The following is a 144179-nucleotide window of genomic DNA, read 5'->3' on the forward strand; positions in this document are numbered from 1 at the left end:
GAAAAGCCTCTAGGACAACCAGTACAAGAATTGTTTAAATTCACCGAATTCACCCTTCTCCTATGGCGAATTCTTGCCCTAATTCCTCTGGAACTGCTTCAATTACTTCAATCACGATCCAAAGCATTAGGTCCATGGTGCCAATCAAGCTCACCACCATGAATTATCTTACTTGGAGTGCCTTATTTGCTCCAATCTTCCACCGCTACAACCTCACCGGAATAATTGATGGATCTGTACTGCCTCCGCCCAAATTTCTTCACTATGCCTTTGGAAATAATAGTACCCCTTTGAATCCTGACTATGTCACATGGTTTGAGAATGATCAGACTATTCTTATCTGGTTGAACTCCACACTCTTTGATCTTCTGATTCTAAATATTATCGGTGTAACTTCATCTTGTGATCTTTGGTCCAAATTGGAATCACAACTTGCGATGGCTTCACAATCGCATATTCATGAACTCTGATCTCGACTTCGTAACATCACCAAAGACGATTTGACTGCTGTAGCCTATCCTCAATAAATTGAAGAAATTGCCGATGCTCTTACCAGTGTTGGTGCTCCCGTTGATGACTCTAAGCTCATCTTTGTCACACTTAATGGTCTTCCTTCTGAGTACGAATCTTTTGTGGATACAATTAAGTGTCGCCTTAATTCTACAACAATCGATGAACTTCATGGCTTACTTCTTAGCAAAGAAATTCAATTGACAAACAAGAAACGCTCTTCTTCTTCTTTTCCACTTTAGGCTTTCAATGCATCCATTGGTCTTCTACCTACACCGACTCATAACAATCAAGCTTTTGTAGCTCAAAATGGCTCCAATTTCACCTCCAACCAAGGGTGTGGTCAAGATCGCAATTTCTTAAACCCTAGAAATTACTCCAATCAAGTGCAAGGCATGGGCATTAATTTTTCTAACTTAAAATCCAACAATCAAAACAATTAGAGATACAATAATAGATCAAATCAAAAGTATAATCGTGGAGATCAATCTAATTTCAACTCCAAGAAAATTATTTGTCAAATTTGCAGACAGTTTGATCATGAAGCCTTTGAATGCCCTTATCGAATGAATCATACTTATGGAAACAAACATGCACCTTTTGCCATGTATACCAATACATCTTCCAACACACCGACCTAGTTACTTAACTCTGGGGCAAGCTGGCACATGACAAATTCAATAAGAAATCTTCAGAATCATGCAACTTATACTGGACCTGAGCAAGTCTATATTGGTGATGGCAATGGTTTGCTTATTATCAATTCTGGGACTTCTATTATGTTTACTCATAATCAAGAATTTTCTCTTAAGAATGTATTACATTTGCCACTTTTGAAACAAAATTTTCTTTTTGCAAATTAATTTAGTCTTGATAATTGGTGTTCAATTAACCTCTATCATTTTCTTTCTGTAAAAATATTTCTTAAGAAAATATGCTCTTTAAAGGTCCTGTGAGGCATGGATTCTATCCCTTCTTTGGTTCTAACAATCCTTCTAGCATTCATTAACTCTATGTTGCTACTGCTAAAGCATCTACAGAAGTTAAGCATTAACGTTTAGGCCATCCTTCTTCTAAGATCTTAAATAAACTTGTTTCTCAGTCATGTATTCTAATGTCTTTTGTTGTTAAATCATTATGTTCAAGTTGTGTTTTAGGAAAGTGTTCAAAACTTTCATTTGTACCTACTGCAAGTACTACCTGTAAACCATTGCAACTCATGCATACTGATGTCTGAGGAACTGCCCCTATTCATTCAGTCTATGGTTATAGGTATGATATCATCTTCATTGATGATTATACTAGATACAGCAGGTTCTTTCCTCTAAAATGTAAATCAGAAGTGTTTACCACTTTTGTTCATTTCAAGAATGTAGTTGAAAATATGATGAGTAATAAAATTGTTTCTATTCGATCTGATTCTGGTGGAGAATTTGTCAATATTACCATGTCTACTTATCTAAAAGATCATGGAGTTCATCATCAGCTTACATGTCTTCACACACAAAAGCAAAATGGTTGTGTTGAGCGTAAGCACAGACACTTGGTTGAGACGGCTTAAACAATGTTGGCTACATCTAAGGTTTTATATATCTATTGGGTGGAAGCCTTTTCCATTGCCATATATCTAATCAACAGGATGCTTACAATGTCAAGACCATCTCCTTGGGAGCCTTTATTCCACAAGTCTCATTCTTATTCTTCTCTCAGAATATTTGGATGTAGCTGTTTTCCCTGGTTGAAGCCATATACTACATCGAAGTTGGATCCCAAGAGCAAACTTTATGCCTTCTTAGGATACAGTCTTAATCACAAAGGGTACATATGCCTTGACCCCCAAACTAAGAGGATTTATATCTTAAGGCATGTTCTATTTGATGAATCTCAGTTCCATTTTCATCATATAGGCTCATCCTCTTCTGCAAATGTTCCACCTTCATCACAAAATGTTATCTCATCTTCTATCCATGCAACCCTCACATTCTCTCAAGTTACACCTCATTCTACATCTTCAGTACCACCTATTAGTTCTTTTCTAACAACCACTCACCCCATCACCAGTTTATCCCTTGCCACTAGTACACCTTCACTTTCACCCCAACACCATATACTTCCACCTAGTCATACTTTTCCACAAACTACCAACTGCCATCCAATGCAGACAAGATCAAAATCTAGTATCTTCAAACAAAAAGCCTTACTCCCTACCAAACACCTTTTACCCTTTAATATCACTGAAGATTACATTCCTTCAACATATATTCAGGCCTCTAAACATGCTCATTGGAGGTAGGCAATGCAAGAAGAGTTCAATGCTCTTCTTAACACTGGTACTTGGATTCTTATGCCTCTCATGTCCTCTCAGTTCCTAGTAGGGTGTAAATGGGTATTTCAGATCAACAAGAAATTGGATGGTACTATAGAAAGATATAAAGCTTGCCTAGTTGCAAAGGGATTTCCCCAACAAGAATGATTAGATTATACTGAAACCTTTAGTCCTGTTGCCAAACTAGTGACTATTAGGCTTCTTCTCACAATGGCAGTGCAATTTAATTGGTTTTTGAACCAACTTGATGTCAGTAATGCGTTTTTGCATGGAAACCCTTCCGAAACTATTTTCATGAAGCAACCATCAAGTTTTGAGGATCCCATTAAGTCAGATTATGTTTGTCAATTGCATAAATCTCTTATGGCTTGAAGCAATCCCTAAGAGCCTAGTATGAAAAGTTTCATAGTGCCTTACACTCTCTTGGATTCCAGAGTTAACAAAATGATCATTCCTTATTTGTTAAAAAGGATCCAACTCTGGTTTTTATACTAGTCTATGTGGATGATATTCTAGTTACTGGACCCTTACATCAAGCTTGTCAAAATGTTATTTCCAAACTCAGTGGTCTATTTCCAATCAAAGACCTCGGACCTTTGCATTATTTTCTTGGGATTGAAGTCAAAAGATCCTCCAGTGGCATTTTTCTTTCTTAGACCAAGTACATCTCAGATCTCTTGAAGAAAGCTAAGATGGATGGTTCAAAACCCTATGCTACTCCTCTGAGTACATCCAAACTGGATTATAACTCTAAACTTCTTCTCAATCTTGCTACATACATGTCTTTAGTTGAAAGACTTCAGTATTTTACATGGACAATACCTGACTTATACTTTGCAGTCAATCTTGTCTGCCAATTCATGCACAATCCTAGGCAATTCGACTTTCAAGCAGTTAAGAGGATTCTTCGATATCTCAAAGGCACACTCAATCTTGGTCTTTGGTTCTCCAAAAGCTCCACAAACCTGAGTATTAATGCATTTTCAAATGCTGACTAGGCTGACTGTTCACTTGATCAAAAATCAACATGTGGTTTCTATGTTTTTGTAGGAAATAACATTATTAGTTTGACTGCTAAGAAGCAACCAACAGTTGCTAGATCCTCTACTGAAGCAGAGTATAGATCTTTGGCCAATACTGCTACTGAATTAATCCAGATATGCAAACTTTTGAGAGATGTTGGTCTATCACTTCCCTGGGTTCCTAAACTTTGGTGTGACAATATTTTAGCCATTTCCCTTGCTAAGAATCCTATATTTTATGCCCGAACTAAGTATGTTGAGATAGAATATTACTACATTAAGGATAAGGTTTTATCTCATGAAGTTGCTGTCCATTTTGTTTGTTCTCAAGATCAGCTTGCAGATATATGTACCAAGTTATTGTCCAAGCCACGTTTTAAGACTCCTCAGTTCAGTTTGAGGGGGAATAATAAGGAGAGTACTGTTACAAAAGATAAAACCTAGCTCACATAATTTTGCATGTATTATTCAGTTTGTTATACTGTTGAGATTTGGTAGTTATAAGATTGTAGGTTATTATGATGAGTTGACAATATCTTGTGTGCTTAGCCATTGTATAAATACCAGTTGTAACTTTATGATCGTTAATGAAAGAATATTTCCTAATAATGACTTCCTAAAATTTAGACAAATTTCAAAATTACTAGTTACAGAATCAGCAAGTGTAAGATTCTAGTTAGTATTAGAATGAAAAGAATCATCGATAATCAACTTTAAAATTCCAGTTAATATTAGAACGAAGAGAATCATCGATAATATGAAAAAACAAGGTAGGGTAGAACCTAACTGTGAACCAAAAAAGGAACATTTCTATCGTTACTAATGACTTACCTCATTCCTTTGTGACATAATGATCTTGCATCAAGAACACCTTTCCAAGCCATTGGCACATTAGTTTTTTCCTGGATAAAAGGAAATGATGTCCCTTTAAATAATACTTGGTTGTACAATCTGAACCACCAATTTTGAGGTTTTGTGAGAACTTTCCACCCTAACTCAGCTAATGCAACTCTATTAAAGAACTTAGCAAGGTGAATACCGAGCCCACAAAGCCTTTTTGCGAGACAAACATGTTTCCAAGCAACCAGAGATCCCTTACCACAAGAACCCCAAAATAAATTCCTAGCTTCAAAATCAAGGGTGCTAATAACCTTAGAAGAACTGGGAAGACACGACAACACATAATTCAGTAAACTAAGGAAATTAGCTTGAATAAGGGTGAGCTTTCCACCTCTAGAAAGAGAGGCACTCTTTTAGCTAGCTACTTTGTCTTTTATTCAGATGAGTAGCTCTTGGGCATTGAGATGATCTTTCCAGAAGACAATATCATGAATACCAAAATATCTACCAAAGGTAGCTTTGTGCTAAACTCCAAGAATGGACTCAATGTAATTTTGAGAAGAAGTTGGGACTTTGGTAAGAAATAAATGGTGCTTTTGTTAACATAAATGGGGCACAAGGTACAAAAATGTGCAAAAGCATTACCTCACATTGATTGATGGTCAAACCTCAACGGAACTTTTGAGCAGTGAGAGACCAACAATAAAATAACATTACTGGTTAGGTGGGGGTGGAGCTTCCAGATTTTCTATGTAGGTTTCAAACATTAGACTCCGATAATCAAGTGAGAATTCTATGAAAGTCGATCTATTTCCTCGAGTGACCCATTCTGCATATAGTATATCTCATTATGAAGGTTCATCCTCATTGCTAGATACCTTAACAGCCTGAATAAACATGACCACATTGCTTAAACATCTAAAACTCATCTTAATTGCCAAGGCTATGAAGAAAACATAGCAGAATAATATATACATAATATAAAATATTACCTAGCTAAAAAAATACTCTGTAATAGTGGGAAGGAAATGAAGCTCATCTCTTCTTTTATATGTTTTCTGAACAGCAGGATCCTTCCTCACCTCTTCAACTGATGGAGTATACTCACGTGTTGCAGCAGGGAAAAATGCATCTAAATCTCCAGTAGCAATAATGTCTAGGAGTTAGTCAGAAAAATGCTTCAACCTTGGGTTAATGCAGTCGACACATTTAGTAGTTTCATCTTGGTCGACCCCAACAATTAAAACAAGAACACAATCAGATATCACATACTGAATTTTCCAAAATGCATGAAAAATTCTTTATTTCAATACTGGATTAATCAGCATCACACTTATCCAAAATGGTTATCTTTAGCTTGCACAAATCATCAATGACATAATTGAAAACTTACATTTCTATCAAATCTCCAATTCACCCTCAGAATCAACCCCATCTCCAACCCCATTTATGGCTACAAATGCCTACATACCCAAAAGGGAAAATTGCAAAATAACTCTATAATTCACTCCAAGTTTCAAATTTTAATACAAAAATTAACAAAATTTCATCCAAATTAACAAAACCTAGAATCCCCATTTCTAGCTATGTATCCCTACATACCCATAAGGGGAAATTGCAAAGTAACTCATAATCCACTCCAAGTTTCATATTTTAATCCCATAAATTAATGAAATTTCATCCAAATTAACAAAACTTAGAATCCCAAATAACTAGAAGCAAAATAACCCCAATAACTAGAACCCAGATCCCAATTAAAAAAACTAGAAGCAAAATACGAAGACGATGATCAAGTTAGAGAGAGATGAGATAGAGACGAATCGAAAAGAGAACAATGGACGCATGGGCGACAATGATGCTTGGGCTGTTTAGGGATTTTCTTTGCGTTGTCAAATGAAAAGTCGAGTCGGACGAGGACGCTTCGAGAAGGAGGAGGACAAAGTTGAGCAATATAGAGACGCAATCAAGCAAGATAAGAATGCGAGCAACAACAGTCTAAGCAGTCTGCTAGTTTTTGGAGGGCTTTGCTAAGACTGTTTAGTGATGGATTTAGTCGGGGTGAGTCGCCCTTATCCCACTAAAATTAGTTCCTCCAACATACAACATATACACTAATCTTTAATCCAGTCTAGTCCAGTGAAGGCTAGTGAGGCCAAACAAACACCCTCATAGTATTTATAGAGTGTTGTTTTCTTTTGAGATTTTCCATGTGATCCTTTAGGCATGGTTGTTGTTGTTAACTAATAATTACTAATTAGTTGAGAGGAAATAGTGGTTATGTTTGAGACTCTTAGAGAATCAACTATAAAAACAACAAGTAAACTTTGATTTGGTGGTCAAATGATTTAGTATTCGAAATCGTAAATCAACATGAATCGAAGCGGAACCGAACGAAACCAAACCATTGATATTTTCCGATTCCGATTTCAATTTTACAGTGAAATTGGGCCCAACCACACCATGCTCACCCCTGCCTAAGGTCATCTCTTGGTTTTAGCCTTATTTGGTTAAAGACCCATCTCCAATGGTGGGTTAAAGAGATTCTTGCAAAAAGATTAGGGCCTAAAAGGCTTAAGGGATTGCCATACGTAGCTCACTTAGAAGTCCGGGTCCATAAATGTTCATGGACCCACCCATGTGGTTTTTTTTTTGGGAATAAACATAATGAAAAAAAACTAACGTACTTAGCAATAAACTTTGATTCCAAAAAAAAAAAAAAAAAAAAACAAACAAACAAACAAACTCGAACTTTAAGTAAGCCATAAATAAATAAAAAATAGTTTAATTTAAAAATTACGTCTTAGCTGAATGTGTGAAGGTTGATATTTCTCAATATGCCAAAAAATAATAAAATATTGAGAAGAATAAAAATTTAGCCTCTGCACTATTGAAGATGGATATTGCGATCACTTTAGACAATGCATGCATCATATATATATATGCCCACTTTACATATACACTAATAATGCAGACGTAGAAAGAATGGGTACGGGACTTCAATTCATTGAGAAAATGACAAGTGCTGGGGTATGCAAAGCTAAGATGGGTACATGCATGCTACCCTTATCCTCCTAGTCCTGCCTTCGAAGTCCCACAACAAACATTTATACGTACAAGATTACAAGGGTTCGCAAAAGTACACATATATGTACTCATATGCATTGTTGCTTGCTTTTTACAATCAATTTTCATTTAATTTTCCATTATATGTATCATATATATATATGCGCGCATATATAATGTAACAGTATAAGGAAATGTGATAATGAGTTAGTTATAACTAGGTATCTAACTTAACATAAATATTATATGCTCTCACTATATATGTGAGTTGAACTAATGAGACATCTCATTTACTCACTTATTAGTAAAAAGAAATCACATTAGATGATCGGATCATATTTATATATATTTTTACTTCGAATTCACTCGTCTTTTCTTGGTTAGTTCCTTATATTTTTGAGCTATTTACGTTATTTTTGTGTTTATAGGATCTGTTATGCAAATTTACCCTTTATTGTCACATGATAATACTAATTTACATTTTATAAACAATGTTTGTCCCTCTCATTATTATGATGTTTGCAAAGGAAGAGAAGAAAGAAGAATAAAATAAAGGGAATCCAAGAGAGGAGTGCGGGGAGGACAGCAAGTCAAAGTGGACAGCACGCTGGGGGAGTCAAAGTAGGAAAAAGAAGGCAGAAAACTGGAAGAGGGACACGGCATAATTAAAAGGAAGGAATCCAAACATCGCAGAGACGCAAGGGACAGGGTGAGCACAGGGAGCTGCCCTTTTGGGCAGCTTGACTGGCAGAACAAGGAGAGACGGGCAGCGGGAGAACTGACGCGGAAAGGAAAGCAGAACAGCTGCTTGGCAGCGTACGTGGAGAGAGAGGAAACGCAGAAAAGAGGGAAGTCAGGGAGGACGCCAGTGAAGAAAGCAGCAAGCTGTTCTCTCTCTCTCGGTTAAATCTTTCCAAACTTCTATTTTATTTCTATTTTTAATAATGTGTAATTAAATTTTATTTTGGCTAGAGGTTAATTCAAAACCATGAATATATTTGTAATATGAATTGATTACCTTCGGTTGTGATTTCATAAGTTGTGATTTCAATTTACTTATCCGTTCGTATAAAAACTGATTTGTGTATGTTGGTTGAGAGTGCACGCTTAATTTACATGCATGAATTTGATGCTAGAATATAAGTGAATTTCACCTAATCGTTATGAACTTATTTTCACAAGTAGTAAAGGTTGCTAGTCACAATCACGTTAAGTAAATTCTTGGCAAGAGTATCATGCTTTTCATAGTTACGAATGCCTCGTCAATGCTTATAGTTTTCACAAAGTTTAATGATCTTTGATTGTATCTCTATTGTGCTTTTCACGTAGGGGATTTTTGAAGAATGTTTTGAATTGTTGTATGCGTTTTCCGTCCAATTCAATAACTTAAGGAAAACTTGAAGATTAAAAAAGTGTTGTTCACGGTTAATCTGGAGTATTGAGATTCACAATTTATTGAAAGAACAACTGAAAATCAATTTAGGTTGCATATGTGTCATGTGTAGAGAAGAACCCTCTAGCTAGTCTGTCATTTATCATTTTACCTTAATTTTATGTTTTTATCAATTCTGTAATTTAATTAAGTTTAATTTACTTTTCATCAAAACCAAACACCCATCCATTATTAAATTATATTATTTAGTTAGTTTTCTTTATTGTTAGTCTTTTAATTCAATTTCCGTCCATTTCAGTTCCTAGTGTTTAATTTAATTGTTTTCATTATTTTGAGTCATTTTAAGTGTGTTTCGAGTTATTAGAGTTTTTAGCCTAATTTTGTGTCCTTGAGTCTTATTTAATATTTTTAAATTAATTTAGAATAGATTAGCAATCCCTCCTAATCCCCGGCCTAGAACGATACCCTACTTATATCTATACTACAATTGTCAAAAAGAGGGTTTAATTTGTGTGTTAAGTAATTTTTCGCATCATTAGACCGTGACACCGGTTGATATGTAGAATAATCAATATGAGAGGATAGGGCACATTGAGCAGATATGAATTGGAGGAGGGTCCCGGGGGGTTTGCATGTGGGATGATGAAACCCCGAATACATGGCGTACGTGACGTGCATGCCTGCATATACTCTGTTTAAATTAGATAATATATTCAAATTTCAATGGATTTGCTGCCCAATTGTCTCCAAGAATCTTTTCACCCATGTTATATTTTGTTAAGCAGATATGATCGATATGTTCTTGTCCCCCTTCCCCTCCATAGCTAACTTTTTCCTGACTTTCGCCCTCTCTTTTTTTCTTATCCCTTTATTTTATCACAAATGATTAATTACTACCACTGTGTATTTTTTGTTAAGTTGTCTATATGTATATAGAAATTAAGTGACAATTAATCACTTAATTAAGCAATTTCACATGTATATGGCTTATTAATTGGTAGTTAGGTAAATGACCTAATAAGAGGCAGTTGCATATTGATTTCATGGAAAAGTTGGGTCGGCAGCTCTTATTTTAGATAAGTAGTTAGGCTCCAGCAGCTGCTTAGGTCCAAACTCTTTATTTTTTTCTTTCCATATTACTAAACATTATTTATAACAAGATCAACTTGTAGGATTTATTTTGAGTGCATGATAATTAACTATAACTTGAACTATAACCCCTTGCAGACTAGTAAACATAACTTGTATATCAAGTAACGAAGCATATGACAGAGATTTTACATATTTCCAAAATTAATAATTAAAAAAATTACAAACTCACCTTAATTTTCATGCGCAGAGGCTATTTATATGTTGTTGGTAATTGTAACATGCTGCATGCTTACGAATCAAAACCCTGCAGACGTTATTTAATTGATTAGAATTGCTGAGTAATTAGCTGGAAGTATAATCAGTATATATACAGGTCATGAGACAAAATCTTAGCAGGAATTAATCGATCAAAATGAAAAGGAAAAGGAGCTATTTAGGGATAAAGAAGCCCACATGGAGCACGAAATTGGTTTTTGAACATGAAGAAAATATGTCCAATAAAAGGAAGCTTGTAACGGTCGTAATGGGCAAAAAGAAAAAAGGTCACTCCCCACAAATTGGTTAAAGTACGAGCACGAGTTGCTATTGAGTTTCACGCGTTGGTCAACTTGCTATGATATTATAAAGAAAGTTATAGTTTTTTTACATAACTAATTGACAATATGAGGATTAACTCAATTTATTTATAAACTCATATAAAGTTCTCCTTTTACTTGTGTGAGATTATTTAACTTCACATTCTCACAATGTATATCTGACAAATAGGATCATATATTTTCATTATAGAATTATTATAAAAGCACAAATTCGTCCTTTATTAATGCATAACAAGAACAAGAGGTTGAAGCTAGGAATATACAGCTTTTGTCTAACATCTCTTTTTCTCTCCATCAATTGGATTTGATCTTGACCATGAGTTCCAACCCCTTCACATTGCCAGCTCTTCGCAACATATTATAATATTATTGAGCAACTTATGAAGAAAAAGGGTAAACAAAATACTGCTTTTCACACACCATTTCTTACTTTAAACACACTGTTTTAGTTTTGTAGTCGTTAGATTAAACAATCAAAATAAAATCAACGGTCAATATTAACAGAGAATGTACACAAGATAAAAAAGATTGTGTTGAAATCACTAAAAAAAAAGGGAGAAGCAAATGCATAACATCGATCCTCTAAACAAATTAAGCTCATAATTAAGGTCAAATTACATTGACTTAACATATAGTTGGTAGCCCAAGTAGCAAGATTTCACTAGGGGAGAGTGAGGAAACAAAATTAATTAATTATAAATACAGAAATAAACTAGTTATTTGTGCTTTGAAACACCCACATTAACCTTAAGCAAGCACATGGCTATACAAAAACCAGTTGGCTATCCTATTACTAGGCTCCTACTCCTCTCCTTGTTTGTTTATTCTTGTTATATTTGACTGCTTTAAGTTAGTCAGTACTATTCCAATTCTTTGGTGAAATAGAACAACAAAATAGTGATATATTCTCGTTTCATATAAGTCACTACATGATATGTGATAGACCACCGTTTCATGCAATTTATTTTGTTATTTAAAGAACCGTGATACTTAATTAAAATTGATTATTTCTCCTCTTCTAATTCTGGATTAATTTGTAAGCAAAAGGTCTGGCAAATTTTAGCAACAAATGTGAAAGTCATAAAATCCTTTGTTGAGAATGAGTCCCACATAGATGGGAGGAGAGACCTTGCATGAACTTATAGTAGGTTAGGCTACTCTCCATATTGCCAATTGGTTTTATAATAGAACCTCAACTTTTTTCATGGTATCAAAGTAGGTTGTCTCATGTGTGAGCCAAAACGACCACACGCACTTTGCGTCACCCCGTTGTGTAGTCCACATGCAGGGCCGGTCCAGAGATTTTTGAGGCCCGGGGCGACGCCAAAAAAAGTGCCATAACTTCATATAAGAAAATTATTTATTTTCACACTTAAGACATTGATAAAATTATACTTAGAAAAACACTTTAAACTCAATAATTTAGAAACACAAAAAGACTAATTTATTTTGTATTGAGAGAAGAAAACCAAACAACTCTGGGCTTATAAGTAGATAGATGATGAATTTTGTTTTCCATTTGAACTTTGAAAGTGTTTTTGTATAAATCATGAGGTGTTTTTTCTTATTTACTAACCTTGTCAATATGGGACTAAAAAAATAATGATGTTTTCGAGTCTTTAATTGATAAGTATTAGTAATGAATGGGCATTAAATTAAATATTTTGATAACACATCATATAATTTACAAATTTGCGCTAAAAATTTGGTCTACGTATTACTCATTGTTGAAGATTAGACTTGAATTGAAACGAATATTTAAAAATAACAACCCACATAGCTACTAGCTAGTAACTAAAAATAAATTAACAACCAAACAAAAAATAAATTAACAACCAAATAAAAATTTGTAAAAATTGAAAAAAATAAACATGCACATAGCGTTTCAAACTTATGACCTCTTGTTAATTTTAAACAACAAAAACCATTACTTCTAATTAAACTTCTTGATCCTTTAACCAAATTTTATAAATTTATACTCTTATGAAAAGAAATTTGTAAAAATTAGAAAGTAAATAAGCACATGTAGTGTTTTGAACTCAAGACCACTCATTATTTTCAAATGACCAAACCACCTCTTCTACTTAAATTTCTATGTCATTGAACCAAGTTTTATAAATTTATACTCTTATGAAAACATATATAAATATATCACCCTAATAATTTTGGTACCCCCAATATTTTTGGGCCCCGGACGGTTGCCCTGCTTGCACTGGGCCTGGGCTGGCCCTGTCCACATGTTAGGCTTGAAAATTCACCCCACGTGAGGGGGCGTGTTGAGAATGAGTCCCACATAGATGGGAGAAGGGATTTTGCATGAGCTTATAAGAAAATTAGCTACTTTTTATATTGTCAATTGATTTTATGGTGGAAGACCAATTTTATCAAGCTCGATCCATTCCCATAGCATCAACCAAGTCATTCGTATTAAGCCTATGAGCATGTCATTAATTTTGGCCTGTTTATTATTTTCTTTTTATACAAGCGATATTAAGAGAGAATAGATTCAAATTTTGACCTTGGATAGATGCACAAAAGAATGTTTTTAACTAATTGAGTCACAAGCATGAAGTGATACTAAACTTAACCAAGCGAGCTACAAAATGATATTAATGACTTAAAGAATAGAAAGATCTTATAAAAAGTACACAATAAGATGTGAACTCAATCTGATGAAGATGTTTTTGGTATAACTCCCATATGTTTATTTTTGAGAACTTTAATGAAAAGTTTCCAATACTGTTCATTTTAACGAAAAACTACATTTTTACACTAAAAAGTCAATCATGGTACTATTCACTTTACCCTTTATTTTGTCATTATTGTTAAAAAGTTTTCAAGCCCTTTTGATTAGTTTTACTTTTTTTTATTTGTCTTTCATCGCCCTTAGGTCTCAAAGTGGTAATAAACATAATTTTAAACCTGCAGCCACCCTGCTGTATAGAATCACCGGTGTATCTCCGACGGAATGCTACAGTTTTTGTCATAAGAACCAATGGTTAGATAGTGCACACGTCGGTGTAAGCAACTAAACACATCATAACTCGTGCTGATAGACGAAAACTGGACATGAAATGAAGTAGATAATTCCAAGATTTTGAAGAAAAGCTAGAAATCATAATATTCTTATACGCGGTAATTCCAAGATTTGTAACTTCTGATCGTACATGCTTGTAAAATCATGAACACGAGCATTTTGGTTTCACAACCTATTACCATCATGCGTGTGACGATTACGGAGTCATGGACAATTAATTAGTGAATCTAACAATGCATAGTTCACATCAATCAAATTGTTAGTTAGATGCTAGAGCTTTTCACCTTGTTGATCATATAGTTGGTCAATAATATTGAACAGTATAAAAAACCTTTTTCAGCAATCCATCGATATCAAATCAAATCGAATAACCATTCATGCAGTTGCTCACCTCTTACAGCTCATAACAAACTCCTACGTACGTACCCTCGACCACCAATAATGTCAACTCATAAACAATTTCACAGAAGCACGGGATCTGTGCGTTTTTTCACTTTGCTTTATAACCTTAGTTTCCATACCAGTCACTATATATAGAATCCGTGACTTAGCCAAAAATATAGGCAATAACGTCCTAATATATACATATATATATATATATATATGTATATGTATATGTATATGTCTCACTATATACAAGACTAAACAGTTATAGTAACACTGTAACAGTACTTGATTTGGTGGTGATTGGTATGCATGGGCTTCATTTGCTACCCTCCAATCGGATTGCTTGAGAGATTATTTAATCTTCTGTTCATTTCATGGCTAAAGTTTGCCGTTCAATTGAGACAGAGCCTAGAACCTTGAGTGAAGGGCAACTCAACCGTGCTAGGGTGGGTAATTTTTAAAAATGAAATTTTCTTATATAATTCACCACAATTTCGTCTTTTTTTTTTATTAAGTGATGTTAGAGCATGGGAGAATCGAACTCGGGACCTTAAGTGCAGCAAGAGAGAATGTTCCTAGTTAACTGAACTATAAGCTCCTTGCATCACGAGTTAAGCTTCTTGTTTTTAATTTGGACTTTTTGTACTCTTCTAAATGTTTCTCATCATATTTGCAGGAAATTGCTGCTGATGTAGTTCAGAAAATGGAACCAACTGAAGCCACAGCTCTATTCATTGAGGTTCGGTTTTATAATCTATGTTTAGAAAGAAAGTTATATTTGTGAGGAGTGCACAATCAGATTTTTAAAGTGCCAATAACAACTCCCTAATTGATACCATAGTTACATGCTTCCAAATTAAATGGCTTATGCATATGCATATAGGGATTGAGGCCGGTTGGATCAGCGAAAGAGATGAAGCATATGATTGATGGTGAGCAACTACAACTGCAGACTAAGCTTGTGGACTGGAAGGAGGAGGCTCAAATTTTAGAAAGGCCTTGCCAATGCTTGTGCTCTACGGCCATTGTTGAAACGCCCGATCAAGAAACGCAACTTACAGGACCTGTGTCGGCCCCATTTTGATAGTTTTCGTCTATCAAAGTTTATAATTTGACATATTATGTTATAAGGTTGTGCGACGAGAAAATATTTATATATATCAAATAAATACAGTAAGATTCGTGCCAAATTTAAATGTAAGATTAATGAAATACTGCGGTTAAATATCTCATTTTTATCAGTATAGTATTGTTGATATTTGTAAAGAATGCAGATGTGGGTCTCCATAGCAACTAAGATTTTTCTGTTTTAATTAGGGAATGCTGGGGTTTTGTAGTAGATGCAACTGCAAACAATATGCCGTGTTCGGTGTTCATGCAATGTCGTACACATTTTGGGCTTTCGTGACAGTGTGATAAAGATTAGAAAGAAGCTTTCATTTTCATTTATTCAATACAATATGTAGGAGTTTAGGATAAGCCAAGATTTAAAAGTGGTTTTGGTTGAACTTATTAACAGTAGTAAAACACTCTTGAAGGCAATGAATTTTGATAATCTTGTAAGACGAAACAATGGAAGTTTTAGTGAGAGAAAGTAAGAACTCAGGGGAGGGAGGGAGGAAGGGAGGGAGGAAGGGAGGGAGAGAGAGAGAGAGAGAGCTCTTGAAGGCAATGAACTTTGATAATCTTGTAAGACGAAACGATGGAGGTTTTAGTGAGAGAAAGTAAGAACTTAGGGGCGGGAGGGAGGGAGGGAGGGAGGGAGGGAGGGAGGGAGGGAGGGAGGGAGGGAGGGAGAGAGAGGGAGGGAGAGAGAGAGAGAGAGGAATATCAAGTGATTTTCATTAAAGCAAGTAAACCAATACAACAGAATTCATAGACCAAGCCTAACTAACTTTCCTTATGTGGCACACCACTTTACAACTAATTATATTAATATGAAGTGATTTTCATTAAAGCAAGTAAACCAATACTACAGAATTCATAGACCAAGCCTAACTAACTTTCCTTATGTGGCACACCACTTTACAACTAATTATATTCCTTAACAGATAGACCATTCAGCTATTGACACATGGACACTATATTTTCTATTATTACTCCCTCCTCAATCTCAGTTGGGTATCCCAGCCTCAGAATGCTGCAATGTTTCACGAAGACAGGACTGTGCAACCCCTTGGTGAGAACATTAGCAACTTGTGAATCTGTGTGAATATAATGAACTGTGATGTCTTTCTTTTGAACTTTTTCTTTGACAAAATGATAGTCTGTGTCCAAGTGTTTAATCCTAGAATGAAACACTAGATTCGAACTTAGTGCCAAGACTGAGAGATTGTCACAATGTAATAAAGGAGGATTTGACAGAAACTCATGCAAATCTTTCAACATAGACCTTATCCAACAAACATCAGTAGTACAGTGTGCCAGTGCTTTATATTTTGCTTCAATTGAGCTTCTTGAAATTGTTGGTTGCTTTTTCGATTGCCACAAAATTGGATTATTTCCAATATACACAATGTAGCCAGTTATTGACAATCTAGTATTAATATCTGCTGCCCAATCAGTATAAGAGAAAGTTGTAATATTGATATCAGAAGAATGAGAGTATGTGATTCCACACTCATGAGTCCCCTGCAGGTATCTCAAGATCCTTTTGACTAGAAAGAAATGTGCATCAGTTGGTTGGTTCATATATTGAGAGACCACATTGTTTGAATGAGCAATGTCTAGCCTTCTAAAGGTAAGATATTGAAGTGCTCCGACTAGACTTCTATACAAAGTAGGATCTTTCATTGGAATTCCTTCTGACACAAACAATTGAGTATGAGGTTTGGATGGAGTAGGATGTGGTTTACAAGAGCTTATGCCAGCTTTGTTGATTAACTCCTTTGCATACTTAGATTGGTTGACAAATAAACTGCCATCAGACTTGTACATAATTTGCAAACCAAGAAAATATGTCAATTTCCCCATATCTTTTTGTTGATGCACAAAATCAGTGAGGACTTTGGTACAACAGAAAGTGTTAAGTTTATGACCTTCGCTAGATTGCTCCGGTCATTAGTGTGGATAAGTATGTAAATGGATAGAGACAGGGAAGCAAACACAAGATGTACGTGGTTCACCCAGATTGGCTACGTCCACGGAGTAGAGGAGTTCTCATTAATTGTGAAGGGTTTACACAAGTACATAGGTTCAAGCTCTCCTTTAGTGAATACTAGTGAATGATTTAGTACAAATGACATTAGGAAATATTGTGAGAGAATAATCTCTATTTATAGAAGAGAGTTTCTAGTTTCATTCTGATATTGACACGTATCGTGTTGTGATTAGCTTCTGACGTCGACACGTGTCGTGCTATGATTGGCCTCTTAGTTGGAGGGAAACTTTTTTGGGTCCTTGACGGTATAACGTTGACCGGTGCTCAGTAGTTTCGGGATTGGTCAAGTATGGTACAAACAGTGCTCCCCTAAGTTCTCGAGTAAGGGAAGTTCCTCGGTTGGGGACTTGCAAGATCTAAGCCATTGAGTAATCATGAAATTTCTAAGTACCGAAGTGTGGTATCATTTTCACTTGCCTTATCTGTCTCATATGTAGATGTGGAATCTTCTCTGGAAGTACTTTTCCTCCATCCAGGGGTGGTATCTTTAACCGATGAAGATGCATAAGGTAATGTATCAATTTCACTTGAAGCTTACTTGTAGTTTCGGGCTTAGTCAAGTGCGATACAAACCCTATAGTAGGAGTCCCCCAAGTCGCTGAGCTAGGAGATTTGCCGAATGAGGTAACAGACAAGGTAAGCAATCAGACTTCCAAGCAAGTAACCTGGATCGGAGGTTCGACTTCGGCTTCTGGTTGATTGTTCTCCTTCTTCTTGTGTCATAAACAGCAATAAGGATAAGGAAATGGAGAAGGGATGATATGAGATACTTTTGCTTTTGAAGAAGTAACTTTCCACATGCTTATTTTTGAACTGGGCTGGAGGGTTTTCTAGTTTCCTCCAGAGTATAAGGCCGACCCAAGAATTTGAGGGTCAAAACAAGTCCATCAAATCTAGAGTACGTTCGACCCTGATGATACGGGATACTTGTGCTGTTGACAAAGTAGTGGATGTATCGGCACGTGTTCTGTTACGCTTGTCTCCACATGCTTCCTTGTATCCTTCTCACTTGCCCTATCTGTTCCTCAGGCAGATGTGGTATCTTCTCTGGAAGCATAAGATGTTGAAGATGAGTACTCGAGAGCAATGCCAGATAAGTAATCAGGCAAGGGGTTCTAGGTAGTGAGTTCCTGACTGGAAGCTTGATTCCAAGTGTTGACTGATTGCTCTTTTTCTCCTTGTCTTGCAGGTAAGAACAAGGCCAACAGAAAAGACAGGGAAAAAGCATGATATGGGATACTCTTTCTTTTAACCCTGATGATATGAGATACTCTTGCTCTGGTGTAGCTTGTTTGCAGAGGTATTATCGAGAGAAAAAGAAGCTGAGTATTTCGAGAGACTCTGCTGAAAGTGCCCTCTTGGATGTGAAGAAAAGTTAAGCTTTTTTTTTTTATTTGCAGGTCTGCCTGGCAGTGGAGGATGGAGGTCGACATATATAGGAGTCTCCCTAACAACAAGTAGTTGTGTTATTCCTTTACCCTTCTTGGTCATAGTAATGTAGTGAGAGCTACAAGCTTCACGTGTTTTAACTTTGTCAGAGCACTTTGAAAAAGTGGTCTGTGGTATCTGGAAAGCTGATGTTGCGTGTGAAGATTGCAGACAAGCTTTATCCAAGGAAATCTGGCTCTCGAAGTTCGGAGAACGGTGCCTCTTTGGTTTTTGAACATGCAATCTTGTCGAGGATCTGGCTCTCGGGATTCAGAGAACGGTGCCTCTTCGATTTTTGAGAAAGCAATCATGTTGGGAGTCTGACTCTTTAGATTCGGAGAGCAGTGTCTCTTCGATTTTTGAGAAAGTAATCCTGTTGGGAGTCTGGCTCCCGAGATTCGGAGGGCGGTGCCTCTTCGATTTTTTAGCACGTAATCCGGTTGGAAGTCTGGCTCTCGAGATTCGGAGAGCAGTATCTCTTCGATTTTTGAGAAAACAATCTTATTGGGAGTGTTTTCTCGAGTGTGAGTAAAGGTTGGGCATTTTTGCCAGTCTCCCTTACCACGGAGCACAGAAGTTGACACATAGTAAGACTTTCTAGTTATCAAGCAGTGGTGTTGTTCCTTTACCCTTGTGGGTAATAGTAGGGTAGCTGGACCTTCAAAATTTATGTGTCTAAACTTTGTCAGAGATCTTTGGTAAAGTTATTTGTGGTACCTGAGGAGCTGATGTTGCGTGTAAAAAGTGGTGTCTCTTCAGAATCCGAAGAGTGGTGCATCTTCAATTTTTGAACCAAGGGCCCTGTTGCCTTTTCTTTTATAAGGGCACCAATTGTGTGCAAGAAGTACATTTAAAAAGTTATTGCTTGTAGGAATTTTCCCCTTACTTCAAAGATTTATTGCACCTCATTTCTCCTTCATCATTTTTGAGAATGTCTGGCCCATCCGACCGTCATTTTGACTTGAACTTTGGTGAAAAGGTAACCATGCCTTCTCAAGACAACATATGGCACCCATCATTCTTATCCCATACTGGTTCTCTTACTGTTGGGGACTTTGTGTTGAAGAATGATATGACCGCTGCGGTGGTGGCCAGGAACCTTTTCACTTCTAAAGATAACATACTACTTTCCAAACGGTCTGATGAGTTGGCTGTTAAGGATTCTCTGGCTCTTAGTGTTCAGTGTGCAGGTTCTGTGTCCAATATGGCACAACGCCTATTTGCTCGAACCCGCCAAGTTGAATCATTGGCGGCTAAAGTGATAAGTCTCAAACAGGAGATCAGAGGGCTCAAGCATGAGAATAAACAGTTGCACAGGCTCGCACATGACTATGCTACAAACATGAAGAGGAAGCTCGACCAGCTGTAGGAATCTGATGGTTAGATTTTACTTGATCATCAGAGGTTTGTGAGTTTGTTCCAAAGACATTTATTGTCTTCATCTTCTGGGGCTGTACTGCCTAATGAAGCTCCAAATGATCAACCTTTAGTGCCTCCTCCTTCTGAGGTTCTGTCTAGTACTGAGGCTTCGAATAATCACCATCTGGTGCCTCATCTTTCTGGGGCTTTGCCGACTGCTGAGACTTCTCCTGAGCAACCTTTGTGAAGGCTCCCTCTTGTTTGTTTATTTTGATTCATGTATATGTACATATTTGTAACTTATCGGATATATTAATAAACAAGCTTTGCTTCATTTCAACGTATTGTGTTAAATACACCAAGGCATTCTTCACTAAGTTCTTTGAATTTTTCCTTTTGTTGAAGCTTGTATGTTGAAGCTTTGTGAGTGAAGCATGTAGGTTGAGGTAGTGCTCCTTTAATTTCCCGACTGAGGAAAACTTCTTGTTTGGAGACTTGAAAAATCCAAATCATTGAGTGGTTGTGAGACTTCTGAGTATCAATGTGTAGTAGCATATGATAGGAGTCCCCCAAGTCTTTGGTCGAGGGAGTTGACGAATGAGCTATTTCCTTTCTAACTGGTAGCCCAAAACTCCTTCTTCATATATATTTGTTATGAAAGTTGTTAGGCCTAAAGAAGAGAAGGCCTAGGCAATTTGTTTTTTTTTTTCGAAATATTGTTTTCGAATTTTTGAATTTTTGAATTTGAATTTCCGAAAAAAAAAAAAATATATATATATATATATATATATATATTTTAAAGCTTTGTAGGTGAAGCTTTGTTGGGTACCATGAATTGATTTTGCTTCACACTATCTTGTTCAAGATAGTGTGAAGCTTTTGTAGGTGAAGCTTATGTGTTGAAGCTTTGTAGGTGAAGCTTTTGTGGGTGAAGCTTTTGTGGTGGGTGAAGCTTTTATGGGTGAAGCTTTTGTGGGTGAAGCTTTTGTAGGTGAAGCGTTTGTGGTGGGGGAAGCTTTTGTGGTGGGGAAGCTTTTGTAGTGGGGAAAGCTTTTGTGGGTGAAGCTTTTGTTGGTGAAGCTTTTGTAGGTGAAGCTTTTGTGGTGGGTGAAGCTTTTGTGGGTGAAGCTTTTGTTGGTGAAGCTTTTATGGGTGAAGCTTTTGTAGGTGAAGCTTTTATGGGTGAAGCTTTTGTAGGTGAAGCTATTGTGGGTGAAGCTTTTGTTGGTGAAGCTTTTATGGGTGAAGCTTTTGTAGGTGAAGCTTTTATGGGTGAAGCTTTTGTAGGTGAAGTTATTATGGGTGAAGCTTTTGTAGGTGAAGCTTTGGAGTTGAAGCTTTGTAGGTGAAGCTTTGGAGTTGAAGCTTTTGTTGGGTACCATGAATTGATTTTGCTTCACACTATCTTGATCAAGATAGTATGAAGCTTTTGAGAATTTGTAGATATCCTCCATTGTTGAAGCTTTTGTGGTGAAGCTTTGTTGGGTACCACGAATTGATTTTGCTTCACACTATCTTGATCAAGATAGTGTGAAGCTTTTGAGAATTTGTAGTTGTCGTCAATTGATGAAGCTTTGTTGAATTTCCCTTTTTTTTTTTTGGTAAACTAGAAATTTGAAAATGTGGGAGAGACAACATATACAAATTTTACTTCCATACTGTTGAGCGAGAGATTGTGATGCAAGCCACACCTTGTAGTAGTTGAAGGTTTGGATGAACCATATAAATTGAATTTGCTTCGAAGTTTTGAGAATTGTAGTTGCCCTCCATTGATGAAGCTTTTGTTGGCACCATAAATTGGTTTTTTTTTCACACTGTCTTGATCAAGAGTGTGTGAAGCTTTTGAGAATTGTGGTTGAACTACTTTGATGAAGCTTTTGTTGGCACTAAAAATTGGTTTTGCTTTACATTGTCTTGATCAAGAGTGTGTGAAGCTTTTGGGAATTGTGGTTGCCCTCCATTGATGAAGCTCTTGTTGGCACCATAAATTGGTTTTGCTTCACACTGTCTTGATCAAGAGTGTGTGAAGCTTTTGAGAATTGTGGTTGAACTCCTTTGATGAAGCTCTTGTTGGCACCATAAATTGGTTTTGCTTCACACTGTCTTGATCAAGAGTGTGTGAACCTTTTGAGAATTGTGGTTGCCCTTCATTTATGAAGCTCTTGTTGGCACCATAAATTGGTTTTGCTTCACACTGTCTTGATTAAGAGTGTGTGAAGCTTTTGAGAATTATGGTTAAACTCATTTGATGAAACTCTTGTTGGCACCATAAATTGGTTTTGCTTCACACTGTCTTGATCAAGAGTGTGTGAAGCTTTTGAGAATTGTGGTTGCCCTCCATTGATGAAGCTTTTGTTGGCACCATAAATTGGTTTTGCTTCACATTGTCTTGATCAAGAGTGTGTGAAGCTTTTGAGAACTGTGGTTGAACTCCTTTGATGAAGCTTTTGTTGGCACCATAAATTGGTTTTGCTTCACACTATCTTGATCAAGAATGTGTGAACCTTTTGAGAATTGTGGTTGCCCTCCATTGATGAAGCTCTTGTTGGCACCATAAATTGGTTTTGCTTCACATTGTCTTGATTAAGAGTGTGTGAAGCTTTTGAGAATTGTGGTTGAACTCCTTTGATGAAGCTCTTGTTGGCACCATAAATTGGTTTTGCTTCACACTGTCTTGATCAAGAGTGTGTGAAGCTTTTGAGAATTATGGCTGCCCTCCATTGATGAAGCTCTTGTTAGCACCATAAATTGGTTTTGCTTCACATTGTCTTGATCAATAGTGTATGAAGTTTTTGAGAATGGTGGTTGAACTCCTTTGATGAAGCTCTTGTTGGCAACATAAATTGATTTTGCTTCACACTGTCTTAATCAAAAGTGTGTGAAGCTTTCTACGAGTTGTAGTGTTTGCATTGTTACAGAGGGGAAATGTTTGAAAAAGATGCAAGAGGGCTGGATAGCTTAATCTTTGTATGCCATGCACTGAAGTTGTTGTTGGCTTGCAATAAGACTTTGTTGGTGACTATAACTCTTGTTGGGCATAAGTGCTCCCCTAGTTGAGCTGTCAAGCTTGAGGGTTTTTTATTATTTGTGAATGCTAGGAGTTCACATGTACAAGTTGTACCACTAGTCTTCTGGTAGGTGCAATGAATGGTGAGTTGCTTTCATCACTTGGTTGGTGGTACGAATATGAGTTCCTTCATCACTTTTCATCACATTTCATCACCTAGTTGGTGGCATGATGATGAGTTCCTTTTTCACCTGGTTGGTGGCATGAAGATGAGTTCCTTCTTCACCTAGTTGGTGGCATGAGTGGCAAGTTGCCAAATGATATTAGAGTATTGGTTGTACATTTCATCACCTGGTTGGTGGCATGAAGGAGAGTACGGGTTGTACATTTCATCACCTAATTGGTGGCATGAAAATGAGTTCATTCTTCACCTGGTTGGTGGCATGAGTGGCAAGTTGCCAAATGATATTATAGTACGGGTTGTACATTTCATCACCTGGTTGGTGGCATAAAGATGAGTTCCTTCTTCACATTTTATCACCTGGTTGGTGAGAATAAGGGCAAGGTGTCGAGGCACATTGTAGCAAGTGTCGAAGACACATAGTATGTTGAACCCTTTCGAAGTACAGTTGGCTTATGTATGGATGTGTTGGAATGTATGATATTTATGTATGAATGTGTTGGAATGTATAATGTTTATGTTGATTGATATGAGTGATGCTTATGAATGTTTTGCTATGCATGAAGGGATCCATGCTTTTGATATGTGAACCATGTTGGTTGTAACACTTAGTATCACATACTTTGTTTCAAAGTACGCATGTTGAAGCTCTGAGTTGGAGTATAAGGGTAGGTCAGCGTAGACCAAGTGTTACAGTGCTAGGAACGCAAAAGACTCAGAAGAAGTTGTCTAAATTCACTCTTCTTTAAATATTTGCCGAATGGCTTATGTGACAAAAGATCTCAAGCGGTTGAGAGTCAAAACATTTGTAATGTGTATGCCTTCTTATAATAGCATTTCCTTCAGTACCTAGTCCTCCACTTTGAAAGAGTGAGGCTTGGTCCCATAGTTATAATAGTCGACAGTACGTTCATCCCTGGTTGTCTTGATACGAACTTTTATCCCTCTTATTGTAATGGGCTTGCCGAGAGTAAAAATCATTCCTCTTACCAAAAGACAGATACGTTTGGTGACTTAGATAGTAGCTAAATAAGGCATGAGATAATGCAATGGGTGTCTGAATGGCCAATATCTCCTCACTTGGTAGAACTTGACTTCCACTTCCCATTTGTTGATAGGGTTAACCATATGGGGGTTCCCTTGGTATGTTCTTGCTTCGGCGGATGCGTGGTTGTAAACTTGTGCCATCACCTCAGAGTAAGTCTTCCAAGTGTTGGCATTGATCATGTACTTGAAGAAACAATCATATAGGCCTGCCGTAAAGGCCTTAAGGGCGGTCTTGTCATCTGCCTTAGCGCAGCGAGAATACTCATGGCTGAAGCTACCAGCATACTCTCGTAGTGACTCATCCGGCTTCTGGCGAATAATGTACAAGTTATCTGCAGAATGCAAGTGATCGGTCTGGAAGATGTGTTGAGAGAGAAACAGTTTCCTCAATTCGTCAAATGAGTCTACTGTCTCAGGTGGAAGACGACAATACCAGTTTAGAGCTCCACCAGAGAGGGTGGAGAGGAAGAGAAGACATCGTTATTCATCGGTGTGCATCCGATATGCCATGGTGGACTCAAAGAGGTTAAGGTGTTCAATTGGGTCCTCCATTCCAGTATAGAGTTGTAAACCAAGCTTTTGTTTTGTCTTCGCTTGAAGGGGGTGTCGATGATCCTTCTTGTGAGAGGGCCAGGCCTGGGTTGGTTCCAGTCAGGTATCTCGGCTTGACGTTCGGCCGTCAACTTGTTTACTTCCTCAAGGAGTTGTAGGACAAGGGGGTCCTGAATGGAGTCATGTACCACTGAAATTTTCTTTCGTAAGTCTTCATCGCCTCTTTGAAGTAGGAAAGTTTGAGCAAGGGCATGTGGTTTTTTCTTGGACTTACCGTACTAACTTCTAGGGCGAGTCTGTCGGAATACCTCAGAGTCCCCCGTACCTTCATGTTCCTCTAGGACCTATCGTTCTTTCCCTAGATTGGCAGCTAGCTTAGGTCGTGGGAATGGACCGAGTTTTTCAGAAACCCTGGGGTCATTGATCTTCGAGCATATGTGGAGGAGATTCTCTCAACGTTGCTTTAGGAAGTCTCGGCAGTCATGATAAACGGCTTTCGATCATTTTAACCCTTCTGCAAGGAGGTGTCTTCCTCCACTTCTTCTACTTCGGGTCGAAGCATCTGGGTTGAGAGAAGTCTCATGTTGATCAATCTTTTGATGATTAGCTCACGCCTCATCAAGGATACCCATGTCGAAGGGAGGTGAACCTCCGTGTTGGGAGGCACCCAGATGTTGGTTGATGTCCACAGGGGCAACGAGCTCGCGTGTTTGAGTACGCCTAGTTTCGTGGAACGTCTTAAAGAGCTTCTCTTACTACTCCTGGATGACCTCATTCTTCATTGCTATCTTGTTGTTCTGAGCTTCTAGCTCATCGACTTTAGCTTGAAGAGCAACCCTCTTTCCTTCATTCTTTCGTTGTTTCGCACTAGGTGCAAAAGGGGTGTCATTCTATGTGTTGTGGCTTCCTTCGCTCCCTATGTTGGAGAGGGATGCCTGGTCAAAAGAGAGTGTACGAATGGTGGAAACCAGCTTTACAAAGCTGAAGAAAGTGGGAATAAGTGTCTTTCCCATAGACGGCGCCAAATGTTGATGCACAAAATCAGTGAGGACTTTGATACAACAGAAAGTGTTAAGTTTGTGACCTTCGCTAGATTGCTCTGGTCACTAGTGTGGATAAGTAAACACAAGATATACGTGGTTCACCCAGATTGGCTATGTCCACGGAGTAGATGAGTTCTCATTAATTGTGAAGGGTTTACACAAGTACATAGGTTCAAGCTCTCCTTTAGTGAGTACTAGTGAATGATTTAGTACAAATGACATTAGGAAATATTGTGAGAGAATGATCTCTATTTATAGAAGAGAGTTTCTAGTTTCATTCTGACATTGACACTTGTCGTGTTGTGATTGGCTTCTGACGTCGATATGTGTCGCGCTATGATTGGCCTCCTAGTTGGAGGAAAACTATTCTGGGTCCTTGACGGTATAACGTTGACCGGTGCTCAGTAGTTTCGGGATTGGTCAAGTATGGTACAAACACTTTTAATTCAAAAAGTTCACCAAGTTGTGTAATAACCATCTGAATCTTTGAGCTATTTGAACCTGTCAAAATTATATCATCTACCTATAACAGTAGAATGATAATGTTTGTTCCATCATGCTTGACAAATAAACTTGTATCAGATTGTGAAACCTTGAACCCCAATGAAGGTAAGACATAATTGAACTTAGAATTCCATGCCATTGGGGCTTATTTTAGACCATAAGAGATTTGACCAACTTGCAGACATAATTGGAACTTTTTGCATCAATAAATCCTTGTGGTTGCTTCATGTACATATCTTCTTGTAATCTTGTTTGCATCAATAAATCCTTGTGGTTCCTTCCTCACAATAGCACCAGATTGTAATCTTGTTTGCATTGGATGTGAACTACTACTAGGTACTGTTCTTGATGCATCTGGAAAAATGATTATTATCAGAATGAGAGATTGGTAAAAGTACCTAAAGTTGTGCAAGATTGAGGATAGGAACAAGTTTGATGGATCATTTTGTGTTTAAGAGGGAACATGAGAATTTGTTGTTTCATACCCATGTGAAACCATAGTTCAAACCGTTGTAAATTTGCTGGAGTTATACCTGAGCTAGATGTGCCATGTAAGTCTTGCACTGAAGAACTAAACTCCATGCACTGACCCTCATTAGGTAAAGTATTCTGCATACCAAGTTAAATTGACAACAATTGGGGGATGTGACATAGATGGCCTTTGTGATATCATTTCTCCAGAGCCTAGTTGTATACACTTAGCAGGATACACTGATTCATCATGAATAACATGTCTTGATAGAATTAATCTTTTTTACTACAAGTTATAACAATTACTCCCTTATAGCATGATGCATAACCCTGGAATATACTCACAGATGACCTACATTGAAGTTTAGGATCATTGTAGTGTCTTAAGTAAGGGTAAACTGTTGAGCCAAAAGGGAGAATTCATTTGTAAGACTCTACTTGGCATCTTGTTAATAAGAAAAACAGCATGAGCACATGCATAAAACCAAAATTCTTGTGGTAAGCCTGCAACATCCATTAATGTTATAATAGTCTCAATGATATGCCTATGTTTTCTTTCAACAAGACCATTATGTTGTGGTGTATAAGGACATGAAATGTTGTGAGTCATTCCTTTTGAAGCAACGAAATCCTTAAAAACCTTGCTAGTGAACTTTCCACCTTAATTAGATTGCAAAGATTTAATACTTATACCAAACTGAACTTTAACAAATTTGTAAATTTGAACAAATGTAGAAAAGACTTCAGATTTATTGAATAGTGGGAATATCCACATGTACCTTGTACAATCATCCACAAATGTAACATAGTACCTAAATTCCTCAATAGATTTTACAGGAGATGGTCCCCATACATCTGTGTGAATTCTATCAAAATGAAGAATACATCTACTTGACTCAACAGAAAAAGGTTTCTTAGCTATTTCCCCATGAATACAAGCAGTATACATTTTATGCACTTCATCTATAACATGAGAAATTAGAGATTTAGCTAGCATAAATGTTAAAACTTCATTGGTTGGATGTCCCAATCTGTGATGCCACACTGAAGACTTTACAAGTTGTCTAAGAAAAGCTAATTCAGAAGGAAATGTTAATGTAGGGATCCGAAACAATTTTCTAGGTTTAATCCCTTATTTGTACAAAATCTCCCTTGTTATCTTGTCCTGCACAAAAAACATTATGTCATCACAAATAAACCAACACTTATTGTCTTTACACAGTTGGGTAACAGACATAAGGTTAGCAGCAATGGAAGGAACATGTAGCATATGTTTTAACACAAAAGAACTGGATGAAGTTTGAATCATTGTAGAGCCAATGTTTTGTATTGGCAAACCTTGACCATTGCCAATTTTAATTGTCTCTGCACCTTTAAATGGTATAGTATTACTCAAGCTTGCAAGATTAGAGGTAATATGGTAAGATGTGCTAGTGTCTAATATCCATGTTGGAGTATTTGGAACAAATGAAGAATTGTGTGTAGAAATAACATTGATAAAAGAAGAACCTTGATCATTTGTAGAAGAATTTGGATTATTCACATCCACTGAAGGTCCATGAATTCGATATGAGTAATGTGCTGTAAAAGGACCAGAAGCATTTGACATTTGAAGAATATGAGGCATTGGTGGAGTTGCAGTGAAGATTGGTGCAAGAGAAGTTGAAGGACCACTACGATGATAAAAATAGTTTCCTCTACGGTAGCACTTAAGTGCACTAAGTCCCTTATTGCTGCAAATCTGACACTCAGTTGAGAAACCAGTTGCAAAAGGTTGACTATTCCTATAAAAACAATTTGGTGCAGTGTGACCCCTTCTTTGGCAAATTTGACACTCAAGCTATTGAGGAGTTCAAGTTTTAGTATTTCCATTCCACCCACTATTCTGCCTGAAGCCATTTATAGTTTGACTTATAATTGCCATAATTCTTCTGTTGTCCTCCAAAAAATGACCTTTGTTGTTGTTGTTGTTGACCACCAGAAAACTAAGAAGCTCCAGAAAATTGAAAAGATCCAGGACCCTGAGATGGACCATTCATAGACTAATATTGATTCATATTGCCTAGAAAACCAGTACCATAACCAGGAAAGAAAGGTACTTGATTCTGTGAACCTAGAGGAAAGTATGCAGATAAATTAGTGGACTGATATCCAAACTAATTGAGTGACTGTGGTCCATAAGATCCAGCTTGCTGAGAACCAAAAAATTCTTATGACTGATGACCAAAAGGAACTGCAATAATATGACCTCAAGTACTTGATTCAATATCAGAAGAATTTGAGCTAGACGTTCCACCACTAAAATGTGAACTTCCTGCCATGTGTGAACTTCCATTCATGTATAAAGCTAACATATTATGAGTAAGAGAATTAATAGTTGTCTCATTCTCTCTTTTAGCACCAAAAAGCAAAGCCCTGAATTCTTTCATAATGACAGTAGTTTCGTTTGCAAGAATTACAGTCCTAATTGTAGCATATTCTTTTGGTAATACAGCAAGAGCTGCAAGTATCACATCATTGTCATAAATGAATTGTTCTGTTGTTGTTAACTGATCTCTAATGGACTTAAGCTTCAACAAATACTTATCCATTAAATCTCCATTTTTTTTAATTGTATGTGACTCAATCTTTAAATGATTCACTCCAATTTTAGGCACATATGCATATCTTTCTTCAAGGTTAGGTCATACATCTTCTGCTGTTTTACAACCAATTACATGTTCTATAGCATCATCAGAGAGATCTACAATTAAAAGACTTAACAGTGCCAAATCAGTGGACTCCCATTCTTCATAAGTCCATGTGACTTCTTTAGTGACCCCAGTTTCAGTATTCACCATAAATTTAGGAGAACATACATCAGACCCATCAAAATGACCAAAAATCTTGTAACCCTTCGACACAGACTTGAATTGAAATGCCCACTTAGTGTAATTATGATCACTAAGTTTTATGGTTAACATTCCCAGTAACTCTTCAATCTTTAAACCAACTATAATTGTGTAAATTTTCCAAAATTGAAATCAAATACAAGAATCACTGGCTTCAGCCTTTGGATTCAATCAATCACAAACTGAATTGATAGCATCGGCTTTTCACTATTCAGAACCTGTTCATAGTCAAGAACAACAAATCTGGCATTGGCCTTGATATACTTTTCAATATTCAATCAAGAAATTACACTATCTTTACCACATGATCAAGAAAAATTGACAATCTTGATACTCAAGAAACAGAGAAAAGCTTCAAGAAAGAATAATGTGTTGCAAAAATTCAAACATTGACCCTGAGATTTCACCTAATTCCACCTTTGCACCATAAGCAACTATCGTAATCAGAATAGGGGAAACAAAAGATATAGCTAGAAGAATCGCTAGAAACATAACGTAAACCACTGAGCTCCATCGTAAAAAATTCTCCAATTCACAGCAGAACCTTGGCTCGATACCATCTTAACAGTAGTAAAACACTCTTAAAGGCAATGAGATAGAGAGAGAAAAAGTAAGAACTCAAAGAGAGAGAGAGAGAGAGAAAGAGAGAGAGAGAAAGGAATATGCAGTGATTTTCATTAAAGGAAAAGTAAACCAGTACAATAGAATTTATAGGCCAAGCCTAACTAACTTTCCTTATGTGGCACACCACTTTACAACTAATTATATTCCTAAACAGATGGACCATTCAGGTATTGACACATGGACACTACATTTTTTGTTATTAGAACAAACATACTAAATTTGTATTCGTTTAGTCATGCTGATACATGTGTTTTCAATATTAACATTTTGAAACTTCCCGTCAAAAGTTCCTTTAAATCATAGTGTGCCATATGTTAGGCCTTATTTTTTGTTACACTAACAAGAATTCAAAATTTTATTTCAAATACAACAAATAAGATTACAAGAATTGAAACAGTCTTGAAACCAAATCCAAGCATAATAAAATGGTTTGGTAAAGTTTTTAGCCTTTTAGGATTCTATAAATTGAACCAAACGGAATTGAACCGACTACTTGAACATTCGTATTTAAATGAATTTATTTTACATGTTTAGTTTTTTATTGACAAATAACTAGGTAAACTTAGAATATTAAATTTGAAGATTGATGGAATATTGAATATCTTTGATTTGTAAGTTTGATGGCATGTCGGATTTTAGGAGGATTTGATTGTAGAAGAAAAATTAAAAAATTAAAAAGAGAAAATAATTGGGTTTAGGCCCAAAGATTTTGTCTCTTAAGCATTCGGGCTCTACACATGGGTTGCGCATAACCCAACAAGTTAAATCCCAAATTTTTTTAAATGAAAACAAAGTATTACTCTTCACTTGTAAGTACGAAGTCTTATGTTCGATTCTCGCCAAAGGCAAAATGAACCACATTATTGCTAGCCAATTGTGAGGTTAAGCCCACCCCTTCCCCCTTAATATAGATAATATGGTTTGTTCCAAAAAAAAAATGGCAATCATTGTAGCAAAGAGTATACACTAGAGTATAACCCACAACTATGAATAGGGTAATGCAGAGACCAAATTTCTAAACCAAAGTTTGTAAGGTATGCGCATCCCTCTTTACTAGCTTTCAAGGAGTCGACGACCTAGCTTAGGGCCTTGCCTCCGAACTTCATCCCTAATGGCTTCCAGATATGGCGTAATTTGAAGTTGGACAATTACCTGTTCAATACGACGATCGTCGTATAAGACCTTAATAACAATGTAGTTGAGGTAGTTTTTAAGGTCAATGAGAAGCTTCAGGTTGCAGAGGTCAACTTCGGTGCAAATAACGACAATGGAGAAGCTGAGGTGGAAGGTAGAGGGATGGAAGGAAAGGGAAATCGTGGTCAGGTGTTATACGCTGGACTCTTTTTAAATTTACTGTATCTCATTTAAGACTCATCATATCCTCATGTTTTAAGTTATAAAATTGGAAGGCTTGGATTTAATTATTGTCGGGTCTTGCCCAATTGACGCGCATAACCCATAAATGCCGCAGAGAAAATCAATTAAGCTTAAACCACCCAAACCAAACTTAACTCCATTGTCCAACATTGATTGGGTTTAGTTCCTTTTTTTTTCTTAAGAAATTACCAAAACCGAACCAAGTCAAACTATTATATTGTGGTAAGTGGTAGATTATCTTGCTTGTTAAAGTCTTCATCTTTAACGAAAGATTTTTCAATGTGCTCAAAACATGAGGTAGAACACCATGTGTCAGTTTAATCAAAGGGATACTTCAATAACAACAACAACAACAAAGTCTTTTTCTACTAAGTGGGGTCGGTTATATGAATCCTAGAACGCCATTGCGCTCAATTTTGTGTCATGTCCTCTATTAGATCCAAGTACTCTAAGTCTTTTCTTAGAGTCTCTTCCAAAGTTTTCCTATGTCTTCCTCTACCCCTTCGGCCCTCGACCTCTGTCCCGTAGTCACATCTTCTAACCGACGCGTCAGTTGGCTTTCTTTGCACATGTCCAAACCACCGTAACCGATTTTCTCTCATATTTCCTTCAATTTCGGCTACTCCTACTTTACCTCGGATATCCTCATTCCTAATCTTATCCTTTCTTATGTGCCCACACATCCAACGAAGCATCCTCATCACTGCTACACCCATTTTATGTACGTGTTGATGCTTCACCGCCCAACATTCTGTGCCATACAGCATTGTTGGCCCTATTGCCGTCCTATAAAATTTTCCCTTGAGCTTTAATGGCATACGGCGGTCATACAACATGCCGGATACACTCTTCCACTTTATCCATCCAACTTGTATTCTATGGTTGAGGTCACCATCTAATTCTCCGTTCTTTTGCAAGATAGATCCTAGGTAGTGAAATCAATCGCTCTTTGGTACTTCCTGATCTTTGATCATCACCCCTAACTCATTTTAGGCTCCATTTGCACTAAACTTGCACTCTATATATTTTGTCTTTGATCGGCTTAGGCGAAGACCTTTAGATTCCAACACTCATCTCCAAAGGTTAAGCTTCGCATTTACCCATTCCTGAGTTTCATCTATCAACACTATATCGTCTGCGAAAAGCATACACCAAGGAATATCATCTTGAATATGTCTCGTTAACTCATCCATTACCAATGCAAAAAGGTAAGGACTTAAGGATGAGCCTTGATGTAACCCGACAATTATGGGGAAGCTTTTGGTTTGTCCTTCATGAGTTCTTACGGCAGTATTTGCTTCATCATACATATCCTTTATAGCTTGGATATATGCTACTCGAACTCCTTTCTTCTTTAAAATCCTCCAAAGAATGTCTCTTAGGACCTTATCCATATGCTTTTTCCAAATCTATAAAGACCATGTATAAATCATTTTTCCTATCTCTATATCTTTCCATCAATCTTCGTAGGAGATAGATTGCCTTCATGGTTGAGTGCCTTAGCATGAACCCAAATTGGTTGTCTGAAACCCGTGTCTCTTGCCTCAATCTATGCTCAATGACTCTCTCCCATAGCTTCATTATATGACTCATTAGCTGAATACCTCTATAGTTCATGCAATTTTGTACGTCGCCCTTATTCTTGTAGATAGACACCAAAGTGCTCTTTCGCCACTCATTTGGCATCTTCTTCGGTTTCAAAATCCTATTGAAAATGTCTGTGAGCCATGCTATACCCGTCTCTGCCAAGACTTTCCACACTTTGATTGGTCTGTCATCTGGGCCCACTGTTTTTTTATGCTTCATCTTTTTCAAAGCTACAACCACTTCTTCCTTCCTGATTTGGCGGTAAAATGAGTAGTTTCTACCATCTTCTGAGTTACTCAACTCCCCTAAAGAAGTACTCCTTTCATGTCCTTCATTGAAAAGATTATGAAAATAACCTCTCCATCTGTTTTTGACCGCGTTCTCTGTAGCAAGTCTCTCCTCTTTAACCCATTATGTCCAGTTCAAACCATGCCCTCCCTTTGTATACATTATTGTTGGATATCGTATGTTTTTAAAATAATTGTTATAGTGTAATACGTTTTAGGGTGTGCTTGTTGCACCAGACTATCTTGGACTAGACTAGCTTCAGGGACTAATCTGGACTGACTTAGAATAGACTAAGTTTGACTGACTTAGTGAAGTGTTTGGTGCAGTGTCTGACTAAGAAGTAGGATAATAAAATTTTCAACATGCAATTCACAAATTCGACACCAAATGAGCACAAATAACTCAAATTTTCAACCAAAATTAACTTAGTATATGCACTAAAATGCTAAATTTCAAAATACCCAGTTCAAAAATCATCAAAAACCAATCATTTGGGTCTAAACAGGGACTCTCCTCTCTTTTTCTTGTTCGCTGGAAATTACAAGCAAAAACAACAAATTGCTTCTTCAATTGTGAGAAAATTGCAATTGTCTCCCTAATCTAATCCTTAAATTCTAGTCACTCTTGATGCTTGACCAGAAAATTCTAAAACTTGACAAGAAATGTAGATGCAAATTTTCTATTTTCCTAATGAAAATTTGGGATAAATTGCGAATTAAATTTGAGAATTTGAAAATTGGAGACAAAGATGGGGGAGGGAGTTATCAAATGTCTTATGGGAAGCCATATTTGATGAGCTCCTCATTCTCGAACTTGTCGAGCCTATAAAAATGGTGAAATCATCAATAAGCGGTCGAGCTTTGACATAGAACACCATGTTTCTACCTTTAGAATTCGATCATCGCAGAAGAAAGAGACGAACTTTGGAGATAAGCTAGGCCTTCAAAGTTTCAGCTTTCATTGAAGCCCAGGGCAGCGAAGCAGACGAAGGCGATATAAGATGCAGGAGAGAGTGGACGAAGGCGAGATAAGATGAAGGAATGTCTTAGCTAGTCCCGTGGGTTTCGGGGTCTCTCACTAAGACTGGCTAGTGAAGCCGTTTGTGAAAGCGAGTCCCACCTAGTGCCATTAATGTTAGTCCCGCAAGCCACCAAACACAAGACTACATTAATACTTAATCCAATCTAATCTAGTAAAGGCTAATGAGGGTAAACAAACACCCCTTTAACGCCCCTATTTGTTTATAATTTTGGGCTATATTTACTTACAACGAACGTGTGGTATTCATATTCATGTGTTTACTAATAACTAACTAATTAAAATTTTCCACTTAGTACTATGGTCTAGTAGTATTCCTCTTCACTTATAAGTAAGAGGTCTTAGGTTCGATTCTCGCCAAACGCGAATTTGAACCACATTATTGCTAGCCCAATGCGAGGCTAAATAGACCCCCCTTAGTGTAGATAATATCGTTTGTTAAAAAAATGACAAAGCAAGTTTCCATTAAGATAGAGAAGTTTTTTTATCTCATATAAATTATTTCTCATCCCTCATTTCTTCATATAAGAGCATTGCCACCCCATCCAATTGCCCTAGCAAGCAGGTGATTCAGCCCCAAACCCAAGAAAAACATATCTAACCTATCCAAATCAATGGGGCCATTCAATGGGTAACACTCACAGACCAAACGCTCGAGCTACCTTGTCCACTTGAGGCAATATGATGTCTGGCTAATGTTTGCCCTATGTCCAAAACCAAGCTTCGTTTGTGCTTCTTCTCGGCTTGCTCAACTCCCACCCTCTGTGATTCAAGGCAACATTCTTCTTCTCATCGGTGTGGTCAAAATCCTAAGGCGATTATTGGAGCAAAGATCTCGAAAACAGAGATCAATGATGTTTGGAGCCGAAGCTAATGCTTGGAGTGGAGATCTTCAATTTGGTATTGCTGGAAATGGTTAGAAAAAGGCACTTTTAGGTTATGTGTGGGGTGGAAGATGGAAAACATATAGGAGATCTTCAATCAGGTGGTTGCGAGAGGGTCTTGAGGAGTTGGAAGATAGATAAGCAGAGATGAGTGAGAAAGGAAGGTTGGTGGAGGCTTCTAGAGATACCCTAGAAAAATGAAGTATTTTAATAACTAAATAATATTTATTCTTTTTCAAAAATTTTAAAAATATTTTTTTAATACTGATTGTCCAAGCCATTCATTTATGAGGATGCTCTTAAGCAATTACTATTCACAATGACATTAATGGCCAATTGCTTAATAGCCTGGGCAATTATTGCTGTAAGAGCATATCCACCAGCCACCTAATCGCAAGGGTTGCAATTGGGTTGAGTTCCTTCACCCTCAAAATCTCTTCCAGCAATCCACAAAATGGGAGGTAATTGGGTTGACTTGAAGGCAACTGCCCTTTCAACAATTGCAAGGGCTTGCACCCTACTTGAAGCCTAACAGACAGGGGGTCCGTCCACGTGATGCTTGAATTTGTCTTTATTCATCATCTCTCCCATTTCCCACTCACGTGATTCTTTGTGGGCTTTGGATTTGAATTTTTTTTTTCAATTAAACGGTTAGGATTAATCCAACTCTAAAAAAATTTGACCAAAAAAAAAACTCTAAAAAAAATTATTTAAAAAATTAAAAAAAAAATAGAAAGTTCATACTTTAAAATCTTACATAGTTGAACATACTTGTAAATTAAACGTTTAAAATTATCCAAAAATTTACAGCGATAATGATATGTGAGGATAAGACGAAGAAAACATTAAAAAAAAGAAAATGTTTGTGAATAGTAATCGCGCTCCTTCCAAACTAGTAAACTTTCACAAATACAATTACTATTTAGAATAAAAACATAAGAGCAATTTTATTGTGTTTATCCTCCACCGATGGTGGAATTGCTCTAACGGAAAACTTGGAAAATCAAATGAGAGCTGAAATTTGCGGAGCGGGACGAGGATAGAATGGTCATTTGGAAAAAGTGCAACTATTGTCAAAAGAGCACAAATTTGAATTTCGGGATGGCGAGGGTTTAGGGTTTCAAGATTGGCTTTCTATTCGACGAGCAGCTCTGCACTCTCGAACACTCTCGCTCTTCAGTATTTGGGAAAGAAATTCAATAAAACACCCTCCTACTTCAAATCCCTAATCGGAGATCTCAGGCGCCTCTTTCCCCCAATTCCCTGGTACTCTCTCAGCTCTTGACTTAGATTACTGCACATTCATTCGTGCCGTTTGCTTCGTCGATCTCATTTTATATTGGGTGATTAAATTAATCTCCCTGGCTTCGCAGCAACCAAAGGTAGAAACCCTAATCCAGTTTTTCGGAATTTACGATCGATTTTGAGGAATTTAGAGCTAGGTTGGTTTCAATTAAGTAAATAAAACATTTCCCCCTTTTTCATTTTCTGTTAAAATTTTGGTCTTTGATATTTGTCTTATGTTGTCCTTTGCGTGCTGACAATTGCACAAAGGGAAAACAAATAATAATTGGGAATTTCTTGTCCATTTTTCAGAGGAATTGGTTTGTAAAGATATCATAGGATGAGCACCACAGTACATAGAACTCCCAAATCTGGTAGGCAGTCATTGTTTTTCCAAGATTTAGCTTCACCCGTATCGTCCCGGAGAGGAAAATTTTCTACTCCAGGCCAGGCAGCTGCAGTCTCTGCTCTATGGCGCGAGAGCGGTGGGGGATCGGACCTTCCACCACCTCCGCTTTACACGTTGGAAGACCGCTCGGACTTCTCCCCTGAATCTGGAATTCCAGATTACCCAGTATCCCCCGAAATCAAGTCGGATCCTAGAACCCCGGTTCACAGTTTTGGGCGTGATTCCTCGACTCCGGTGAAGGGAAAATCAGAGGCAAGCACTTCGTATGCTCTATCAAATGGACACCATGCCCAACAAGGTTCAGCAAGTATGAGTTGGTGGTCACCCTCAAAGAGTGGTGGTGAGCAAGAAGAGAAGGGAAAGAGTTCACCAGTTGAGGGTGTTGTTCAGCCTCTTGCTCTGATCACTCTTCCACCTCCAAGGGAAGTTGCAAGGCCAGAGATGCAAAGGAATACATTGCCTACAGCAAACCTCAATGAAGAAGAATGGGTTACTGTTTATGGGTAATTCTTTAACTTTGCATCTGTTCTTGGGAATAGTCTGCATGTGAAAATTACATTAGCCACAGTATCTAATTAGCTGATATTGTGTGCTGACATGCATATTACTAAATAAGATGCCTAATTTTGCCTAAAAGTGATGCAGAAAAGTTATTGAGGAATTCTTACAAAAATGCCATGCGTGATGGTTTCAATATTGCATAATTACTAATGTATGTGTACTGTAGGTTTATTGATTACCGGTGTTCTTGTTACTCCTGTTTATGCCATTTGGTTCTGTATCGTCATATTATTGACTTTAGGTGTTGCCATTATGACTTGAGAAGGAAAATAGAAAAGGGCCAAAGCTCATGGCTTAATCCATGTGGCTGTTGTGCCAAGAAAAGAGTTTTCTTTTAATAAACATCTCTTTATTTTTCAGCTGTTGGAGGTTTCAGATATGCATGAAACATATACCCCACTGCAATACATTTTAAACTTGAAGTGGTCAGTGATCATTTGGAAGTACTCCTGGCCAAATGTTATTAAAATTTTGAATTACTATGAGAAATTTCAGATATTTGTCATGATGAAGTATTCTGCATTGACAAATGTCCTTTTAGCTGCTTATGGGTGAGCAAGTTATGTGTCAATTTGCTCTTAATTGTTCCCAAACCACATACCCTCTCCCAAGTCTATGCTCCTCTTCGCTACTTAATCACTTAGAATTTATTGACTATGCACATTAAAAAGTGAGGATCTTGTTCAGTAATCAACTGTTAGAAGTAAGACAAATCTTAATAAGTAGCGTGCTCTATTATTTGCAGAACTAACGTCCCACAAGGAGACTAGGAAAAAGGTTAACAAGGTAACAGTATAAAACAGTGCAAATTATGGGATGTGATGGTGTTTGATATTTTTTATCTGTGACTGTTCAAAAGAGATCATAGAACCAATCTATTGGAATTGCTACACTGAGCTTCTAGTTCACAGTTTGAAGGACTATGGAATTGTTTTGTTGTGAACTCTACAGAAATATGCTGGGAACTCTTAGAACACTTTATTGTCTTGTTTTAATATCACATGGCTCTTTCCAACCTTTTAGGACAGACGTTCTACTGATTGAAGCTTATTTAGTCTTACTTAGTCTTCAAGCCTTCAACCTCTGAAGTTATGTTTATAATTTGGCAATGTAGTTTTTACTCGCTATTCTGATTTAGGCTTCTGATAGTGTTCTCTTTTTGTTCTTCCAGATTTTCTCCAGCTGATACAAATTTAGTCTTACGAGAGTTTGAAAAATGTGGTGTGATTTTGAAACATGTTCCCGGTCCAAGAGATGCTAACTGGATGCACATTTTATACCAGGTTCTTTTTCCTACATTAATTTAAGTTTGGTGACTCGAATTTCTTATACCAAGAATTTATTTTCTTGTCATTCCGTTCCCTTTCTGAACTTGTAGTGTTTCCATGACTTCACCAATTGGACAGTTCGTTTGTCAGGCTCATCATATGACATGCACTCGAAATTGGGAGTAAAAGTAACCAAGACTTTGATATCGGAAAAAAAAATATTCATGCAGCTGGAAATAGCTGGGTAGTGTTTCTATGAATTTTTGTTGTATGTTATAAAAGATGTTTTACTTGTAAAATTATATGGATTTTTATCTGTCAAATATAATAATGATACCGTACATCATTTTTGCTAAAAAGTTGGGTTTTATTCTTGGCTGGATGCTGCCATGGACGTCAAATGTAAGATTGCTTGTTTGGCCTTGGTTGCAGACATAGAGCCTCACAAAGGCATAGTATTAATTAGGATTATTCAGAAATACTTATGCACATAATAATTATTTGCTTCTGCTATTGGCTTATGCATGTGTAAGGGAAAGTTGATGTAGAGCATGTTTGTCGATGTGTGTTTTGGTTGCCAAAGACTTACCGTTATTCCCTCTTTTTGCTCTCCGTTTGCTCAGTTTGGCTAAGTATCGTAGATGAATGCAACTGCTATTGAAATTTGTTAACTATTCACATTTCTGGTGGTGCAGAGTTACTCTGATGCTCAGAAGGCTCTCAGCAAGAATGGAACGCAAATTAATGGGGCACTAATTATAGGTGTGAAGCCGTTGGATCCAATGCAACGCCATGCATTAAATGAAAGGGTCACCAATCAGGGTTTCATGACATTTCCCCCTCAGCCATCAATGAAACACGCAGAGCTGAATGCTTCAAGAGCTCCCTCCCGTCCTTACTATCTGCTAAACAATAATACCAGTGCGCAGAAATCTGGAGGTGCAATTGCTTCCCCAACAAAGTCATTGGTCTCCAAAGTCATGGATTTAATGTTTGGTGTTTAACTTCTCCGGTCGGCCAACAGGTACTCTAGAATTTTGTGGTAAGAAAATGAAATTGTTGGTAAAAGTTTTCGGTTAAACCTTGAAAGAGGTGTCATATCGTTAAATCGTTGTAGTTGGAACTTCCTTTTTTTTTACTTCAATGTTTTGAGGGAAATATACATTTGGGATTTGAGGTTGATGTATCAATAAGTGGTTTAGCTTATTACATGCATATTTGCAACCGTGGTTGCGTCCTGATTGATATAAAATGGAATGAACGTTAAAAGCATGTCTGTCTTCAGTGTGAATTTTCTCTACTGGTATGGCTATCTCAACCAGTAAATCGAACATTATCGATCCTTAAGCTTCCCGAGCCATGGTCGGTCTTAAGCTGCCGAACCATGGTCGGTCTTAAGGATCTACGGTTGTTCCAAGGTTTCACTATGCAATCTAAACTATCAAAACAGTTGTTTTCTCACAATACTAATAAATGTGCATCTATCAAACTCAAAACCGTCATTTTTTTTTTCTACTGAAACCCAGCAATCCTCGTCACAATACTTTCATTCCCTTGAAATGCGACATCGTATGACATCTGAAGAAATTGGAAGCTTTGTCCTTAATTGAGTGACATATATAGGCTTTAATGTTACTGGCGTACTTGTCAGTTGTGGATCCATAAATTTCTATCACATGTGTGATGTATGATTTGAACCATCATGGGTCAGTTATTTAAATTGAAGAAAGACTTGTATGGCAAGAGTACACTGTTAAGTGATAAGATAATGATAATAAAAACATGTAAAGAGAAAATAACATATATTGTTGTATTATTGACATAAGCCACCATCGTGATAATGTACTCGTGCTGAATTTGCTATGGCGGCACATAAGACATCAACATAAATTAGTTTTATATTTAATGTCTTTTTCTAAGCATGTTTTATACATTGCAATGTAGTATCTTTTAATTCTCTCTTAAAAGATATCTCCTTACAAAATCAACCAAGTAAAAATCAAACCTTATGAAATGCTGAATGATTACACTATCAATCATATAGTCATATGATGATTTCTAGCTTGGTCAAATCATTAACAAGAATGATCCATGACTTAGTACTTTTTTTTTTTTTTTTGGGCAAATAATATTACCATTCTAAAATCTAAACTCCAATAAAGAGGGAGAGTTGATTTGAAACAAAAATATTGTAAGTTGAAGAAAAAAGTTATATCTATCAGGATAATTCACTGCTATCGTTTCAATTACCAATGATTAGTACATATTATACGGTACATCAAAGTTGTTATGTAGTTATATTATTCTCTTAGTTTTCTTTTTAATTTATTATTAAAGAGTAGAAAGAGTTTCAAACTATTATAATAATTTTAATTAGGAGATGAAAGTTTCAAACTTGAAATAAATAGGTGAAAGCTCGACAACCTATCTATTATGATACTGAACCACATGAACGAAACCTTGGTCTCTAAGTCCGACCATAATAATTTTGTCAGAAAAGAACAATTTTGTTCAGGACTTGGATTCTCTGCCCTCCCAATTCGGTGCCCTTCTGTTTGTGTGGTCACGGTTAAGCCACGTCAATATTTTATATTATTATTATTTTTTTGTCTTATTATTGTTATAAAAAACAATATAAAATGTTAACATGGATTAACCGTGACCACACAAAACAGGAAGGCACAAGAAGAGTACCGAAATGGGAGAGCAGAGAATTCAAGTCCTTTTGTTCAACGTTTTAGAAGTAAGAAACCGAATGAGGTTCCAGAGTCCAGCCATGGAAATTACAAGTCCTTTCAATATGTCATAGGCAGCAGTGAAGTGGACTCAAAACAGTGTGAAGGAGTAGAACAAGTCAAGGCATTGCAATAATTAATACTGTACACTCACGGGGGCTCTGATGGTCTGCTCTGATGCTCTATATTCTTTCCACCCGTTCCTCTCTCATGCGGTTTAAGCTCACCATTCCGCAAAAGCCAAAGCTCCACCATTTAAAATGCTGCAAAAATAAAAACAAAATGAAAAGTGATTTTTACATCCTATTTTTAACTTTCTAATACACTTTTTTTTTATTTATATCTACAAAATTAAATTAATCAAACAAAATCAATGGTCATAATTAAAGACAATGTACAAGAAGCCAAAAAAGGTGTGCGGAAGCCACTTCTTAAGCAAAATTACAGAAAATGTGAACAAATTTTGCTAAATTTCTTTTACAGTACATATCATTAAGTGATATTTAAAATTGATGGTTAAATTTTGCATATAAAGATTTCCAATAATTTATTCTTGCATAAAACACGCACTGTTGGATATGACAGCCTTGTAGCTGGACCCCAAAATTTGATGTTATGAATATAATGTTTGATATAAATGTCTAAAAGTAGTTTGATAACCATATCATTTTTAGTTTTTAGGTATTGTTGAACGTACTTACCAAATGAGTTTTGAGCGTCCAAATTTTTTTTATTTTAAAAAAAGTGAAAACTAAAAAAATAAAAACAAGATAGTTATCAAACAACCCTTTTTAGAAAACTCTATATAATTACAAGTTAATATAATTGGAAATCGAATTGAGTTATATATATTTTCTCAAGTAATTTTTCTTGAGTACATACATGCACTCAGTTTTAGATACATTAAACTATTAAAAAGTTCAATAATTTTTACAGTCAAATATATGTCGACACTTGTAATTGTAATACAAGGTAAACATACGACATCATTTACTACTTTCTATTAATTTTTTGGTTTGGGATGCAGTAGTAAGTACCCTGACGGAACAGAAACCCCGTCTCTATCTATAAAACCCCCCTAAAACCAACTCAACTTGGTCACTCTTTTTTTTCTTTTTTTTTTTCTCCACTAAACTACGACGTTCGCACACGTACTTTGTAACATTCTCTCTAGCAAAATGATGAGCAGCCGAAAGACGACGTCGTTCGACGAAGAGGCGGCGGGGGTGGGAAAGGTGGTGGAGGAGGAGATCAATGGAACGGTGAGAAGTGGTGGCGCCACAAGTGTTTTATCTCGGAGAGCTGAAGTGACGCACTTGTGCCTGAGGGCGTTGTGCATGGCGGCCTCGGTGACGGCGCTGTCGTTCATGGTGACAGCCAGGGAGGCGACCACTGTGTACGTCTACGGATTTCCGCTCCCAGTCAACTCAAAGTGGTCCTTTGCCAACGCCTTCGAGTAAGTGCCTCTGCTCCATTCCGCTTCCTCCCTCTCAAATTAATCACCTTAAACAAAAAATAAAATTGTTTCGTTTTGTTTACTTCAATTTTTTTATTGTTAACTACTTTTAATTTTAATTTTTATAGTTAATTTTTATTGTTTATAAAATGAAAATTGTTATCAAACAATTGTTCAGTTAAAAAAAAAAAAAAAAAAAAAACCTAAAACTATCAAACCGTCGCTCAATTTTAAAAATGCCAATAATTTTATATTAATTATTGCGGAACTATAATTTTATTTTCAACATTTGTTTTTCTAAATATGGTTTATTCTATCACGGACCAACCGGAGCTTTCGAGCATGACAAGGTTTCTGTTGCATTTAGAACCTTTTTTAAGCTCCCCACCTCACCAATCCAGCTTCATCCCATATCGATGAACAGAATCAGACCCGTGACTGATTCCTTTTGTGTATTTTGTTATGTTTTTATGCATAATTTTCTATTGTGATACGTGAAAAATGTTGTCTTGCTAGTGCTATCATATTAATGCTTTTTTTATTCCTCATCGAAAAGATTAGATCACTTTTATTCCATTATTTGAAAACTATATATTAAACTAATCACGTTAGTTTACCACTCATGAGATTTTGTGGGCGTTTTCGTGGGATTTGGATCCTCTCCTGAGCTTAAGGAGAGGATCCTCCTGACCAACATATATGGGCTGTTTGATGAAAATTCAACGGCTATAATTATTATAATTTTAAAGGGACCTCCTGTTTGTAGCAATTGGATTTTCATCCAACGGTCCATATATGTTGGTCAGGAGGATCCTCTCCATTAGCTCAGGAAAGGATCCAAATCCGTTTTCGTGATATAGAGCATATTCAAAGAAATAAAAAAATTTCACACCAACAATAAAAGTCATAAAAGACAAAATGAGTATTTTTTTAACCAAAATATCAAATGTTTATACGGCATCATGACATAGATTGGTACCAAAAATGATTGCGGTCAAAATTTGACAGCAACTTCAAATCTCCTTTTAATTAATTAATAAATGTTTTCTTTTATCATTTTTATTATTATTTTTTGTTCTAAAAATATTTCTTACAATTATGAAACGTAAATTATAGTTTAATTTGACATATCAAGTGGAGAACAAAATTTCAAAAAATAAAAATAAAAATGCCACATAAGTTTTCAAATTTAAAATTTGATATATCTTTTGAACATGCTCTTAGTAGTATTAATCCTTAAATATGTGTGAGCTTAAACCATGAAGTTTTCACTTTTTAAGCGAATGGCTAGTTTGTGGTGTGATGTGTTTTTTTTTTTTTAAATTGTTTATGTTGTGTTATAAAAATAATCAGCTATATATTTGGTAAATTGTCTTTTTAAAAGTGTTTTTAGCATAAAAGGCATTTAATTCAAAACCTGAGGTCCTGTTTTCGATTTCTGTCATTTGATATTAGTTGTATAATGGTATTGAGCAGGTATTAATGAACTCTTCTTTGATCATTTGTGGTGATGGATGGAGCAGGTATCTGGTGGGAGTTTCAGCAGCTGTAGCAGCTCACTCATTGATGCAACTACTAATAAGTGTGTCTAGGCTGCTCAGGAAGTCTCCACTCATTCCCTCAAGGAATCATGCATGGCTTACTTTTGCTGGGGATCAGGTAATTAATCAATCTTCATCACCTTCCTTGCTAATGCCATCTAATTTACATTAAACCATCTTAACAAAAAATGTAATTAGAAATGACACATGGCCTATTCGTGAGCCGGTTTTTTGTATTTGTTTTTGTCCTTCTTATCAAACGATACTGGAGATATGAAAATTTGAATTTAGGATCTTGAGTGTATATAAAAGTGAATGTTCTGAACCGCTAGAGCTATAAGTTCCGATGCTTCATCCTTTCGCTTTACTAAGGTTTCATCCATGATCTCAGTTTCATGTGCCTTTGTACCAAATATATATACATATATATATATATATATATATATATATATATATATATATATATATATAGGAATTGTAGAGGGGAGGGGCGAATGTAAAAGAGTGCAAAGTTAAAAAAAATGGCAACAACCAAATCCTATTGTATAGTAATGGCGTCCATAATTCAATCCTCTACATTTAAAAACCCTTTCTAAGTGGAGACATCGCTGCCAATATATCTTGCTTTATAAAAATCACATTAGAAAATATAACAACAACAGCAAAATGCAACATTTTTTGCTATACTACACTCCAACCACTCATAAATATCAAACCTACTACCTGAAAATTTTGTATGAGGATTAAAGCACTGTTTCTTATAATATTGCTCTATTACATAAATGTATAATAAGAAAGAAAAAATGACTTAGACTATTAATTCTAAAGTCTACTATGACTAATAACTAATTAAACTAACAATTGAATTAATCAATGATCAATAATCATATAAGTTATCACTAATCAACAATAATTATGTTGATGATCAACAATTAAATTATCAGTAATAACAATTCCAATAACCAAGAAACAATAATTCAATTCATTCAAAATTACAATGTGGTGAATTACTTTAATTCCTTTTGGTTCAATGTAATTTTTAAAATTCTTGAACTACAATTTATAGCATTTTGTATGTTGTACCATTTTGAGGTGTTCTCTTTTATATATAGTATAATAAAACATTACAACAAAAATAAAAAGAATAAAAAGTGATATTGGGGTTAATACAAAATAAAAGGAAATAAAAAGAAGTAGAAAGAAGATGGGGGACTATTTAAAGGAAAACGTGTAGCAATTAAAAAGATGGTGGGACCATCTCAAATGAACCGTGCAATAATGAGACCAAAGTCATCTGCTTCCTCGCAGCCGGCTCTGCAAAAAAAAAAATTCAGATTCCGCATAGCTCTGCCTAATCCCTTCTAGTCTCACCTAGGCGTCCTCCTATTGTGCTTTTCGATTTTGTAACTGATTAGGAAGGGGCAGGTTTTTGAACGAGAACAGAGGGGCGAACTGTTACTCCTGGGCTTCAGTTCCGCCAAGAGGAGGGGCTGACCCAGATATACAGTCCAGTTTTCCGGCGAGGGGAGTGGCGGCCGCCACTCCTCGCCCTCACGTGGCTTCGCCATTGGGTGTATAGAACGAAATTAAATTGATGTGCCTTGTAAAAGTTTGCATCCATCTGACCTTATTGTTTCCATGTGCAGGTATTTGCATATGCTATGATAAGCGCAGGGTCAGCTGCATCAGGAGTAAGCAACCTGAACCGCAATGGAATCCGGCATACAGCTCTTCCGGATTTTTGTAAACCCTTGCATATTTTCTGTGACCATGTTGCAATCTCAATAGCCTTCACTTTCTTCAGTTGCCTCCTGCTGGCCTTATCTGCTGTCCAGAATGTAATTTGGCTCTCCAAGAACTGACGAAGATGACATCGACGACGATGATTGGTTTCATCGATGATTTTCCGCTTGATGTTGCACTTGCACTTTAAATTATCATAATTATATTAGCTTAAATATTAGTCTCAGACTCTCTGTTTTAAGGGTTGATGTATTGTAAAGTTCTAAAAAACTCTTCCGTACATATGTTGATGGAAAATGCTGGATGTATGGTGCTTGATGACCAAGCTTTGTCAGATTGCTTCTGCTATAATGTGACTGGTACATGCATGGGCAAGGATTGGAGAGGATGTGCGTATATACACTTATTTATTACATCATCACACTCATGTTTAACGCACATAAATTTAGAGCTACTCAGGTATTACTGCATGTTAAACTGTCTCATTTATTACATATTTACACTCATTTTTCACATAATTAAGTTACTTGATGAGTTTATAGACAATAGATTTCTCTAAGGATTGAGGCTTTTGAGCATGTAAATCTGTAGAAGCCACCGATGTCCAAATAAGAAAGAGTAAAATGAGAAAAATTAGTTGATAACAATTACGTAGACATTACGATTGCAATGTGCATTTGCAAGATTTCAAGTGGTGGATTGCCGTGATGGTTATTGCCTTCCTCTTCAATCCTTTGTATTCCGGGTGGTTCAAACCCTCTAACTCTACTTAGTATAGATTAATATAGAATATCATATGCCATATGTATACAATCCGCTTCTGTTGAGGGATCTCTCAAATAAGCTTATTTGAGGGATTCTTTGTAGCGCCCACTCCGCATCGTATTTCAATGATCCAATTGTCCATCTTCTAGGCATTTTCTCAAAGTTCATCTCTGCAAAAAATCACTCAAATTTGAAAACCTTTTGACGGTTGGATTAAATGATAGTCATATTAGTGTTTCTTTAAGAGACCATATTCATCTATTTTCTTCATTACAATTAGATGTATTAACGATTTTGTATTTGTCTAATTTTTTGCAAATATGATTATGAACAATGTATTACATAGATGCTTTGGTTCGTAATCTATACTATTTTATTTATTAATAGAGCTATTTCTTAGCAAAAAAACTAAGAAAAATACCATTATACACTTCCATACACAATTGACAGAAAATATCATAAAATAAAAATTTGTTATTTTGTTATTCCTCACCCATATGTTATCGTAGCATATATCTAATTAAAAAGAAAAAAAAAAACCTCTTTTTATATTTCTCTCTAACTTCCCTAAACGGTTGCGCAAGGAATTTCTATGTTTGAATAAATTCTTCTTTGCTTGAGCCAAAAAAGAAAAACAAAATGTGCATGGGCTTCATCTCTTAAAAATAAGAAGACAGCAGTGTGCACTGAAGTATTGTTGAAACACATTTTAGGCCGGGCTCCTGAGATTGGACTTGGACTCTGCAATTTTAGGCTCGGATCTCGAACCATCATTCCCTTTTCTTTGGACCCAGAAAAAGCACCACCGGTCCACCACCATGTAAGATGATAATGCTCCTCCAACGCTGTCGTTTAGGAGCTCCAATCTCGTCGTCTGCTACAATGGTTCGTTCCGGATAGATTTCACAGAGCACAGAAACCCGAAAGAGAAGAGGCTGAAAAATGGCGTCACACCTTTTCATCCACAAAACCTTCGCTTAATCAAATGTAGAAGCGAGAGATAGAGAGAGAGAAGCTCCATGGACTGCCATTCCCTTCTGGGCTCATCTTCTTCCCTATCCCCATACCCCAAACCAATACCCCTCACCAAAACCCCGCCAAAACCCCTCCCTCCCTCCACCGTCTCCTCCTCCTCCTCCTCCCACCTCTCACCCGCCGACGATGATGATGAAAACGATAAAACCCACAAACCCAATTTCGATTTCCTCAAGCTCTCTGTAACTCTCACCGTAATCTCCACCTCCCTCCCCCGAATCCCCACCGCCGTCGCCGCCGTCAAGGAGAAAAAACGCGCGCCCAAGAAGTCCACCCCCAAAAAGTCCGAAGCTTTATCTCCCCAAGAACTCGAATCATGGTCCCAGGGACTCCCCGTCGTCTCCAATCGAATTCCGTACACCCAGCTGTTGGCGCTCAGTCAGGAAGGTAAGCTGAAGCATGTAATCAAGCCGCCGGGAATTGAATTGCAGAAAAGGGCAGAGCCTGTTCTGGTTGTTCTCGAAGATTCTCGTGTTCTACGCACCGTTTTGCCATCGGTGGATAGCGACAGGAGGTTCTGGGATCAATGGGAGGAGTTGAAAATTGAGTCTTTCTGTGTTAATGCTTACACTCCGCCGCTTAAACGGCCGGAGGTGCCGACGCCGTACTTGGGATTCGTGGCGAAATGGCCCCGGTTTCTGTCGTCGTTCTCCGGGAAGCCGAAGAAGGAGAGCAAGAGAGCTATGGAGTTGAGAACGGCAAGGGAGGAGTTCAAGATGCAGAGGAAGGAGGAGTTGGATAGGATGAGGAAGGAGAGAGAGATGATTGACAAGGCAATGAAGGCTCAGAAGAAAGAGGAGGAGAGGAGAGTGAGGAGAGAAATGAGGAAGAAGAAGCACGACGATTCGTTGCGTGAGGCACGGAGGAATTACCAGGAGATGGCTAATGTATGGGCCAATTTGGCTCAGGACACCAATGTGGCTACTGCTCTTGGGTTGGTGTTCTTCTACATATTTTATAGGACTGTGGTGCTTAGTTATAGGAGGCAGAAGAAGGACTATGAGGATAGGTTGAAGATCGAAAAGGCGGAGGCAGAGGAGAGGAAGAAAATGAGGGAGTTGGAGAGGGAGATGGAGGGGATTGAGGGTGATGAGGAGGATGAGATTGAGCCAGGGAAGGGTGAGCAGAATCCTTATTTGAAAATGGCAATGCAGTTCATGAAGTCTGGCGCTCGTGTCCGACGAGCTCATAATAAGAGGCTGCCTCAGTATTTGGAGAGAGGCGTGGATGTCAAGTTTACAGATGTGGCAGGGCTCGGGAAGATTAGGCTTGAGCTTGAGGAGATTGTCAAGTTCTTCACTCATGGTGAAATGTATAGGAGAAGAGGAGTTAAAATACCAGGTTAGATGTTGTACCTATGCTACTGCTCTGTTGACATCGTTAGATAGCTTTATCGTATATGACATCATGTGTATGCTGAATTCATGACATATTTGACTGGCTTTTGTTGAATGATTATTTATTTGCCCTAGTTGGAATATATGCTCTGATTCCAGTGAAAGCACTTCGAATTGATTGTTCTTATTCCCCGACTATTTTGTTCGGGTCATTAATTTCTTAATCAGGTGGGATACTGCTTTGTGGCCCTCCTGGAGTGGGTAAGACATTGCTTGCAAAAGCTGTTGCTGGTGAAGCAGGCGTGAACTTCTTTTCCATTTCGGCCTCTCAGTTCGTGGAGATATATGTTGGTGTTGGTGCTTCTCGTGTCCGAGCACTTTATCAGGAGGCAAGGGAAAATGTAAGTGTTGACACATTAGCTGTTCAAATTTTCCCTCTTTACATTCCCCAACCCCCTCACCACCCCCCCCAAAAAAAAACACTTCCACACCCTGTCCTGTGATAGGCTAGCCTAGGTACTAATTTTTGATAATATTAATGTATCAGTAGGTGTTAAATGGTGGTATTGCTCTGTTTAATAAGGAGATGACAGATATAGGTTGTGAAAGTTATATGCCTTTCTGATTTATCCTTTTATTTAGAGGATGAGGCGACGGTGCACAAATGTTACATCTCATGATTTTTGTGTTTATATGCACAGGCTCCATCAGTTGTCTTCATTGATGAGTTGGATGCCGTTGGAAGAGAGCGTGGTTTGATCAAGGGTTCTGGTGGACAGGAACGTGATGCTACTCTTAATCAGGTTAGTTAGGGAATATATAAGTGTTGTATTGAGAACTTTTAATACTGATTTGTTCAATTAAACTCCTACTTATGTCAATTCTTCATTCTTGTGTATATTCTCCAGCTCCTTGTTTGCTTGGATGGGTTTGAAGGAAGAGGGGAAGTGATCACTATTGCTTCCACAAATAGACCAGATATTCTAGATCCAGCCCTTGTCAGACCTGGACGGTTTGACCGGAAGATATTTATCCCTAAGCCTGGTCTTATAGGTCGCATTGAAATTTTGAAGGTAGCAGTCCAAACCTATATCCTGCACCACTTCTACTGGATATATAGCATTGCAAGACTGTCCTTATTCAGTTGCCCTGATGATTCTAATTGTTTCCATGTCTTGATTATAGGTCCATGCACGCAAGAAGCCTATGGCTGAAGATGTCGACTATATGGCTATTGCTAGTATGACTGATGGAATGGTTGGTGCAGAGCTAGCTAACATAATTGAGGTTGCTGCAATCAACATGATGCGTGATGGAAGGACTGAGGTATTACTTATGCTTATAGATTAAACCTTGTTATTTTGTTTTTCTGACTAATACTTGGCATTACACCTTGCACCAAAAATGAAAATAGAAAAGGGAGTGAATAAAACAGACTATTGAAGGCTACATTATCCATACATATAACTATATCAACTTTATGCACATCTGTCACATTATATATATATATACGTACGTATGTTTTATGCCATACATTTTGAAGATGTGACAGATGTGCATAAAGTTGATATAGTTGTATGTATGTATGTATGTATGTATGGATAATACTACATTATCTATACAGTTGTATGTATGTATGTATGTATATCTTGAAGATTGAACTTCCGACTTAGTTATTTATGCCATACATTTTGACCTGCTCTCTTAAACCCCTGCTCTCGTTGTATGTGCAGATTACTACTGATGACCTATTACAAGCTGCACAAATGGAAGAAAGAGGAATGCTAGATAGGAAGGAGAGAAGTTTAGATACATGGAAGCAAGTAGCTATTAATGAGGCTGCAATGGCTGTTGTTGCTGTGAACTTTCCTGATCTTAGAAATATTGAATTTGTATGGCTTCTTAATTCTTTTGTTTTTGTCATTGGGTTCATTGACTCAAAATCAACTATTGTCCTTTTTGATTTATGAATATTTCACATAATATTCCTTGATTTGATTCATGCTCTTCCAAATGTACTTGTTAATGTAAATTGAGTAGAATTTTCCTAACAGTTTAATGATGTGGTGCAGGTCACAATTGCTCCTAGAGCTGGTCGAGAATTGGGTTATGTTAGAATGAAAATGGATCCTATCAAGTTCAGAGAAGGAATGCTTACGTATGACTTCCTTCGTATCCCTATTTGTTTAGTTTTCATTAATTTTCAAAGGGACTAGCATGCTGGCACGTGCATTGCATGCCATTGTCAACTATAGTGTGTAATAAGTCACTGAATACAATAAATTAGAGTATATAATTAGATATGCAGAGAACTGAGAAAAAGGGACTTCAGATTTATATCATGCTACTAGTGATAAGAAGTGTTAACTATTGAGACTTGCTCATCAAAGTAATTATTGTAATCAGTCTAGGTCAATGATTTGATATTAAAGTAACAAATTTTGGTCGTACCCAGTGCACAAGGCTCCCGTTTTACGCAGGGTCTGGGAGAGGTGAATGTCGGCTAGCCTTACCCCCATTTATGAAGAGGCTGCTCCCAAGTCTCGAACCCGAGACCTACCGCTCATGGGCGAAGGCACTTGCCATCGCACCAAGTGCGACCTCTAAAGTAACAAATTTTGGTAATAGAAAATATTAATTAAAAACTACATTCATATATTAATGAAGACATTATAAGCTGAATTTTTTTTTCCGATGGGTAATTAAAGATATATGTTGCTCTTAACTAACATTAAGGTTAAAACAAAGAGATTATCAGAATTGTGGGAATCTAAATAACATGGGAGGGATTATGACATTCTTTTCTTATAAAAAAATTAGGAGTACGAATTGGAGGGTGTTTTAAGAAAAATTATAAATTAAAAGGGAAGAGAAAAATTATTCTTTGAAACGATGTAGTTTATAAGTAGAGAGTCTAAAACTTAAGTATTTTCCTTTTGTGAATGTGCTCTCCCCTTCCTACCCCATATACAGTATATAAATATTGTGAGTACCATCAAGCATGTCAGAAATAGGAATTGAAATCCTATAAACAATACAATAAGATAAGACATGGTGTTCCCTTGAAAGGATGTGAACTTGGGAATAAATGTTGCCTTTAGTATTTACAACATGTTAATTGTGCTGTTTCTTGTTGATATTGCATCATATATTCATGTTTTGTTGTTTCTTTCTAATTATTTCTTGTATCTCGCATGTCATGAAGTCGGCAGTCGCTCCTCGATCATATCACTGTTCAACTGGCACCACGTGCAGCTGATGAACTTTGGTTTGGTAAGGATCAGGTAAGAGGTTTATTATCCCTTTATATGCACATTTAGGTCATCCTTGGTGCCTAGGATTGGATCAGATAGGATAACTCACCAAATTCAAGAAATGTTAGAGAAAGAAATGGAGGCCAACTTCCAAATTTGGTCCAAGTTGAAGCTAGAAGATTGAGTAGTCATGAAGAAAATTAATACCTTCTAATCCCACAAAATAGTAGGATATCTCCACCTTATAAGTACTCCATCTAACTCCTTCAACTTGGACAAAATTTGGATATTGACCTTTTTTTCTTACTTCATTATTCCTCGTATCTAGTTAGTTATCTCATCCAATCCAAGCCTACCCACCATATGCGTCCTTAATTGTGTGGTGCTGGATGCAGAAACTCAGCTGTAGAAAAAATGTAGTTAATTAGGGTAACTAGAAAATTTATAGAGTAAAAACAGTTACTCAACTTCAGAAAATGCATTGCTCATATAAAGTGTTCATTTTGTATGTCTTGTATATTGATTGTGCCTTTGTGGTTTACTCAATTTATGGGTTTGGGGAATCTCTTGCATTTTTACTGTTGTCTTGCACACCGTTAAAATCAACTTGCATGCTACAAGGTAACGTAAGGATCATCTGACTTGTCATGGAAAATGGTTAAGACATTGTGTGTGGATCTAAATCTTTTATATAAGGTGACTTTTCATTTTGAACTCATTAATCTAACGGTGATGCATCCAAAATTTTCTCTTTACTTTCCCACAGTTAAGTACAATATGGGCTGAAACAGCAGACAATGCTAGGTCAGCAGCACGAACGTATGTTCTTGGTGGCCTTTCAGAGAAGCATCACGGGTTATCTAATTTCTGGGTTGCAGATCGACTCAATGTAATTACATCTCTTTACACATTTGGCTTTTATGCTCAAGGGTTTTGAGTTTGATTTCAAAAGAAAATAAGGGTTCTGAGTTTGGTTTTTGCTCTGTAAATACCATTGTCAGCTTAACGTGTAACAATTTGATTTTCAGGACCTCGATGTGGAGGCATTGCAAATCGTCAACATGTGTTATGAACGTGCAAAGGAGGTGACGTAAAAGAATCACTTTTGCACTGAGGTTTTCTATTATGCTTACTTATCTGAAAAAAGTTACATAGTTATGTTTTGGTTAGCAGATTTTGCAGAAAAACCGAACGCTCATGGATGCAGTGGTCGATGAACTTGTCGAGAAGAAGAGCTTAACCAAGCAAGAATTCTTTAGCTTAGTTGAGTTACATGGTACCCTTGAACCTATGCCGCCTAGCATACTCGACATCCGAGCTGCCAAACGGAAGCAGTTCCAAGAAATGATGATGAACCAGAAGGAAGCAGCTTTAGGTAGCAACTTACGAGCAAAAATGTGAAGAGAATCATATGGTAGATAATTAATCATTGATTTGGAGGCAACACACAAGTCGGGGTTGGTAAATTAAGCAGCGAGTGATTTCGTAAGTATCTTCCCCGACGTATGATGTTTGACATGCCTGGCTGCTCGGGCAATCACATTGTGGAAGTGTATTCGTTGATCGGAAACATTTATACGGGGGAGGTCATGCAGAGCAACATCTATCTGAGGGAGAAGCCCCCATCAATATTCGTTTGTACGATTCGATTTGAAATTTTCGAAAATTTCCATGTGTTTCAGTTCATTAATTTTACTTGGCTAATTGAACAAAATGGTTCTTAGCAGTTCAAGGAGACCAAATTTTTGTTAATAGAGATACTTCAGTAGAAACTACCAAGTGCGAGTTCTGGTAAAACTAATGCATAAATGTTCTGATTAAATTTTAACTTCACAAGCTTGGATCACGTCCATAGAGAAAATCTTCTGAGCGGCCGTTTTATACGGCAAGGGGTCGGACCAGGTGGGACCCACTAGCATGGATCCCACTTCTTGCGTCGGCCCCATCCCTCGTGGTCGGGGTAGCCGCACGAAAGAACTTTTCCAGAAGATGGGGCTATGCTTCCAAACCCTATTATCCCAGTTTGCCCGGTAACTGGATTTAACTGTCACTACCTCTACACGTTCTCATCAAATGATCCAATGTCCGCCGCGTGTCCCATGAAATTTACCCATGATTATTCGCAAACCTCCCTCTCTGCCCACTCTCCCGCCTGCCCAGCAAAACCATATGTATTATATATGCATTAATATCCCCTTCCTTGCAGCTTACTTTTCAATTGCATTGTTTTTGTTTCTTAACCTTCTTCTCCGTGAGAACTAATTGTAAAGCATCCCAAACATGTCTTCTTTCTTGTTTCTCTTCCATGCTTCGCTGACGGTCTTCTTGGCCGTCACAAATTGTCCAGTTGAAGCTGCAAAGGAGTTCCGAGTGGGTGATGATTTGGGATGGAGGCAACCCGGCTTGAACGACACGGATGTCTACTCTCAGTGGGCTGCCGGGAAGAGATTTCATGTCGGAGATTCTCTTTGTGAGTCACTAACGTTTTTGTTTCTTGCACTTGAAGAAACTTTGATGAAATTGAAATATGATTTTTCTTTAGGTTTAAATTGGTTTAACAAAACATGTCTAGTTTTTCCACGCATGCTACAAAATATGTACTTGTTTTTGCACCAAATTCAAGATTACAAACTAAGGTACCTTACCAAGGGGGGAGAGAGAGAGAGAGAGAGGTGGTGTTTGGTGTTTTTTCTTTTTTGAAACTAGCAATATTGGGGGAGGGGAATTCAAATGCAGGACCTCGAGTGCATGATGAGTAAACGCTTTTAATCACTTGAACTCTATGTCCCATGTGTGAAGTTTGGTGTTTAGAAGACATCTTCACACACATAACATATTTGTTAAGTTTGTTTTTGTTTTAGTTTCATTTATTTTCTCGACTTATTTTACAGCTTTCACATACAAGAATGATTCAGTTCTTGAGGTTGACAAATGGGATTATTACCACTGCAACACAAGCAATCCCATCATCGACTTTGATAACGGCAAGAGCATCATGAAGCTCGATAGGCCTGGCCCTTTCTATTTCATCAGCGGAGCTCCTGATCATTGCAAGAACGGGCAGAGACTTTTTGTCGAGGTGATTGATCTTCCCCCGATCGTGCAGTCTCCTCCACCCTTTGCCGCCCCACCTGAACAATATTTGCCTGACGACTCCCCTGCACCTGCACCCTCGCCAAGCTTAGGCATTGCCATTTCGATTACTCCTTGGTCGCTTGTTATGCCTCTCATCATCACACTTTTGGCCTTAGTAGCGTGCTCCTCAGCACTCTAGTCTTGTTCCACTTTATTTTATTCTCGTGACTCCGCATTTGCGTTCGAAGTATTCATTCAACATTATTAATTAGTTATCTATGTTTGATGATCATGTTTTCGGACTTTAGATGTTTATGTTTCGTTTCTCTACAGATCTACTTTTAGCTAATAACAGTTTCTTTTTAGTTTTAGTTAAATTTCAATATGATTAAGCATATTGAAGCATAATACTTTGTAATGATCACTCGGCACTGAATTAAACCAGACTTGGTGGACACAAATGATCATAAAATTCGACAGAAATGAAGTCGAGTGAGAGTGATTCCATAGTATTCATCTTCATATCTTGAGTGAACAATTACTCATTAACAGCGTTACAATATTCGTTTTTGCTGGGCGACGAGCTTCATGTTGTTTCCTTAAACACTCTTGTTTCATTAACAGCGTTTTTTCTCGATCAATTTGTGTCCGGAACTCAGTTATTGTACTCAGCTCACATCAATATCTTAAGCGTTTTCAAGGATCTTTAAGTCTCAATAAATTGGAATTTCGCAGGCATGTTCTCTCTCTTGTTCAAAAGGAAAGCTAGTTACCTTTCCCATTTGCCTTTCCCTATTTGCATTTTCCACTCAATGAACGCCATGTGGACTTAGCTTACACTCAAATCCATGTATTAATTGTGTTTAAAACTTATTTCTTTCTTTCCACTAATGCCCCTAATTAAATCTCATATGTCAACCAAATCATTAAGTTATCTACCAAATTTGACAAATCTTTTAATTATTAATATCTTTTTTTAAGAAAACAAAACCTATGTCGCCAATTGGGAAAAACCTTTGCAATGGCAGCTTTCATGGCTTATCTTGATCACTTAATATTACAGGAGGTTGTCCACCCATTGCTCTGGCCCATGTTTCCATCAACCAAATAAATATCGGAGTAGTTTCGTCCGTAAGTAGTGCACATCCAAATAAAATAGATTAAAAATGGTTATTTACCAATAAATGGAGCAAAAGGCTTTTTTTTTAAAAATTTATTTGTAGTATATGTCGTATAAAAAATTGACATCTCCGAGAACTTTGTAGTGTCCTCTCCAAGAGCCTAAAAACAAAAGGGACAAAAAACAAAAATAAAAAGGAGAGTTAAAAAAAGGAAATGAAATTTGTGTAAAAAAAAAAATATAATTAAAATAATTAGATTTGTCAAATATGATAGATAATTTAATGATTTGGTTGGCATATGAGATTTAATTAGGGGCATTAGGGAAAAAAAAAGAAAAAAAATTTAAACATAATTAATACATACATTTGAGTGTAGGATAATCCACAAGGCAGATTAAGTGGGAAAGGCAAGTAGGAGAAGGCAAATGGGAAAAGTAGCCAGCATTCCTACTTGTTCAAAAAGAAAGGGCATGCTTATTTCTTCAGTACTTAATAGATTCTTGAAACACATAACTGTTTGAAGATTCAAATTGATAGAAACAACAAAGTATAATTAGAGAAGAAACATAAATAAAAAATAAAATATTATCATTCAATTCAACGTGGAGAGAATTGTCAATTCAAAGATACATCCTCCAGTTGCTTCTTAGTACAAGAATTAGTGAATTTGTATGTAATCAACTAAACAAGAAGCAAAATAATAACGAGCAGAAACTCTAACCAAAAGCATAACCATATATAAGACGATGAAACAAAAGATACACATTTACAAAAACTATATATGATAGGATGGCTTCCTCCCAATCTCTATTGAGAAACATCTCCTCGTCCTGACCTTGCGGCAAGCTCTTAGAGCGAGTCCAAGGAAAACCCAAGCTCTCTTATTTGAATGAATTTTTGTAAGGATGAACTTCACATGGAGATTTAGAAATTGAATAGTTTTGATTATGAAATTTCTATGGATAAGATATGATATTTGCAAGTAGGGGAATGAACTCATCTCCAAAGGTGGAATGCAAGTGAAATTAGAGAACAATGTGAAATAGAAACGTTCTGAAATAATATCATTCACTTGAAATAGTAAGTCCACAGTTACATATATCCTCCTATGCAGTTGCTTCTTGTCCGCTACAAAAATTAACAAATCTGTACACACATAATAAGCTAAACTCTATAAACATATTATAAATAAGTGGAAATTGTCACCTGAAGCGAAACCGTATAGCAGGATTTAGTATAAGTCGTTGGATCATGGTCCATGTGTTCATTTAGATTAGAATACAATGAGTCATAGCTTATGACATGTGTAATCTTACAAGATAAGTTAATTTTGAATCGTTGGTTTTGTTTGTAATGATATAAGAGAGAGTGTTTCCCTCTCCTTCTAATAGTGTTCTACAAATCGGCCTTGGCGGTAGAGAGCCGATGTGATTTAGGCCAAATTGTCGAACAAAATCAGGTAGGAGTTAGGCACCCGCCTAGGCGCTCTCTGAGCGTTTTAGGTGGCTTGGGCGGCGATCCAAGCGGTGAGATTTTTGCAGACTCTCTATCGTTTTTGGTCGTCGTCGCATCTCTCGGCTTCGCTCGTTGCTGATCTAATGAGAAGAGGAAGGGTGGGAAAGATAGGTGGAGGTGGTGAAGCGATGACAACGGTGAAGGAAGACACGACTAGTTTTTTGAGAAAAGAAACTGAAATGGTAGAGTGAGAGATTGATAAAAGAGAGAAATTTAGTGGGAGAGGAAAATATGGCACAACAACTGAAAGAAAAATGAATAAAATATGTTGATGCACAAAATCAGTGGGGACTTTGGTACAACAGAAAGTGTTAAGTTTGTGACCTTCGCTAGATTGCTCCGGTCACTAATATGGATGAGTCTGTAATTGGATAGAGACAGGGAAGCAAACACAAGATGTACATGGTTCACCCAGATTGGCTACGTTCACGGAGTAGATGAGTTCTCATTAATTATGAAGGGTTTACACAAGTACATAGGTTCAAGCTCTCCTTTAGTAAGTACTAGTGAATGATTTAGTACAAATGACGTTAGGAAATATTGTGAGAGAATGATCTCTATTTATAGAAGAGAGTTTCTAGTTTCATTCTGACATTGACACGTGTCGTGTTGTGATTGGCTTCTGATGTTGACACGTGCTACGGTTGGCTTTTGATGTCGACACGTGTCGCGCTGTGATTGGCCTCCTAGTTTGAGGGAAACTCTTATGGGTCCTTGACGGTATAACGTTAACCGGTGCTCAATAGTTTCGGGATTTGTCAAGTATGGTACAAACAGTGTTTCCTTAAGTTCCCGAGTGAGGGAAGCTCCTCGGTTGGGGACTTGCAAGATCCAAGCTATTGAGTAATCACGAAACTTCTAAGTACCGAAGTGTAATATTATTTTCACTTGCCTTATCTGTCTCATATGTAGATGTGGCATCTTTTCTGGAAGTACTTTTCCTCCATCCAGGGGTGGTATCTTTAACCGATGAAGATGCACAAGGTAATGTATCAATTTCGCGTGAAGCTTACTTGTAGTTTCGGGCTTGGTCAAGTGCGATACAAACCCTATAGTAGGAGTCCCCTAAGTTGCCGAGCTAGGAGATTTGCTGAAGGAGGTAACATACAAGGTAAACAATCAGACTTCCAAGCAAGCAACCTGGATCGGAGGTTCAACTTCGGCTTCCGATTGATTATTCTCATTCTCATTGTGTCGTAAATAGCAACAAAGATAAGGAGAAGCAAATGGAGAAGAGATGATATAAGATACTTTTTCTTTTGAAGAAGTAACTTTCCACAGGCTTATTCTTGAACTGGGTTAGAGGGTTTTCTGGTTTCCTCCAGAGTATAAGGCTGACTCAAGAATTTGATGGTCAAAACAAGTCCATCAAATCTAGAGTACGTTCGACCCTGATGATATGGAATACTTTTGCTATTGAAAAAGTAGTGGATGTGTCGGCATGTGTTCTGTTACGCTTGTCTCCAAATGCTTTATTGTATCCTTCTCACTTGCCCTATATGTTCCTCAGGTAGATGTGGTATCTTTTTTGGAAGCATAAGATGTTGAAGATGAGTACTCGAGAGCAATGCCAGGTAAGTAATCAAGCAAAGGGTTATAGGCAGTTAGTTTCTAACTGGAAGCTTGATTACAAGTGCTGACTGATTGCTCTCTTTCTCCTTGTCTTGCAGGTAAGAACAAGGCCAACGGAAAAGACAGGGAAAAAGCATGATATGGGATACTCTTGCTTTTAACCCTTATGATATGAGATACTCTTGCTCTGGTGTGGCTTGTTTGCAGAGGTATTATTGGGAGGAAAAGAAGCTAAGTATTTCGAGAGACTCTGCTGAGAGTGCCCTCTCGGATGTGAAGAAAAGTTGAGCATTTTTTTTTATTTGCAGTTATGCCTGGCTGTGGAGGATGAAGGTCGACATATATAGGAGTCTCCCTAACAACAAGTAGTAGTGTTATTCCTTTACCCTTCTTGGTCATAACAATGTAGTGGGAGCTGCAAGCTTCACGTGTTTTAACTTTATCAGAGCACTTTGAAAAAATGGTCTGTGGTATCTGGAAAGCTGATGTTGCGTGTGAAGATTGCAAACAAGCTTTATCCAAGGAAATCTAGCTCTCGAAGTTCAGAGAGCGATGCCTCTTCGGTTTTCGAACAAGCAATCCTGTCGGGGATCTGGCTCTCAAGATTCAGAGAACGGTGCCTTTTCGATTTTGAGAAAGCAATCCTGTTGGGAGTCTGACTCTTGAGATTCGGAGAGCAGTGTTTCTTCAATTTTTGAGAAAATAATCATGTTGGGAGTCTGGTTCTCGAGATTCGGAGAGCGGTGCCTCTTCGATTTTTAAGCACATAATCCTATTGGGAGTCTGGCTCTTGAGATTCCTAGAGCGGTGCCTTTTCGATTTTTGAGAAAGCAATTCTGTTGAGAGTCTGACTTTTGAGATTCGGAGAGTAGTTCGATTTTTGAGAAAGTAATCTTGTTGGAAGTCTGGCTCTCGAGATTTGGAGGGTGGTGCCTCTTCGATTTTTGAGCAAGCAATCTTGTGGGGAGTGTTTTCTCGAATATGAGTAAAGGTTAGGCATTTTTGCCAGTCTGCCCTGCCACGGAGCACGGAGGTTGACACACATTGGGACTTTCTAGTTATCAAGTAGTGGTGCTGTTCCTTTACCCTTGTGGATAATAGTAGGGTAGCTGGACCTTCAAAATTTATGTGTCTAAACTTTGTCAGAGATCTTTGGCAAAGTTATCTATGGTACCCGAGGAGCTGATGTTGCGTGTGGAAAGTGGTGCCTCTTCAGAATCCGGAGAGTGGTGCCTCTTCGATTTTTGAACCAAAGGCCTTGTTGCCCTTTTACCCTACGCGCCATTGTGTGCAAAAAGTACATTCAGATAGTTATTGCTTGTAGGAATTTTCCCCATACTTCAGAGATTTATTGCACCTCATTTATCCTTTATCATTTCTGAGAATGTCTAGCCTATCTGACCGTCGTTTTGACTTGAACCTTGGTGAAGAGGCAGCCATGCTTTCTCAAGACAACATATGGCGCCCATCCTTCTTATCCCCTACTGGTCATCTTACCGTTGGGGACTTTGTGATGAAGAATGATATGACCGCTGCAGTGGTGGCCAGGAACCTTCTCACTCCCAAAGATAACAAACTACTTTCCAAACGGTCTGATGAGTTAGCTGTTAAGGATTCTCTGGCTCTCAATGTTCAGTGTGCAGGTTCTGTGTCTAATATGGCCCAACGCCTATTTGCTTGAACCCGCCAAGTTGAATCATTGGCGGCTGAAGTGATAAGTCTCAAACAGGAGATCAGAGGGCTCAAGCATGAGAATAAACAGTTGCACAGGCTCGCACATGACTATGCTATAAACATGAAGAGGAAGCTCGACTAGCTGCAGGAATCTGATGGTTAGATTTTACTTGATCATCAGAGGTTTGTAGGTTTGTTCCAAATGCATTTGTTGCCTTTGTCTTCTAGGGTTGTACCGCTTAATGAAACTCCAAATGATCAACCTTCGGTGCCTCCTCCTTCTAGGGTTCTGCCTAGTACTGAAGCTTCGAATAATCACTCTCTGGTGCCTCCTCTTTCTGGGGCTCTACCGACTGCTGAGACTTCTCCTGAGCAACCTTTGTGAAGGCTCTCTCTTGTTTGTTTATTTTGATTCATGTATATGTACATATTTGTAACTTATCAGAGATATCAATAAACAAGCTTTGCTTCATTTCAACGTATTGTGTTAAATACACCAAGGCCTTCTTCACTAAGTTCTTTGAATTTTTCCTTTTGTTGAAGCTTGTATGTTGAAGTATTGTGAGTGAAGCATGTAGGTTGAGGTAGTGCTCCCTTAATTTCCCGAGTGAGGAAAACTTCTCGGTTGGAGACTTGAAAAAATCCAAGTCACTGAGTGGTCGTGAGACTTCTGAGTATCAAGGTGCAGTAGCATATGGTAGGAGTCCCCCAAGTCTCCGGTCGAGGGAGTTAATGAAGGAGGTGTCTTGCTAGTAGCCAAGTTTCCATAGTAACAAAACTTCACCATTTTCCTTTCTAAGTGGTAGCCCAAAACTCATCCTTCATATATATTTGTTATGAAAGTTGTTAGGTCCAACGAAGATGAGGCCTAGGCAATTTTTTTTTTTTTGAATTTTTGAATTTCTAAAAAAAAAAATATATATATATATATATATTTTAAGCTTTATAGGTGAAGCTTTGATGTTGAAGCTTTGTTGGGTACCATGAATTGATTTTGCTTCACACTATCTTGATCAAGATAGTTTGAAGCTTTTGTAAGTGAAGCTTTTGTGTTGAAGCTTTGTAGGTGAAGCTTTTGTGGGTGAAGCTTTTGTGGTGGGGGAAGCTTTTGTGGGTGAAGTTTTTGTTGGTGAAGCTTTTATGGTGGGGGAAGCTTTTGTGGTGGGGAAGCTTTTGTGGGTGAAGCTTTTGTGGTGGGTGAAGCTTTTGTGGGTGAAGCTTTTGTTGGTGAAGCTTTTATGGGTGAAGTTTTTGTAGGTGAAGCTATTGTGGGTGAAGCTTTTGTAGGTGAAGCTTTGGAGTTGAAGCTTTGTAGGTGAAGCTTTGGAGTTGAAGCTTTTGTTGGGTACCATGAATTGATTTTGCTTCACACTATCTTGATCAAGATAGTGTGAAGCTTTTGAGAATTTGTAGTTGTTCTCCATTGATGAAGCTTTGTTGAATTTCCTTTTTTTTTTTTTTGGGAAATTAAAAATTTGAAAATGTGGGAGAGACAACATATACAAATTTTGCTTCCACACTGTTGAGCAAGAGATTGTGATGCAAACCATACCTTGTAGTAGTCGAAGGTTTGGATGAACCATATAAATTGAATTTGCTTCGAACAGTCTTGAATTTGCCTCGAATGTTTGAGAATTGTAGTTGTCCTCCATTGATGAAGCTTTTATTGGCACCATAAATTGGTTTTGATTCACATTGTCTTGATCAAGAGTGTGTGAAGCTTTTGAGAATTGTGGTTGCCTTCCATTGATGAAGCTCTTGTTAGCACCATAAATTGGTTTTGCTTCACACTGTCTTGATCAAGAGTGTGTGAAGCTTTTGAGAATTGTGGTTGAACTCCTTTGATGAAGCTTTTATTGGCACCATAAATTGGTTTTGATTCACACTGCCTTGATCAAGAGTGTGTGAAGCTTTTGAGAATTGTGGTTGAACTCTTTTGATGAAGCTTTTGTTGGCACCATAAATTGGTTTTGCTTCACACTGTCTTGATCAAGAGTGTGTGAAGCTTTTGAGAATTGTGGTTACCCTCCATTGATGAAGCTCTTGTTAGCACCATAAATTGGTTTTGCTTCACACTGTCTTAATCAAGAGTGTGTGAAGCTTTTGAGAATTGTGGTTGCCCTCCATTGATGAAGCTCTTATTGGCACTATAAATTGGTTTTGCTTCACACTGTCTTGATCAAGAGTGTGTGAAGCTTTTGATAATTGTGGTTGAACTCCTTTGATGAAGCTCTTGTTGGCACCATAAATTGGTTTTGTTTCACACTGTCTTGATCAAGAGTGTGAAGCTTTCTACGAGTTGTAATGTTTGCATTGTTACAGAGGGGAAATGTCTGAAGCAGATGCAAGATGGCTGAATAGCTTGATCTTCGTATGCCATGCACTAAAGTTGTTGTTGGCTTGCAATTAGACTTTGTTGGTAACTATAACTCTTGTTGGGCATAAGTGTTCCCCTAGTTGAGTTGTCAAGCTTGAGAGTTTTTGATTATTTGTGAATGCTAGGAGTTCACATGTACAAGGTGTACCACTCGTCTTCTGGTAGGTGGAATGAATGGTGAGTTACTTTCATCACTTGGTTGGTGGTACGAAGGTGAGTTCCTTCATCACCTTTCATCACATTTCATCACCTGGTTAATGGCACAAGGATGAGTTCCTTCTTCACCTAGTTGGTGGCATGAAGATGAGTTCCTTCTTCACCTGGTTGGTGGCATAAGTGGCAAGTTGCCAAATGATATTAGAGTATGGGTTGTACATTTCATCACCTGGTTGGTGGCATGAAGGAGAGTACGGGTTGTACATTTCATCACGTGGATGTGGCATGAAGATAAGTTCCTTCTTCACCTGGTTGGTGGCATGAGTGGTAAGTTGCCAAATGATATTAGAGTACAGGTTGTACATTTAATCACCTGGATGGTGGCATGAAGGAGAGTACGGTTTGTACATTTCATCACCTGGTTTAGGGTTTAGGTATGGATGTGTTGGAATGTATGATGTTTATGTATGAATGTGTTAGAATGTATGATGTTTATGTATGAATGTATTGGAATGTATAATGTTTATGTTGATTGATATGAGTGATACTTATGAATGTTTTGCTATGCATGAAGGGATCCATGTTTTTGATATGTGAACCATGTTGGTTGTAACACTTAGTATCACATACTTTGCATCAAAGTACACATGCTGAAGCTCTGAGTTGGAGTATAAGGGTAGGTCAGCGTAGAATAAATGTTCCAGTGCTAGCAACGGAAAAGACTCAGAAGAAGTTGTCTGAATTCCCTATTCTTTAAATATTTTCCGAATGGCTTGTGTGACAAAAGATCTCAAGCGGTTGAGAGTCAAATCATTTGTAATGTGTATGTCTTCTTATAATAGCATTTTGTTCAGTATCTAGTCATCCACTTTGAAAGAGTGAGGCTTGGCCCCATAGTCATAATAATCGATGGTACGTTCACCCTTGGTTGTCTTGATACGAACTTTTATCCCTCTTGTTGTAATGGGCTTACTGAGAGTAAAAATCATTCCTCTTACCAAGAGACATATACGTTTGGTGACTTAGCGAGTAGCTAAATGAGGCATGAGATGATGCAATGGGTGTCTGAATAGCCAATATCTCCTCACTTGGTAGAACTTAACTTCCACTTCCTATTTGTTGATAAGGGTTAACCATATGGGGGTTCCCTTGTTATGTCTTTACTTCGACGGAGGCATGGTTGTAAGCCTGTGCCATCACCTCAGAGTAATCTTCCAAGTGTTGACATTGATCATGTACTTGAAGAAAAAATCACGTAGGCCTGCCGTGAAGAACTTGAAGGCGGTCTTGTCATTTGCCTCAGTGTAGCGAGAATACTCATAGCTGAAGCGACATGCATACTCTCGTAGTGACTCGTCCGGCTTCTGGTGAATAGTGTACAAGTCATCTGCAGAATGCAAATGATCGGCCTGGAAGATGTGTTGAGAGGTAAACAGTTTCCTCAATTCCTCATATGAGTCTACTGTTTTAGGTGGAAGACGCCAGAGAAGGTGGAGGGGAAGAGAAGACATCGCTCTTCGTCGGTGTGCATCCGATATGCCATAGTGGACTCAAAGATGTTAAGATGTTTAATTGGGTCTGTCCTTCCAGTATATAGTTGTGAACAAAGCTTTTGTTTTGTCTTCGCTTGAAGGGGGGTGCTTCGCTTGAAGGGGGGTGTCGATGATCCTTCTTGTGAGAGGGCTAGGCCTGGGTTGGTTCTAGTCAGGTATCTCAGCCTGACGTTCGGCCTTCAACTTGTTTACTTCCTTAAGGGGCTGTAGGACAAGGAGGTCATAAGTGGAGTTATGTACCACTGGAATTTTCTTTCATAAGTTTCCATCGCCTCTTGGAAGTAGGAAAGTTTTAGCAAGGGCATCTGGTTTTTTCTTGGCCTCGCCGTACTGACTTCTAGGGCGAATATGTCGGAATACCTCAGAGTCCCCTTTACCTTCATGTTCCTCTAGGACCTGTCGGTCCTTCCCTAGATTGGCAGTTGACCTGGGTCGTAGGAGGGGACCGAGTCTTTCAGAAACCCTTGGGTCATTGATCTTCGAGAATATGTGGAGGGGATTCTCTCGACGTTGCTTTAGGAAGTCTTGGCAGTCACGATAAACGACTTTCGATCCTTCCAACCCTTCTGCAAGGATGTGTCTTCCTCCACTTCTTCTACTTTGGGTTGAAGCATCTGGTTGAGAAAAGTCTCATGTTGATCAATGTTTTTATGATTAGCTCGCTCCTCATCAGGGATACCCATGTCGAAGAGAGGTGACCCTCCGTGTTGGAGAGCACCTAGATGATGGTTGATGTCCACAGGGGCAACGAGCTCGCGTGTTTGAGTATGCCTAGTTTCGTGGAGCGTCTCAAAGAGCTTCTCATACTGCTCCTAGAGGACCTCATTCTTCATTGTTATCTTGTTGTTCTGAGCTTCTAGCTCATCGACTTTAGCTTGAAGAGCAACCCTCTTTTCTTCATTCTTTCGTTGCTTTGCACTAGGTGCAAAAGGGGTGTCATTCTGTGTGCTTTGGCTTCCTTCGCTCCCCATGTTGGAAAGGGATGTCTGGTCAAAAGAGAGTGTACGAATGGTGGAAACCAGCTTGGCAAAGCTGAAGAGAGTGGGAATAAGTGTCGTTCCCACAGACGGCGCCAAATGTTGATGCACAAAATCAGTGGGACTTTGGTACAACAGAAAGTGTTAAGTTTGTGACCTTCGCTAGATTGCTCTGATCACTAGTGTGGATGAGTATGTAATTGGATAGAGATAGGGAAGCAAACACAAGATGTACGTGGTTCACCCAGATTGGCTACGTCCACGGAGTAGAGGAGTTCTCATTAATTGTTAAGGGTTTACACAAGTACATAGGTTCAAGCTCTCCTTTAGTAAGTACTAGTGAATGATTTAGTACAAATGACATTAGGAAATATTGTGAGAGAATGATCTCTATTTATAGAAGAGAGTTTCTAGTTTCATTCTGACATTGACACGTGTCGTGTTGTGATTGGCTTCTGATGTTGACACGTGCTACGATTGGCTTTTAATGTCGACACGTGTCATGCTATGATTGGCCTCCTGGTTTGAGGGAAACTCTTCTGGGTCCTTGACAGTATAACGTTGACCAGTGCTCAGTAGTTTTGGGATTGGTCAAGTATGGTACAAACAAAATATAAAAGGATTGATAAAGCCAAGACCAAGGCACGATTTTAGAGTAGAAAAATTAATAAAATATTAAAATGATTGATAAAACCAAAACCAACTTGACAATTTATATTTTTTTAATGATAAAACCAAGACAAACTTGACAATTTGTAATATCCTCTCGCCTAGCCAACCAACAAGTTTGAAATAAACCAAGTTTGAAACAATCCAAGTTCAACTTGACACTTTATTTATTTATTATTAATTTTTGGTAATGCTTTATTATTTCTTTTTGTTTTTATGTCTAACTTATTTATATAATAAAAATATATAATAATTAACTTAAGACCTTCCAGACTGCCTAGGCGCTAGGCCTCAAGCCGCCGTCCGACTAGCGCCTAGCGCTTTTTATAACTTTGCCTCCTAATGGTAATAAAACTCTAACACACTTTTTATGCTAAGCAAAATCCAATGAAATAGAAAATTATTCTCTAAAACATTCCTTCTATTTTCTTATTGCAATTGCGAAGATCATCAACCCCTTTGAAGTCTATCCAAACATAATTGAATACTAACATAGCCTCGGAGCCTAGTTCAATCGTCTAAATTGGGTGTGAATCTATGATTCTTGGTGGCAAAGGAACTCGAGCTGAATCAAGCTTTGTCGCATCAAATCTAAGTCCTTGAAGAGTATGGGTAGCTCGATAACAAGTCTCATATGGTTGGATCAAGTGGTGCTGAGCTACAAGCTATGGAATATAGTTAAGAAGAACTTCGATGTTCGAGCAAAAAAGAAGGAAGAGGTCTCTGCAACCGAGAGAAAATATTGTCAAAATGCAAAATCTCTTGGGATCATTCAGGGAGCTATTTCTGATAAGATCTTTCCAAGGATTTCAACCCAGGAGACTGCAAAATCAGTATGGGATGTCTCGAAACAATAATTTGTGGGAGACAAACAAGTAAAGGTCTGTAAACTACAAGGCTTACGCCGTGATTTTGAATATACAAGAATGGCTGAGCATGAATCATTATTTGCATATGTTGTTTGATTGTTTCATTTGATTAATTAGATGAAATATTATGGTGAGAATCTGGGTAATCAAAGAATTGCGCATAAATTATTGATTAGTTTACCTAGGTCCTATAATAGTATTGCTTTTGTAATTGAAAATACTAAGGATCTAGAAATTGTTCATGCTCAAGATGTTGTCATTTTGAAAGGATATGGACAAAGAATTAAAAGGCATTAGTAGTTACTTTCAAGACAACAAAGAATCCCTGCAAATAGTGTGATAAGTTGCACTTTGGAGAGTGTTGGTTCAAAGAAAAACCTAAGTGCCATAATTTTGATAAATTTTGTCATATTGCCAATGATTATCATGATAAGAAGGCAATTCAACATGTGAACTATGCTAACCATGTTGATGAGACTCCTACTATGTTTTTTGCATGTAATGTTGCTATTGGTGGACATTGACAGAAGTGTAGGTGCTAAGGTTGAAATGGGTACAAGACATTTTGTAGATGTTGGAAAAGGTAATCTTGTGATTGAAAGTAAGCTAGGCAAAAGATATATATAAAAAAGTAATGTTTATGTTTGGTTTGAAAGAAAATTTGCTAAGTATGGAACAAATGATGGAGTATGGATATTTTCTTAACTTTGGAGGCAATAAGGTGGACATTTATGATGATTGTACCTTCTCCAACTTGATTGTTAAGGTTCCCATGAAAGTAAACATAAAGTTTCTGTTGAAGTTACAACCAGGAATGTAAATTGCAATGAGAGCCAAGTGTGTTAATCTGCAATGATTTGACATAGAAGACCGTCATCTGAATGTAAAGCCTTTAAGCAACTTTAGGAACAAGAAATGGTGGTTGGAATGTTAGGGTTGAAAGTGACAAAATCTATCTGTGAAGGTTGTGCACTTGACAATGCATTTCAAAGAGAAGCAACCTGGAGAACTTCATTTCTACTTGAATTGATTCACTCAGATATATGTGGTCCAACCTTCTACTAGGGTTGGGAATAAGTATTTTATTACTTTTATAGATGATTGTACTAGGATGTGCTGAGTTTACTTTCTAAGAAATAAATCTGAGACATTTAGCGTGTTTAAGAAGTTCAACGCAACAGTGGAACTACGAAGTGGTTACAAACTGAAGAAATTAAAAAGTGATAAGGATGAGAATACACCTTATTGGAGTCTACTTAGTTCTATGAAAATCTAGGACTAAAATGACAGCTTACTGTGGCATACTCACTACAACATAATAGGATGGTTGAAAGGAAAAATAGAACTACTATTGAGATGGCAAAGTGTACGATGATTATGAAAAATATCCCTTTAGATTTTTTTCGGCAGAAGCAGGTAATATTGCAGTGTATATTCTCAATAGATGTCTTACTAAATCTTTGGATAGAAAAACTCCATTTGAAGCGTATAGTGGAAGAAAACCTAGAATCAGGCATCTAAAAAGTGTTTGGATCCTTGTGTATGCTCATGCTTCTAATAAGTTGAGACATAAACTTCATAAAACCAGCTCTAAATGTATATTTCTTGCATATGGAACTTGTGAAAATGGCTATAGGCTCTACAACTTGGAAATTGAGAAAATGATTATTTCCAGTGATGTGATTTTCATGAAAGTGCTTGTTGAGATTAGAAGTCAAAGACTGAGAGAACTATGATTGTACCTATTGCTTATAATACATGAGTAGTACATGAAGATGAATGGAGTACAACTGAGATTGAAGAAAGAAATGGTGAACTGCTATTTGCAGAATTGTCACATGATCAAAATGATTAAGTCTTTACTTTTTCTGCAAGTCATGATAGTCAAAATGCTATCATAGGTCCACATGAGTATGATCAATCTTCTTAAGTTTAAAAGTTTAAGTGATGTGTATGAGAGGTGCAATCTATGTGTAATTGAACTTGAGTGTTTTGAAGAAGCATCAAAGGATGAGTATGGTAAAAGGCAATGAATGCTGAGATTGAAATGATAGAAAAGAACTGTACCTGGGAAATGGTTGATAGACCATTTGAAAAACCCGTTATCGGTGTCGTCTATTTGAAAAACTGACATTGGTGTCAAATGGGTCTATAAGACTAAACTTAATCTAGATGGCTCTGTGTAAAAGAATAAAGCAAGATTGATGGCTAAGGCTGTGCTTAAAAGTTTGGGGTAGATTTTAATGAGACATTTGCACCAGTGGCAAGATTGGATACCATTAGATCTTTAATTGCCTTGGCAACTAAAAAAGAATGAAAATTGTTCCAAATATCAAGTCTGCATTTCTGAATGGTGTTTTACATGAAGATGTGTACGTTGAACAACCTCTGGGCTTTGTAATCAAATGTCAAGAAGATAAGGTTTACAAATTAAGGAAAGCTCTATATGAGTTGAAGCAAGCTCTAGGATGAGATTGATGCCTATTTTAATGTATGGTTTCCAAAAGAGCCTAAATGAAGACACACTATACATTAAGTCAACTGATGCAGGTATTTTCATTGTCTCTTTGTATGTGTATGACATAATTTACACTGATAGTTCAAATGTCATGATTAAGGAGTTCCAAATGGAAATGATGAAACAACGTGAGATGAATGACTTAGGACTTCTGCATCATTTTCTTGGTTTAGGAGTAATACAAACTAAGAATAACATACTTATTCTTTAGAAAAAGTACGCCAAGACACTGTTAGAAAATTTTGGGCTAAAGGATTGCATATCAGTTGGTACACCACTTGCAGTAAATGAAAAAAATATGCAAATCTGATGGTAGTGAGAATGCTGATGAAGGTTTATATAGGAAGATTGTTGGTAGTTTGTTGTATTTAACTACTACAAGACCTGATGTGAAGTTTGACGGGAAGACGGAGGCCCCAAGGAAAATGAAGAGAAGCTGCCATGCTTTTTTGGCTTCTGGGTTTTGACGGGAGGTTTGATTTGAAGAGGGAAGAAGAAATAGAGAATTGGTGGTTGTCGGATAGAGAGGAGGAATGAGGGATGGTGAAGGAGAAGGAAAGGGAAAGCAGTGAGTCCGTATCCCAATGCTCACTTTTTTAATTTTTTTTTAATATCTATGTGGGTTCAAGATTGATATGTGGCGCTCAGTCATTGTCTATGTGGTCGCCACGTCATAAGTTAATAGTTGTGTTAACATATAACTCAACAGATGTACGAAAGTGTCACGGAATTATCACTTTAAGTCACTGTTCTAAAAATCCTTGGCACCGTCTAGGCCCTGCCTAGGCGCTAGGCGGTTGGCCACTGCCCCAATTAATGCCTATACGTTTGAAAATTTAGAAATGGCGCCTAAACCTTCTGAGGTGCCCACCTAAACTCCCTAGGCAACCCTCCTAGCCAGCCCAGACACGCCTAAACACCCGCCTAGGTTGCGACTCACTTAGACAGAAAATAGATAACTATCATTTTGCAGTTTTTTTAATAAATTGTAAGAAACTTGTTGAATACTAAAATGAAGACAAATTATATGCTTGTTCCCCATGTTTTCATTATGTTTCAATATTTCATAATACATATGTCATTCTATTTTGTAATTTATGATGTAATTATATTTATTTTAAATATAAACAAACACTTATTTACATGAAATATTTTGTGCAAAAAAACGTGGACCGTTGATCTATGAATCAGACGGTCCATTTTAAAAGTCAAATTTAAAATTTTTTTACCATTGGAAATCCAACGGTCTACAAAAACTAGCTGTTAGAAATCCAACGACACTGAGGAGGGCCACGTAGCTCTAATCTGGGTGAACACAAGTGGGCTGACAAGCGGGCTTCGCCGCCTGTACCCTTGTCTCCCAATCGCGAGTGTGCTGCACGCCCCAGCAAATAGGCCGGCCTCTGGGTCTGTCCGAAATGGGCCGGTCTGTTGCCTGGCTTGGGTTGGGTGCCAGGCTGTTTTGTGGGCTGGAGCAGATTGACAGGGTGCTGGGTAATTTTGTGTCCGGTGGAACTGCTCTGAGAATTACCCTTTTTTTGTTGCACTATATCATATTCTTTTAGATAAAGGTATAAGTATGTCAATGCAGATGTCTAATTAGCTGTTAGATCAAATCTTAGCAGCTAATATTTAAACTTTTTTTGCCACTCAGTAGTACGGTCTGGTAGTATTCCTCACTTGGAAGAGAGAGGTTTTAGGTTCGAATCTCGTGGATGGAAAATTCGATACCAAATTAGGTTGCCCATTATGTGGCTTAGCCAAACACTTCCCTTAGTGTAAAAATATCAATGTATTAAAAAAAAATATATATATTTTTAAACTTTTTTTTTTTGGAGATATATTTAAACTTTTTTTGGACGAAACTATTATTTAAACTTAGCTTAAGTTACAACCGGGTATTTTCAACCTAGTAAAAAAGTTAGAACCCGACAATATCAGTTCCCTTTCCCCCCTGTTCTCCCTCTGCCGCCAACCCAGTTGAAGGTTTTGACTCTCTACCGCCACGCCAACCACTCGTATTCTTGCTGCCAAGTGAACTTCCGGCCGTCGGGATCATTTGAACTCGAAAGACCCATACTCTTTTGACACCGTCTCCCGAACAACAATCAACCTTGTTAGTATTGTACTGTATCCACTATCTGCAGATGCCTTCTGCAAAAGGAAAGAAGCATTCGAAGACCCAATCGAGGCTATCGAATTCTTCCGACAACTTCTCGTCAAATGGGTCGCTTGATTTCGGAGAAACAGAAGAGGGTTTTGCGAGCTCCATCGAACAAGCTTCGATCAAATACCCATCTCTGATTGCTAAGTCTGCTTTCGTTGCCCGAGTCGCCGACGTTCAGGACGACCCCAAAAGCTGCAAAATTTGGCTCTCAGAGCCTTCCATGGTCGCCTCTTCCTTCACTCCTGGCTCCATTGTTTCGGTAAAGTTTTCGCCTTTTCGTTTGGCAAAGCAATTCAAACGAGTGTTTTTTTGTTTTGTATTTGGGCTTAATTTTCGGTGTTTCGGCATTGGTTTGATTGTCAGGTGTCGCTTCCGAGCTCGAAGAGTAGATATTCAGATGGGTTTCCTCTCTGTTCATTAGCAGATGAATGTGCTAGAACTTTTGGGATTGGTTCTTGTGGGCAGTTGGCTAATGAAGCAGGAAACTACTTTGCTCTTGCTACAATTTTTCCTTCTTCTAAGGTTTGAATAACAACTGGGTTACTCTTTTTCCTCCTTTTCTTTCTATGATGTGGAACCGTATTTGATATGGTGATTGTGAAAAACGGGTTCAAGAAAAAGAATATGTTTAGGAGATGCATTACTATGCAATACAGTGTAAATCATATGACACTAGTATGTGTCTAAATTCTTGACGGTAAATACCTAACTACTAATCTCCCCAAGGGTGTTTCCAAACTATGGTGATTTTCTAGTTTGAACTATAATGTTGAATTTTGAAAATGGCATCATGTAGTTAGGGTCAGAAAAAATTGAAAAATTATCGAATTAGTTTGGTACAATTTGTTATGGAAACCTTTGTTGGTTAGTTGATATGTTTTCCTGCCTTTGGGAATCCGAAGTTAGGAATTATAGTGGCTCATGTTTTATCTCAGGTTACGAAGAATGAAGTGCTATTGTCTTCAAATCTTTCAAATACAATTGGTTGTCCTCCATCAGGTAGGGTAATATTCATCCACTCTGTACAAAATCAGTTTGGAGTTGGTCTTCTGGGTAAGACAGGAAAACCACATAGCACCGGAGTTGATTGCCTCTCAGTATACGACTGCAAGGAGTTAGTTTTGGAGATTGTTCCTTCTAATAATAGATTAACCATGAACAATACCTCTGTCAACATTTCCGCTGAAAAATCTTACCATTATTCTGAAAAGGGAATGGCTGCATCTCCTAAGACACCATTGAATCGATCAAAGCTAAGTGTGTCTAGTACTAGTCCAGTAACTTCACCTCGATGTGAGTCAGTAGCAGGTGTAACCATTCCCAATGTGCCATCTGTTAATTCTTTTGATGTTGAAGAGGTTTTAGGGGATGACAGTACCAAAAGACTTCTGCAGACATGTGCTACTACATGGTTGTATTCTCGCTGTCTACTTTGTGGAAATTTTGTCACCATCCCAATGCTCTCACAACTTTGTTTACTCCGAGTGATTGGTGCTAAAAGTTTGTCAAACTTTGATGCTAAGGATTTGCTAAATGAGGCTTCTAAAGTAGTGGGCTATGAAAATGATGCTTTTCTAGTCAAGCGAGAAACAAAATTATCTTTCCATTTGCCATCAAACCAAGCATCTAAAACTCCACAGAGAAGAAATCTATCCAAATGTAATGATCCTGCCGCTAATACAGGAGATAACATTTCAAGATTGGGGGGTCTTTCTAAAGAATATGCAGTTTTGAAGGACATCATATTTTCCTCCTCTATGGACACTTTGTCAAGGTATGTCATATGACATGTTATTTGTTTCTTAATATTTTTACTGAAGTTTTTGTGTGATGCTAAACTTTTGAGGTTTTCACACATTATTTGTTTCTTTCTTGTTTAATTTAAATACTTATGGTTGTGGCGTGGGGGGGGGGGGTATATACTTTTGATATAAAGGCTATTAACATGTTCAAGGTAATTATAAGATTGTACTAACCAGTTAATGGTGTGCTCCCCCATTCATAAAGAAATCTTTTTAAGATAACCTGTCAATCTAAGTGGAATCTGTCAGCCACCAGTGATAAAATTTCTAACTACTAAGGTATTAGAATATCCTATGATGTATATATCGAATGATTCGGATGTAGGAAATATATCTGAACAATGGAAAATATAAGAAATGTAATTGTTGTCTTCCACGAGCTAACCAATTTATGTTCATTTGATGAAACATCTGGTTTTGGCGTGTTCATAAGTTATAACCAGTCTTTTTTAGTACATTTATTTATGCATATATATTTTTTTTTAATTAGTCTTGGTTTACGAACTACAAAGGGAGTGCTTCTTCATGGTCCTCCTGGTACGGGAAAGACTTCTTTGGCTCGATTATGTGCCTGTGATGCTGGCATTAACTTTTTCTCTGTCAATGGACCTGAACTTGTGAGTCAATACTATGGAGAAAGCGAGAAAGCTTTGCGAAAAGTTTTCGAATCAGCTAGCCAAGCTGCACCTTCTGTGGTTAGGTTTCGTCTCTGTTTCAGTTTTCATGCCTTGTATTTTAAGGGTCCATTATTATTTTCTGGTTAGAACTTATTTAAAGTTTTAAATGATGCAAACATACAAATAAAATTATGCACTGTCATTCAACTGTTTAATTCTTTATCTTGTGGCATTTGTCACTGAAAATTGTATGCTTCTTATTAAATTAGGAATCTAAAGTGATTTAATATTGTTGATTACTTTTGTATATTAAAACCTAACACGCACTTACAGACTCTCTTATGTGCAACTTTCAAATAGCATGGAGTCAAATGCCATCTTATGCTTGTAGAATGTAACTAAATACTGGAAAAGGTGCTCTCCTAGAATTATACCAAATATCTATGATTTTACAGCAGACAAGGGCTTGATTTCTATAAAGAATTATCACCGAAGCTTTAACTTTGAGGAATTTTGCTAAGCCATAAATCAGCTGAATACTTAACAAAGAATTATTGAACTTAGAAGGTTTTGTTTAATAAATAAGGTATGCAAGCAAGAATCCCTTTTGTAGACTTACTTTGGAATTTAGGGAAGTATCCTTTTTCTGTTATTTTGTCAGATTGGAAAGCTTCTGTTTTGTAGCTCGTTGGAATTCTTTTTGCTTGATGGTTTCCCCTAGGATTGAGGTGTTGCTCCAGATTTATGTTCAGTTTATTTTAGAAGTGGATTCCTTGTTCACGTATCTTGTACTGTTTAAGATCTTTAGTGAAGAGTTGTGGTTTTATAGGTACATACTTATATAAGCAGGAATGGGGTTTAATAAATTTGATTATGCTACCACGATTTTGCCTTTGTGAAATTAGTTATTTCAATACACATATCTATACTGTCTTCTCTAATTAGTTCTTTCCATAGGTATTCATTGATGAGCTGGATGCTATCGCACCTGCAAGGAAAGAAGGAGGTGAAGAGCTATCTCAAAGAATGGTTGCTACACTGTTGAATTTGATGGATGGTGTAAGTAGAACAGAAGGCGTACTTGTAATTGCTGCTACCAACAGGCCTGATAGCATTGAGCCTGCACTCAGACGACCTGGAAGACTTGACAGGGAAATTGAAATAGGTAATGTGAAGTTTTTTGTAGTGTTGATTGTATTTTGTCATATATAAAACCTTTTTAAATAATTCCGGAGTTATACTAGTAAGAAAACCATAGGTATCCATCTAATATGTTGGTCTGTTAGAGGTTTGACAAACTGATGGGAATTCTGGTTGTCTTCATACTTGTTTTAGGCTCAGGTGCAAATGTCATAATTAACTTCCTTGGGTTTGATTTTAGATTGCCTAAATAGATTGTTCACATTGGACCTTTAATTTTTTCCCTATTGATTTGAGACTGCTTAAAGTTGAATAATGTTCTCGAATAATGTCTAAATAATTATTTAAATGGAGAAAGACATCCACACCCTACACAGGGTTTGTGGATCTAGATAAAAAAAATGAATTTTCATTAAATATTTTTGTATACCAATGGATTCAACACACAAGCTCTTAGACCAAACCTACACTAAAATCTTTAAGCAAGAAATATACAAATACAAGGCTACTCAAAAGGGGATTCCCCCTTCTGTGCCCATTTTCTCTTCCCTTTTGCCGTGACCATTTAAAACCTAATTATATCTGGACAAAAATAGTTTTGTGATATAAATAAAAAAGAAATGAAACTGCTCGCTTAAACAACAAAGCTTCCCTATGAACTACTTGACCTGCTCCCACTACCCACAAAGTATCTCACAGCCCTTATCTTGTAATATTGATACAATCTATATTTAATTATAATTGGTTTCTAACTTTCTAGTTTGTAATAACCTGCTTATAGTAGAAGAGCAATCCACACAGGCCTATGAGAAAGGTAGTTAGTACAAATACCAGAACAACATGTAATTATTATTTTTGTTTTGAAAATTGACATTCAGGTGTGCCATCTCCCAATCAACGTTTGGAGATACTTCATTCTCTTATCGGCGAAATGGAGCAATCCCTTTCATATGAGCAAGTTCAACATCTTGCTATTGCTACACATGGTTTCGTCGGTGCTGATCTGGCTGCCCTTTGTAATGAAGCAGCCTTCAATTGTCTTAGACGTTATGTCAAATTGAAATACTCTGATGATTGTTTGCACCAAACATCTATTGCTGATGAAGATTGTTCTAAAGGTCTAAATGTACCTGGTTTCTCAAAATATACGACAGACATAACGATGGATTACTCAGATTCCAGATCTTCATCTGTCTCACATTTGGATTTTTCTTTAGAGACATCCTTGCATTTAAAGGGAACAAATGGAGATGGTGATAAATTTCTGAATGACATTGAAGGAGAATGTGTCTTGAAAGTGACTTTTGAAGATTTTGAAAAGGCCAGGATGAAAGTGAGGCCCAGTGCCATGCGGGAGGTAAGTTTAATACTTCCACATTTCCAGGCAGTCATTTATGTTTAGTATATGTTGTGTATCAAGCTCCAGTATGCCTAAATCATCTTAATTAAATTAGGTTCTTCTTTCTCTTTATGAGGCCATCTTAGAATGCAAGACCAGATAGCAAATGGCTTGCTTTTAGTACAAATTATTGAATCCAACCGCTGTTAAAGAACTGAAAGTACATACAAGCTATTTACTGTCTCTAGAATACCGTCTTGAGTTCAAATGTTTCACTGTTATTATTATTTAATCATATCATGTGCCATATTTTTGACGTATTAATTTCACTCATGTAACTACTCATACTTCTAATCTGTTCCTTTAAACTTCTAGGTAATACTTGAAGTTCCGAAAGTTAATTGGGAAGATGTTGGTGGTCAAAGGGAGGTAAAAAATCAGTTAATGGAAGCCGTAATATGGCCTCAAAAACACTGGGAAGCATTCAAGCGTATCGGGACTCAGCCCCCGACAGGGGTCCTGATGTTTGGTCCTCCTGGATGCAGCAAAACCCTTATGGCTCGTGCTGTAGCATCTGAGGCAGGGCTAAATTTCCTTGCTGTGAAGGGTCCAGAACTTTTTAGCAAATGGGTTGGTGAATCTGAGAAGGCTGTGAAATCCCTGTTTGCGAAAGCAAGGGCTAATGCTCCAGCAATCATATTCTTCGATGAAATTGACGGGCTTGCTGCCATTCGTGGGAAGGAAAGTGATGGAGTTTCAGTTTCGGATAGGGTTATGAGTCAGCTGCTTGTTGAATTGGATGGTTGGTAACAACTCTACATTACTCGATCCACAATTATAAGCTTTTTCTCTTTTTTGTTTGTAAGGCTTTTTTTTCTTTTTATACAATATGTATAATCTTTATTAGCCAGGATTCAAACTTAAGCAATCATCATTTTTGCTATTGAATCTCTGACTTGATCTATACTGTTAAAATTAGGTTTACATGAAAGAGTTAATGTAACTGTCATTGCTGCTACAAATAGGCCGGACAAGATTGATAGTGCCCTTCTGAGGCCAGGTTCTACATCTCTCTCCTCTTTCTACTTCTCCTTCTCCCTCTCCAGCACAAACACATACAAATACACATTTTCTGTATACACGTTCACCCACCTCATGGGTAGCAGGTGCATTCCCGTAACATGTTACAGACAAGATGGTTGAGTTTTTTTAAGTGTCTTTCTTTTCCTCCAAAAACTTGAAAATTTCCCTGAGAATAGAATTCTTTTTTCGACAGGACGCTTTGACCGGCTGCTATATGTGGGACCTCCGGATGAGACTGATCGGGAAGAGATATTTCATATCCATCTGCGCAAGATACCATGCAGTTCTGATGTCACAATATCTGAACTTGCTCGTCTTTCAGAAGGCTGTACCGGTGCTGATATATCGTTAATCTGCCGAGAAGCAGCCGTTGCAGCTATGGAGGTTTGAATATTACTTATTTTATTGCATGAATTTTGTTTCTCTGAATCAGTTCATTAATCCATGATTATTTATTCTATCAGGAGAGCCTTGATGCCTCTGAAGTAAAAATGCAACATTTAAAAACTGCAATTAAACAAGTGAAGCCAACAGAAATTCATCTTTATCAAGAACTATCCGACAAATTTCAAAGACTTGTTCTTTCTAGCACAAAAGAGAACTAACCTATCTGGAGGGCGTGAGTGGATACAGTATGCATCCCCATATGGTAAGCCTTTCGTCTCTGGCCTACTCTGTATTTTTGTAATTTCTTATTTTGGTTGATATGCTGAAAGTCAATATGCTCTAGAACCTGTTAGTGTTATATTAAGAGTCAGACCCTGTTGAAGTTATTTTCAACTTTGGGATCAGCCTGCGATAGCACTATTCTTTTGGATGTTTTTGGAGTATTGATTAATGCAAATTCTCATTCCTACTATAAGAAAGTCCATTAGTGACCGGGGCCTATAGGACAGGAAATGAATTTGATAGTATCTGATCTTAGATTTACGATACATGTCATTCTATGTACATGACATCATGGTAGGGTGGACTGCAGTACTAATAATAATACAGAATGGTCCTTAGGGAGTCAAATTTACATGTCTGTGAGGATTGTTTCAGAAGTTGATTAACATAAATCCTAAACTGTTTTCCACTATTGTTGCTTCTATACTATTTAACCTTCTTAGTTCTTGGTTACCTCAAAATGATTTATCTGCCATTATTGGCAGAAATCCCTCGTTGAAAGTTGAATAGTCACTCCAATTAGGATGTCTTCGCTTGTATGGAGTTGAAAGATCTGTTATGTAAAAAAGAAAAAAAAAAAGGGTTTAGGACAATGTAGTTTGGTAGTTCACAGTTTGTACACTAGTAACCCAAGCTGGGTTTATTTCATCTCTTTGCATGAGGATTCTTATGTTTAATTGTTAATTTTGAAGAGTATATACTTATGTACGATATGGATCTTTGTGATGCATTCATTAACTTCTTTACCCTCTCTCCCTCTCATCTAGGATCGTGTAGTTTGTCTGCATGTTTTTCTGTGTGTGAATATATCTCCTATTGAGAAATCAACTAGCTAAGTGTTTTTCTTTACTATGTTTAAGCAGGTACAAACATCTACCCTAATGTTCCTTCAGCATTTTCTTTACTAGCATCACTCCTGGCACTCCGAGAGTAGTCGCAACTTTGATGCATCCTTAGCTCCCCAAGTATAGAAGGTTATGCCTCGTCTCTCGGGGAGGTTGAAGCCTTGGAGAATCCTTCACATCTTCCAGTCGAGTACCATAATAGGCTCCTCCGTTGAAAGAAATGTATGCATACCCATCGTTACGGAGTTGATTGTAAATTTGCAGACGAGGCTCTCATTCCTTCGTGGCCGTTATATTTGCAGTCAGTGCTCACCAGTGAACTGATAGGTTCCATCTGAATGTCTTGTGCATTCAGTTGTGCTGTGATTTGAACGCAAGGGGCATTGCGTGGAACGGGTCCTTCTGGTCTAGGATTTCTTCTGCAACCCAGGAAATCTGTCATCGTCTCTACAAAAACCATCAATTTTGGCAGTGAGTGTAGTTCTACATGGACAAAAGATTTTCTGTTTAGCTGGCTAGCATATGAACCAATGTAGAAAATAGTGATAAAAATAGAAATTTTGTGCTTTTTTATTCTAAATTTATTGGACTTCCATCATATGGTTGCTTAAGAGACTTATGGTCGTAAAGCGTTTGTAATCAAAGTGGTTAAGAGCATTAACCGAGATCTTAGAATAAAAATCGGTTTTGTATCGTACAGTACAGTATCCTTAATGGAAGAAACCGAAATTTGAGGAGTGATGGCCCAGCTTAGTGGAACTTTGATTAAGTATTGAACAACTTCACAAAACAAAACTCCAAAAAAACTATACTCCCAACAAGCACTGTATCATAATCTGCGATAGAAGTGTAAAGTGCATAATACATTGTTGGAAATTATATATATTGTTGTAGTCTTTTTTTTTTTGAGGGAAAATAGAGGGAGAGAACCCGCGGTGACGAGAAGAGAGAAGGCTTGAGGTCACGTTTTTTTCATGCCTTATGCCTTTATTTATATTAATAAGGGAGAGAAAAACTTACTCTTCAAGAAATACAAGTTGTACAAGGAAAGATCTTCTAAATCTCATAGGATTCCTATATATAATCTATTAGGATTTACACATTCACACTCTTAATGAATTTAGGACTGCAACACTTTCCCTTGAGTGCGTAAATACTCAAATAGATGGTGCATGAGGTGTTCATGTGATGATGTATAAATAGTTGATGAAGTCGTCTCCTCTAGTTGGCACAATGAGCGAATGAGAGTCTAAAAATAAATTGAAGAATGCATAAGTAGTAAAACTCACAAAACCTGACTATGGTAAAACCCAAGGTAGGATAAACCCCATAGTCTAAGTAGAAAAGTGAGAAGTAGCAATAAGTTAAAACTAAAAGCCTTTAGAACGCAAATAGAATGCACACAAGGCATGACCAAACTAGGATGGTTGCCTAGTTGAAACCTCGTCAGGTAGCAAAAATTCAGTGGGAAAATGCTCCTAATTTAAGGGGAAAATAGCATATTAAGGTCAAGTGAGTATACTTCTAGATACTCCTCTTGAGTTTGACAAAACTTCCAAATGAGAAATACAAGCATTGCAAATGAAACAATTTCCACATACCAATTCATCAGACAAGCTTCTGAAATGTTGCCTTCAGTTGTGATTTCGTATAGAGGTCGGCATGGTTGTCTTAGGTTCAGATTTTCTTGACTTCAATCTTCTTATGCTTCGTTGATCTGATGAGGGCGCAATATGATTGGTGTTGAATTTGTTGATGTATCACGTCTTGGTCTGGTTGAAACATGATGTATTGTTTCATGGATCATTATTGAAACTCAAGGATCGATGAAAACCCGCAGGTTCTTCGCATATGCTCAACAAGAACTCTTAACCATATCTCTCACATGTGGCATGTGAGGTAGGGTAAGCTGAAGAATCCCACCATTTGGGAACATGTCTTCTATGAGTTTTATAATTCCGTCAATAGGACCTATGTCGAAGAAATACCATAACTCATTAATGGTTAGGTCGAAGTCAAAGAACTTGCTCAAGTTGAAGAATCCCACCATCATGCGAATCATGTTTGGAGAACAATGGACAAGAGCGCACTTTATGGAGCAGATTACCTTTTGGAAAAAGCATGGCTTAGGAAAAGTGAACCCTAGCACGAAGTAGTAAGGATGAAACTTGATGGCTTTCTTAGTTGTCCCACGACATGTTCATGGCTGCTTCTTTACTTCACACGTCTCACGCGGACCCTAGATGGAATTGCGTGCCTGAACGTCTCAAGGAAGTCCCTAAACAGCTTGTTGGAATTAATCTTGATGTTGTTGCCTTGAAGTAGCCTACCTTACTAGAAGATCTGCCTTGATGGTAAAATGACAGAGAATACTCATCACCTTTGCAACTTGAGGGAGACATATTCAAAGAATTCCTACATTGAGGACATAAAAAAAAATATTAAAGGGGTACTTGACAAAAAAGACATAAAAAAATACATATGGAGTAGCGCGACAAGCTGCAACCCAGCTTGCTGCCCCCATGGAATAACCTGCAGCACTCTAGCGCCTCAGCTAAGTCAGCAAGAGGCCTAGGCCTCCACTTCTTTCTCTCGGACGGTGCAAAGGCCCAGCAGCAGCCAAGCCTTTTTCTCTCTTTCATCCAACAAGTCAAGCCCTTAGGCCCAACTTTTTCTCTCGCCTGCCAAGCCTAACCATGAAAAGAGGCCCAAGTCTCTCTTCCTCTCTCATAGGCTTAGCCCAGCTCACTCATGATCAGCCCTCAACCTTTATGGCTAGCCTCAGCCGTGGGCCGAGCCTTAGTTCCTCGACCTGAGCTGAGCCAACACCTAGCCCCAACTAACTAGCCGTGCCGCACCAGCTTCTCGGTTCCCTGACGAGCCGAGTCCTTTCTACAGCAGTGTGGTTCCCAGCCATGCCTACCCATGTTCTTGGCCTCTATCGAACCATTCTATCAATCCCCGAGCTGCTCCTAGTAGCACCGTGGTTCCCAGCCATGCCTACCCATGTTCTTGGCCTCTATCGAACCATTCTATCAATCCCCGAGCTGCTCCTAGTAGCACCGTGGTTCCCAGCCATGCCTACCCATGTTCTTGGCCCCTATCGAACCATTCTATCAATCCCCGAGGCTCCAGAAAAATAAAGAAGAAAGAAAATTAATTTCTTATCTTGGTGCAACACAGAAAAGAAGGGACGATGAACAACTATTTTCAAAGGGAAGCAAAGAAAAAGGCTAGGGATAAGGAATAAATTTCCTCTGGCTTTCTCTCTTTCTTATTAGGATAAAAATTGTTCTCCAAATTTTTTAAGCCCCTGCTCAAGGCAGTTTTAAATAGGTTTTGGTGGCAATTGGATTCCCTTTCCTAGAAGACTATTTCTAAGTCAAAGTAGAAGATCTACATCAAATTGGGAAATAATTCTTTGTACACCTAAAGAGTATAGGATTTCGACACCTACTACCCTTTTTTGCTTGCAGCCGAGCAGGTGTGGGGCATTGTGGCGCCAAAAATAATTTCAAAAGTGCAGAAGGCGACACAAGGACCTTTTCTCAAGAAAAACAAGATTGCCCTTGTCACGCCCTGATCCCGACATACGTCCATAATCAACACGTGACGTCACTAAATACTCGTATCTCTAACTTACCTCGCCTCCGGAATATGGCAAATTATAACTCGAGAATCGAATCGCATAGTAATTTTCCGTATACTTTATGGCCGCATCTAACCTCCTCGTTAAACTACCTACGTACCCTCATTAGGGATCAAGCCATTCGTAGTTCGTCATTTCACTTCAATCGAACATTCAACACATAAACCACTATGTCTCAACATAATACCACAATTCAATCATGTAGCACCTCAATGAACATTTAACAAAGCACAATAATAATTTTTAGTCATCTCGTCATTCATCCACCTATAAGCGTTTCAACACCATCCAATTATCACATCAATCAATAGAACTTGACAAGCATAAAATTCCTAGACTCAAGGTAACATAACAACCCACATGAAAAATCAAGATTTCCCTTCCATCCTTCATATAAATCATTATGACTCAACATGATATCTCAATTCACAACGTACATCATATTTAAGAACCGACAACGCACAAAACCATACTCTAGCCACATTAATTAACTAATATGGTCAAAATAATAACAATCATTCCCATATCTTCTAAATTCATAAACTATGAAATCATAATTGAATCGTAGAAAATCTCGAAGGAATCCCAGAGACGTACAACAGCTTTTATAATTCAATTCACAATATTCTCAAAACCATTATTCACAATGCACTAAAACGAAGGCTAGAGTGACACAGTTTAGCCAAACCTATTTCTCCGAATAATGAGATTTCGGACCACTCAACGATATCCAACCCAGGATACGATTCCAGACCATCACTCAACGGAATCATGGAGTAGAAAGGATTCCGGACCATCACTCAACAGAATTGTGAAGTAGAAGGGATTCTGAACCATCCCTCAACGGAATCCGAGTGGATACGATTCTAGACCATCACTCAACGGAATCGCAGAAGGACACCATAATGTACGATGGTTTAAAGAAATGAGACAAGCACATGCTACTTAATTTACAAAAGCTCAACCAAGGGAAATTAGGCACAATTACTAAATTTAGAACTAATCAACGAAGCGAGAAATGAAACAATATTGAAGCAACAAATCCCCATCACAATGGTTAATGGTCCACTCCTAGCCTCACATTGCATCACAACATACCAATCATACAAATCAACCCATATTTCAATTATACATGTCAAATCTCACTTTTTGAACATAAATTGATGGCTAAGTATTAAAAATAACAATTCAATAAAAAAAACATATTTATAAAACCAAGACATATCCTCACAGGATAATAATTATGAAAACATGGGTAATCATCAATATAACATATATTAAAGTCACTCACATTTCTCCACATCACACTAATCCCTATGAATTACAACGTAGTCTCCTACACCATCAACTTCCACCAACTAATATATCACACAAGCATATAAGTTCTACATAATATTTCAAATAGGATTCTAAGATCATATAGCCATAAATTTATCATACTTATCATTCACATTACTAGAAATAATTAAACATCCATATATCACCATTATCATCAATACACAAGCCAAATCATGTTTAATAAACATAAGTCTATGGCTAAATATATGAAAATCACATTTCAATAGAAATCATATTTATAAGTCCAATGCACATTTACAAATGATATTAATATAAGAAATTAAGGTAATAAACATATCACAATATTCAAGTCACTCTCCAACCAATGTAGGTCCATTAGACTTCACTTAAGTCTCCCGTAGTACTAATTTTAGTATTTGGAACGTTTCGAGACATGTTGACCAAAAGTCAACTCTTAGTCAAAGGTAGGGTCCACAATTCTACACAATTCAATCCGGAAGATCCACAAATTAGATTTCGGATCCGTAACCTTCTAAGGTCCACATTATGCTTCTAAAACAACCTACCAAAATTTCATCATGATCCGACAGTTGGATCTTCGCTAATTACAAATTCAAGTGGCGGCCAACACTTGATTTTACAAACTTAGAAATCCAATTTAGGAAGGTTTGTAAGTTGGATTCTTGATCTGTCAGTTCCAACTATCCTCAAATATTACGTTCTATAACGCATTAAAGTTTGGTGACGATCCAACGGTTGGATCGTTGATTCATATAAAGGTCAAGTGATGTATCGTAATGAAACTAAGTTCAAACAATCAAACCACATCATACATATATCAATTATGAAATCAGGGCATCTAATTGAACTTAAAAGAACATCGTTGGCCCACTAGTCAGGCCGCCGCCGCACGCGCTGCCGCGGGTGGCGGTCGGTCGCCCCGACTTACCGGAAAAATTCAACTATTTTTAAAAATTACCAAAATTTATAGAAATGAAGATCTTCATGAGTAGAGCAAGTTTTATACCTGTGGCCATGGTCTGAAATGTCGATATTATCAGCGATATTTCACCAATAATATCGTTTTTGTGAGAGAGCGATATTTTCATACTTATCCACTGAATTATCGTCAAAATATCGCGATATTTTAGGCCTGGTGCGAATCGGAAAAGAACGCCGGAGCTTCTACAGCTCCAACCAACTGTAAAAGAGCACCCTAGACTCCGATCTAGGTATCAAAATGAAACACAATACGAGATGAATGTTTTTGTAACTACCGTTTGTCGTGAAACGGTTGGAGGTGTTCGAAAAGTTCCTTGACACTTACGGCCTCGCCGGCGCTGGGTGTGCCTTCCCCCGGGTTGATCTTGTTCTAAAACCTTGTTAAAAAAACGAGATAAAACTTAGTATATCTCAACCACACAACATCCAAGATGAATTGAGGTAACTCGGGACTTACCTAACCGGAGAAGGATCAAGAGAATTGGCCGAAGAGTTCCTGGGTTCCACTGTCCTAGCTGCATCGAGAGAAAGGGAGAGAAAGACGAGGTTTAAATGATGATGATGATGCCGTTGACGGAGTACTACGAAGGGTGTGTGGTGACTGGGTGTGTGTGTGTGTTCGACGGGAAGATGAGAGAACACAGATACTCGGGGAAGAAGAGGAAAAGGAAGAGAGTGTGAAGAAGGGAAAGAGAAGAGAGAGAAAGAGAGACGAGTTAGGCTTGGACCACCCGGGGAAAAACAAACAAAGGTGGGCCCTGTGGCACACCTATTAAGACTAAAAAAATAATTTTAAAAGCAAAATAAAATGCCATCCCGTCATGATCAGGTTGCAATGATTCCATCTTTCGTGTCTCCAAGCTCATACCTTCTTCCCGGTCAGTGTACAAGTAGAAAACATACTTTATAAAAATATAAAGTCGAAAACGCATATTGACGTAAGGTCAAAAATATGTACGTAAAATACAATAACGTCAAAATAGATCAGTAATAATCTGCTATCTTTATTTTCAAACATTATGTCGACTTGACTTTGCTCAGAAGAACCAAAAAATATGCTATCTTCTTATCCACGTGAAGCCCTTGCTTTTTCACATGCATTGTAAGAGTCCAATGAACCAAAAGAACTGTTGCTTTTGATTTCGTCCCTACGTGATGCCTTTGAAATATCTTTAATCCCCCAAACTCTATATATAAATCTAAACGCTATATATATATATATATATATATATATGTATATATATGTAAATATATTATATGTATAAATCTCAAACTTTTGACGACTTTTGACCCTTCGAAAATTGAAAAACCTCTATTACACCTTTTCGTTTCTTCTTCTTTCCAGAGCCTTTTCAGAGCCTTTCGAGAGCCCTTTCAGAGCTTCAAACTGAATAAATGGATCTGCAGCTCGCGCCACTTCAAATTAAATGTTAAATACCTTCTTTCTTAGTCATTTATTCACAGACGGCAAGCTGCAAAGGATCGTCGAGGTTTTGCTGCTACGTACGACATCGAAAGTTCCAGATTTGTTACATTTGTGTAATTATTATTTATTGTTGGTCCACGCAGATTCTATTTGGCCTTTACACAAAGGGTTCCATATTTAAGGTAAGTTTACAAACTTATATTTATATTATTGTAATTTATACAACAACAAAAAAAATTGTGTGGACCCATGCATGTGATATAAGAACCAAATAATACTTGCATGTTAATTTTTTGAAGTAATTAAGTAATGTTGTATAATTATTCCCTAGGATAATTTTAATATGTTTAATGTTATTTATTATTTTATTATCAAATTGGATTATTATTCATTAATATTAGGTTTTATTATTCCATATTATATTTATAATTACTTAAATTCTTACAATCATTTTCTTTACTTCTTATTTAATTCTTTTGTAGAATAACTTTATTATTTAGGTTCTCTTATATAATTAGAAGGAAAAGAAAACACATGGAATGGAAAATATTCGAGCTGGGCTACGAGGAGAAGTCATTGGCCAAGCGGTTGACAGTGATGATGATGACGATGAGGACGAATGTGATGATGACATGGGACCTGAAGAACGACGCAATTTCAAACAAGCATTACGTGCCTCCAAACAGTCAACATGGGAAAGAGAACACCTTCATAAAATTCCTAATAGAGCACAAGGTTCCGGGACAAGTGGTGGTGCACAAATGAGACGGGGAGCAAGTGTTAGAGAATCACAACCAACACCATCAGTAGCCCCAGGTTTAAATAAGTCATCCAAAGCACGTCAAAAGAGTGTTCGGAGTTATTTCACTGGAGGTAATGTGAAGGAGGGAATGGGGCGTCTAATTAGCAAGTTCTTTATCTATGAAAATGTCCCTGATGAGAAGGCATCATCACATCATTTCAAAAATATGGTATTGGGATGTCAATAGGCCAGTGTTGGAGTACAACCTCCCACTCCCTATGAGGTAAGAAACAAATATTTGGAAATGGAGTATAAAGACATTGGCGAGTATGTTAACAAGTTGAGGTCAAAGTGGGAAACTAATGGTTGCACAATCATGTGTGACGGATGGACTAACCCGACCAGATTGTTTATCATAAACTTCATGGTATACTCCAAGGGAAAGGCAATTTTTTTGAAGTCCGTTGATGATTCAGACCATATAAAGAACTACAAGTATATTTACAAATTATTGAGGGATGTAATCATGAAGGTGGGAGAGCATAGTGTTGTCCAAGTCGTGACCGACAATGGTTCTGCATTTGTCAAAGCTGGAAAAAAGTTAATGAAGTATCATAATGTGTTTTGGACATCATGTGCAGCACATTGTATTGATCTCATGTTTGAGGCAATGGGGAAAGGAGAGAATATTGCTACTATCGTAAAAAGAGCTAGAACGATCACAAATTATATTTACAATCACGGTTGGTTGTTAGCAAAGATGCGTGAATTTTGCAAAGGAGAAATTATTCGTCCAACTACCACTCGATTCGCCACCAACTATATTGCATTAGACAGCCTACTTAAGAAGAAAGTAGGGTTGAAGCAACTATTCACTAGTGATGATTGGGCCAACCACAATTTTAGCCGCTCAAATGCAGGTCTTATGGTGGAAAGCATAGTGCTTGATCATGCTTTTTGGACTCAATCAAAACATGTGTGCCAAGTGTTTGAACCTTCTTACAAAGTTTTACAGATTGTTGACACATAAGTATATCCTACTATGGGGGCATTATATGAGTTGATGCGTGTAGTGAAGGATGACTTGGAAAGAAAACATGGTGCAAGGTGGGTCATAAAGATAATTGATGACCGATGGTATAAAACATTATACCATGATTTGCATGCAGCAGGTATAAATTATGTCATAATTTGCATTTCATTTCTTTAGTTGCATAAGTATTATTTCTCTAATTAGAGTATGTGTTTCTTTGAACAACATATTATTTGAATCCTCGATACCAATACAGACTCGGTGTTGGAGATGATGGTACCCTTATACGTGCTGTACATAATGTATACTCTAAATTAGACCCTGCATCACCAGCAGTTGGCCAATTTTGAAATGAGGTACACAATTACTTAAATTATAATAATTACATTGTTGGATTAAATTAACATGATTGATTGAATTAAGCTAGCATGGTTTAAAGATGCAAGAAGAAATTTTGGAGAACCAACATTAGTTGCTGCTTGAACAAAAATGTCTCCTAGTGAGTGTAAACATATTTCACTATCAGTTTATAATAGAATTTGTTGGAGTTATTAGGCTTATCAACATTGTTTTTCATTATAGCTGAATGGTGGATCATGTATGAGACTGATGCACCAACTGTGAGAAAGTTAGCAATCAAAGTATTATCACAAACAGCTTCCTCATCTGTTTGTGAAAGAAATTGGAGTACATTTGCACTCATACACACAAAGCAAAGAAATAGGTTGGCTCATAGTTGGTTGGAAAAATTAGTTTAATGCTACTACAACATAAATCTTCAAATTCGAGATAAGGAAGCAGAAATAGATCATGTCGACCGTGGTGACCCACTAGATGTATTTGATATTGTTGGTGAAGATGATGATACAGAGGGTAACCAACTTTATCAATGGATTAAACCTCTTTATTTAGATGATGATGAAGACAACCCAGCTCTCAGAGTTGCTTAAGAAGCACGTAATGAAGGGATAAATGTAGAAAGAGTATTAGAGGAGGAGGTGGGATCTAGCAGCGCTGACTTTTTGGAAGAACTTTTGCGCCCAAGACTAAGAAACATTGGAATTCCATTTTCTTCCAATCTTACACAACCACAAGATCATGTTGATACTAATGATAACTCTAGTACAAGATCATGAGACTCACCTAACACCGGAGGTAGTGGTGGATATGGAAACTATGTTGGACCACCTCCTGGATTTATGAGCCCCTTCATTGGTGAGGTAAACTTCACGCATGCAACACAGGATGAGGACCATGGCAGTAGACGGGCAGGACCAGGAATTGGTGCCATAGGGAAGGACTATACTCGTAGAGAGAGAGGCAAGGGGATTTTGTCAAGTCAAGAAGATGACTCGTTATCTATAACTTCGGACTCTGTTGGAGTGAGAAGTTGTAACTATGGTCATACTCATAACCAACCATTTCCCTACCCTTCATATCCCATTCTTGTTGGGATGGAATCGAGTGACTCATGGAAAGAATCCGAGACTCAATATTCAAATGATTTTGCTTATGGACAATGTCAACCAATCTCGGATCCATATGGATGACATGTTAACAATTACATGCAAAACTATTTTGGGGATTTATCATTTGATGACTACTCTTCACAATACACTTACTTTACACATAGAGATGATGAAGATAGTGAAAAATTTGAACCTCATAGGAACTTTATGTGGTACTAAGTCACTCATGTATCTTACCATGCAATGTATAAAGTGTAAAATATTGTACTAATTCATTATATATAAATGATTATGGTGTGTTTAAAATTCTTTCATTAATTACTACATATTTTCTACACTCACAATGTTTTCCAGCTCGCTATATAATCAACTTAAATCAGTTAAATCCATCATGCAATGCATTTCCTTCCAATTTTTTGTGATAAACTAATAGATAATTGAATAAATAAACATCCTGCAAAGTTTCAATAAAAATTTCCAAGTTTTTCTTACAATTTCCATGGTTTTTATTCAATTTTTATCGATATCGATAATATCTCGATATTTCCATCGAAATTTCCGTGTTTTTAGACTACCGATATTTCCATCGAAATTTCAGTGTTTTTGGACTACCGATATTTCTGATATCATCGATATTTTATACCTTGCCTGTGGCCAAGTCCAATTTGGCGGGTAAAAGCCCCAATTTTGTTCATACCCGTAGGAACCCTAGAAATTTGGGTGACTTTGATTCGGCTTCTCCGGTACTCTGCCGCCCCTATAGTTGTTTGGGCTTTATTCCAGACCTCAAGAAGAGGCTATAGATGGTGGTAATCGAAGAAATTTGTTTCAAATTTGGGGAATCGTCCTCTATGAACCTGTACACCCACCGGTGTGATTTTCCCAATTTCAAGGTTATTTTGCATGGAATTTGGGATAGAATAGGTAGAGGGGAAGATGAGAAATGATTTCAAAGTGATGAGAAACTTCAACTCGCTGGAAATTTGCCGGGAGACCACCCAATTCCAATGGCTCTGCCCGTTGGTTTTGCACGGGTTCAGTGACTCGTTGCTCTCCCCCCTCATTTTTGATTCCTTTCTCCCCTTTCCTCTTTTTTGCCACACGGCAGTTTCAAATTTTCTTCTTCTTTTTTTTTTTTTTTTAAGAAACTTCTAAAACATCCGTAACGTTCCTTTCTCGTTCCTATTCACATATGGCCTTCACTTAAGCGCTTGTGAGGTCGAGCCCAATTAAAAACATTAAGAGAGACCCTCGAAGGTCTACGGATTTAATAATTATTTTCAAAAATTCAAACTTTGTAATTAGGTAATTAAAATCTAGAATTAATTTAAATTCACGAAAATGCTATAAATCCCGCCCATACGAAATACGTAGATTACGATAGTGAAATTCAGGAACGGGATTTCACAGCCCTCTTTAAATGGGTGGGCTTATCAGATATTCCCATGTGCAGCTCAGCATGCCAGAAAGTCCAAGTAGCTAACTACAACTACTTAAAGCTCTCATGCTCGAGGCATGGAAAATTCAAAGGTATTAAAGATACAGTTAATTATAAATCTCATCTTTAATCCATTCCTAATTGAAGATCAGCTCCATCAAGTAGGAATCCTCCTCATAGCCAATCAAGGATACTTCCACCATTATCCCAAGATATTATCTCCTAATTAATATCGTGGGAATATTAATTCCTCAGTCATTCTATGGATAACATAACCTTGGCCAATGGGAAGTCGCCACATATAACGCAACACCCTACACCTAGGTCAACCACCTCCCTATAACTATTCATCTCCACCATATTTTGGTAAGCTTTGGCTACTCATACAAACCCTAAACACACTCTTTTCAGAGTTACTGGCTTAGGCATCAGAGATCCATTGGCCAAACCCCCCCTCCCACCTCGTATGCGCATGAGGATTTGGTTTTGGATCAAAGATGTTAATTGTTTTGTAGGTACAAATTCGTCAAGATTGAAGATGGCAGATTCTTACTACCAAAAAATTCATGATAAAGAACAATTTTTAAGAGAGCTTCTAGACCCACCTCAGTATTCGATTTCCCTACCCACATTATAATCTCACCTATCATGAAATGTTAAAAATATAAAATGTTATTTTTTCAACCATTGTTATTCCAAAAATATGCCCTAATATGCTATTTCCCACCCAACTGTTATTCCTAAAAAATTGAAAAGTTATTTGCCCAACAACGAAGTATCCTCAGACGATAACTACCATCAAATAAATGACCCTCCAAATACTCTGCTGCTATGTGATTATTCAATCCAATAACTAACATCAATATCTGATCATCATCTATTTCTAACTTCTTACCTCTTAATTGGAAAGGGCATCCACACTTTTTCATTCTAGAATTTCTTCTATCCTCATCCCTTATATATATATTTTTTTTTCGAATTCGACTTACCTATGCAAGTCTAAGGCTCATTTCACCTTTTTGCGCCCAACCTATGATTATATATTTTTTAAGGTCCTTATGATCATTTTAAAAATGACAAAATTGTAATTAATTTTTTTTATTAAAAAGTGAATGGGGAGATAAGACATTAGGATGAGAATAAAGACACTCATTTCTAAATTACCTTTTAACATGGAAAAAGACCATTTGACCCCTGTACTTTGAAATTTATTTCACCATTTGGTCCCTGCTATGGTTTATGATATGCCTGACAATTTCTTACATGACTTGTTAACACAACACGGAAACGCATAAAAATGAAGGGTTCAGATTGTTGGTATCACGTTTCGATTTTTACAGTTAACTGAAATATGAATAAATGTTATATAGTTTCTAGAGGACTTTATAAACTCCAAGTAATACTTTTACTAATCGTAAAAATCTGAAAATTATATTAACGATCCGAACAACTCATCATTCTGTATCCGTTAAAACAATCATGTTTTAAAAAAAGAAAATCTAAATAAACGAAATAAGGTGGGGCGAATAGACCGTAAACATAAACGACAATTAACAGTTAAATTTAAATTTATGGTTTATGGGATTATAGTGGTGAATTTCGAAGTTGACCTCTTCACAAAAATTATAGGCTTATCATTACGAGCATATATATATATATATATTATAAATATTTTTTACACTTCTACATTAATTAAAAAAACTACTTTGTAGTAATGTACTAATATTTTTTGTATTAGGCTCTTATTTTGGGGTATGTAATACTTGAAAGACAAATGTGTTTTATGCTTTAAAGTAATATTTATATGACAATGTGGTATGTAGAGATAATAATTCAGTATTTTGTTTTTCATTTCATTATTTATTGATTTAAAATTTGTTTTCGTTAACGGGTAAAGAGTTGAGTCATATTACCGTTAATATTAATGGGTTGATTCCGAGTCGGGTCATATTACTTGTTTATTTGAATGCAAGTTACACGCTACAACCCATTAAAATATGAGTATGTTAGAAAAACGACACAAACACAAAAATACGACACGAACGCCAAATCTAGTTTATGAGAAGATTGAATTTTCTTCACACTTGGGTTGCTTCATCGCCATGACATCACTCCAAATTTCTATATGTGATAAAAGATGGAAGAATTGTGAAGTGACTTCCTTGTATTGCAATTTGCAATAACATGCGGAGTGAGCAAATGGGTTATCCAACTTTGTTTTCCCAAAGGAACATGCAACTTTCCATTCATTAATTTTCTTTGTTGTCCTATGTGTTAAGCTCAACGTCATTCGTGCTTCACATGGTCATATATCAGATTGTCACATGGTCACACGTGCTCCACGTCATTTGATTGTGTTGTCCACATGTTAGGCTTGAAAATTTGTCACGCATGAAGGGGTGTGTTGAGAATAATTGGGTTACTGATTATATTGTCAATTAATTTTATAGTAGAACCCCAACTTTCTTCTAAGACTTCTTCGGTACAGTGATAGAGGTAAGATCATGTAATGAATTGTAAACTCAAATGTCTTAGATTTAAATTTTTACAATATGAAATAAATAAATTTACTTACCATGTTATTTATAAGTAACTACATGTCTTCGAGGCTCATAACCTCATATATATGATGAAGAAACCAATTGTAGGATTTTCCAAGTTATCTTTTGTTTTTGATACAATAATAAGAGATACTTTACTCTAAGGTTATGATAGGAGAAAAGGGATTGAGTTAGCAACACAATTAGTCTGCTAAGTATTGAATTCAACTAACACAAATTACTATAAGTATCAAATTCAACACAAACTTTTGCACATCATTGCCATGTGAGTCAATCTTGATATCTTTTACTTACAAATAAAGAAAAATGCTACTAAATCAAAATATTAGTTGGTTGTTATTTTTCCTAAAACAAATATAAAAAAAATTATGTCCTCATCATACGATGGAATAATTAGCAACATAGTGTTTTCAATCATACGATCGAATAATTAGCCAAAAAAAAAGGTATTTAATCACATGGGTTGTTGCAGAAATGTGATATTTTCCACAAATCTAATTTCATATAAGAAATTGAATAAGCCATCTGGTGACAGTTAATCGCATTCGTATCAAGATTCATCCATCATGTTGACAAGAAAACACCTGTGTGTACACTTACTCCACCCTATATATCTATAACACAATAAATTAAACAACTGGAGGAAGAAGAAAAATTGGAGATATTGGTGCATGATATGATCTACACCTCACCAACTACTGAAAAAGCCACTCTCACAATGGCAACTTCTTGAGCACGGACTTCCATGTCACGTTCATCGTAAACTCAAGACGTACACGAAAATTTCAGCGATCGGGTCAACCACAATGAGTTCGTGTGGAATCCAAACGCAAGGATTTCTATGCATGTATCTTAGGCATATGACTAACGTAGCATCGAAGCTCCTGCTTAAAAAGTAAGAATTTATCCATCAAACAACCATGATAATTGACAAGTGCAATTCTTGATTTCTTGTGCTTGTATTGTTTAATTCATCATATGTCTTTTCATCACGTTAACTCTCGTTGGATAGGAACAATACAAGCACTTTGCCAAAGAATAAATCTAAGAAGATCATGTTTTTAAATTATATTTTATAGATATGGTAGTTAGTAATTGAATACTTCTTTTAATTATTTAAATAAAAATTTAATTATTAATTGTTACATCATGTAATCTATAAAATATAATTCAAATAAATGGTATCTCTAACTTTACCAAAAAAAAAAAAAAAAAACACAATACAATACAATCACAAAAAATAAAGAATCCAACTTGTCAATTATCTTGGTTGTTTGATCGACATATTCTTACTTTTTAAGCAGGGGCTTCGATGCTACAATATTGTTTCAATTATAATGATTATGACTGCTGAACATTGTACACTTTACATGCACTGATCATGTGTGTGTGTATATGTTGTACAAAAAATGCTAGAAATATTATATTTTTAAATCATATTTTATAGATCATATAATGTAGCGGTTGATGGTTGAATATCTTTTTTTTTTTAAGATTTGAATAAGAATTCAATCATCAATTACCACATCATATAGTCTGTAAAATATGATTCATCTTTCTAACATTACCCGTATTGTATATATTGAAAAGAAAATTTTTGAATGAGGAAATTTAAAATTATTAAGAAATTTTAAAATGATGGAATTTATTTTCTAGAATTTGTGAATTTTCTTATTTGGTTAACCTATATGTTTGGATGAGGGAAATAAACTTGGAATTTGGATTAAAGACATAATTTATAAATTGACATGCACCAATTCTCTTGTTTGGATTCATAAACATAGAAATTTAGAATTTCCGCATGAAAAAAAAACTTAGAATTTGGGACCTCCAATTCCCAAGTTTAAATTTCATGTAAATAAGTGTCATTTTCCAATTTCTATGATTGAGAGTTTAAAAACAACAAATTCCGTATTCAATTCCATTGTTCTTTTAGGTTATCCAAACAAGAAAATTCACAAATTTAAAATTCCATCGTTTAAATTTCGGTCATTTTAAAATTCCTTAGTAATCTTAAATTTCTTCATCCAAACATAGTGTAAAAGAATAATGGAATTTGAAACGGAATTTGTTAGATTTAAACTCTCACTCATGGAAATTTAGAATTGACATCTATTTACATTGAACTTAAACTTGGAAATTAGAGGTCTCAAGTTCCAAGTTTTCATCCCACGCGAAAATTCTAAATTTTTATGTTTCGGAATCCAAATAAGAGATTGTTGCATGTCAATTTATAAATTCTGACTTTTATTAAAATTCCAAATTTATTTCCTTCATCTAAATATAATGTTAAGAAACAAGCACCTTTTACTCGAGAATCATGTGAGAACTTGGGAATGACATTTAATAATAGTATTTTTAGTAGAAACACGATCATGACCTAAAAATATTCAAGAAAATCAAGTCTGATTGTGAACTTTTGATTCTGGTCCCAGGTTAACTACTTTCGTCGACTCTAACTTTATTGATTTTCAGTTTTTGATTCAAGTTGCCTACTTATTTCACCGTGACAATTCATTTATAAACACTTAAATGTACTTCATATAACCAGAAATTTATCCATATATCCCTCCCCATATCACGCAACCAAATATATTTCAAATTGGAAGTTCTAATGTACATTGTTGGGTACAAACTCACTTAAGGCATAACCAATTTTGTATCCCAAAATATCAACCAAGAAGTCCAAAACCAATTTTTAATTATTTGACTTTTTGTTTGATCTTTCTACCTAGAAATGCAAAATTAGTTTTTGCTTGATCCTTGTACCCCACGAAAGTTTTCTTGGCAAATGTAAGTTAACCTAATGACTCAGATTATACATGGTCTCTGTAAAATGTACCCACTATAAAAATTGCTAAAGGAATGTACCAATTGTAATGGAAAAGTTTGATGGTAAATGTATCCATAATCAAATTTGCATGTCAAATGTACCCATTTTGAAATTGTATATCAAGTTAGGCTTGGCAATTTCTAACACAATTCATTAACACGACACGAAATTAACCAGGAGTGGATTTTTATGCCAAATTACCGTGCCAATCGTATCATACCGATTTTGTGCCAACCAGTAATGGCACGGTTATGTACCGAACCAAAATTTTCTAGTACGGTATTGGTATTCGATATCATTGCCACAATATTACTGTACCGTACAAAAAATTATAAATACACGAAATATATATAAAATAATATATATTTAATGAGCGTCAATTACATAAAATATGCCGGGATTTGTGTTGTAGTGATGTTGCCTGTGCTTTCTACTCTATATGCTTTGTTGCCTGCAATTTTTTACTGTTTGTGATTGCTATCGGCTTGCTTCAAGTATGATTAAATCATCTGAAAGGTATGAATTAGCTACATAGTTATATAATTGTGCATGTAAAATATGAGATAAGGGCACAAAAATTGAAAAAAAAGTGAGCCTTGAATTGGGTTGATGAAAAAAAAAAAACTTCAAATTTTGGCCCAAAAAAGTGACCCGAAATAAAGTGGTAATTACCATTATCATACCATTCCAACTGAACTATTTGGCATACCAAACTTCCAGTAAAACCGAAAGTTTGGCACGATAATGGTAATCGATTTTGCAATACCAAAGGTTTGGTATGGTAATTGGTACGTTAATTGAATCGAAACCACCCCTAAAATTAATATGTTATCGGGTTGACACAATAACAAATAGGGTCGTTATCGAGTAACCCGATAAGCACCTGTTAAGATAACGGGTTGGTCTGGGTATACACGTGGGTAACCCGATACTGACACACCTCGATCCAGGATGTCCACTAGGAATCCGAATCGAACTGTGCTGGCCGACACCTGGAAGGTGACAAAGTCATAAATTGTGATGATGTGGAAAATGTGAATAAATGTAAACCTAAGGGTGCCTAAAAACCAAAGTGCGCTGGTGAGTGGGAATGAACTCACTTCACACATGACGTTAGAGCATAAGTAAGTACAGTAGAGTGAATTGAGAATCATACCATCGAAAGAAATACCCAATACTAAGATTTGCCATGAATCCTGGCCGATAAGAAAGCTCAACTAATAAAACCGAGAGGGTGAAAACAAAACAAAGGTGAGTGGACCTAAAAATAAAATTTTAATAAAAACCTTCTAAAACGTTATAATCCCTCGTTGTAACACCTGTATAGTTTCCAGTTAATCATACCACTTATCAACGTGAAATCAAAAGTATATCAACAGTAAATCCATAAATATACCACAACGTAGCATCTCATTAGCAATATAAATAATCATGTTAATATAATCTATCTTAGCACATAAGTCGGAGTCACCTATAGTGACCTGTACAACTTATCCATATCTTAATATAAATAACCATGTGCTCAATAATCTATATTAGCACATAAGTCGGAGTCACCTATAGTGACCTGTACGACTTATCCATACCTCATCAATCAATGCTAGCACATAAGTCGAAGTCACCTATAATGACTTGTACGACTTAGCCATATCTCATCAAACAATGCTAGCACATAAGTCGATGTCACATGTAGTGACCTGTATGACTTATCCATATCTCATCAAACAATGCTACCACATAAGTCGAAGTCACCTATAGTGACTTGTACGACTTATCCATATCTCATCAAACAATGCTAGCACATAAGTCGGAGTCACCTATAGTGACCTGTACAACTTATCCATATCTCATCAAACAATGCATCATATAAGTCGGAGTCACCTATATAACTCATCTACCAATTCCTGCACACGAGTCGGAACCACCTAAAGTGGTCTGTACGACAGGCTGGGTGTAAATAAATACGCTTAAATGCTATGATCACGTGAAGGCTGTGCGAAGTATCGCAAGTCACCTATGAGTCGGAACCACCTAAAGTGTGGTCTGTACGACAGGTTGGCACCTACCTTGGATCCAAGGTGAGCATGTGGTGCGGGAGGTGAACAATCATGTGAAGGCTAGGCCCTATCCTCGAGCAGAGCACTAACACCGAGGTCCAGGATAATGAGCCATAATTTCATCTCGACATAACCATACCCACTACAATCACTATCATCAACATGTACTCACCTGAAGCTTACTTGGGCGTCCGCAGCGTCATTTGGCATAACCACTTTAACGTCCCAACATTCTGAATCGGAACTGAACTCGGTAATAGGCCAAAATAAAATCACGGTTAATCTCTATGCTGTTAACCATCATAACTTCTTTCCTTAAAGAATTCAGGTACCATGTTAAATTCAGGTTATTTTATGGTTGCATCTAACTATCTTGTTAGACTGCCTATGTACCCTCAAACGGGATCAAGCTATTTGTAGTTCAACTTAGTACGTCAAAGCATTCGCAGTCATTATATGTAGGTAATATGCATATAGATATGCCATAACGCAATCTAACACTCAACCATATCATAGTATCTTAGACTATATAAATATATGTGTGGCATGGTATACATATGCATAAATCAAATTAAAAGCGTTTGCAGCATTGTCAATCACATATATATGTACGATAAAAGGAAAAGATCAACTCACCTGAGGTTTGTGCTACGACTCCCTAGTACGAATATCAAGACATCACAGACCATCATCGCCTAGAACAATTATCAAATCACGTCTCAGAGTTTATAACAATAGAACACATAATTTACGTAAAACACATCCCTACGTAATTCGATCCGGAAGGGCCGCATCACGGATTTCCGATCCGTTACTTCCAAAGATCCACATTATAATTCTAGAACAATATCCTAAAGTTTTGGGACGATCCAACGATCGGATCTTTGTCAATTGCCAAAACCAAGTGGCGGTTCACAATTGTTTTTACGAACTTACAAATCAAGTTTGGAAAGATCCGTGCATCGGATTCCCGATCGGTAAGTTCCTATAATCCTCAAATATTATGAAAAATAACCTATTAAAGTTTGATGACGATCCAACGGTTGGATCGTCGATTCATATAATGACCTAATCACGTATGGTAGAGAATTTAGGTTCTAACGATCAACCTACGTCATACTATTGTCAGAACTGAATTCTAGGCATCTAATTTAACCTAAGAATAGCATGGATGACCCCCTGGACACGCGCCGCCGTGGGTGGCGATCGGCTGCCCCGACTCACCGGAAAATTCAACTATTTTTAAAAATTCTAGAAATCAAGATCTCAAAGAGTATAGCAAAGTTTATACCTGAAGCCAAGTCCAATTTGGCCTAGAAAGGCTCCAATCTCACTCGAACCCGTTGGAAACCCCTAGAAATGGGTGTGTTTCAATTCGACCTCCATAGCAACTTCGATGCCCCAACCAATGTTTGGGCTTTGTTCTAGACCTCAAGGAGAGTCTAATGGTGGCAGTAATTGGATGAAATCATTTTAGATTTGGAGGATCAAAGACACGGATTCATCGCGCCCATGGGTACAGTTTTCAACAAATCAAAGGCAAACTCCATAAATTTTGGGTTGTAATTGGTAGAGCGAAGGTCATTGAGTGTTTCCTAAGTGTTAATTTGATATGAATCGCTGGAAAAATGGGTGGAAATTGGCCGGAATAACCCTGGCTGAACGGGTTGGGTGGCATGGGCGCACGGGTCCAAAAAAGAGGCGAGATTTGTTCCCTCATTTCCCTCCCTACTCTATTTTCTGATTGGGTCTGATCCTACCCCTCCTCTTTTTTCTCTTCTATCCTTCACATCCCAGCCATCCATTTCTTTCTTCCCTTTCCTCCTAGCCACACATGTGGCTTCACAGATATTTGCTCCAAAAATCTGGAGCTTTCCGAATCAATTAAAATTACCATTTTATCTCTAACTTTAAACGTTAATAACTCTCTCGTTATAACTCCAAATTGTTCTCCGTTTGCGCTCACGCGTCCATAGCAATGGGTACTATGAGGATACGCTAAGAAAATGAGTCTTATGTGACATGACAAGGTAGTCAACAAAAGTCAACATTCTGCCTCGAAGGGCATTTTCATAAATTCACTTATTAAAATTATAAAAATCATAATTTTTAGAGACAGGCTGTTACAATCTACCCCCTTAAGAAAATTTCATCCCCAAAATTTAAAATCATTTGCTTCACAAACTTCGAAGATAGGAAGAATAAAATATATGTACGTAACGAAGAAATTAAGTGAGAGCGGTTACATCAAAAAGGAAAATGTCGCTCTGTTGCAATTTAGAGTGCATTATTTCTGCCTCAAACTCAAACTCTCTTTCTTCTTCAGTACCATCCTATAATATAATAGTTTTCTAAAAAAGAAAGTGCCAAAAATATTTATATGTACTAACGTCATGTCAAAAAAAAAAAAAATATATATATATATATATATATATATAGCAACATAAGGTTAGAATAGTTGTATTGATACTTAAAACTGAAAATAGCATTTCAACTACGCAATCGAAAGTTGTGTACTCAAAAGTAAGTACATAGCATCCTTGGGTCGAGCCCAAGTCATAAGCAAGTGGAAGCAACGAATACTACAAGAAGTACACTAACATAAAAGGTCTAACTATTTACTTACTCAACAAATCCAACAAATAGGTTATTGATATTACGGTCTACAGCCCGCGATATCAACAACTCACTGTTGGCATGACAAGCAAGCAACAAATTCTCGAGGGAGCAATATTACAATCATGCTCCCATTGGAAAATATATAACAATGTATAATCAAAGTCTCGATCGTGCTCACGCACTACCCTCCTTGGGTAACAATAGTAATAAAACAATTCTATATTGTGAACTCTCACAATTGAACACTTGTTCGTAAAACTCCTCTGTCAACAAGTGCTAAGTAAAGAATCTCCATTCCCAAATCTCAATAATGTCACAACAAGGACCAAAATTTTGTAACCGTACTTACAAGCATTTCTAGCAGAGATAAATGTCATATACAATCATGCTATAATCATAGAGTAATAAATAAACGTAACTCACCATGAAGGCCCGGATAAATAGCTCAGACTAGCCATTAGTCCGAGGGATTAATGTAGTCAAATACAACTTACTACACTTGGCCTTTAAGAAGGTTTCCCAAAACACTTGGAAATAAGACACATAGCATGGGGAACTACAAAATACACATATCTAGATGATAATCTGGTCAGGTTCTTTTTGCCTAAACTTGTATAAGAGTCTAGAAACAGCTTTCTCATAATGCCAACAACAAATCTATTTGAAAACTATACCTTGGGATTCAAGGGAAAATGGCTACCATGTTAATAGTAAACCCAAAACTTGAACCAAGCAAACAGACAACAAGAAAATCACCTTTTCCAACAAACAGTAACTCTTGGGAGTTATTATAGTGTTCAAACTACATCTACATTTTTTATAAGTTGCAGATTTGTAGTCAAACAAGTTAATTGTTGGTAGAAAGAAGGACTAGCAAGTGATCAACTTGTAAACCCCAAGAGAGTGCACACCTTTTCGCTAGAAGTGTAAATATCGTCCTATTCTCATCTCGACTGCGCTGTCGTACCTTTCCCAAGTGCACCAAACAAATTTGCTAGAAATGTTTCGAAGTACGCGTACTCAAGAACAAAAGGTCCTGAGTGAAGCAGTGAAAATATGCGTTAAGACAAACACACAACGTTGAAAATAACTACTAGAGTACGATGTAATGTCAAGGAATTACAATAAGATGGTGATGCAATCAGCTGACTACCTGAATACGACTTTCGTTGTAAAGTTCAGGCATGTTTCCAGTTTACAGTGAGAAACAACAAGCGAAGGAAGGTGAAGATGCAGAAATACAAGTCACTGCTTATGATTGTTTGATTAATCATCACAGTCAAGTTGACCCGTTCTTAGCCATAACGAAAAAAAAATCTAAGCTCACAAATAGTTAAAAACTGCTTATAAGATTTGACAAAGCCAAAACCATTTCGTAATTCACACCCTTTGTGAAGATTGTCAAAGTTCTAGAGAATTTCAGAGCAAAGCCTGATCTTCGTACAACTAGGACCACGGTGGAATCTCAAGCCATTATACACTGAGTATCAGGCTTATGCAAAATTTAAGGATTATGTTTATCCAAAATAAATTAGATCTTCTCAATCCAAGTCCAACTTCAACAACAACAAGAATCTCAACTCCTTTGAAAATTAATGAGAATAGCATCTGTTACCGAAAAGTTTTCCAAGTAAAATTTCGAGAAAGGATGCCAAAGGCATACCTCCCTGAAATGTGCTAAGCTACTAACCCCCTCCACAGTACGGACTAAAAGGTCTTCATAGTTTTCTCGATATTCAAAATATTCTAGGGATAATACTTTCTACTTCAGGGATTTCTACTAACCGTAGGTGTAACAACTGGTACACTTGTGCCTATACTCATCGAGATAATGAGTACAGCATCCAGAAAAACTCGGAAACTAGTGTGAGTTGAAACGTCCTAAGGCCAGAGAAAGAATTCCAAACAATTTACCTTAGGACAGGCTTAAACGGAAGTCGATCTTCTTCCTGAAGATCTAGAATGATCTGTAGTACCTATGGAAAGATAAATGTTATCAGGGACCAAAAATGATTATTCCAAGAGGTTTTTTTTTCGAGTGCTACCGGTGTAGCACCACATTGTCACTCGAAACATTATTGGGGTCTTGACAAAAGTAGACTTCACATGAATTCTAATGGGTGATACTCTTCTAGACATTACCAAGGAACCAAAACTATTTCCGATTTTCCTATCCTCGAAAGGTTTAATACTGATGGCCAAATAGTGATGATGGGATTGACCTATAAAGCCCTGGCGACACCCTAATATTGATACCTTAACCCTATGTTAGAGCCACCAACTAGTCTCAAATCTACATCTTTCCTTGATAGGAAAATTCTTTGCCTAAAGTTTAGAGAATCTCGCCAAAATGATCTTCTAAAGATTGACAAGTCGGCAAAACTGCCCAAAACTTAGGAAAAACTAACACATTTTTCGTATTCGACGAGGTGGCATGATTCGATATTTAGGTCCAAAAACCTAAAAAACTTACATCACACATGTGATGGATGCAATACTGCCCAACTTATGCTCTGACACCAAATTGCCACACCTCGACCCAAGATGTCCACTAGGAATTCGAATCGAGCTGTGCTAGCCGACACTTGGAAGGTGACGAAGCCATAAATTGTGATGATGTGAAAAATGTGAATAAATTTAAACCTAAGAGTGCCTAAAAACCAGAGTGCGCTGGTGAGCGGGAATGAACCCACTTCACACGTGACATTAGAGCATAAATAAGTACAATAGAGTGAATTGAGAATCAAACCATTGAAAGAAATCCTCAATACTAAGATTTGCCACGAATCCTCGCCGATAAGAAAGCTCAACTAATAAAACCTGGAGGGTGAAAACAAAACAAAGGTGAGTGGCCCTGAAAATAAAATTTTAATAAAAACCTTCTAAAACGTTATAACCCTCATTGCAACACCTGTATAGTTTTTAGTTAATCATACCACTTATCAACGTGAAATCAAAAGTATATCAACAGTAAATCCATAAATATACCACAACACAGCATCTCATCAGCAATATAAATAATCATGTTAATATAATCTATCTTAACACATAAGTCGAAGTCACCTATAGTGACCTGTACGACTTATCCATATCTCAATATAAATAACCATGTGCTATATAATCTATATTAGCACATAAGTCGGAGTCACCTATAGTGACCTGTACGACTTATCCATACCTCATCAATCAATGCTAGCACATAAGTCAGAGTTACCTATAGTGACCTGTACGACTTATCTATATCTCATCAAACAATGCTAGCGCAGAAGTCGGAGTCACCTATAGTGACCTGTACGACTTATCCATACCTCATCAAACAATTCTAGCACATAAGTCGGAGTCACCTATAGTGACCTGTACGACTTATCTATATCTCATCAAACAATGCTAGCGCAGAAGTCGGAGTCACCTATAGTGACCTGTACGACTTATCCATACCTCATTAAACAATTCTAGCACATAAGTCAGAGTCACCTATAGTGTGACCTGTACGACTTATCTATATCTCATTAAACAAAGCTAGCACATAAGTCGGAGTCACCTATAGTGACCTGTAGGACTTATCCATATCTCATCAAACAATGCTAGCACATAAGTCGGAGTCACCTATATAGCTCATCTACCAATTCCTGCACACGAGTCGGAACCACTTAAAGTGGTCTGTACAACAGGTTAGGTGTAAATAAATGCGCTCAAGTGCTACGATCACGTGAAGGCTGTGTGAAGTATTGCAAGTCATTTACAAGTTGGAACCATGTAAAGTGTGGTCTGTATGACAAGTTGGCACTTACCTTGGATCCAAGGTGAGCGTGTGGTGCGGGAGGTGAATGATCACATGAAGGCTAGGCCCTGTCCTCATGCGGAGCATTAACACCAAGGTGCAGGATAATGAGCTATAATTTCATCTTGACATAACCATACTCGCTACAATTATTATCATCAACATGTACTCAACTGAAGCTTACCTGGGCATCTGCAGCGTTATTTGGCTTAACAACTTTAACGTCCCAAAATTCTAAATCGGAACTAAACTCGATAATAGGCCAAAATAAATCTCGGCTAATCTCTATGTTGTTAACCATCATAACTTCTTTCCTTAAAGAATTCAGGTACCATGTTAAATTCGGGTTATTTTATGGCTGCATTTAACTGTCTTGTTAGACTGCCTTCATACCCTCAAACGAGATCAAGTCATTCGTAGTTCAACTTAGTACGTCAAAGCTTTCACAGTCATTATATGTAGGTAACATGCATATAGATATGCCATAATGAAATCTAACACTCAACCATATCATAGTATCTTAGACTATATAAATATATGTGTGACATGGTATACATATGCATAAATCAAATTAAAAGCGTTTGCAGCATTATCAATCATATATATATATATATATACAATAAAAGGAAAATGCCCACTCACTTGAGGTCTACGTTACGACTCCCTAGTACGAATATCAAGATATCATGAACCATCGTCGCCTAGAACAATTATCAAATCACGTCTCAGAGTTTATAACAATAGAACACGTAATTTACGTAAAACACATCCCTACGTAATTTGATCCGGAAGGTCCGCATCACAGATTTCATATCCGTTACTTCCAAAGATCCACATTATAATTCTAGAACAATATCCTAAAGTTTCGGGACGATCCAACGGTCGAATTTTCGCCAATTGCCAAAACCAAGTGGCGGTTAACAATTTATTTTACGAACTTACGAATCAAATTTGGAAAGATCCGTTAGTCAGATTCCCAAACCATAAGTTCCTATAATCCTCAAATATTACGAAGAATAACCTATTAACGTTTGATGACGATCCAACGGTTGGATCGTCGATTCATATAATGACCTAATCACGTATGGTAGAGAATTTAGGTTTTAACGATCAACCGGCGTCATACTATTGTCGAAACTGAATTCTAGGAATCTAAGTTAGCCTATGAATAGCATCGATGACCCCCTGGCCACGCGCCGCCGCAGCGCGGCCTTGGGTGGCGGTCGGCCGCCCCGATTCATCGGAAAATTCAACTATTTTTAAAAATTCTCAAAAATTCCAGAAATGAAGATCTCAAAGAGTAAAGCAAAGTTTATGCATGCAGCTAAGTCCAATTTGGCCTAGAAAGGTTCCAATTTCACTGGAACCTGTCAGAAACCCCTAGAAATGGGTGTATTTCAATTCGACCTCCATAGCAACTCCGACGCCCCAACCAATGTTTGGGCTTTGTTCTATACCTCAAGGAGAGTCTAATGGTGGTAGTAATTGGATGAAATCATTTTATATTTGGAAGATCGAAGACACGGATTCACCGCGCCCATAGGTACAGTTTTCATCAAATCAGAGGCAAACTCCATAAATTTTGGGTTGTTATTGGTAGAGGGAAGGGCATTAAGTGTTTCCTAAGTGTTAATTTGACATGAATCGCCGGAAAAATGGGTGGAAATTGGCCGGAATAACCCCGGCCGAAACGGGTTGGGTGGCGTGGGTGCACGAGTCCAAAAAATAGGGGAGATTTGTTCCCTCCTTTCCCTCCTTACTCTATTTTTTTATTGGGTCCGATCCTACCCCTCCTCTCATTTCTCTTCTCTCCATCTCATCCCAACCATCCATTTCTTTTTTCCCTTTCCTCCTAGGCACACATATGGCTTCACAGATATTTGCTCCAGAAATCTGGAGCCTTCGAAATCAATTAAAATTACCATTTTATCCCTAACTTTAAACGTTAATAACTCTCTCGTTATAATTCTAAATTGTGCTCTGTTTGCACTCACGCGTCCGTAGCAATGAGTACTAAGAGGATACACTAAGAAAATGAGTCTTACATGACACGACATGGTAGTCAACAAAAGTCAACATTCTACCTCTAAGGGTATTTTCGGAAATTCACTTACTAAAATTATAAAAATCATAATTTTTAGGGACGGGCTGTTACAGATACACGATAAGAAAAATATTAATTTAATAATTTTATACCTTAAAATACTATAATAATTATATGTATATACACAATTATATTATATATATAATATTATATATTATAATAATTATGTATATATATAATATTATATATATTAAATTAAATTTAGGAAATTTGGAAAAAGTGAGGTAATATATTTTAGGGTAAATATCAGTTTACTACCCTCATGTTTCGTGGTTTTCAATATTTAGTACATCAGGTTTTTTTCGTCCTAGAGTCATACCTAAAGTGTAAATTTTGGGTCTGTCTCATACATCCGTTAGTCAATCTGTTAAGTCTCCCATTAAGTGATGACGTGGCGCCCATGTGGACAATGATTGGGCGCCACATGTCATTAAAGGATCCACATGGATTCTTTCTTTCTTTCTTTCTTTCTTCTTCTTCTTTTTTGGACCCCTCCCGACCCCCTCCCTTCTTTCTCTTCCCTGCACCCATCCTCCTTGTACACCCACCCATTCCCATCCTCTGCACTCACCCCCTCCTCTGCACTCACACTCTCCTATTCGACTCGTCATACATCAACCCTTCCCCTTCCATCTTCGACTCCACCCATCCACCCACCTTCCCACCCAACCCTCATCTCCGTTGCCTTTGGGGTATTGAAAGACACTGTCTTCAGCTCCGGTAGTGACTGTTGTGGCGCTTCCGTAGAAGCAGTCGGCATTGACTGCAACGCTGGATGAGGGTTTCTTCAGGATGAATTACTCGGTTGTGGCTATGGCTGCGGCAGCAGCTGCTGGGGCCAAGGATGAGGACGATGAGGATAACGATGAGGCTGATGAGGAGGTTGAGATGGTGGCCTAATCGATCTCCTCCCACCCATTACTAGTGCCAGCGAGACGAAGGGCGACGGTTACGAAGTCTAGAAACCTCTGCTGAAGTTTACGAGGTCGCTGCAATTGCATTTCTTCACTAAGAACCCATACAGACATTCAAAGGTTTTCTTTTCGACTCGTTTTTACATATAAACCTTCGTAGTCTTAATCTAATCTCGACATCCAATTTAATCCAACGGTAATCAGCAAGTGAATGAAGAGAGACAGAGAAAGAAACAACTCTGCAATTGCATTTCTTCAAGATAAAACCCAAACAGACATCCGAAAGGGTTTCTGGGGATCTAATTTTTTAATTTGATGGTGCTGAATTTCGTGGGTTTCCAATTTTTGATGGTTTGGGATGTGGGGTTTTTTTTTTTTTTTTTTTTTTTTTTTTTTTGTTTTTGTTTTTTAATTTTGTGATGGTGAGAAGTGGGTGGATGTGCAGGAGTCGAAGGGCGAGTGCAGAGGAGGGGAATGGGTGGGTGTGCAGGGAAGAGAATGGAGGGGGTCGGGAGGGGTCCTCCTCTGAAGAGAAGAAAGGAGGAAGAAGAAGAAGGAGAAGGGAGGGAGAAGAAGGGACAAGTCGGGAGGGGTCCGAAGAAGAAGAAGAAGAAGAAGAAGAAGAAGAAAGAAAGAAAAAAAGAAAAAAAGGAAAAAAAAATCCATGTGGACCCTTTAATGACACGTGGCGTCCAGTCATTGTCCACATGTGGGCGCCATGTCATCACTTAACAGGAGACTTAACAGTTTGACTAACGGATGTATGAGACTGTCCCAAAATTTACACTTTAGGTATGACTCTAGGATGAAAAAAACTTGATGTACTAAATGTTGAAAACCATGAAACATGATGGTAGTAAACTGATATTTACCTTATATTTTATATGGTATAGTACTATTGTTATATTTCTTTTGATAATTATTTTGGTAAACTTCTCATAATTTGAATGATTTCTAATGTTGGTTTTTCTATACTTAGTTTATGCGGAAGAGAATTCTGACATCATGATAACTCTTGAAGGCAATAGATCAAGCCAAAGTTCTAATACAATTTTCCCATGATGGATGAAAATTGAAGGATTTTGTAAAAGGAATAACTTGCAAGCTTTGGTTTGATTGGCAACGTTTTAACTTCTGAGAAAAGCTTCACAGCCTTGAAAAGAAAAACTCATTCATCTTGCATATCCTTGCACGTTTTATATTTTAAGTAGACTAGTAGTGTATTGGTGCTCTTTTATTAGGCTCTTATTTTGGAGTGTAGATGTAGTACTTAACGACAAATTTGTTTTTATGTTTTGAAGTAATATTTATGTGGCAATGTGATATGTGCAAATTTAAGAAAGAAAAAAATATTTTTCTTAACGGGTTATAACGGGTCGGATCATTTTATTTGTTGGGTAAAGTGACCCGACCTATTAACGATCCGTTAAGATAACGGATGTGACACGACATGACCCGTTAAAATAACATGTGTTATACAAAAATGACACAAAACACGACAAACATGACCTGTTTGTCAGTCCTATATCAAGTATGTACCCATTTGTAACAATTTTAGAAACACCAAAAGCATGTTTATGGGTACAATTGCAGATTAACAATCTGCACTTTTCTGCCTCCAAATTTCTTAAATTAAATGATGTTTTTATTACGAATTACGAATAATACGAAAAAGAAAGGTATGATTCCAAATCAAAATAAGAAACTGTTATGGGTTGACACAAAAATAAGTTCCAATTTTAATTTCTTAATTTTTTTGCTTGATAAAATCAAGTACACTAAATAAAGTTTTTGTTAAGAATAGTTAAAAGGCAAATGTCACTTAGTACTACGATCTAGTGGTATTCCTCTTCACTTGTAAATTCTTGCCAAAAACGAATTTGAATTACATTATTATAGCTAGCCTATTGTGAAGCTTAATCCACTCTTTTACTCCTTGTGGTAGATAATATCGTTTGGTATAAAATAAAATAAAAGGCAAACATGTTATTCAATTAATACTAAAATAATGGAGTGGACTAAAGTTAAAAGACTTGAATGAAAAATTAAAAGCTAATTAAATTTGAGTCAAACAATATTCGTGATTAAGGATCCTCTCCTGCTTAATTTTCCAAACATTGCCCTGGGTTATATATATAGCCAAGCTACCGACCTTGGTTTGGCCGTTGCCAAAAGTAATGTTTTTGCTGTTTTTGCTACTTTTAAGAAAGTAGTGTTATAATAAAGGAACTTTAACGAAAAATTCCATGTACTATTCATTTTAACAAAAAGTAATATTTTTACACTAAAAAATCAATCATGATACTATTCACTTTACCCTTTATTTTGTCCTTATCGTTAAAACTTAAAGTTTTCAAGTCATTTTCATTAGTTTTTCTTAGAAAAAATTAGACACCCTACCTGTTTTAGGAAAATGAATTCCCAAATGGGGAGGCTATTCTTTTTGTTCAATTAGGCTAAGCCATGTTAATTAGGACCATCTATTTGCTTGTGATTTGTGAAAAAGATATAGAACTAATGTTAGGTATGCCATCCAACATAAATCTTAAATAAACCAACCAACATGAATCATGCGGCCGAATGATTCTTAGCTATCTCTGATTATATAGTCGAGTGAGATAAAGGGTTTTTATCACAAATAGTCCACAAGATTGATCACTCATTATTTTGGTCTTTCACTTTCAAAGTCAATTAATGCCGTCTCTGACGTTCACTACCGCACATCAATTTGGTCATTTCGTTAAGATTCCTCAAACTATTCTGTTAGTTTGTATGTGGGACCCACAAATCCAATGAAATGGTGACACATGGATTTACACAAAATAAGAGTTTTTCTCGCAAATGGTCCATGACATTGATCCAACTCCTCATTTTGGTCTCTGAGTTTCAAAAATCGATAAATTTAGTCCCTGACTTTTAATACCGCACTCAATTTAATCCTTATGTTAAAGTTTCGTCAATTTATTTGTCCCACTAATCCAAGCATATGGTGCCACGTGGATTAACTACAAGAAACTATTTTTTTAATACTAAAAGTAAAATGAGAAACTAAAAATCAAAACTAAAAGAAAAAATAGTCATCGTCGTTTTCATCAGGGTATGCTCAAAAAGAAAAGAAAGGCACTATGACACCACTAAAGTACTTGGCCTCCAGAACTCACCCCTCATTCTCTCTAGTCGGTTATAATCCTATCAAATTTGAATTGAATTTGGATTCGATTTTATTGAATTTAGATTGAATTTTTTTTTCAATTTGGGGCTGTGAGATGCGAGAAAAATGCCAACTTGGAATACTCGTTTGTTGGTTAATCTTAAAAAAAAAAAAAATTCTTATACTTAATCCACGTAGAGCCATATGATTGGATTAATGGGACCACATCAGCACACAAACAAAAAATATGGATGAAATTCTAACGGAATGACTCAATTGATGTGTGTAGTGAAGGTCAGGGATCAAATTTATCGATTTTTGAAACTCAGGGACCAAAATAAGGAGTTTGATCAATGTCAGTGACCATTTGCGATAAAAATCCTTTTTTTGTGTGTAAATCAAAGTGTCACAATTTCATTGGATTTGTGGGTCCCCATACAAACTAACTGAATAGTTGATGAAATCTTAACGAAATGACCAAATATATGTGGGGTAGTGAATGTCAGGGACGACATTGATTAATTTTGAAATTGAGGGACCAAAATGATGAGTTTGATCAATCTTAGGGACCCTTTGTGATAAAAACCCTAAGATAAATACATTAATAATGGAGAATTGTTCTGGTAGTATTATTTAATGTAGTCTTAGTTACCGTAGAATATTGATTGTAATAAAAACTGAGTACAAGGCATATTCTTCCCTATTCTTATTTAGTTATTTTGCAAAAAATGGAATGTTCAACCGATTAGACTACAAATTTTAATTAAAAATAAGGGTTAATCTCTGTTTACTACCCTGAAGTTTCGTGGTTTTCAACATTTAGTACATGAAGTTTTTTTTGTCCTAAAGTCATACCTAAATCGTTAATTTTGGGACAGTTTCATACATCCATTAGTCAAACTATTAATTCTCCCGTTAAGTGATGACGTGGCGCCCATGTGGACAATTATTGGGCACCACGTGTCATTAAAAATATTAAAATAATTAATTAAATAAAATTTAAATAAAAACCCATAACCCTATCGTCTTCCCCACCGCAACCCCCCTCCCTTATTTCTCCCTTCTCTTCTCTGCACCTACCCAACCTTTGCACATCCATCCTAACCCCTACCCTCCTCTTCCTCCTCCTTATCCTGCACCCCAACCCAAATCCAGAATGAAACCCCCACCCTCATCCTTCTTATCCTGCACTAAAAACCAATTGGAACTGGGAACGTGCACGACGTCGGCATTGGACCGGATTCATCTCTGCGTTCTCCACCTTGGTCTTGGAGCCCAACCCTCCCTTGCTCCACTCTTTCCTTTCCTTCCCCAATCACCTTGCCGATTCGACACGTTGCTCGTAGAACCCACCCTCGCGGCCTCACCCTCACCAAATCACTCCCACACTCTCGCAAGATCCCCATTCTCCTTCCCACTTCAACCTTCCTTTCTCACCAATGGAAGAAGACCAACAAAAAGCTACAGATTTTTAAGCTTTGCGGCGATGTCGAAGGTTTCGGTTTTAAGTCGGATTCGTTGAAAGCGTTGACGATGGCGAGTCCGATGCCTTTGGAGTCCAATTTGTCCCAGTGGATGCGGGGTCGAGGGGATGAAGGGGTGAAGCCGTGGAAGAGGTGGAGGGGATGGAAGGGTGTCGGGTAGGGAATTCAGTGAAGTTCGATGTGGGGTTTCCGTCTAGGTTTGGGTTGAGATGCAGGATAAGGAGGAGGAAGAGGGGGGTGGGGTTAGGAGAAGAATGGTAAAGGAGGTGGTGGTTGTGGAGAAAGGGGATAAAAATAGGGGAGAGAAAAGGGGGAGCCGAAGAGGGTGTTGCAGAGGGAAGAAGGAAAGGATGTGGAAGACGGGGTGAGTGGGCACGGGTGAGGAATTGGTTTTTTTTTTTTTTTTTTTAAATATATATATATATATATTTTACTTTTATTTAATTAATTATTTTAATATTTTTAATGACACGTGGCGTCTAGTCATTATCCACATGGATGCCACATCATCACTTAACAGAATTTCTAACAGAAAACTTAACGGATGTATGAAACTGTCCTAAAATTAAGACTTGAGGTCTAACTCTGGGATGAAAAAAACTTCATGTACCAAATGTTGAAAACCACAAAACTTCAGGGTAGTAAATAGAGATTAACCTTAAAAATCATGTTAAGATCGCTCAATTATTAGCTGTTAACCTGTTAGCAATGTCAAATTGAAAATGGGGTCACAAGACTACTCTCCCAGATATAGAATGAAATCACTAGCAAAACCCTAAGGTTCAGGAAAACCATAAGAGCATAGTAATGAGTTAATTAATATAAGGGTTAATCTCAGTTTACTACCCTGAAGTTTCTTGATTTCAACATTTGGTACATGAAGTTTTTTTCGTCCCAGTCTGGTACCTAAAGTTATAATTCTGGGACACTTTCATACATTTGTTAAGTTTTCTGTTAGAACTTCTGTTAACTGATGACGTGGCACTCACATGGACAATAACTGGGCACTACGTGTCAATATGGGCCCACTTGAATATTAAAAAACTAAAAAAAAAATCGAAATTAAAAATTTTAAAAATACAAAAAAATAAAATAAAAAAGCCATTTGTCTCCTACCTCATCCCTTGCACCTTATGGTCCTTCTCCCTCCCTTCTCTCTTCTACAACCCGCACCTCTTCCCTCCCTTCTCTCTTCTGCAACCTACACCACCCTCCCTTCTCTCCTCTACAACCCATACCCACCCTCCCTACACACCCAACCCAACAAAATCCCACCCAAAGGAATTCCAATTCAACAAGAAACCCATCCAATTTTTGAAAATTTTCAAAACCCAGTTGACCCAAATCCCTAATTTGGATAAATTCCCAAATCCTAACCAATTCTTGAGCATTCCTAGCCTCTGCCGCCACCCCACTGGACTCTGACAACAGCAAGTGGTGGCTCCCTTGCTTCGGTTCTTCTCTCTCCTCGAGTGGCTCGCGAACCGTAGTTGCTCCGAATCGAATTTCGAATTTGTGTTCCTCAGATTTTGGGGATTATGGTTTTTGCAAATTGTGGAGATGAAAAGGATGGAGGAGAGAGAGAAGGGAGGGAAGGTGAAGAGGGTGGAGGTGGGTCGAGTATAAAGCGTTGGGTGGGCGCTGAGGAAAGAAGGGAAGGAACGGGGGTGAGGTAAGGTAAGAGAGGTGGGTGTGGGTTGCAGAAGAGATGAGGGAGGGTGGTGCAGGTTGCAGAGGAAAGAAGGGAGGGTGCGGGTTGCAGAGAAAAGAAGAGAGGGAGGGGTTAGGGGGAGGTAGAAGATGGGTGGGTATTCTTTTTTTGTTTTTTTTTTTTTTTTTTGCATGTTTTTGTTGTTTTTTTTTTTAATATTCAAGTGGCCCAATATTGACACATGGCGTCCAGTTATTATCCACCTAGGTGCCACATCATCAGTTAACAAAATTTTTAATGAAAAACTTAATGGATGTATGAGAGTGTCCTAGAATTATAACTTTAGGTACTAGACTGGAACGAAAAAAACTTCATGTATCAAATGTTGAAAACCAAGAAACTTCATAGTAGTAAATTAAAATTAATCCTTAATATAATTATATATGAGCCAAAAGTCACTCCCCCTCAAAACCGGCATTGCATAAGAGGAAAAAACAAATTCCTCGTCCTGACCATCGGCCTGGAGAGGGAGGGTGGCGTGAAGCCCTTGTGTTGAAAGCAAATGCGACTGGTCGTGAGTAATTGTTGGCCAGAGCTATAGCCGCATGCGCTGCTCAATTTGCTTGTCTCCTGACCTAGTTCCGCCGTACGGAGTGGAACATGGAAGCAAGGCGGCTGATGGGGAAGGCTCTCCACGCAGTCTACGGCAGTCAACTGTAGTTTGCAAAACACATTATGCAGAGAGAGACATAAAAGGAAAAGGGAAGCATAAGAAAATGTAGCAAAAAAAAGATAATGCTGCACGCCCAGTGGGACTCGAACCCACAATCGCTTGATTAGAAGTCAAGCGCCTTATCCATTAGGCCATGGGCGCCTTTTGTAAGATGCAGTCTAAATTGTTAATTTACTTTATATCGTACACTAGCTTATTGGTTTATGTAAAATTAAATGTATACTTTGCTTTTTGGAATTATTAGAGTACTTTTATTTCTAATATAAAAAATTGGAGTACACAATTAGATTTTTGAAGTTTTAGGGCCTATTTGGTATTTGATTTGAATCCAATGTTTTTAACTCAAAAACAAGTTTTGAGTACAAATTTAAAATCTTTGTTTGATAGTAGATTTGAATACAATTCTTAAAACCATAACTCAAAAATATCTGAAAACAATGGCTATTGGTTGAAAACACAAAAAAGTGTGTTTTTAAACTTTTTATTTTATGGATTATCACTCTCGTCTCTCTCCCTTTCTCCCCTCTCTCCCATTCGATGTACTCACTTCCCTCTTGCCTCTTCAATCCTCTTATCTCTATTGCTTTTCCAATCCCTTCCCGCTTATATCCACCATAGCCACCACCTCTATCCTTCTTCCTTCGGCCAAGACAAATCGATCTCTCCCGCCTCTTCAATCCTCACTTCTCTGTTGCCTCTTCAATATTATCTCTTCTCACTTGCATCCACCATAGCCACCACATCTTCCCTATGGTCGTTGGATCTCAGGTTTAAGACCGCCAACATTATTAACCTCTGTCAGCTCGAGTTTGGAGTAAGAAGTTGGTAAATAGCCAAAGGAGTCGCCGCTAGGGAAGTGAGGGATGCGGTGGTCAGGAAATTGGTCTTTCGCCGCTGGGGATGGGAGGGATGCAGTGGTTGGGTAATTGCTTGGGCTGGGCGTTTTACTTTTTCTGTTTGGATTAGTTTTTAGAAATTGCATACCAAACAAGGTTTTGAGTTTAAAATTTTTAAATCAAAACATGTGTTTTTAGAAAAAATTAAAATTTTGAGTTTCGTTCTCAAGTTTGATACCAAACAGGCCCTTAATAACCTTTTTTTTTTTTTTTTGTACAAGCTATCTTTTACACTAAGACCATCTCCAACCCATGGGATAAATCTTTAAAATAAATCATGGGGAGAAAATATATCTCTAGGCTAGATTCCCTCCAGGATTTAAGCCTGACTTAAATTATTCTGGACCCACCAAATTGTCATATCTCAAACTTTTTTTTGCTTTATAATCTAACGGCTATGATCAAATGAGATCAAATCTAATAGTAAAAAAAGATTTGACGGCTCAAAATTAAATCTAATGTATAAAATTATTTAAGAAAATTATTTACATCAAATTTAACTTAAAAACTTTATAAATACCTATGTATTTGTATGATTTTTTGACATACCCCGACCGGAGTCGAGACATGTTGGGCGTCAAGTGAGATTGACGTAGCCTAGTGCGCAACAGAAGTGCTAATAATAAGAAAATGTGAATAAATAAAATCCAAAACTAAACTTATTTAACTAGAGATAATATGTAGGTGTGTGAAAATGATCAAGTATAATATATACGCATATTAGAGCATAGGTAAAATGAAAGTGCAGTCGAACTAACTAAGTACTAATTATATAAACAGGGAGAAGATCCCTACTTTTATTTAGTAGAATGTCAGAACCGCCAAGTAGTCCTCGTGAGCCACCAAAGATAAACAACTACCTAGAACCGAGAGGGGCGCAAAACAAAAGGGTGAATGAACAAAAACAAAGCGGTTGAAAACATATTTATCTTTACGAACATAATAACCCCTTTCTGTAAAACCCGTATAGTTTCCAGAAAATACTACTACATAGGTATGAGAACCAATGCACAAGAGCAACGAAAATTGAAGTATGCCATGTCATAATATCTTAGCGATAATAAATGTAAGCCAGGTGTGAAACCATATAAAATAGTATGCCAGTCGGAATCACCTAACATGACATGTACGATTGGACCTGTAGCTCATCAATCTAGGCAAGCACACGAGTCGGACTCACCTAGTGTGACCTGTACGACATGCTGGGTATAAATATGTATGCTCAAGTGTTACGATCACATAAAGGCTGTGTGATAATTCGCGGGTCACCTACAAGTTGGAACCACCAATTGTGGTCTGTACGACAGGCTGGCACCAGACTTGGATCCAAGGTAAGCGTGTGGTGCGGGAAATGAACAATCAAGTGAAGGCTGGCCCTAGCCCCGGGCGGGAGCACTAATACCGGGGTGCAACCATGATGAACTCTAAATAAATGTGTGCATACCAATGCAATACAACCCATTCAATCACATAATACTCACCTGAAGCTTACCTGAGTCTCCTCAGCATCACAAAATACATTTCACAAGTGTAACAATGCAATATTTAAAATGTAACTTATTTACGACATGGCAAGCAAAGCATAGTTCCATATAAAAACGTTTCTGGAAACTGTATATATACATACATACATATATATATATGTATATAGAAAAAAAATGCCCACTCACTGATAAGTAGCAGGATCGTAGCCCCCTTAGCTTCGCTTGTCCACGCTTGTCCTCGGGGTACGTCTCACCTATATGCGATACAACTATTTTTACGTTAATTAATTAGCACATATACGAAATCCAGGAATAACTCCTCATAGTTTGCTCAAATGTAAGGTTTGAATATACGAACGAGATCTACTTGATGATGTGAACCCACACAAATTTTTAGAAAGATTTTTTGACACCGAACATGCCCTCACGTGCTAGGCATGTGCACGGCACACTGATGGAAACCCTAACGCCGTTAGAATATTCCGTTAAAGTTAACGGAATATACTTTCCTCTTCTCTGGTCACCAGCCGGTCTCTGCCGTCCACCATTGCCGGTCGCTGTCTTCACATGCCGGTTTTTGGAAAATTTTAAAAGCTTTATATCTACTTCATTTCTTAACCAAAATCCATGAAATTTCTATGGATTTGAAGGTCTTGAAGAGTAGAACATGTTTGTACCTATTAGAAGTCCAAAATCCAACGAAAAACAATCGGAAAATTCCTTGGAAAATCCGGCCAACTCTGCAACTCTTCGAATTCACCTATTCCGACGTCCACTCCACTCCAAATCTACTCTAAAGTGCTATGGAAGTTGCATAAAGACCATCCCGAGCCTCAAAACCTTGTAAATCGTTCGTGATTGTGCCAAAGCAAACTAACTCCTTGTCGTAGCTTCTGGTTTTTTGAGCTAAAACTCACCAAATCGGAAAACTAAGGGTATGGTGGTGATCGTGTGGTCAAGAGGAGGATGGTGGTGGTTTCCAAAAGTTCGATCCGTGTGAGTTTGATGATGGTTGTGTATATGGGGTGTCTTAGGTGTATGGAGGGAGAAGAGTTGAGAAAGAGAAAGAGAAAATGAAGAGTGAGTGTGTGTGTGTGTGTGTTCTGATTGGCTAAGAGAGAGAGAGAGAGAGAGAGAGAGAGAGAGAGCACTAATTTTAATTGGCCCAAAAGAAGAAAAACAAATTATCTTATTGGGCTAAAAGAAATAGGAGCCCATATAATTGGTCCACAATTTGCCCATTTACGCACCTAAATAATCGTAACTTTTTTGTTATGGCTCCAATTCGGTTCTAACTTGCTTCAATGCACTCGCGACGTCGAGTACAATTTAATTACGACAACGGAAATAATAATTTAAAATTGCATATACACATCCACGTCACTTAGCCAATGAGGGCATATTCGTCACTTTACACGCTCAAGGAGAAAATTATATAATAAATTGGGACGAGTCGCACATTTTTAATTACTTATCAAAATTTAAATATTTTTAGACTAAAATGTTCATAAAAACAAATTAAGATAATCTACCCAAATTTTATTTTTAAAAAAATACCGAAAACAAAAAGTTAGGTTAAAATCATTAGTTAATCATCATGGTCTAAAATTTTAAGCCACAAGGGTTAGAGGAGAAAAGCAGTTTATGGCTTATGGCTTAAAATTTTCAGGCTTAAATTTTTAAGCTTTATCCCCCAAGGGTTGGAGATGGTCTATGGGACATTATAAGGATGAGGGGAAGTTTGAACTTTAAATCCGATATATAGTAGGTCAAAGAGGAAACCACTAGAGTAATCCACCACTTGCCAAAAGAAAATTTAAAAATGCTAGGAAGACCATCTTTTTAAACTATATTTTGTAAACCACATGATGTGACGGTTGATGATTGGATTCATTTTATAATGAATTAAAGAGAGAATCCAATAATCAACCGCTACATCATGTGGTCTTTAAAAATGATCTCTTTAGCATCACAATGAGATGGAAGATTGCTCATCATCTTTGGGGCTTTCACCAAATATTCTTGAATTAGATACTCAAGCTGAGATTTCTTATTTGCATGGTTCAAGTTTAACATTGTTGTTGAAGGTGTTCTCATTGAAGAAATAAACTCACTTTTTCTTTTTCGCTTATATACTGCCTCAATATGTGCCATGTGCAAATAGTTGGACAATGCATCTTCTAGCTAAGAATGTGCTTATATCTACCAAGTTTAGTGCGTGACTTGAAGGTGAATATTATATCATGTATCTCTATATGCTTTAAATGAATATAACTTCTTTTACCCAAAAACGCAAAAACCTTCTTCATCACAAAAACAAAAACAAAAAACAAAAAAAACAACAAACCTAGAGTTTTTTTTTTCTTGAACTTGTACCTGAAATTCAATTTTGGTAAATCCTCAATCGAATAAATAAGGGTCCTATACTCCTTTGTCTAGGTAATCACTTATGGGAATGGTAAGAATATCATTTCCTTCTAAGAAAGAAAAAGGTAAAATTTTCGCTTATGTATTCGCTCATGAGAAATGCAAGAATATCATTTTTTTTTTCTAAGAAAAAAAAATACAATATTGAAATTTGTGAGCATATACCAATCAAGATTGTCTATTCATCATTCATGTGCACGTTAAAGATAATTTTCTCATATTCACAAACGGCAAATTAATAGATTTATAGACTATATAAAAAAAACAATGCGAGTTACATCTATTATTTTTCCAACATGAGTGATATCAATTATGAATCTTATGATGCATGTGAATCATGCTATATATTTTAAAAACATTGTCCGTTTAGAGTAATGTTATTCTTACCATATTATTATACCATAATTTCTATACCACCGTATGTGGCAGCTTACTTGGACATGTCACATGCCACATCTTTAGTTTTAGTTTTATTATTACTATAATTAACACTTATTCTTTAAAGAAAATTAATAATTAAAACACCCTAATTAGAATTGATTAGGTCTGACACTTCATTTTCCACTCCATCTCCTTTCTCCCTCTCACCCCAATCTCCTCCCTCCTTCCTTTTCAGCCTCCTGCAATCTCCATATTTTTTGTCAAATTTTATTTGGTTTCTAACTGATCGTATTTTTTTTCCTTTTTATTGTCATAAAATAGGGGTTAGCTAATCGTTTTATTGAACACTGACTTTATATGCATCTTTAAAATTTTGATGGAGTCAAAAGGAACAAGTTTTCTATCAAATTGAAGGTTATGGGGTCACTGTTCTTGAAAAATCCTCAGATTTATACTGCAGTTGCTCGCCAATTATTGAAATTAATTATGCTTTTTTTTTTTGCCTTTCGCAATTGGCCTTTTGTTTTTTGTTTTTTTAATGTTCTTTCTATTTGTTATGGAAAAGAGGAGGAAGGAGGATGAAGAAGCACAAGACAATTAGAGGAACTTTAAGGAGGGAGGAGGAGATTGGGATGACGAAAAGAGTATTTGAGGACGACTAGACGAGGGATGCAAGAATATGAAAATTGAAGTGTTTTAATTCAATCTAATATTTGTTTCTGAACAAAAACTAATTAAAATTAAGGCTAAATAGCCAAAATGGTCCCTGAGATTTGCGTAACTCATCACTTTGGTCCCTAACATTTCAAATCGATAAAAGTGGTCCCTGAGATTGTCCACCATCCATCATTTTGGTCATTCCGTTAAAAACTCCGTTAAGTGTCTTGGAGCTCTTGGCCGAAAGTTTAGGCAATTTTCAAAGCTTCGTAACTCAATCGTTTCTTAACCAAATTCGACCCATAATATATCAAAATGAAGATAGGAAAGTGTAGAATAAGATTATACCTATTTGGAAGCCCAATGGTTGCCAGAGATAGCCGGAAAATAGCTTAAAAGTTGACTGGTCCGAGGAAAACTTGAAAACTCGTCGGAAACTGGGTAAACTTTAAACGTTCATAACTTCTTCAATACTCAACAAAATCAAGTGATTCAAAAATAAAAATCATACTTCTCGATGAGAAAAAAAGAATGTTACCTTTTGTGATGGATAAATCGCCGTGTTTTGGCCAGAAAACGGCTCAAAAGTGGCTGTCTTGGTCTCGAGTTAGCCACTTTTGAGCCATTTTTCCGGCCAAACCACAGCGATTTATGAAGGAATTATTTTGTGAAAACATGTTCATTTGAGCAACATCATATAGCATGCAATTAACAATTAAAGGCGGAATCATGCTTACATGCACTCAAAAACAAAACATTAACCAAGAAATTCAAAGCCTAGTAGATTGGTGAACCAATAATCAACTCAAAACAAAGTGAGTTGAAATTAATACCTTTGTAGATTCCTCTTTGCATAAGCAAAGGCTAATCACCCAAAGAGATAGGGCCTTCATTCCTTGCTTCTTAGATCCATGGATTTGGATGGAAGAATAGGTTCTCCAAGTTCCCAAAATTGAGAACCTCTAAGTCTCTTCACCAAGGTTAGATTGTAGAAGAAATGAGTGACCTTGGAGTAGTAGGATTGCTAGATGTACCCTCCAAGGTGTTGGCCTCTTTAGAGAGAAAATGGAGAGACAATTCTCACCAATTTTCCCCAAAAATAAACCCTTTTAACACTTAATGAATATTAGTTATAAAATCATTTATATAGTCACTTTTTTAAGTGACCTAAATAACCAAAACCCTAATTCATCACCATATGGCCGGCCACCTAAGGAATTTTGGGCTTTTGGGCTTTAATGAATCTTTATTCATTAAATTGTCATACAACTTAAGTTAATGGGCTTGACGTTCGAAGCCCATTGGGCCTTAAGGTCCAAAACTATCCCAAAGTCTTTAACGAACTTATTTGTTTGATTAATTAACATATTAATTCATCCTTGCCATAAATAAATGATTAAACCATTTAATCATTCTTACTCATTTTCGTTTAATCTCCAATCTCTACCTTTTATGGTGTGCGATCCATTAGGTTCCTTTTAGCGAGGTAGTGGGCGATTAAAACCATTTTACATCGATTGTGAATTGAAACTATTTTCAATTCTCCCTTTAGTGATTATACACATTTAAGGCTTCCACAAACCATGAGTGACACCTAGCAGCATATCATGGTTACCCAAGCTAATCAGAAGAGGTTAGAGAACCTATTCAGTTCGAGATTACAAATGCAATACGGTCTTTCTCTAATCTAATACTCTTGACCACATTGTTTGGTTTGATAGTTTATTTTCTCATGTCTACTATCCAATGTGTGTCTTGTGCTTATATGATTACTTTGAATGTGATTCGGAACGCATTCACTAATCTCATTCATACTCTGGCCAGAGATTCAAATCATATCAGAAAGTATTCTCCCTCAAACGGTTTGAAGGTTAGAGATCCCTTGTTGCGCATTCACTTGTCTCCATAGCTAAGCGGCTTGACCCCAACGATGTCGTGGACACCCTCCTGATGGAGTGACTTTGACATAATCAAAGATCAAGGTCTTAACCGCAAGACAACTATGATGCCTCAGGTCAAAGGACTAATTTGCATTATCCCAACCATGAGTTCTCATGTGACATGGAATATGAGAACCCTTCGTTGATCGCGTTCAGTGAACTCATTCTCTATTGAGCACCTACCGTACTTGTCTTGATGTCACACACACCAATGATTCGAGACTAATCACTCTCCCTGAGAGAAGACATAGTACGTACCGATCTTGACGGACTGTCAATGCCCAATTGGCAATCCTATGATCAGGAACGTTTAGGATGTGTCTACGAAAGAATGGTCTCAAGAATCTAACTTCATTAGATTACATTCTCCCAATCACATATTCCTTGGACTTTATTGTTTAAGCATATAACATTTATATGAGATGGCTTAAACAATAATCTATACCCTTTATATGTTAAACTAGATTAGTTTAACATGTGAAATGTCCGTAAAGTATCATCACATGATTGGCTTTAGGGCACATTTCCAACAATCTCCCACTTGCACTAGAGCCAATCAGCTTGGTCATCTTGATGATACCTCTTCTGTAGTCATTTCATAAATGGCTGAATAGTAGGCCTAGACAGTGGATATCTATATGTGTTATCCATAGAAGCAACCTTGAGAATAACGACGTCACCATTATACATGATTCTCAATCATGTGGTTCAGTCTCTCATTTGAGTTCGGATCTTGATGAGACCTTGATTCCCAGGCTTGAGCTATCGCCCCATTAGTGTCATACACTTTCTGGTTGGAATCGAATAGAGAGTTCATAAATGAACTTTCCCATCCAAACAACATTGTTGTAAACTTCTATATGGCAATATATCTTGCATTCATAATGGAACACACTAAAGTCATTACTTAATGTTTCCATCCAAATATCTCTTTAGTCATAATAAAGAGATAATCGTTTATCTCTTTATTCATAATGAAGAAACGTCCAATGATGGATTAGATTCATAATCTAATACATTTACGCTTCCATTTCGTTACTCTAATTCTTCCTCATTCTTTGAGGAATCTATCCTTTAGTATTTCTCAAATACTTAAGGACTCACTTGACAGTTGCCATGGTTCTGATCCTGGGCTTGCACTGATATCGTCTTGTACCGTTCTAGGTACAACTCATATCAATGTTTTTCATACAATATGAAATACATAAATCACCTTTCTGCTTATGCATAAAGGATTCAATTTACGCATTATTTCTTTGGGAGTCAAAGGGTACATTCCCTTTGAGAAGGGCAACTTGCTAGTCTTACTAGAATCGTCCTTCTTATTGAAGTTTATCATCATATGAGAAACTTCCTAGCATCCATTGTCTATTATTAGGGATTGATATAATCCAATTATATCATGAAATATATCATTATAGATTTCCATCCCATGTATATAGACTATATCTCCCATTTACATTCTATCTTCATATAATGTATTAAAGTCATAACTTTAACGAAGAAGTATTCTTTTCATTTCCAAAATTAATATATCATATATATTTAAATTTTAGGAACATGATTAACTCCCACTAATCTTTTGTAAAACTAGTAAACAAAAGATTCATTTACATCTTTATGAGAAATCAAACGATTTGATCATTTTTCTCATAAAATGCAAATAGCTCCCACTAACTTGCTAAGATCCATGATGGATGGATCTCTACAACTTACATGTCTTGTGATTTATAGTTTTGGACATATATTATCAAGACTATCTTAATAATGGTTTCGGAAACCCATATTATGTCAAAACATTGAATCACCATTTTAGTTGTAGCTAGCAATCTTCGAATTAATTGAAACTAAGACTACGTCAAAAATGGTTCATTTAAAGTCAACCATTCTCTTTGATTGTAGTCACCTTAAGCTACCAATTAGCTATGAAGGTTTCATTATTTCGAGTCAAATGGTACTTTACCATTTTCTTGAGTATATATCGTATATGCACTCATTGTAGTCATAAAGTTCAAAACCATTCAACTAAGACGGTTTATAAATCCTTATCGACTACCTTGGAGCTTGTGGTATAGGAACTAGGTTGTTATATTTGTTGATTACTATCTTGTCTCTCAAAGAACCCATTCTTTGAGTTCTATCTCTCGTTCATTTGCTTTTAGGCAAATCACATTGTAGAATTACAATGAACTACCCAACAAAACAACATTTGTTAGTTGGTTTATAGAAGCGATATCCAAAAGTTATTTTAAGGATATCCTACAAGATTGTTATCAAACAAATATTGTTTATTAGCACACAACCCCAAATCTTTAACATGCTTAAGATTTGTCTTTCTTTCCAACTACATCTTATGGAGTTATGAAAATTTTGGAAGATCTTCTAATTGACAATCATATTGTTTTTAGAAGTATATATCCTATATATGGGTAATAGATAACATCTAACGAACTAAAACTTATTCGAGTTCGTTCTTCTCCTAATGGAGAAATTCATTATCTTATGATGCTATTTTCCTTGATATCTTTCAAGGAAACTCATCTAAAGTGTTACTTTTCCTTGGATCAAATCTAAGGAGGTAAATACTTTAGACGTCTTACTCATCAACTTACATTTCTTGAATTCTTTGAAACATTTTACAAAGTATTCGGACTTGTGTTTATTCAAAATAAACTATAGTCCAACCGAGAGTGATCTTCGGTGAATGTTATTCAACATGAGTAATATTATGTTTGTGGACAAGTGCCACTAACATTTAAGTGAATTAACCTCAACAACTTTGTGATTCTTTCTTCTTTCCAAAAGAATAAAGATTCGAACATTTCGCCTCTATACAATTTTAACAAAAAGGTATTGGATCCGGATCTAACGATCCAAAGCGTCCATTTTTCACCAACTCATAACTTATGTTTTTAGAGGAATCACAACTTTAGTTGGGATTAGTCACTACCTTGCAACCTTTTGGGTTTTTAAGCATCATTATTTTCTAAACAGTTAACACTACCATATTATCTCTACTATAGAGATAATTAATTAGATTACCATAATCCAATCATTGATTAATAAAGAACATTGTTTTGTCAAACAAAACATTTATCCATTTCACATAGTGACGGAATTTAGTTCCTTAAAATTGGAATATAAAGACAATCTATGTTTTTTCAATTTCTTTGGTAGTTCATATGAGGAAGTAAGTACCATCTGCTTTCGCATAGATCTACATTTGATTCACGTTTCCGAATGTGAAGCACCTTTTCTTCACTCATATATCTTCTACTTCTTATTAGTCACTCTTTTACAACGATTGTAAAACATAGTTACTAATACAGAATCAAGCATTCAAGTAGAAGAACCAACTGTTTTGAACTATTCAAGAACAATTTACAACACCTTCGAAATGTGTGTTTTTGACACTTGCAAGACATTTCTTGCAAATACCCCTTCCAATATCCATCCTTTCATAAAGAAAGTTTGTTCCCTTGGAGTTATTTATCTTCTTTATCTGACTTTCACTTTTGACTACAATAGTCATGGTCCCTAAACTCCCATTATCTCTCTTGAAACCTTTTTCAATTGTGTTATACACATCAAACATTTTGGAGAGCATGTGGTTATTTTTCACTACATAGTTTACAATAAACTTAGTGAACGATTAGGATAGGGAAACAAAGGTGAAGTCCTTGCCTAGTTTCCGTCTCGTTAAGTGGTTTATCACTTCAACATTCAATGATTCAAAATCATCATAAGTCCATGTTAATGGACTATTTTTGTCAACCAACCATTATGTTCTAAACATAATTACAAACCTTCAAGAGTTGTACAAGGCAACTCTCATTTCTTCATACAACAATTTGCAAGTGAAGAATCATGGCACATAAAGTGTTCATGCCTTTGTGCTTTCTTCTCAAGTTCCTTGTTCATTTAACAAAGAAACTAGCACTAGTGTTTGCATTGACTAAGGGTTGTTCAAAGCAACTATTATTTCTTCATACAACGATTTGTAAGTAAAGAACTAATAACACTAAAAGTGTCCTTGTCATTATGCTAATCTTCGTAAGTTCCTTTGTTCATTTAACAAAGGATTAAGCATTGGTTGTTTGTGTTGTCCTCTTCATGATAGACTTTTTCTAACATGTTCTTCCAATGATACATTATCATTAGGAAGATTGTGAGGATGAGACTACTTAGATATATATGCAATCCTTTTAAGACATTCTTTGGGATTGTGGTACCAAGTCCGGAAACTAAAACATTCGGTTTTGTCAAGTGTTGGATAGCGTTTGCAAATATATTGGTAAACAAATACATAACGAATATAAATTGATTGATTTTAAGCCATTTGATTCGGGTCTTTAAATCAAAATAGCACCACCCACTATTTTTGGCAAATTCCATATCCCTCATTGGAATTCGAGAGTTTTGGATGAAACTCTTAGTAGGTTATGGGAGACTCACTACTACCAAGCCCACCTCAGAATTATATCATGTTGGCTAGCGTTAATAATAATGAAAGAGTACGCTTACTCATTTGCAACAACCTCTTGCAAGTACCCATCTAGTTTGGCCTCTAGAAAATGATGCCTCAGAATTATATCATGTTTGGCGTCATTGTACTTAGTTAAGTCATTCCCACCATGCCTAGTTCGTGTAGGGGTTCAAGCATAGCCTCAGAATTATATCATGTTGGCTAAACTCGTTGCCTACCTCACTTCATCATGTATGTATATAGAACTCCTCCTGAGTGTAAGCACGCACTTTGTACTCCCCCATTATAGGGTGAAGCCGGTGTACGAGTCACAAACGATCGGAGCCTACCACGGTGGAAGGCCACGAAAGAGTGTTCAAAGCACTCTCCGCTTATCAACTTAATATTGGTTTGGTTGAGGGTTTTAGGTCTCATCACATATAAACATACATTTTAATCTCTATTAAAACAATTTTGGTCCTATTACAACTATTGGTCCATCTCATTGTTTTAGTTGTACATAATACTCCCACTATGCTTTTAAAACGGTTTTTAAAGCAAGAGTATATGTTACTACTAACATAAACTTTGCATTCATTTGATGGACTATATAGTTGCCTTAGGGCCTTAGGATGATTATGAACCTTTGTTTAGATTCAACACGAGCCTTGTGTTGAATCTCGGTCTAGGAATGGTGATTGATTTTAGTTACACGTTTAATCACATTAAGGCGTGTTGTCTTAGGGGCGTTGGACCCAACTACTTCATTTTCATGCATATCATATAAAGCAAGAAAGAAGTACTTCAAAGTAAAAGTGAGCTTATGCTCATTACAACATTTGCATATAACAAATTACTTTAAAGCAAGGAGGAAAAAATCGATAATATCGGCGAAATACCGCCGATATTATCGTTTTTTTGAAGTTCCGAAATTTTTTTAACTATCCAACCTATTTTCGTCAAAATATCACAATATTATCAATAATATCGCGATATTTTCAAAATTATCGACAATATCGCGATATTTTATTAAACAAATACTTAAATATGTTGAGAAAACTCAACACATAGTTAACTTGATCATGGCCCAAAGGCCAAACAAGTTTTGGTTATCTCACCAGAGGAGTGTGAGTTTTATAGGAAAAATTCATTGCTCACTTCCTTGCATGGGCGATGTGGGACTCGCCCAATGGGGGAAAAAAATCAAAATTTCGGCCGAAATTTTCCACCCACTTTAAACGGCCATAACTTTTTCAAAACTCAACGAAATCAAGCAAGACAAAAACGAAAGTTGTAGCCCTCGAAGAGATGAAGAGAATGGTACCTCACAAGATGTCTGAATCGTAGTGGTTTGGCCGGAAAATGCCTCGAAAATCACTGAGGTCGCTGAGGTCGTCGGAAACTGGGTAAGATTCAAATGAGTATAACTTTTTCAATACGCAACGAAATTGAGTGAAACAAATAGAAAAGTTGTAGCCCTCGAAGAGACGAAGAGAATGGTACCTCACACGATGTCTGAATCGTAGTGGTTTGGCCGGAAAATTCCTCGAAAGTCACTGAGGTCGCTGAGGTCGTCGGAAACTGGGTAAGATTCAAATGAGTATAACTTTTTCAATACGCAACGAAATTGAGTGAAACAAAAAGGAAAGTTGTAGCCCTCGAAGAGACGAAGAGAATGGTACCTCACACGACGTCTGACTCGTTGTGTTTTGGCCGGAAATTGCCTCGAAATCTACTGAGGTTGCCGGAAACTGGGTAAGATTCAAATGAGTATAACTTTTTCAATACGCAACGAAATTGAGTGAAACAAAAAGGAAAGTTGTAGCCCTCGAAGAGACGAAGAGATTGATACCTTGCACGTCAGCCAAAATTCAATTGACACACTCCTAGCTTCCAAAATTCAATACTTTTACTTTATATCAAGTTGAAAAAACATAATCGGCATCCAAATTAAAGTTTAATCTTATTCAATGTATTGATTTTCAATCGTTAATTGATATACTATAATTTGGAACTTCAACGCCTAGACGCATGCTTATGTGTAAGAAATTTAAATTGTCAAATTCGGCACATTATTCTTCATCATTTTATTCACTTCCCTTTTTTTTTTTAATATCCTAAATAAAACCTCCAAATATTGTACTAATTAATTATATATAAATGATTATGGTGTGTTTAAACTTCTTTCATTAATTACTACATATTTTCTACACTCACAATGTTTGCCAGCTCGCTATATAATCAACTTAAATCAGTTAAATCCATCATGCAATGCATTTCCTTCCAATTTTTTGTGATAAACTAATAGATAATTGACTAAATAAACATCCTACAAAGTTTCATTAAAAATTTCCAAGTTTTTCTTACAATTTCCGTGGTTTCCATGTAATTTTTATCGATATCGATATTATCCCGATATTTCCATCGATATTTCCGTGTTTTCGGACTACCGATATTTCCGATATTACCGATATTTTCTTCCTTGCTTTAAAGTAAAGAAGAGCTTAAGCCCTTTTACAACATTTGATCAAATCAAATTACAACCAAAATCTAATCTACACATTCCCATGGTTCAAACAAATTTGAAACGGCCTTTCACATAGCTCAATTATATTAGGCTTAGGTTCATAATCACCCTTTAATTAATTAACACTTTAACTAATTAAATGAATGCAACATTTTCATTTGGTTTTTGTATCCATAAAATTGATTTAAATGGAGCTAAACAAAATGAAAATCCAATTCTCATTTAAAGAGACAAAACAATTTTGTTCTCATCCTATTTGGGCCATCATGCAATAACCACAACTTTTTGGGCTATATTGCAATAACAAAAACTTTTGGGGTCACTTTGTACAATACACAAAAGTCACTACTTCATGTAAATACAACTAGAACCCAAACTTTTAATAATGCAAAAACTTCATTAAAGGAACAAAACAATTTGTCCTTTAGCGTTTTTGGACCTAAACGTAAAAACGTAAACTTTTGGGCCAAAGTGCAAATACACAAAAGTATCAAAACTTTATGTAATTGCATAAAAGCCCCAAAAGTACTCCCTTTGAGGGAGTGGCCGGTTTTGGGGAGGGATAAGGTTGGTGTGTGTGTTGATTTGTGAGTTTTGTCAAAATTAATCATGCAAGTGTATGTAAGATAAGTTTATGAAATAATTCAATCATTATTATTTCAATCATCATTTATACAAATATCTAACACTTTAAATACATGATAAATCATTTAAAAACATATCACATAAACTTTATGAAATAAATCAAAACTTTGAATCAAAACACCAAACTTTTGTGTTCTTGGCAAAAATGTCAAGAACAATGAAGAACATTCATGAAAAACCCAAATTTTTCCATGAACTTTTTTCACCCAAAAACATTCCAAAACCATTCTTACTTAAGGGAAATAACATCTAACCAAACTAGGGTACTTAGGGGTTCCAAAGAACACATTAAAACACTTTTAACAAGTCAAACAAGAACCCAAAATTCCACCCTTTGGATTTGGCCGAATTTTCCCAAAAGCATGGCACCAAATTTTAGCTCCAATATTCATGCTCATATGAACAACATCTACAACATTTGAGATGGCAAATTTTCCAACAAAATTTACATTCAAAGAAGCAAGAATAAAGCTTGTAACAATTACAACTTTTAAATCACAAACTTATGAACTACAAAACCCAAAAGGATTCACCAACTACTAGACCTAGGCTCTGATACCACTTGAAGGAATTATTTTGTGAAAACATGTTCATTTGAGCAACATCATATAGCATGCAATTAACAATTAAAGGCGGAATCATGCTTACATGCACTCAAAAACAAAACATTAACCAAGAAATTCAAAGCCTAGTAGATTGGTGAACCAATAATCAACTCAAAACAAAGTGAGTTGAAATTAATACCTTTGTAGATTCCTCTTTGCATAAGCAAAGGCTAATCACCCAAAGAGATAGGGCCTTCATTCCTTGCTTCGTAGATCCATGGATTTGGATGGAAGAATAGGTTCTCCAAGTTCCCAAAATTGAGAACCTCTAAGTCTCTTCACCAAGGTTAGATTGTAGAAGAAATGAGTGACCTTGGAGTAGTAGGATTGCTAGATGTACCCTCCAAGGTGTTGGCCTCTTTAGAGAGAAAATGGAGAGACAATTCTCACCAATTTTCCCCAAAAATAAACCCTTTTAACACTTAATGAATATTAGTTATAAAATCATTTATATAGTCACTTTTTTAAGTGACCTAAATAACCAAAACCCTAATTCATCACCATATGGCCGGCCACCTAAGGAATTTTGGGCTTTTGGGCTTTAATGAATCTTTATTCATTAAATTGTCATACAACTTAAGTTAATGGGCTTGACGTTCGAAGCCCATTGGGCCTTAAGGTCCAAAACTATCCCGAAGTCTTTAACGAACTTATTCGTTTGATTAATTAACATATTAATTAATCCTTGCCATAAATAAATGATTAAACCATTTAATCATTCTTACTCATTTCCGTTTAATCTCCAATCTCTACCTTTTATGGTGTGCGATCCATTAGGTTCCTTTTAGCGAGGTAGTGGGCGATTAAAACCATTTTACATCGATTGTGAATTGAAACTATTTTCAATTCTCCCTTTAGTGATTATACACATTTAGGGCTTCCACAAACCATGAGTGACACCTAGCAGCATATCATGGTTACCCAAGCTAATCAGAAGAGGTTAGAGAACCTATTCAGTTCGAGATTACAAATGCAATACGGTCTTTCTCTAATCTAATACTCTTGACCACATTGTTTGGTTTGATAGTTTATTTTCTCATGTCTACTATCCAATGTGTGTCTTGTGCTTATATGATTACTTTGAATGTGATTCGGAACGCATTCACTAATCTCATTCATACTCTGGCCAGAGATTCAAATCATATCAGAGAGTATTCTCCCTCAAACGGTTTGAAGGTTAGAGATCCCTTGTTGCGCATTCACTTGTCTCCATAGCTAAGCGGCTTGACCCCAACGATGCCGTGGACACCCTCCTGATGGAGTGACTTTGACATAATCAAAGATCAAGGTCTTAACCACAAGACAACTATGATGCCTCATGTCAAAGGACTAATTTGCATTATCCCAACCATGAGTTCTCATGTGACATGGAATATGAGAACCCTTCGTTGATCGCGTTCAGTGAACTCATTCTCTATTGAGCACCTACCGTACTTGTCTTGATGTCACACACACCAATGATTCGAGACTAATCACTCTCCCTGAGAGAAGACATAGTACGTACCGATCTTGACGGACTGTCAATGCCCAATTGGCAATCCTATGATCAGGAACGTTTAGGATGTGTCTACGAAAGAATGGTCTCAAGAATCTAACTTCATTAGATTACATTCTCCCAATCACATATTCCTTGGACTTTATTGTTTAAGCATATAACATTTATATGAGACGGCTCAAACAATAATCTATGCCCTTTATATGTTAAACTAGATTAGTTTAACATGTGAAATGTCCGTAAAGTATCATCACATGATTGGCTTTAGGGCACATTTCCAACAATTTAGCCATCTAAAAAGGTACAATTCTCTTCATCTTATCGAAAAGTATGATTTTCATTTTTGAATTACTTGATTTCGTTGAGTATTGAAGAAGTTATGAACGTTTAAATTTTACCCAGTTTTCGGCGAGTTTTCAAGTTTTCCCTCGGACCAGTCAACTTTGAGGCTATTTTCAGGCCATCTCCGGCAGCCATTGGGCTTCCAAATAGGTATAATCTTATTCTACACTTTCCTATCTTCATTTTGATATATTATGGGTCGAATTTGGTTAATAAACGATTAAGTTACGAAGCTTTGAATATTGCCCAAACTTCCGGCCAAGAGCTCCGGGACACTTAACGGAGTTTTTAACGGAATGACCAAAATGATGCATGGTGGACAATCTCAAGGACCACTTTTATTGATTTGAAATGTTAGAGACCAAAATGATGAGTTATGCAAATCTCATGAACCATTTTGGCTATTTAGCCTATTTATAAAATTTATATGGAAATATATTGTAGTTAAGTGAGGTGACATGTCCAAGTCAGCTGTCACATAATGTGGTATAAGATTGTGGTATAATAATTTTGTAAGAATAACATTATTGGTCCGTTTAATTATGAAAGAAACTCCATTGCAACTTATTTAATACATTTTTTCTGTTCTCTAAGCACCATAAATAACCAACAGGATCCTCTTGATTCTGTGGTGGCAAGTCAAGAGACTCAACTCGATTGGTGGTCCAAAGTAATCTGATAGACAAGAAAACAAGACTTTTTCCCACTCATATATTCATAACAACTTGTTACTACGATAACTTCAAGGATATTCAATCACCAGTGGTAATGATTCACTCGAAATGATGATAATGGGTGATTGAAAGACTGATGGTTCCAGTTAAAACTTTCAAACTCGAAATGATGATAATTTGTAAATTGTGTTCATTCATCGTACATCATGTGATCAGTATTTGTTAGGTACTGTTTGTATATTAAATAAAAATATTTAAAATAATTTCTAATCACATGATGTATGATGAATGAATATGATTCATGGATTCCTAAAATCTTTACAAACAGGATCCGGATTCAATAAATAAAGGGAGTTTTAACGAAACATTCATGGCACCGTTCACTTTTAAAGAAAAACCACATTTTTACTTTTTTTTTCCTAATATTATTCACTACATTTTTATTTATCATTTTTTTATTAAAACTTAAACTTTTCGTTAGTTTTTCTATAAATAAATAAATAGATAGGAGTATTAAATAGGCTGCAGGAAAGCATTAATACTGAACCATCCGGCCTGCACCAGTGATGGAACAGTTGATTGAGCCTTGAGGTTGACTTACGCATGTAGCTAGTGAGTGTATAATGTTGATTATGAATCTCTCCATCTTCCACAGAATAATTTCAGTGGAGGTAGAGGGAGGGGGTCTACCAACCAATATTATTGCTGCGTGTATGGCCATCACAGGAGGTAGGCCTGGTAAATGGGTCGTGTCAGTCGTGTTCGTGTCGTTTTCGTGTAACACCTGTTATCTTAACGGGTCGTGTCGTGTCACACCCGTTATCTTAACGGGTCCTTAACAGGTCGTGTCACTTTACCCAACGGGTAAAATGACCCGACCCGTTATGACCCGTTATGACCCGTTAAGAAAAAAATATATTTTTTCTTAAATTTGCACATACCACACATTGCCATATAAATATTACTTCAAAACATTAAAACACATTTGTCGTTTAAGTACTACATCTACACTCGAAAATAAGAGCCTAATAAAAAAATAATACATACACTACTAATCTATTACAAATTTTAAATGTGCAAGGATATGCAAAATGAAACAGTTTTTGTTTTCAAGGTTGTGAAATCTTTCTCAAAAGTTTAAACCTCAATTTACAAAATCCTCGATTTACATCGATCATCATGAAATTGCATTGGAACTTTGGCTTGATCTATTGCCTTCAAGAGTTATGTTGATGATGTTTTCAGTAAGGTTTTCCACGTCATAACTATCTTCTGCATAAACTAAGCATAGAAAAATCAACCATTAAAAATCATTCAAATTATGAAAAGTTTACCAAAATAATTATGAAAAAAAATAAAACAATAGTATTATACCATACTTTTATTAAGTATAAACATAAGATTTTGTGGTATCCACTAGTGTAAATATTTTAAATTGAAGATCGAATTCAATCATTGTATTCATATAAGGTCAAGGAGTGTAGTTGTAAAAAATCATCAAAATCGGAGTTAAATTAACCGTTAAATCATGATTTTTCATTTATAACCGTCGAAAAGTTTTGTCCCGTTACGTGCTCTCTGAATGTTTGTTTTTTGCAATTTTTGGCGTATGCGATCTCGAAATATATACAAACATGTTTGACGGTTGGATCTTTGAAACTAGTTTCGTATAATGAGTATCCCATCAAAACAATAGATTCACTAATACTTGAGAGTTTATTCATACTTTTATTAAGTATAACATAAGATTTTGTGGTTTCCACTAGTGTAAATATTTTAAATTGAAGATCGAATTCAATCATTGTATTCATATAGGGTCAAGCAGTGTAGTTGTAAAAAATCATCAAAATCGGAGTTAAAATGACCGCTAAATCGTGATTTTTCGTTTATAACCGTCGAAAAGTTTTGTCCCGTTACTTGATCTCTGAATTTTTGTTTTTTGCAATTTTTGGCGTATGCAATCTCGAAGTATATATAAACATGTTTGACGGTTGGATCATTGAAACTAGTTTCGTAGAATGAGTATCCCATCAAAACAATAGATTCATTAATACTTAATAGTTTATTCATACTTTTATTAAGTATAGTATAAGATTTTGTGGTATCCACTAGTGTAAATATTTTAAATTGAAGATCGAATTCAATCATTGTATTCATATAGGGTTAAGGAGTGTGGTTGTAAAAAACCATCAAAATCGGAGTTAAAATGACCGTTAAATTGTGATTTTTCGTTTATAATCGTCGAAAAGTTTTGTCCCGTTACTTGATCTCTGAATGTTTGTTTTTTGTAATTTTTGACGTATGCGATCTTGAAGTATATACAAACATGTTTCACGGTTAGATCTTTGAAACTAGTTTCGTATAATGAGTATCCCATCAAAACAATAGATTCACTAATAAGTAATAGTTTATTCATACTTTTATTAAGTATAATATAAGATTTTGTTGTTTCCACTAGTGTAAATATTTTAAATTGAAGATCGAAAACAATCATTGTATTCATATAAGGTCAAGAAGTGTAGCTGCAAAAAATCATCAAAATCAGAGTTAAAATGACCGTTAAATCGTGATTTTTCTTTTTATAACCGTCGAAAAGTTTTGTCCCGTTAATTGATCTCTGAATGTTTGTTTTTTGTAATTTTTTACGTATGCGATCTTGAAGTATATACAAACATGTTTGACGGTTGGATCTTTGAAACTAGTTTCGTAGAATGAGTATCCCATTAAAACAATAGATTCACTAATACTTAATAGTTTATTCATACTTTTAAGTATAACATAAGATTTTGTGGTATCCACTAGTGTAAATATTTTAAATTGAAGATCGAATTCAATCATTGTATTCATATAAGGTCAAGGAGTGTAGTTGTAATAAATCATCAAAATCGGAGTTAAATTAACCGTTAAATCATGATTTTTCGTTTATAACCGTCGAAAAGTTTTGTCCCGTTACTTGCTCTCTGAATGTTTTTTTTTTTGCAATTTTTGGCGTATGCGATCTCAAAATATATACAAACATGTTTGACGGTTGGATCATTGAAACTAGTTTCGTAGAATGAGTATCCCATTAAAACAATATATTCACTAATACTTAAGAGTTTATTCATACTTTTATTAAGTATAACATAAGATTTTGTGGTATCCACTAGTGTAAATATTTTAAATTGAAGATCGAATTTAATCATTGTATTCATATAAGGTCAAGGAGTGTAGTTGTAAAAAATCATCAAAATCGGAGTTAAATTAACCGTTAAATCGTGATTTTTCGTTTATAACCGTCAAAAAGTTTTGTCCCGTTACTTGCTCTCTGAATGTTTGTTTTTTGCAATTTTTGGTGTATGCGATCTCGAAATATATAAAAACATGTTTGACGGTTGGATCATTGAAACTAGTTTCGTAAAATGAGTATTCCATCAAAACAATAGATTCACTAATACTTAAGAGTTTATTCATACTTTTATTAAGTATAACATAAGATTTTGTGGTATCCACTATTTTAAATTGAAGATCGAATTCAATCATTGTATTCATATAGGGTGAAGGAGTGTAGTTGTAAAAAATCATCAAAATCGGAGTTAAAATGACCGTTAAATCGTGATTTTTCGTTTATAACCGTCGAAAAGTTTTGTCCCGTTACTTGATCTCTGAGTGTTTGTTTTTTGCAATTTTTGGAGTATGCGATCTCGAAGTATATATAAACATGTTTGACGGTTGGATCATTGAAACTAGTTTCGTAGAATGAGTATCCCATCAAAACAATAGATTCACTAATACTTAATAGTTTATTCATACTTTTATTAAGTATAATATAAGATTTTGTGGTATCCACTAGTGTGAATATTTTAAATTGAAGATCGAATTCAATCATTGTATTCATATAAGGTCAAGGAGTGTAGCTGCAAAAAATCATCAAAATCAGAGTTAAAATGACCGTTAAATCGTGATTTTTCTTTTTATAACCGTCGAAAAGTTTTGTCCCGTTAATTGATCTCTGAATGTTTGTTTTTTGTAATTTTTGACGTATGAGATCTCGAAGTATATACAAACATGTTTGACGGTTGGATCTTTGAAACTAGTTTCGTAGAATGAGTATCCCATCAAAACAATAAATTCACTAATACTTAATAATTTATTCATACTTTTATTAAGTATAACATAAGATTTTGTGGTATCCACTAGTTTAAATATTTTAAATTGAAGATCGAATTCATTACTTGTATTCATATAGGGTCAAGGAGTGTAGTTGTTAAAAATCATCAAAATCGGAGTTAAAATAACCGTTAAATCGTGATTTTTCATTTATAACCGTCGAAAACTTTTGTCCCATTACTTGATCTCTGAATGTTTGTTTTTTGCAATTTTTGGCGTATGCGATCTCGAAGTATATACAAACATGTTTGACGGTTGGATCATTGAAACTAGTTTTGTAGAATGAGCATCCCATCAAAACAATAGATTCACTAATACTTAAGAGTTTATTCATACTTTTATTAAGTGTAACATAAGATTTTGTGGTATCCACTTGTGTAAATATTTTAAATTGAAGATCGAATTCAATCATTGTATTCATATAGGGTCAAGGAGTGTGGTTGTAAAAAATCATCAAAATCGGAGTTAAAATGACCATTAAATCGTGATTTTTCGTTTATAACCGTCAAAAAGTTTTGTCCCGTTACTTGCTCTCTGAATGTTTGTTTTTTGCAATTTTTGGCGTATGCGATCTCGAAGTATATACAAACATGTTTGACGGTTGGATCGTTGAAATTAGTTTCGTATAATTCGTATCCCATGAAGTTCAATGGTGTGTGTGTGCGTATATATATATATTTATTTATTAAGTAGATTTAAATCTATTTATTTTGTATGTATAATTATTATAGTTTTTAGGGGTATAAAATTTAATATATATATATATATATATATATATAATTATTATAGTTAATATTTTGGGTATAATTATTATAGTATATATAATTATTATAATTATTATAGTTAATTTAATATATATCTATATAATTATTATAGTTTTTAGGGGTATAAAATTGTTAAATTAATATATATATATAATTATTATAGTATTTTTTTAGGGTTATAAATTATTAAATTAATATTCTGCTTATCGTGTATCGTGTTACCCACGTGTATACCCGAACAAACCCGTTATCTTAACATGTGCTTATCGGGTTACCCGATAACGACCCGTTTCGTTATCGTGTCGACCCGAACACCTGTTAATTTCGTGTTGTGTCGTGTCGGGTTATCGGGTCGTGTCAGGAATTGCCAGGCCTAACAGGAGGTCCCTTCATTTGGGACAAATATTTTTATTGTGAAATTGATAATATGTGTGCCATAGAATATTAAATAAAACAAAATATTTATGTGTGTAGTGAAATATTAAGTAAATAAGAACGAATATTTATGAGGTTCGGCAAATGTGCTTACGTCCTCAGAGCAGCTATAGTTGTTTCTCTAATTATGTGAAATAATAGGAATATAAAGCTAACTCTTACTATTTTTCTCTTTATTTCTCTATTTTAGTGTTTTCTTTTTCAATGATGCAAATACTTCTTTATATAGGTCTTGTTCAGATAACACCTTGCATGCATGAAAAAAAAATTTCACCTCCCTAAAACTTTTAATTGTTGACATTAAAGTTTGTTTTGGTTTGTTTTCTCGTACATTCATATTTGTGGCATTCACACTATATTTCACAACACTCTAAATAATTTTAGGGGACTAAAAGTCTTGCATAAGATTCTCATCAACTAAAATAAAAAGGGTAATTCTCAGTTTATTACTTGAAGTTTTGTGGTTTTCAAACTTTCATACATTAAGTTTTTTTTTTTCATACTAGTCTCGTACCTAGAGTGAGATTTATAGGACACTTTCATACATCTGTTAAGATTTCCGTTAGAACATCGCGCCCACGTAGACAATGCTTGAGGCCCACGTGTCAATCTAGGCCCACTTGGACACTAAAAAATAAAAAGAAAACTAATGAAAATAGTTTCAAAGCTTTGAATTTTAACTAAAAATCATCTAATAACTTTATTTAATGATAAAAACAAAAGAAAGAAAATGAAACAAAAGAAAAACCCAACCAAAATTGCGTGTAAGGTGAACACCAACCTGTGTTCAGTTTTTAGAAATAGTACCCATGCTCATTTTCAGAAATAGTTTATTTAAGAAATAGTCAATGTTCAATTTAAGAAATAGTGATAGTACAAGTGTTCAGTTTAAAAAATTGTGATACTATCTGTGTTCAATTTAAAAAATAGCCAATTTAAGAAATAGTGAAGGAAAAGAGAGAGAGTGTGTCTGATGGAAGCAGGGTCTCGTGCATCAGCTTTTTATTATGCTTTTTATTTTTATTTTTTATTATATTAAAATTTTATCATTTTCATTAAAATTTAAGTCAATTTCATTAAAATTTAAATCATTTTTCTTAAATAAAGTTATTAGAATAAATTTTGCTCAAACTCTTTTTTTAAAGTTCCCAAAAAAAAAAATTTAAAAATTTTGACATTTTAAACACCTAAAAACTGTAAAACTAAACCCATTTGGCGGGAGTTGTAATTGTAGCCCCACCTCAGAACCCCTAAATTCCAGAGCGTGGGTTTTCAATTCCCACCAAAAAAATTTAAAAGCACATGCTCATAAACCAATTTCTTATTCCTGTGCTCAATTAGAAACAAAGTAGAAGTCATTATCTCTCAAGTGTAAGGTTGAACCACCACAAATAACTATCTTAATTTCAATTGTTATGAATCTAAAATCTAGAAAAGCACAACTTTAACAACTATTGGGTCAAGTTCTAAAATGTTCAATTCATAACAAAGAAGTACCAAAAGACCATAATTTTAACAACTATTGGGTCAAGCTATTCTTCCCAAATATAAGTATCAAAATACCAAAGTTGTTCTCCAAAATACCAAGGGCATATACAACTAGTACCAAAACAAACCTTTAAACAACAAAAAACATAAATATGCAGCTCCTCCTTTTCTATAACCTCCTCTTGAAGTGGTTTGGGAGACTTGAGTTGGCTGAGATGATGGTTATAGAGCTTCCTAAGTGCATGCATGTGATGACTGAGAGGGTTGTGGAGCTTCGGAAGTGCATGCATGTGATGCCTTAGATGTTGAAGCCTAAGTAATGAATACATACAAATTCTACAATTCACAAAAAATATATTCACCTAAGTAATGGATAAGTAATGAATAATATATAAACAGAAATTAAGAATCAATCACAAATATCAAAAATTTACCTAACTTTTCTTGCTTTATCTTCCCTTTCTAGCAACTGGACGAGGATGAGTGGTTTGACAACTGACCTTATTGTGTACTGAGCCCTTGCAGATACTACACGTCATAAATTTTTGCCCTCTCTTGCTTAACTTAAATTCATTTTCATATGCCTCCCTTATTCTCTACTTTTTAGGTTTCCCAGGCTCCCTTCTAAATGTAGGAGGAAGAATGCATTTCTTGCCAAGTGGCTCCCAAAATTTCATGCCTGTTGACCCATCATCTCTGTAACCGTATCACCCTCATTATTGACATTTGAACCCATCTTTGCTTTTTTTAGACCATCTCCAATAATTGGGGCCATAGCTTCAAAATTAAAGTAAAAAACTTTTAAGCCATAACCCAGAAACTACTTTTCTTCTCCAATGGTTATGGATCTATGGCTTAAAATTTTAACCCGAGATCATTAAATAATGATTTTAATTTTTTTTGGGTAACTTTTTAAAAAATTAAACTTATGTAGATTATCTTAATTGATTATTATAAACATTTTAATATAAAAATATTTATCCCAATAATTAATTAAAAATCATACAAATACATAGGTATTTATAAAGTTTTAAGTGAAATTTGATTTAAATATTTTTTTTAATTATTTTAGACGTTAGGTTTAATTTTGGGCCGTCAAAATTTTTTTTTACCATTAAATTTGATCTTATTTGATCACAGTTGTTGGATTATAAGTAAAAACAAAAAAAAATGTTTGGTGTCACATCCCGGCCCGGGCCCCTACCAAATCGCTGGTTCGACTCCGCTGTAGCACGATATTGTCCGCTTTGAGCCCCGATCACGCCCTCACGGTTATGTTTCTAGGAACTCACACGAGAACTTCCAAGTGGGTCACCCATCATGAGATTGCTCTCGCGCGAACTTGCTTAACTTTGGAGTTCTGATGAAACCCGAAGCCAGTGAGCTCCCAAACGGCCTTGTGCTAGGTAGAGATGAGAATATATATATATATATATATATATAGCTTGCAGGATCCTCACCCCTGGACGATGTGGGATCTTACAGTCCACCCCCCTTAAGGGCCTGACGTCCTCGTCAGCACATTTCCGGCCAGGGATTAGCTCTTATACCAAATTGTCACATCCCGGCCCGGGCCCCCACCACATCCCGGGCTCGACTCTGCCGTAGCACGATATTATCCCCTTTGAGCCCAAACCACGCCCTCACGGTTTTGTTTCTGGGAACTCGCATGAGAACTTTCCAGTGGGTCACCCATCATGGAATTGCTCTCGTGCAAACTCACTTAACTTCGAAGTTCTGATGGAACCCGAAGCCAGTGAGCTCCCAAAAGGCCTCGTGCTAGGTAGAGATGAGAATATATATATATATATACACACACACATATATATAAGGCTTGCAGGATCCTCACACCTGGGCGATATGGGATCTTACAATTGTGACAACCCATCCTTAATTTGACGTTTTTATAAATTTTAAAAGCATGAATTTACGAAATGCCTTAGAGGCAATGACTTTGTCTTCTATTGACCATCATCTAGAGGAACGTAGGACTTATTCTTTTAGCATATCCTTGTAGTGCTCGTCA

The 144179-nt window shown here is 36.6% G+C and overlaps 6 protein-coding genes and 1 non-coding gene across 9 annotated transcripts; 6 read left to right on the plus strand and 1 right to left on the minus strand.

The window, feature by feature from the left end:
• The first annotated feature begins 14496 nt into the window (after window positions 1-14496).
• LOC126634418 (uncharacterized) lies at window positions 14497-15493 on the plus strand. The gene is made up of 3 exons (XM_050304932.1): window positions 14497-14712; window positions 14943-15005; window positions 15150-15493. The coding sequence occupies exons 1-3, from the start codon at window positions 14641-14643 to the stop codon at window positions 15348-15350; spliced, it is 336 nt and encodes a 111-aa protein (XP_050160889.1). The 5' UTR covers window positions 14497-14640; the 3' UTR covers window positions 15351-15493.
• Window positions 15494-36779: 21286 nt separating this feature from the next.
• LOC126634420 (nuclear pore complex protein NUP35) lies at window positions 36780-40501 on the plus strand. 2 transcript variants are annotated; one of them, XM_050304934.1, is made up of 4 exons: window positions 36780-37089; window positions 37304-37903; window positions 39133-39244; window positions 39925-40501. In XM_050304934.1, the coding sequence occupies exons 2-4, from the start codon at window positions 37332-37334 to the stop codon at window positions 40231-40233; spliced, it is 993 nt and encodes a 330-aa protein (XP_050160891.1). In that variant the 5' UTR covers window positions 36780-37089; window positions 37304-37331; the 3' UTR covers window positions 40234-40501. The 2 variants fall into 2 exon arrangements, with proteins under 2 accessions (XP_050160891.1, XP_050160892.1); XM_050304935.1 differs by having other exon boundaries at window positions 36781-36973.
• A 2513-nt stretch (window positions 40502-43014) lies between these two features.
• Window positions 43015-47089, plus strand: LOC126634421 (CASP-like protein 3A1). The gene is made up of 3 exons (XM_050304936.1): window positions 43015-43420; window positions 44944-45079; window positions 46608-47089. The coding sequence occupies exons 1-3, from the start codon at window positions 43143-43145 to the stop codon at window positions 46821-46823; spliced, it is 630 nt and encodes a 209-aa protein (XP_050160893.1). The 5' UTR covers window positions 43015-43142; the 3' UTR covers window positions 46824-47089.
• A 1215-nt stretch (window positions 47090-48304) lies between these two features.
• Window positions 48305-54867, plus strand: LOC126634419 (probable inactive ATP-dependent zinc metalloprotease FTSHI 2, chloroplastic). The gene is made up of 11 exons (XM_050304933.1): window positions 48305-49845; window positions 50070-50242; window positions 50543-50644; window positions 50750-50914; window positions 51027-51167; window positions 51575-51733; window positions 51914-51999; window positions 53047-53125; window positions 53862-53984; window positions 54124-54180; window positions 54269-54867. The coding sequence occupies exons 1-11, from the start codon at window positions 48489-48491 to the stop codon at window positions 54494-54496; spliced, it is 2670 nt and encodes an 889-aa protein (XP_050160890.1). The 5' UTR covers window positions 48305-48488; the 3' UTR covers window positions 54497-54867.
• A 437-nt stretch (window positions 54868-55304) lies between these two features.
• LOC126634422 (mavicyanin-like) lies at window positions 55305-56472 on the plus strand. Its single transcript, XM_050304937.1, has 2 exons — window positions 55305-55565; window positions 55987-56472. Exons 1-2 carry the CDS (start codon window positions 55376-55378, stop codon window positions 56367-56369), a joined length of 573 nt encoding a protein of 190 aa, XP_050160894.1. The 5' UTR covers window positions 55305-55375; the 3' UTR covers window positions 56370-56472.
• Window positions 56473-73079: 16607 nt separating this feature from the next.
• LOC126634423 (calmodulin-interacting protein 111) lies at window positions 73080-81570 on the plus strand. 2 transcript variants are annotated; one of them, XM_050304939.1, is made up of 12 exons: window positions 73080-73597; window positions 73702-73860; window positions 74274-74337; window positions 75022-75112; window positions 75631-75835; window positions 76715-76922; window positions 77776-78254; window positions 78612-79038; window positions 79216-79296; window positions 79513-79703; window positions 79784-79968; window positions 80852-81570. In XM_050304939.1, the coding sequence occupies exons 1-11, from the start codon at window positions 73319-73321 to the stop codon at window positions 79922-79924; spliced, it is 2325 nt and encodes a 774-aa protein (XP_050160896.1). In that variant the 5' UTR covers window positions 73080-73318; the 3' UTR covers window positions 79925-79968; window positions 80852-81570. The 2 variants fall into 2 exon arrangements, with proteins under 2 accessions (XP_050160896.1, XP_050160895.1); XM_050304938.1 differs by having other exon boundaries at window positions 74274-75112.
• Window positions 81571-116847: 35277 nt separating this feature from the next.
• Window positions 116848-116920, minus strand: TRNAR-UCU (transfer RNA arginine (anticodon UCU)). Its single transcript has one exon. It is a non-coding gene; the product is annotated as a tRNA-Arg (tRNA).
• Window positions 116921-144179: the final 27259 nt, after the last annotated feature.

This window comes from Malus sylvestris, chromosome 9 (genome assembly GCF_916048215.2).
Source record: "Malus sylvestris chromosome 9, drMalSylv7.2, whole genome shotgun sequence".
NCBI classification, from domain to species: Eukaryota; Viridiplantae; Streptophyta; class Magnoliopsida; order Rosales; family Rosaceae; genus Malus; species Malus sylvestris.

What these genes read in the sequence shown, in the direction of transcription:
- LOC126634422 (XM_050304937.1), top strand. Translation starts at nt 55,376, where the DNA reads ATGTCTTCTTTCTTGTTTCTCTTCCATGCTTCGCTGACGGTCTTCTTG. An exon ending in TCATGTCGGAGATTCTCTTT is followed by an intron (nt 55,566 to 55,986) that starts GTGAGTCACTAA and finishes CTTATTTTACAG; the next exon opens with CTTTCACATACAAGAATGAT.
- LOC126634421 (XM_050304936.1), top strand. Translation starts at nt 43,143, where the DNA reads ATGATGAGCAGCCGAAAGACGACGTCGTTCGACGAAGAGGCGGCGGGG. An exon ending in TCCTTTGCCAACGCCTTCGA is followed by an intron (nt 43,421 to 44,943) that starts GTAAGTGCCTCT and finishes TGGATGGAGCAG; the next exon opens with GTATCTGGTGGGAGTTTCAG. An exon ending in TTACTTTTGCTGGGGATCAG is followed by an intron (nt 45,080 to 46,607) that starts GTAATTAATCAA and finishes TTCCATGTGCAG; the next exon opens with GTATTTGCATATGCTATGAT.
- LOC126634419 (XM_050304933.1), top strand. Translation starts at nt 48,489, where the DNA reads ATGGACTGCCATTCCCTTCTGGGCTCATCTTCTTCCCTATCCCCATAC. An exon ending in GTGATGCTACTCTTAATCAG is followed by an intron (nt 50,645 to 50,749) that starts GTTAGTTAGGGA and finishes TATATTCTCCAG; the next exon opens with CTCCTTGTTTGCTTGGATGG. An exon ending in TTTGGTTTGGTAAGGATCAG is followed by an intron (nt 53,126 to 53,861) that starts GTAAGAGGTTTA and finishes ACTTTCCCACAG; the next exon opens with TTAAGTACAATATGGGCTGA.
- LOC126634418 (XM_050304932.1), top strand. Translation starts at nt 14,641, where the DNA reads ATGGCTAAAGTTTGCCGTTCAATTGAGACAGAGCCTAGAACCTTGAGT. An exon ending in GGCAACTCAACCGTGCTAGG is followed by an intron (nt 14,713 to 14,942) that starts GTGGGTAATTTT and finishes TCATATTTGCAG; the next exon opens with GAAATTGCTGCTGATGTAGT. An exon ending in CCACAGCTCTATTCATTGAG is followed by an intron (nt 15,006 to 15,149) that starts GTTCGGTTTTAT and finishes ATATGCATATAG; the next exon opens with GGATTGAGGCCGGTTGGATC.
- LOC126634420 (XM_050304934.1), top strand. Translation starts at nt 37,332, where the DNA reads ATGAGCACCACAGTACATAGAACTCCCAAATCTGGTAGGCAGTCATTG. An exon ending in GAATGGGTTACTGTTTATGG is followed by an intron (nt 37,904 to 39,132) that starts GTAATTCTTTAA and finishes TTGTTCTTCCAG; the next exon opens with ATTTTCTCCAGCTGATACAA. An exon ending in GGATGCACATTTTATACCAG is followed by an intron (nt 39,245 to 39,924) that starts GTTCTTTTTCCT and finishes CTGGTGGTGCAG; the next exon opens with AGTTACTCTGATGCTCAGAA.
- LOC126634423 (XM_050304938.1), top strand. Translation starts at nt 73,319, where the DNA reads ATGCCTTCTGCAAAAGGAAAGAAGCATTCGAAGACCCAATCGAGGCTA. An exon ending in TCTATGGACACTTTGTCAAG is followed by an intron (nt 75,113 to 75,630) that starts GTATGTCATATG and finishes TTTTTTAATTAG; the next exon opens with TCTTGGTTTACGAACTACAA. An exon ending in CAGCCGTTGCAGCTATGGAG is followed by an intron (nt 79,704 to 79,783) that starts GTTTGAATATTA and finishes TTATTCTATCAG; the next exon opens with GAGAGCCTTGATGCCTCTGA.